Raw genomic sequence first — 144179 nt, 5'->3', positions numbered from 1 at the left:
CGCACAGTGGATTAGTGGTTAGCACGTCCTGCACCTCACAGCAAGAGGGTCCTGGGTTCAAGCCCTAGGGTGAACACTTGGGTCCTTTCTGTGCGGAGTTAGCAAGTTCTCCCCGTGCTGCGTGGGTGTTCTTTGGGTACACCCGCTTCCTCCCATAATCCAAAAACATGACTGTTAGGTTGATTGGAGTCTCTAAATGGCCCATATCGTGAATGTGAGTGTGAGTGGTTGTCTGTGTGTTGCCCTGCAATGGACTGGCGACCAATCCAGGGTGTACCCCACCTAATTTCCCAATGAGAGATGGAGATAGGCTCCAGTAGACTCCCAAACACCTGAGAAAAGGAGCAAGCGGGTCAGAAAATAGATGGATGGACATATGAGCTGCCTCACAGCTGCTCAGACTAATGTTTTTCTGGAGTTTGATTCTCCAATATCAATTCAACTTTGTAAGGAGATTGTTTTTTTTTGTTTTGTTTTTGATTGATGGATGGATCAGTGAACTATTTCTCTTCATATTGATTGGGATTTATGATGGACCATAACAACTCATAATCATTTGTGTAAATATGCTTCAAAACCATTATAGTTGAATATGAACAACTAAGATTTAAATGATGATAAACTCAGAGAAAATGAAATAAATCAAGGTTAAATCTGGTGCATAGCTCTTTGCCAACTACTGACACGCTGTTCGTTCAAGCTCTTCTCACTCACTACTGCAAATGCTGAACCACGCGTCATTTGCTATTACTGTGGTTCCAGTAATCAGATAAATAAAGTGTGAATGACATTCTGAAAAGATTCAAGACTTACGGCATTCAAGATTAGATTATCCGTTGATTTGTCATTTCTCATTAACAAGTGCAGAAATGTTGTTTTAAATGGATGAGAGCTGGTTTTCTCATTGTTTATTGTACGTTAAGTCTCGTAACCACACAGCTGGGAACCACACCCATGATTAATAAAGAGATTAGTTGCGCTGTTTGTTAATGCTGTCTGGATCCAGTGCAAAGCACAGATGTTTCTCCAGCTCTCCTCATGTGAGAACAGTGGATTTGGCCCCTCCTTTAGTCATTAAAACTCAATGATAGGGTTATATTATTTTCTGCCAAAACCTTTTTTTAAGCTAAGAATGAGACTGCGAGCTGCTTTCTAAAGCAGGTGTATGTATAGAAAAGCAAGAAGTAATTAATCCTTTAAATGCTAAAATGGTTGTGTTCTATGATGATTAATTACCATTGCGGTTTTCTTTTATTGGAGGCTTTAGCGTCCCTCAACCAGCCCAATTAGTCTGCATGCCGAGGTGAAGTTTATTATGCAAATACAAACAGTTACTGTACCAGCATGAGTAACCCCCACCGTTAGCCTACAACAAGGCTACGTTAAATGAATATTAGATTTGTTGTGCCTACAACAAGTTACCTATTGTTGTGCTGGCCTTTCTGCTGCTCTGGAAAAGCCATTCAAACAAGATAATCTGTCTGCACTCGTCAATGCAGGGCACTGTTTTAAAGACAAAGAGACTGTTTGATTCAAAATATGAAGCAATTGCCGTTGGACTAAAGGGGATCCTTTCTGCGTGGAGCAGAAATGGAAAGAAAATATTCAAGTTTCAAAATATGACAACAAAAATCCCAACCTGACTTGTAGCTAAACTGTTGCTTTCTGTGTATATTGTTTCACACCTATCACAATTGGAGGAAAGGCTTTATGTCATTGAATACAAGGAAGGGACACTGGGTCAGAGTTATGAAAGAGCTGTATCATCCTGTCTCATACCAGAAGGTGTTTTTAAAGTGAGATCAACAAGGAACCTGTTGTTTCTGCACATTAACCACAAGAATGGAATGTGCGGAGAACTGACTGGGTTAAAAGTAAGTTTTATTTAGATCCCAGGGCATATTGGCATCTTAGGAAACAAAATGGGTAATACATTTGCACAAGAGGCTCTCCTTAAAGCTGATATCTGGTTTATGTATGATTCTTTTGAAATGCAAAAAAATAACTAGTCTTTTACTATGGTCTACTGCCGGTGGTCATTCACATACATTGATGTATAAGTTCCTCACTTTGTCCTATAGACCCCTATACAAATGGAAACGATCACCGAGTGCACCCAGCCAATATGCTTTGACTTCCTGTAGTTTTTGTAGAGCACAAATGTAAAGGCATAGCTTCTGGTAGTTTGGCAGAGGCAGGGGAGGAAGTAGAGTTGTTGAAGGCGGGACATGGAGACGTTCTCTCAGAAACCCCAAATTGCAGCTTTAAAGCAGCAATTGACACCAAGATCCCGCTAGGCAAATTGGAGTGCTTTAGCATTTTCAAAACAAAAGCTGATCAAATATGGCAAAAGGAAACAAGAGGAAGACATTATTTTAGTAGTCAGCCCTCAATTAAGAATGATAGGCTCTGTATATTGTCTAATTGCAAAGACCAAGTAACCATCACAAGACTCAGGTTGGGGCATTGTGGGCTAGCTACTTGTCTAAAGGTTATTAATAAACATTCAAGTGGACTTTGTCAATGTGGACAGCCAGAAACAGTGAAACGTGCTTTTATTCTGCAAAAAGTCAGAACGGGAGAGTATGTTTAGCAAGCTCACGGATTTGGGGTTTGAAACATTCTCTGTTGCGTCTATTTTCTCTAAATCGGGCAACTCAAGATCTATTGACAGAGCCGTAATTAAGTTCCTACTCTCAACCAGTTTATTTGAAAGAATTTAAATGTGCTAGCTAAGTAAATGATGGACTGTCGGGGCAGCGTTACGCTTTCTCGCGTACAGCCTGCCGGAAATCGTTAGAAGAAGAATGGAATGAAATACTGTATATTCCAGTATGGATACATAAACTGTTATACATGAAATGCCTGTTGATTTAAGTCGAGCTGGCATTATTCTTCTTTTGTAAAACTATACTCAGGCCATTATTGTTCTTGTTTTATTACCTGTTTTATTTGTGGCTAGAGCAACAATGCATTTGATTATCTTTTTTTTCTTTTCTATGAATGACACCTACCCGGGCAAGCTTGACAGGTAGAAGTGTGTTCTCACACACGTCGTCTGTGTCACTTTCTCTCTGTCTCGTCAGGCATCTGTTTGTAAATAGCAGTTCCTTTTCCTTAGCCAGCTAATAACAGGGTGGATTACAATGGTTGAATCATGGCACGCTATGGCAGAGAAAAAAAACAAAACAAAAACACACACACTGAGCAGCCTCTTTATGCACGTACAAGTGATTCATCAACAGGTAGACCTGAAAGTGGTGTTTGGAAACAGTGGTCGCTTTAGGCTTAGACGTGAACCTGCTCATCTGCATCTGATTGTTGAGGGAAGCTCTTTATTAGGCTTTCTGCAGAGTATTAAAATGTCATTGTAAACACTGGGTTATGCTCACAAGCACAGGGAGACATAGTAACATTGGTATAGTTGTTGTTTGTACTTTGCTATAGTATGTGAACACATAGGGAGGAAGTGGAAAATAACAAAAAATGTATTTCTTGGTCCCACACCAGGAGGGAGATGACCAGAATTGATAAAAACTACAGAGATAAATTTATTTATGAGACACTAAAAACTGTTTCATTCTACTTATTTACAATGGAATCCTTAAAAAGTGTGTTATAACTGATTAATTCTATCATTGTGCACTATTGCAGTTTTTCATAGTCAGACAAAGAAAGGGTGGCCGGACTGAAGTACTGGAGCCAAAAATATTTCAGAACCACTGGTATACAGCATACTCTTTAGCACATTGTTAGTATATTCATGCTACAAGCCAGAGTCGGCGCCAGGCAGCATTAAATGGGGGGGGGGGCTTTAAGAAAATCAACAGAGCAGGCCATAGACATACACATTCTGTTGGCTGATCCTAACAACAGCTCTAGGGTACGTTCAATAGTACAAATGTAAAACAATTACACCAAAGTATATTACATCTGTGGAGCAGACTCCCATCCGCTGTCAGAGAATGGACACAGTAAATTGCAATTGTCAATCAGATATCTTTGATTAATAAAAAGCTCCCCCGTAGTGGGAAGAGTGGGTAAGTGGGGGCACAGTAGGTCAGCTGGGGGGGCATTTGCGGGCCTTACCATAACGCCGTAACTGCTACAAGCTAATGGTATAATGCCATAATTGTTCATCTATAGACATGTGTCCACTTGAAATGGACAGCTCTGTGAAATTGATACATCTGTGTGAAATAATCAAACATTGCACATTTCACAACACATATCATACATGTATTTGCAAAAACGAAGGAGGAACAAATGATGCTGACGCCCCAGGGTGACGTGTGCGTGCCTACAAATACAGTTTTATATTATTATTATTAATAATAATAATAATAATAATAATAATAATAATTGTAATCAAAATTACATGATCATTGCGCAAAACTGCTGATCAATTGGATGCAACACCTGCAGCTGTTATGAAATGAAACACACTCAGTGCATAAAGACACACAGTGGCTTATTAGGCACAGTTGGAGGATGAGGCGCACGGGAGACTCTGGACAGAGCGGATCTACAGAGACCAGCGAGAACTATAGGCAGGACCCTCTCATGAAGACAAAGTGCTGCGGGAGGGAGGAAGAGGCTGCAGTGGAAGAGAGGATGAGGTGGCGCCTAAACACCTGAGGACTGATGAACAATATGGTTTTACTTGAAATTAAATATTGTAATTTATGTAACGGAAACAGTCGTGGCACGAGCGTGCGGGATTTAATTTACTTGAAACAAAATTGACTTAAGTAAAAGTAAAATTACAGATTTTAGAAAGCACTCAAAAAAGTAGAAGTACACAAAAAAGCTACTCAATTACAGTAATGAGAGTAAATGTAATTTGTTACTTTCCACCCCTGCAAACAGGTAACTATGATTTTGGCTCTTACTTGGCCCATAGACATATATCAGTGTGACCCGATGCAACCTTGTTATGTTTCGCGATGCGTGTGCAGCAAAGTAGAGGCGTGGCTTCAGGTAGATTGCAGAGGCAGGGGGAGGAAGTGAGGCTGTTGTGGGCGGGACATCGAGACTTCCTCTCAGAAACTCCGGATATCAGTTCTTGTGTGTGTCGCATAACAACTATTTATGGAAGACGATAAAAATGCATTAAAACTGATCAGGAAAGTACGTGACAAATAATCATAAATTATTAAAAAGCTAAAAGAATCATGTATTGCAGCCCTAATTACTGCTATAGTGGTGATAGCAAAAGTATATTTTTGTTACCTGGATGCTACGGTGGAACACTCCCTACTAACATCCATTTACCACATCAAAGGAACTATCAGCTGTAATTTCTGACAGGCTAATCCAGGATAATTAGCCTCAATGCTGATGTAGTCGTGGATCCCTGCAAACAGGATCATGTCCACATTTGTGCGTGTTTTTTCCTCCTTTATAATGTAAGTTTGTTTTATTCTAAATTAATCTATGGATGTCATGCTGGTTTATTCAGTGTACAGAGTCAGTGTTGCCTCTCTTTGATGTGTGAGAATGGCATGTTGGAGTCCAACTGCTTATTCTGAAGCTGACTCACTCATCTGTGAGTTAGCGTGACAGCCAAGGTGAATGTTTTCTCCCTCCAGACAAACACGATGAAAAACGACTAGCTGACTGTTGCCTTTTGGCAAAGAGCATTAAGGAAGAAGAAACACAGTTATCTTTGAACAGTTGGGAGTTTTTATTCTTGTAAGTTTCCTTTCTCAGCTAAAAACAATTACACGCTACTAGCCTTTGTGTTTAGAATGTCACCTAGCAATTAGTGAGATGAAACATGCTTACTGTGTGTACGCCAGTGCTCATATTAGAAAATGATCATCATAATCCACAAGAGAATGTACATTCTTCTTGCCCTTGGGAAAAAAACAGTCAAACTCAAAAACCTTTCTCAGTGCCAAGTGTTTATGTAAAGCTCAGGTTATACCTTTTATAAGAGCTTACAGTAATACTAGGTATGAGGACGTACAAGTCCTCTGTAGTAGCCTCAGGTGCACTTTTGACTACAAGGAAAAACACATTAAACATGAAAAAAGGATTTGCTGGGTTTCCATTAGAGATTTTTGCAAAAATAAAAGCGATATTTCTAAATGTCAATAAAGTATAATTGTGCTTTGAACGTGTTTCCATTGAAGGTCATTTTGGGCAGGAGCCTTGTAACTCCCCTAAAATCTCATCTTTCGAGACTTTCCTGCAGGAAGATGGACGCTGAAACTCTCCTTATAACACTCTGTATTCCTTTGTTGTTTCATGCCTAATGTGGCAGTGATAATGTTTAAGTATAATGTTAAGAAATGTACCGGTCTAGTCTTCTGTTGTCACGTACCATGACATGTCGTCTCAGAGAGAAGTGGTCATGTGACCGGGTACGTCACGTTCTGTGACGTGTCATTGCGTAAAAAGTGTTTCCATTATGCTTTTGGGACACATGTCAATATCGAAACGTCTGAAATTCCACCTCATAAAAACGTAAAAACATTTTAGCGATATTTGAGTGTTTTTTTTTTTTTGCAATACCAGGTTTATTATGTTATTTAACAATAATAATAATAATAATAAAGGCTTGGATTTATATAGCGCTCTTTTCGAGGAGACTCAAAGCACGTACAGAAACCATTATTAATTTACACCAGTCACTCACATCAATCATACCGGTGGTGGTAAGCTACAATGTAGCAACTGCTGCCCTTGGGAATACTGACAGACGTGTGGCTGCCATTTCGTGCCTATGGCCCCTCTGACCACCACCAACATTCATGCGCACTTCATACCCATTAATATTAGGCAATGTGGGTAAAGTGCCTTGCCCAAGGACACAACGACAACGACTCGGATAGAGCGAGATTCGAACTCCCAACACTTCCGTTATTGGATGACCCACTGTACCGCTACCACTGAGCCACGGTCACGGTATTTAGAGTTTGTGCATTTCCAAAGGTAATGGAAACACAGCTATTGAAACAACAATAATTCTTACAGTGTCAAAATTTGTATATTTGTAACAGTTTAAACTTTAAAAGTAAAAGTATCTCATGCAGGTATTATGTATTGTGTTCACCTTTTTTCCTGATAGATGTATGTATGTATGTATGGATGGATGGATGGATGGATGGATGGATGGGAGTATTGAAATCTCCAATGAATGGTAGCTTCTTCCTTGTTGATGGCAGCATTCAAAATGCATCATGTTGAATTTGAGCAACAGAGGTGTTTTTTGTAAAAACATTGGAGGAGATTCCCACCCCAAAGGCAAATATAATGTGGTAGTGTACAAGTGAGCCTATTGTAGTGAACGTTTTGTAAAAACAATAACAGATCTGTGTGGCCCACATCTGACTCATTAGATCAACATTACCATTGTTTTAGATCTGTGCACACGCCCTCTAAGCGTGTGTTGTGTGAGCATGCATGTGAGTTCTCTAACGCTAAATTATCTTGATGTCCTTCATGGCTGCTTTTGGTCATTTTCTAAATTTACCGTGACAGTCATTTACTTAGAATGACTCTTTGGATTGGCACTCACAAGAAAATAAGAGTTTTAGCAAAACACAATGGAATTGACATTTACATTTATTTTCGTAGTTCATACTGTTTGTACCTCCTGTTTGGAGGAGGGATAGTTTTATGGAAATACATGAGGGTAGAGGTAAAATTTATGTGTGGGAGCTTTTATATGATCTGGAGGCAATTGGGTAAATGAAGCAGTGTTGGATTATGGACACTGGATGATGGGTGTGAATGCATTTGGATGCTGGTCCGTGATCTGTGCAGCAGATGTAAGGCTAAAGTTAGAAAAACATCTGAAAAGCAATGATTCAGTGAGCTCATTAATGAGCAGGACATTAAGTTGGCCCGCAGAGACAACAACAGCAACACAGGAGTGCAAACCACACACACACTCACACCCTCTGTCATCTGCCTAATGTTTATTGTGCCAACTTTACACTGTTTTTATTAGGGTCAAACGTTGAAACGCTGCTATACTGCTCCACATTGTGCTGTTGACTCACGCCTCTGACACAAAGTCCAGAGTCTGCTGCCAACGCACAGAAAATGACGAAAAGGGCTTGTTCACCTACAAATCATCAGCTAGTTGAACTCAGGCTTACTTCACTGCCTGGTCACTGCCAGGCAGTGAAGTTGTCTATCAGAGACAACAGTAGAAGCACACAAGGGGGCTTAAGAAAGTGTTCATTTATGAAGTAAATGCAACAACTTTGTTTTGTAATGTTTGGTGATGGACCAAATGGTAAATCTTGTGTAATGTGTAATGTTTCTCACTAGTCATTTTGGGGATATGCTACCCATCTAGATGACCTCTTATCGCGCTAACTTCTGGGATTTAATCATTGTGTGCTGGACTACAAAGCTCGTTGGAGCTTAATCACTATAGCAATTAATGCTGAACGGTTAACCTGGTCGCAACCAGGTTTTGCTTTGGCTCGAGTACTAAAGCCCCGCCTCCTGACCAATCAGATCTCTTAGAAAACGGCCTGCCCATTGATAGAAAATCCTGGTTAATGCAGATCTGACTGCTGAGTTTAAGAAATAAGATTATTAATGATAAATGCAATCCTTTCATTTACCGATGACATCCTTTAGGAAAGATATAGATTTAAATTGAATTGACTGATTTACAGTCATCTGATGAAGCCTGAGTATCGATCTATGTGTGCGGACGGCTGAAGTCATTTGTTAATTAATTAATTAATTCATTTATTCATACGCTGGGACTGACATTATCAGCAGGAACATGCACAATGTGCTCTCATCTCATGTGATAGTCTACTTGAATAGAAACACGTGTGTGCTGCAATAAAGTTTAACTGATTAGAGCGCTGTCCGTTTATCATCCAATGGATTAATATCGTAAATAAACTCGCGCTTTTGCGCATTCACAGTGTCAGCAGCTTCCTGCCTGGGTTGTTGTATACCTGCCTTTTCTGTAACAACAGGGTTGTATTTTGTCTGAATTATGGATTTTATTTATTCATCATTTTAAACTTAAGTTATGAAATGGATCAGATCTGAGCGAGTACAAGGGTCCTTTCACATATGCCTCTTTGCTCCGCACCATGCTTCGCTTCTTCGGATACTCTGGTCTTTTTGCAATATGTGAAAGGTCACTGAAACTCTGGTGTGGAGGAAACAAGCAAACTCTGGTCCTCTGAAAAATGTAGGTCTCGGTTCGGCTCAAGCGAAGCATGATGTGGTCTTTGACCATGTGAGAACCAACCAGCAGGAAATATAGGACTTTACATTGAAATGCAATTGTAACGGAGCAACTCCATCAGTGACACTGCTGCTGCTGCGTTCCTGCTGTCACGGTAACAGACACAAGCACACATTCACAACTCAGTGCTCCAGCAGCAACACACACATATCCATCCATTCATCCATCCATCCATCCATCCATCCATCCATCCATTTTCAGAGTTGCTTTGTCAGCACACACAAAAACACGTCACATTTCCTCACTCCCTTACGTATTTGTCCCACGTCATTCATTTATTTCACTCATCTCTGTTTTCCCAAACTGTTCACATGATCAGCGATGGCTGCCCATTTGACTGCTCTGTTTTTGTATATCCTCATATCTTCACACATTACACATCCTCAAGTGACCTGTGACATGAAGGCTCTGAGCGCTGACAGATGGAGACGGAGCGGAGTCATCTCTGTGTTTATGTAGAGCAGGGGTAGCTAATCCTGGTCCTTAAGAGCCACTATCCAGCATATTTTAGATGTTTCCCTCTTCCAACACACCTGATTCAAATGATTATCTCATCATCAAGCTCTGCAGAAGCCTGATAACGATCCTGGTCATTTCAATCAGGTGTGTTGGAAGAGGGAAACATCTAAAACATGCTGGATAGTGGCTCTTGAGGACCAGGATTGGCCACCCCTGATGTAGAGCATTAGCGCAGGTTGTGGCATCTTGTGATTACGGGATATTTTGAATTATTATTAATGACTTTTCTGCGGGGATTGTTTTAGGATTTCCTTTGGAAAACATAAAAAAAAAAGACCAAATATAAAACATGATGGCGTGACTGTCAGTAGTGCCAAGGCAGCGTCACATCGTCATGGCATTGGAGGTTGAAGTATTCTGTCCAATCGGCGACAGATCGTTTTACCTGGTGACGTGGTTCAGAGAGTTTGGTGCCGTTGGCAAATAGAATGTGTGAAAGCGGACCGGACCAAATTAAAAAGCAACAATGTTGCAGATTCACCACCTGAATCGCACCGAGTCCACCGGACTATATGTGTGAACGCACCCTAAAAGCTCCGCCTCCAGCTGTGTGCTGCACTAATTAACTGTTGCTCTTCACTATCATCATGGATTTATATACATTATGTTTGTTTAAGATCATAAGCTGTTCCTCCATTCATTGTAAAGATGCTCAGTCTGCCAGTTCTCTCCATTGATTGGTCAGACACTGCAATCTCCACCCCTTTCATGTGCACGTGCATGTAGCGAGGCTGTAATCACTTGGCTTAAATTAGCATGTTGTGATCATAGGTGATCAACGTTCGTAAGACACTTCCTGTCTGACAGGGAATGTTTGGTTAGTTGAAGCCAGCTAACGGAGATTATTCCAATCTAGATTTGTAACATAGGCCCTTTCAGTCTACTTTATATTTACTGATGTAAATATTCACTTCTAAAAGTGAAAATTTTATAATTAATAGTAATTGTCCTCTTTATTTAACTGACAGAGGTGAAAGTAATGGATTACAAGTACTCACGTTCAGGGCTTTAAATTAATACCCGCCAACTCGCCAATTGCGGGTAAAAATGTACTTTGGCAGGTGACATTGTAGCGTTATTGGCCATTTAGGCTGGTGAAGAACAAAACAAATACCACTGCTGCGTCTGTTTGAATCAGCAGGCTGCAGAAACGTGTTGCCAGATTGGGCTGATTTCCACCAAGAAATTTGAGGATTTTTGTGCGTGTTTAGATTTTAAAATGTAACGTGTACCTGGAAACACTGCTGGTTGTACTAATCCTACATTTCCCATTAACACTGTCATGGCGTGTCATTCAACAATTGGCTATATGCTTCAGTGTGATTGTTATGGTTTGGTATCGGAGAAGACAAACGAAACGGCGCAAAACGAACAATAGGAGCTGAAATTAAGTTGTAAAATTAGTTAAGAAAAAAGTTTGTAGGGAGTGGGATTTGTTTACATTTGAAAAGCATGCATGTTAGTAAAACATGTAATTCTTAGTACTGATTACTTCTATTCTTTCTGACTTCAGTGTTCCAAGAAGTGCAGTATTTAAAAGAGCAATGCATATTTTGTTATTGCAATTAAATGAGTAAATTTATTTGAGTATATTTCATCAAATCAGTCATTTTACTTGTACAGTACATTTTATAATAAGTAATTTGTTACATTTCTACACCCAACCGTTATTGAGTAAAGTATTATTTTTCATTTTAAAATGATCAACAGACATTGAGAAACTAGAAAATGAAATGAAATGACCAGACAACAATCAAATGCGTCACATCATAGCCGACCAATCAGATTAAACATAATGCACCGTGCCAAAACAGCTGGATATTGGTTTTTTAAGCTTGAGAATTTTTTAATTTTGAATTGAATTAATTGATGTTGTTCTATTTAAAAAAGAAATGTACATTTTGACAAACCTTTTATTTTATACAGATGCCTTTGTGGAAAATAAATTAAGTTTTAATTGTGTAAGATTTGCTCTCTTCCTTTATTAGTTTATACATGAGATGTTTACTGTATGCAAGCGAACAGTGGCAAGATTTATTACCAAAAAAAAAAAAAAAACGTGGGGGTGAATGTAACTAGTAACTTTTACTTTGAGTACTATTTAATTGAGCTACTTTTATATTTGAGTATTTTATGTATGACTTACTTGTACTTGTACGTGAGTACTGTTTCAATCAAATAACAGTACTTCTACTTGAGTAAAATATATCAGTACTCTTTACACCTATGTGAACTGAGACTATGCTGGTGTGAACGCACCTTTAATCACTAATCCTGGGGGACACAGTCATTTTACAGCTTCTAGTTCCAAGTCACAAAACACTTTCTGTTCAAGTTTTGATTAAAACAAAAATTATGTTTAATTACACCAATTATATATTGTTTTGTATATACAGTATCTAAAAGGAAAAAATGTATCTGAAACCAGAGGGTCCATTAACATGAGGAATAGTTGTCCTGCCTGCGTGAGTATCTCGAATTATGAATCTGACGTTAGGTGTGATGTGCATACAGAGTCATTCCTTTGTTGTGTGCAGCAGCGTTGCCCCAAGGGCTGCGGCGGCATAAGTGTAAGCTACGTGGTGCTCTGGAAACAAGAAAAAGCAGCTCTGTTTTTTGGATAGCTTTCTTGGCTTTGTGTGAGCACTTGCTGGCATGCAGTCAAGATCCTGCCCCCAGAGAGAAAAGATTAATGACAGCTAGTCACGGAATGGCTTTAAAGCAGCAAAGAGCAATGGAGACAACCTTACAGTAAGTAGTAGTAGAGGAATTATGAAGAGAAGAAAAAGAAGAGTGACATTTAAATTAAGAAACTGGTGAGTGGGTTGATAGAATTAAATAACTAAAGATAATATATTTAATTTTTGACATTTTTCTTTACATCTAAAAAGCCATCTAATGCTCAAATGTCCCCTATATTTCTATCTTATAACCTTACAAACTGTAATTAGAACAGCTGCGAACATCTTATCTTCCCTAGACTTAAGTGACTCTTGAGCAAACAGCTTTGTGCGTCCCATGATTGGATAGCTTCAGTAGCTTTTCGCTAAATGTTCAACATGAAAAAAGAAGGATTTATTAAATCGTAGGAAATTCAATTTAAAAAGAAAAATGACGACCAAAGAAAGCAGGACAAAATGTTGGCATCAACATGTTCAATGTAATTGGGATCATAACAGAAGTGTAATAAATGAATGAATGAGAGTGTAATATGTAGAGCTGACCCTGCCCAAAACCTCAAACCAGAACTAGCGCTCCAGGGCAGTCTAAGGTCATGATGAACTCACCTGTCATCATTTCCTCTTTCATTCCCTGACCACGCAGCCTATGACCTCACTGGGTTTGGAGTCTCAAGCATACTCAGACTTTTGAATCAAATGCAAAATTACCCAAGCTGGTATTTGCCCAATGAGTTCAAACATTACTCACCTATGGTAAAAGGGGCAAGTCTATTTTCATATCTGAGTCACCCTTTGGGAAAATAGGCAACAAACTGATGAGAACCTTGTTTTTGTCTAAAAACCATATTTTCATCCAGGTATGGCAATTTAGTCAAACACGTGCCCATCATCAGCATAGTGCCAAATGGGTGGTTTGGAGAAAAGGTAGAAGGCAGGGAGGGGTGTTATTGCTGGCACACTTCAACATTGTGTGGGTTAGAGAATGTGTAGAGGTGGAGAGTGGGATTAAACAGAGTAAATATTATTCTTTCACAGACCTGCTTCAAATTTGAACTCAACATCACATTAAGGCTGTAAAACTTGGATGAGATCATGATGCCTGATACAAAATAAAGAAGGAGGAAAAAAGTTCAGCATTGACAGGAGAATATAGAACAAGAGTCAACAGTGAAGGAGACATGAAGAGGAAACATAGGCCATAAAGCTTCATTTGGATTTATAGAGGGTGACTCTCAGGGCAACTTAACAATGAGACGACATTGTCCTCTTTGGATGGGTGTGTTCAATACTGGCAACTTTGACTAATACTCAAATTGATTGGAGTTTCAACAGTAGCAGCCTTTCAGTTACAGAGGAGAACACCCTGCTGTATGGCTTTACATTACTTTTGTTGAGGATAAACTGGAAATCTACTTCACATTAATTTCAGGTTTTGACCAGCGTTACAGGATTTCATTAGAAGAATATGTTGTTGTGAGTTTTTGTTCCATTCCTGCTGTATGAAATTCATTGCCTTGTAATGCAGCCTCAGTATACCATCTACTTTACTTTTGAGCATAAGATTTCTCTAAAGCAAAATCAACTTTGAGACTTTCACCATCGTCAAGCTTTGTATCGTGTAAGGAATTTGGGAAAACACCACACTATTAACACCCAACACCAAACCACGTATTTGGGTTAAAACTAGCATGGACATTTTTGGTCGGACATATTTCGCGATATCAAACAGGGCCCAAATAATACAAACAACATTATGAACTAAACATGGCCGTCTTCTAATCACATGTACGTAAAACATGTACTATGTGATACAGTTAAACCCTAGATCCAATCAAACACACATCAAGTGCTTCCTCTTTCCTTTAAAAAAAAAAAAAACTACAACAAAAAACTTAACAATGGTATGACCTAAACTGTGCCTTTCTAATCTACTTGTAGTACAAAGTGCTTAGCTTTAGTTCATTTTAAGTGGTCAGCTCAGGTTAAGCCCAAAGCTTCTTCTAAAGATCAGGTTGTTGTTATTATAGTGTAGCTCTTACTGAAATGAAAAAATCTCCAGCTTGGTTACCACCAGTCAGATTGTTTGTTGGCCTCAAGATGTATTTAGGGCTAACCTATCAAAGCTATTTCAAACAGTAACATTATTCTATTTACTTGAATGGCATTTGATATTTCATTGAATTCTGATGCTGAGTAGACCCTCAAAGTTCAGTTGAGGACAAGTTCACAAGCACAGGCAATTCCAAGGGCTCTTGGACTTTCCCTGGAAAGTCTGCTTCATTCTAGGTGAACATATAACCAAAGTCTAGAGTGCACCAGGGAGGCAAATTCTACTTAGACTAATTTTATCAGTTTTAGAGCATTTCGATCAAATACCCACCGCTGACTGAGAGCTGACTGATTGGCAAACACTGCTTTTTACTTCTGAAAATCATATCCACACTGTAAGATCTGAATAAAAAACACATAAAAAAACAAGCCGCTTGATGACTGACACTGTTTTCTGTGTCAGTTTGGAGCAAATCCAAAAGTGCATGGTGAATGCAAGGTGTTAAAATGCTGTTCTCAGCCCAAGTCTGGGACTATCCCAATCATGTAAGCTCACTGCACTGATCTGTTTATTAGAGAGATGGACAGGGGCTACAGGATAGGGAACAAACAACATTTACCTTGAGCTATTATTCATCTTATTATACTCCACATTTTCTGCTTAACGTCAGTAATACTTTTCCAGTTTTATATCGTAACATTACAAAAGGTCATTAAATGTTGAGAACACTGAGATCTGTTTTGGGAGATAAAGTAGGATAAGAGTCAATAGATCGCCATGCACAACCAGGCACACAAAGGGTAGTCTGTAGACGCGAGAGAAACTCGGACTGTCGGGCACAAAGAGACCTTTGGTTCGTCTGAGAAGCAGCAGGAATCCAGTTGGAGTTCCGTGGGAAGATTTGTGCTCAATGAGACTTCTTCTCATCGAGCAGTCCTTATTGACTAAGTGTAAGCAACACTGCAACATCTCAGAAGGCAAAGTTAATATAATAAGGTAATTGACATATGCAATATAAAAGTTCTAAAAGTCTAATGATCGTCTCCACATCATCATCCAGAAATGGTTTTTCCTCCCTAATCCTGTGTCAAAAATTGAAATTCCTTCCCTGAAGCAAGGCTCCCCCTTTGTTCTGTCTGCATCCAAACCTGTTCCAGCATATGTTGTAATCAAAAGCTTAGGCCATATCCAGTGTAATAAAAACTGAACTCAAACTAATACAGATATCCTATTGTTTTCTACCCAGCAACACTGACTGTAGAACTAAGCCCTGTTTAGAAACTCTGCTCTTTTTCATGACAGAGAATCCAAATACACGTGTGAAGGATCTGAGGAAAATTGAACCGAAACAAGAACAGAACAACTGATGATTAGCATGGGATACCTACAACTAAAGCCCAAACTGATTAGTTAGAAGTTCTTCAAAAAACTTTGCATGAAGACACAAAATTACATTATAATATTCATAGCCCTGCCTCACTGGCTTTCTCTGCTTTTACTGGGACATTGTGGGAAGTCATCACATACTGCTTTGGTTGTTAACACAGTCATGCTAGTCCCTACAGTCCATGAATAAGCTACATGCACCAAAAGGTCCTGAAGAAGCTTTTCTATACATCTAGAGTACCTTCATTGTAATTGACTATCAATAAGTCACGCTCAAAATAATTTCTTCTGGTTTGCTTTTATGCTAACTAGAGTGTTAAGCTACATTATTTGCTGTTATGATGCCTGACACTCTCTACTTGCAGCGTCTTTGACTCTCCTCCTCTGTATCAGACACTCCCTTGACCTGCAGAGCTCTCCCCACCCTCCGGTGCCCTCCCTGGCACCTTTGCCCCATGGCTTGGCCTCATTCATCTCGCCACCCCTCTCTGCCCAGGGGAGCTGAAGGCCTTCTTTGTATGTGCTCCCTGGGAGATATTAACCCCCGTCTTCGTGCTCCCACCAAACAAAGGAAGCACTTACTTACCGCTAAAGCCTTAACAAACAGTGCCTTTCAAATGAACCCTGCTCCATGCGGTGACGACGGAGGGAAGTGCCCAGGAGAGGAAAAAACCCAAAACATTTGCTTGTTTTCACAGATTACAGAAAACTTGGTGGTGTTACTTAAACCTTGCTGAGTTGACCTTAAGGTTCCTCGGACTTGGTTGACACAGAAGTGAGAGGGGAAGCGCTCAAGTTCAAATACATATATGCAAACAAAACAGTCCTGAACCATAATTCAATCCAGCTCTGACCTAAAACACTGTACACTGAAGTGAGACAGTTGGGGTTTTTTTTACCTCCGCCAAGGAGGTTATATTTTTACTGCCACTTATTTATTTGTTTGTTTATTTGTTTGCAGGATAAAATTAAAATCAGTTAACAAATTTTGACAGAATTATAACCAAAGATAGACTTTATGCCATGGAAGATTCCAACCAACCATACATAACCGAATAACAAAAACCGAAGGGTTGGGGGTTTGAATCCTGCTGTGTCAAAGTCATTGTCATTGTATCCTTGGGCAAGACACATTGCCTTGTATGGGTAAGTGCATAAATGTCGGTGATGGTCAAAGGGGCCAAAGGTTTGAAATGGCAACCATGCTTCTGTCAGTGTTCCCCAGGGCAGCTGTGGCTACAATGTAGCTTACCACCACCGGTATGATTGGTGTGAATGAATAATGGTTTCTGTAACGCGCTTTGAGTCTCCTTCATTGTTTTTATTTCCGCATCGATCAGGCTGCTACGAGCTTGATTGCTGGGCCACAGTCTCATAGCATCTGTGTCCTCAACCATGGTTAGGAGATGAAAACAGGAAAGGTTTTAGCAAAAGAATTACAACGTCCACTTGGTCCGTGAATGGATATTAATCCATATTTGCTTTGCCATTGTTGGCATCCATAGGTTATCATAGCAACCACAGAAGAATGTCCATTTTACAATTTGCCATAAAAACATACAAGATTTCCGCCATTGTTTTTCATTGAGAAGTCAGCAGTTACGTGACCTGATGTCAGCTCGTTGAAAAGCATCTACGGACCCTCAACATCGAAAATGAATGCCAAAGGATTTGTAATGAAGTCTATGGGCCAACCCTCAGCATAGAAAATGAACGTCAAAGGGATACCCTGTGCGTCAAAAACTGACGCTAAGGGGTCCTGACCGATCGTCAATAAGTGACGAGTTGGGGATGAGAATGTGCCGCTCCTAGATAGATGCTTACATTTGAGTTTGTTTATCGCATGAGTCTAAGTGTTAAGAGCCATGCCCACTCCATCAGAAATGACTGGCAGCCTTCCCAAAACAGCTGCCGACGTAATCCGGACTTCGGTCAGAAAGCTGCCAACTCCAATCAGCAGCATACCTGCTATCATAATTCCAATCATGTAGATGTCTTCCAAGTCCTCAACTGAAAGGATAGACAGACACACGACCCTCTGCTCATCCCACAAGTCCATCGTGTATCCCACCGCAGACTAGCTCACCTCTGCACGTTCTCCTTGTCGAAAATATTTCGTCGATTGCATTGAGAGACCAGCTGATCAATTCCATAATTTTGGTTTTTGGATAGAGATGAAGAGAGAGGCTCCGATTAGATTCTGACAAAAAGACAGCACAAGACAAAGCAAGCAGCAGGGGCAGATAAGGGTTAGGGAGGAAGCAGACAAAAAAGAAGAACTAACTCAAGTAACAGAACTAAGTCTTACAGATGATCTCTGCAATCGTTGATTTCAGTAACACATGGTAGCCACCGTCCCTTCCAAACTAAAAAGGTGGCTGTCCTTAAGATACCAGGAAACAGTGCCACCCCTTGTAAACGCAGAACCTGCACTGTTAGTGGGGTCTCAGCTTCCAAAGAGGGCCACATTTTGCGCGAAGGGGCTTATTTATGCTGAAGCCCAGTGGATGCGCTGAGCGTGTGTGCACTACAGTGAGGCGCATAATTGGCACAATTAGTTTTCATGGAAGGAGAAAAAGGGAGCTATAATGTGACCATGTACGCATCGCTGCAATTATTGACAGCAATCCACAGCCGATTAATCAAAGGAGTCCACTTGAAGAGCAGCAGGACGTGAAGTTGCCAACATGTCGTCCAAAAGACACCATCAGTCAGGAGCGTATGGAAAGCCCAGTGAGTATTTATGTATCCTTGATATCAAGGATGTCAAAAACACACAATATGTAGTTCACTAGTGAGCTGCAAAGAAAAAAAAGACCCTCTGACATGTCTACTTAACTAGTGCATACAATTATATGTTACCAGTTTGCTAATGTGAAAACTGAAATGCTCGCTAGCAAAAAAAAAAGCTTACTATTTAAAAAATTGGGGTCTTTCGTGAATTTACATTTAAACTAGTGAAGCTTCAAAATTCTACATTTTTATTTGATTTTTTTTATTATCGGTTGATTTATTTATTTATTATTCTTTATTTATTTATTTATTAATCATACAGCCAAACTCCTGTATCTATACTTACGGAACATGCGTTAATACTGGTAGGTTGTCAAGTTAAATGCATGTTGTGATACGATCAATATGTACTGATGATGATACACTATGGATGGGGTGAGTTAGAGGTCCAGAGTTCCATACTCCCTTATGACCCCAATTTGGTCAGGGTCAGCGGCCATGATATGACACTTTTCCCCCATAAGACTTGAAGTAATACTCTATTTGCTTCAAATGACACGTTCATTTTACCATGGAATAAACTGACACAAATTATCCAAAATAGTAATTATATTTGACACAAATTAAACTTGTTTGAATTCATATGTTTAAAAATATGCCCAGAGTGCATTTGGGAAGAAACCATAGATCATGCAAAGTTTAAGCACACACCCGAGTGAAATGCCAAGACCTTCTTCCTCTTCGGCAGTGTCAGAGTGTCACATTAAGTGGTGATTTATATTGTGACTGACTTCATAGAGCAAAGAAACAAGGACAGAGGAAACACTTTCTCACAGCAACCTATATTTTATAAGCTTGTTGTTAAACTTCAGGTCAACAACCTCTTGACTTGATGATGTGTGTCACTGTCAGCGAACCCAATTGCATCAATAAACTGTAAATGAATTGGCAAGTGAAAACAAAAAATGAGGAGAAGAAGAAAACACTTGCATGGAGACAGAAAGCTAGATTTAAAAACAATTGTGTTTGACCAACATATATTTAGTCGTTGAATAAATAAAGCAATAGTTGTGTAGCAGAAACAGCTACAATAAAGTACTTTATAACCTTTGTTCTACTGAGATAAATGCTGTTTAAACTGCAGAATAGGACTTTTACTGGACTAGTCACTGAGATATGAGGGTGACCACGTTGGATAACAAGTACAAAAGGGTGTTGTATTGTTTGCTTTTGTTATTGTCGTTTTTAATAGTTTACAGTAAAGGTTTTGTCCATGATTTTCTATTGAGCAGTTAGTATCCATGTTCTGCTTTACACCTGACAGGTGTGTGTCTGCAGGATTTACACTTAGCATTAGCATACCAATAGATATGCTTAACAAAAAAGCCAATTTGTAAGAATAAACAACTTTGAAATGAATTTAAATTATAAAATTATAAAATGTTCTGGTAAAAATGCAATTCTATATTCACTTAGCTTTATTTTGAGTACTTTGTACATTACACTGTTCCACTTGCAGATTCAACAGTTATTGACCTACACAAGCAAACATGGTGAACGCCCTTCAGTCAAAGACAACAAATGAATCAAAAGGAGTGGACCGGCTCTGGTCCAACTCACAAAAACTGTCTTACAACATCTGACATTTTCACCAATGAATGAAGCTTTGTCTGCAGAGAAATGAGATCCATATCTCCCATTTGGCATTGCTCATGTCGTCACTGATCAAAAGCAGATGAGCAGACAAGTCGTGCTTTGCATGGTGTGTGTGTGTGTGTATTTATGTAGCAAAAGGAAAGTCCTGATCCAACCATGCATTCTGGTCTTCTGTGTTTTATGACCATTATAAGCATTACACTGCATTTTCACATATCTGATGGTTACATTTAACATGATTGTAGGCATATGTTAGAGCTTTACACAAACAATTGTAATAATTTTAATGATTTTACCTGTGTCCTTGTTGCAAATTGTGCAGCTCTAAAAGAAAAACATCCACTTTAATCGTATAGATGTGGATTTCATTTCAGTGATTTCCTGAATGATAAATATAACAGATGGGAAGGCTTGTAAATTAATTTGGATAACTGATAGACCTTTTATTCAATCGATTAAGCAAAGTCATTTTGGGGTGGATGGGGGAAAAAACAGCACAAACTGATTTTTATTTATTTCATATTGGTGAATATATAATCATTTTTACATTGGTGGAGCTGTGTGCACTACACTGAGCGCAGCTTGTATTCTCTGCTGTATAATGGCCAGATTGTGATAACTTTTTGGTAAAAAAGAAAAACAATAAAATAATAACATGGGGAAAAAACAGTGCCCAATGCATTCATTTATAACAGGAAATCTGAAGCACATGTGGTTTTATTACAGATTTCTCCCAAGCATCATATAAACCTGAACCCATAAACCCGGTTTAGCTTTATGATTGGCACCTTCTTCAGCCAATAGTGTGAATGCCTGATAAGAAAACACTTGAGGATTTCAGTTTCTTCTGGACACTTTTTAATATTTAACCAATTATAATACTATAAAAATGAGTTTTTTCTATTGTTAATTTGTGGAGCAAATGCACTATTCTCATCATATCATGTATAATGTGTCCACCAGTGTTTGGAATAACGGTGTTTAAAATAACGGTGTTAGGTAACGGCGTTTTTTTTTTCAGTAACGGAGTAATCTAACTAATTACTTTTTACGCCGTTACAACGCCGTTGACATTACTGAACGTTAAATGTGGTGTGTTACATGCATTGATTGAATAAACTGTTATCCAAAAGAATCCGTGTATCATTTGTTCATTCGTTTTTCATTATGTAACAAAAACATGAAAAACAAAAAAAAAAAAACAATCATAATTTGATATTTGTTTCCAAAACCAAAATTAAGAAACGGAAAACGCCTTGTTTTTCAAATTTAAGCTCTTTTGCGTCGGTACAATTTTTTTTGTTTTTCATGTTTTCGTTACGGGCGCACGGTGGCGGTGAGAGAGAGTGGTTGTTTGTCTGTGTTGCCCTGCGAAGGACTGGCACCCTGTCCAGGGTGTACCCCCGCCCAGCGCTCAATGAGAGCTGGGGATTGGCACCGGCAGACCCCCGCGACCCTGTGAGACAGGAGTAAGTGGGTTTGAAAATGGATGGATGTTTTTGTTACATAATGAAAAACAAATGAACAAATGATACACGGATTCAAAAGCACCCCTGGCTTCATACGCAGCTGTAGTGAGGAGGTGGGTTAAAAACAAGGTGAGCGATTATGATTGGCTAATCAGAGCCAGTGTTTTTACACATGTGCCAGCACACGCGCCACACACACACAACCACTACAGACTTGATGAAGCAGCAGAGATGGTGAGCGTTGAGCAGTCCGATGAAAAGATGTCATTTTTAAGGTGGCGATACAAACACTACTTTAAATTAATTGTGGTCAAAGGCAAGAACGTACATGTGAAGTGTACATTATATCCAAGAGCGAAGACTTTGTCGACATCCGTTGTAAGGGTAGGGTTTGTCATTTAAAAGAGCCTGTAAATGTGCAGCTGATGGTTCAACATGTTCAACTTTCAGCTACTGCCTTGGATTTTTAATGAACTTTGAGAATTCTCATTCATGTTGTTACTTGAAAAAGTGTGATCACAATATGTTATTTACATGTGGTAATGATGAACTGTTGCCCATTCAAGCAGATCTTATCATGTAAGTTTTCTTTCATCTGTCACCTGTGTGTACAAGATGATCACTTTTGAAGGTTTTATAGTACGTAAGATCATTCTTATTATTAACAAAAGATTCCAAACTATGGTTTGTACTGGTCTCATATCATCTTTTTCTAAACTGTGCATCAGTTATACAAACAACAAAAGGACTCTATTTACTATTTTAAATGGAAACAACAGCAATATTTAATTTTTTTTTGCGTAATTCAACCAACAAGGGTTGCTGTCTTCATCTCAATGACGAAAATCGTCAAACAGTTTTGGCACAATTTGTATTGTGTGTACAATCAAACGTGAACAAAAAGCTCAACAGCTCATACAGTGTGAGGAGGAAGTGCGTAATACTGTTGACCTGCAGGCACAGCCAAAAGAGGAAGAAGATAAGGAAGAGGGAAGGCAACACAAAAGGAGTAAAATAAATACAATGTGCTAACTATGCCAGGATCAACATTAACAGTCCCAGTAAGTGTACTGTAGAAATATTTGTCTAAAGAAAATGGCATGAATACTATACTGCTATTGCACACTAATATACACACAGGAGATCTCGATAAAAACAGAAAACTGAGTGTTTTGGAGGTTCAGACGATGCCTCTTCACCAGCAGGCACTGTAGGAATGGGATGAATGTAGTCCTTTGTGCAGTTGAGCCTGTGAGCTCCAACCTATGTGTTTGCAAAAAAGAAAGAGAAACCTAGGCTCACGGTCTACAGATGTCTGGAGCTGCGTCGTTCACCCCAGGCCTCCACAGGCAGCAAGCAGCTGTTGTCGGACAGAGACAGGCTGCCCTGGAGAGACAGGGAGGGGGCCAATGGGCAGAAAACAAGAAAGAGCCTTTCACGGCCTGGTATGTCCTTCTGGATCCCTGCACAATGTATCCTTTGAGGACCCAGAAGAATAACATTTAGATTTAAAGTTTTCTCATCCTGGGAAGTTTGGGTTAGCTCGTTCAGTCCTTTTGCTCTGTCAACTGTTTAAGGGTTGATGTGAGGTTAGAGGTAGGGTGATTCAAGCTTCCTTTGGCAAACAGAGACTAGGAAATTGAATATTTCTTACTTGAAAAAAATCAAAGGGGCTCATGACTAAGTAAATAATAAGATCAAGTATTACTAGGATAGGTCTTCTGTTAAGTTATTACAGTAATGTCGACATTAACCTTCAGCTAATACTCAACACGTGTTGCTGTTGGGATGCATTAGGCTGAGTGACTGAGGAACAACTCTAATGCTGCGTTCACACCGGATGAGTCACGAAATGTCCGCATGTCCAGATTACATACAAAGTCAATGGATAGATGCGCCCCAGATGCAAAATCTTTCCTGTGCGGCGGTGCGGTCCGATCCGCACGTCAAGAGCGTTGGACGTGCGAGCGCGCTCCTGATTTTACGCATAGCCGCACATCCGCAAGAGTTGAAAATATTGAACTTTTGCGACTGTTTTGCATGACGAAAGCCAATCAGAGACTTTGTTGATGGTGACGTCAGCCGTCAACATGAACACCGCTAATCACACTGGCTTTTTTCACTGGTGGTTTATGTTTATGAGAGAGGAGAAAAAAGAGCGCAGCTCCTCGCTTCAGCAGACAGTGAAACTCACTAAGGGTTGAATGCCGGCTATTACAATTGAATTTTGCTATTGGCTGAAACAGATTCTTTAGATTCCCCTGCATCATCAAATTTCACTGTTGGCCCCACCCCTCCTATAAAAGCTGAGAGGAGGGAGGAGAGTTTCCTCCAATCACAGCCCACAGTGAGCACTGATTGACAGTTTTAATGAGGAAATCCACTGTATTCTGTGTGTGAAACAGTCGCTGTAGCACTGATGTTTTTGACTCTGCTTCTATAAAGAGCAGATTCTGGTCAAATCAGAGAGTTACAGACACATCATGCTATGAGTGTATTCCCGTCTGTCTCTGTGTGTGCGCGGATGTGTGTGTACGTCCTATTGCTATTTGCGCGAGGTGGTAGCAGAGTAGAGCTTTAAGGCTGTGTGAGCTTCACGTCGTGATTGTTTGTGCCTGTGGTTGTAGTTGTAAATCTCAGCTGTGAACTTGCTATGTGTGTATGTGTGTACAGACACATCATTGTGTGCATTACCGTCTGTCTCTGCACACAGAGTTGACCGGTTGCCTGAGTGGGCGTGTCTTACTGCTACACCATAATCAAGGCATTTTTTTTAATTTTTTGATTTTATCTCCAAAATAAAGCAATGTGTTGCTTGATTGTGTACAGTAGATCTCACATGGTATGACACAATGGGCCACTATGGGATAAAATGCTATTTAAAGTTTTCAATTTCGACAAACAAATGGGTTTTGACTACATGGCAACATTGATTCTGTCCACGGGCTTTACATTAAGCCCGTGGAACCACCAATCGTTGGTGCGTCCAACTGTAAAATGGTAAATGGGCAAGTCTTATGGAATGCTTTATCTGCTTCACACAAGTTTCCATCCATTGCACCTCATTAATCTTTAGCTGCCTCGAAGCTGTCTTGCCAAAAATGCAAAAGTCAGAAAATAAGATTTACAAAAACGTTGCTGATTTTAGAATAAACAGAATCAAGAAACACTAAACGTATCTAAATATGTATGAATGGTAAATGGACTTGATTTATATAGCGCTTTTATGACCACAATGAAGTAGTCCCAAAGTGATTTACATGATTAACTCATTCACCCATTCACACACCAATGGGACGTACAATAAATGTTTAAAATGAGCAATTAAGAATCAAATAAGAAAAAGCTAAAACGTATTTGTTAAATTAAATTCCACTGGTGTTGATTTTTATTAGGCCGGGCTACCGTACTCAAAACGCCACTCACTTTGTTCTTGTTGTTGTTGTTGTTGTTATGTACACTAGGGGGCCCCATTTTTCAAATGACTACTCCTCCGTTAGTTCTTGTTAGATGGGAATGCTCTATGAATGAATATGATGAGATGCTCGGAGGCCTTTTTTTTTTTTTTTTTTTTTTTTTTTTTTAAATGGGGCCCGGGGCCCGGGGCCCCACCCCCCATTTTCCAGATTTATGGGAACGTAGTTGTGTGATATATCATTCCAAAGGTAATTCAACGTAGATTACAATTATGCCTTGCACAACTCCATTAGGGGCCCGTTTTTTCAGTAATTTCCATGAAAGTCGTTTTCTCATTTATTTGTGAGTCAAATATTGAGACAGTTGGGGTACCGAATCAATAACACATATCAAAATATGAATGGGGTCCATTACTCGTATGTGCTACTGGGGCACCATTGCACCACAATTTGCCATGGATATTCTATGAGCGGATGTCAAAAGCCTCTCGGAGACCTTTTTGAAAGGAGGGGGGATGGGGGCCCACCCCCTTTTCCGATCATTTCTAAATTTATTGTAACATACATAGTTGTGTGATATTTCTTTTCAAAGGCAATTCAACATAGATTACAATTTTACGTCGCACAATTTGATTTGTTTTACTCGGTGAAACCGAGTCATTTGACTAAATTCTCTGGAATGTGGTACGTGCTATTCGACGTTCCGTAAGCGACAGCATTGAAACTTTTTAAACCACATCAATACAAGCTTTCACATTGTCTCTTCTTTTAGTGTTTCCTGTGTTTGTGTGTGATAACACATCTTTTAACTCAGTCTTTCTCATGATTAGGTGTTGGTAGGTTGTCTTTTATTTATTTTCATTTTCATTATCACTCTTTCTCTGAGGCGTTGTGTTTTTTCACTGCAAGTTTTTCAGTTTGTAGCATTGGTTTTCTTTATTTTGTTCTTTTTTGCTTTTAGTTTTTGTCATTAATTTGAATTGAATTTGACTATTACTCCTGCAACACCACGTGAATGTCTCTTTGTGGTCGTAAAACATTTTAAAGCTTTATCAAATTCCAAACTATAATTTAAAGCTGCAATTGTTACTCATAGCTTTTCACAGAAGTGTCAGACACAGCTGCGTATTGCAGTTTTGTAGCGGCTCGACAGGGAATAAAATGTAAATTATGGTAATAAAACCTGGGCACATGAGTGTGTGTACTTTAATATAAAACTAATGTTCCCATTAGGACCTAAATGGAGATGGAATGAGGATTCCAGGCATGTTGGAGTAGTTGGAGGAGGGGAAGGACCCCTATGGGCTTACTGAACAGCCAAGGAATGCAGTGGTAAAAAATGAATTGGTTTTCTTTGACTCAGGATGGCCCGTGTGACTGGGTTTAGATGATTGGTGTGACAAAGACTCCTTTCTTACTGACTTTAATAACTACAATGCACCATGGAGCCGCACACACAAGAAGGTGCCTGTACGGGAGAACACTAAATAAACCCTGACATGTAAATGCATCATTGTGCCTTTGAAAATACAAGCACTCGTTCATCTTCTCTTTGTGTACAATAAAGCTGAAGCGACTGTAAACCAGTCAGCGCACACAACCACACTTTCCTGGGTTCAATCCATTTCTTCCCATGTTGTATACGTAATGTGGGGGTAAAGTCATCCATCCTGGATATTATTAGCATTATATGTCAAAAGTTTAACATTTATTTAATGAATAAACAAGGTTCTGCTCTTATGTATTGATTTTTTTTGTAGAAAAGTAAACTATAGGTTTACCTGAAAATCTTTTTAATTAAAATACAATTGTGGGAAATATTGCTATCATTTAACCAGAGGTGTAAAGAGTACTAATATATTCTACTCAAGTCGAAATAGCGTTACGTGATTGAAATTGTACTCAAGTAAAAGTACAAGTAAAGTAAAAGTAGCTCAATGAAATAGTACTCAAAGTAAAAGTTACTAGTTACTTTAACCCCACCACGTTTATTTTTATTAACAAATCGTCACGGTTCCCTTGCATAAAGTAAACATCTCATGTATAAACTTAAAAAGGAAGATACCAAATCTTGCACAATTGGAACTTCATTTATTTTCCACAAAAGCATCTTAAAATAAATGGTGAATAAAATGTGAAATTATTTCATGTTTATTGTTTATTGGGATCCACATTAGCTTCCACCATAGTGGTTGCCAGTCCTCCTGGGGTTCCGAATTAACAGCAGCAAAATATTTACAATAAATATTCAATAGCAAAAACCGAATAAAACACAATTACAAATACAATAATAAAAACAGTAATAGAAAAATACATGACTTGATCTCACATATACAACAGGGTTTTTTGTGTTTTTTTATATACACGCAAATGTGTTGACTTCCTCAGTTTTTAGCCAGTTTATTCCATAGTTGAGATGATTTAAATAAGAGAGACTTATGTAGTAAATTAGTTACAAGTCAATTAATGACCAAGTAATGTCTTGTAGAATGTGAGTGTGTTTGGTTTTACATATTTAATATTTTCAAACATTTTATTTAAAAAAAAATAGTAGGTTGTATTGAATTTTGTTTATGTTGTTTACCATTGTTGCTTTATTGTTGATGTTTTAGAGTTCCGTGTCTGTTTTGGCGCCGTGCGTTACGTTTAATCTGGTTGGTCGGCTATGATGTGATGCATTTGATTGTTGTCTGGTCATTTCATTTCATTTTGTAGTTTCACAATGTCTGTTGATCATTTTAAAACTTTACATTATGATTTCCTCACTAATGGTTGGGTGTAGAAATGTAACAAACTACTTTACGTCTTTTAAAACGTACTTAAGTAAAATGACTGATTTAGAAGTATACTCATAAAAGTACAAGCACCCATAAAAGCAACTCAAACACAGTAACGCGAGTACTTGTAATCTATTACTTTCACCTCTGCATATAACAGCCACGGTGGAAAACCACCCCCCAACCTATTGCCTTTGGGACGTTAGAAACATTTCAGGTTCATCAGGAGACATTAATAGCGTCCCACCCCCATCACCACAGCTGCCATCACTAATCTCCTCCCCTCACACATCTGGACAGCAGTTTCTGGCATATTCCGCTGAGTCCCATGCTTCTCACATTCCCCCATATGCACCTTACATACATGTAAAAAAAATAATAATAATTCCTAGCAAACCAAATGTTATTCCAGGCTTTACTCCCCTGTTTTTAAAAATAAAAGATCTGAAACTCCCAGCTGCTGCCTGCCATTACTCCCAGGATATGAACCTGTTTTAGGAGGTTAAAATAGTTACATGTGCTGAAGCTGGCGTTCTGTTTAATATATTCCATCTGGAGTGGGAATAAAGCATTACCATTCACTCTGGATCTGTTACAGCTGATTGTACAGCTGTGTGAGCCTCAGGGTGTCAGAGGTATTTGCTGTTTGAAAGCTATGATCATGCAGTGTTTTCTACAAAGCTGCTCTGTTTTAAGAAAAGCAAATATGTTCTATAGCCTATGGGAGATTTGTTTTTTTTTTTCTGACAGATACTACAAAAGTTCACCCCAAGACTACTTCTAAAGGAGCTTGTCCAGGAATATTTTAAAATCCTCAACAGAAAATCTGACTTCTTAAAAGTCAGCCGTTTTTATTCATCTGGTCTTTGAATGTCGTATATATCAGTGGTTCTCCAGCATTTTGGCTCAAGTACCCCCTTTCTCTCATTTCTGAATCCAAGTACCCCCTTTGTCCAACTACAACATTTTGCTTAGAAAACAATTTAAAAATGAACGAGTGATAAAACATATTTTAAAGAATCTAATTTGGTAAATAAGTGGAAAAAGAAAGTATTTAGTGCAGTAGTTCCCAACCCTTTTTTTGGATCGTGACCCCAAAGACTTTTTTTTTTTCTAGAATTTGTTTTTGATCATGTTTGAGCTCAAATATTCATTTTTTTTATTTTTTTTTTACTGCATTTTGGTTGAACTACATTTATATTTCATAAAGTAAAAGTATAGAAATACATTTTCAGACCCGCTTTGTGCTATATATGTCACGGTCGCGGGGGTCAACCGGTGCCTATTTGACCCGCCTAACTGGGCATTAGGCGGGGGTACAATGTCAGTCCATTGCAAATTGTGTGTTGTTTTACTATATATATATAGATCTATTTTAGAAATTTCAGGCGACCCCACATTGGGTGCCAATCCCAAGGTTGAAAAACACAAATTTATATATTTATTTCTATAGTTTGTATCATTGCTGGTAAGCTCACTCCTGGGGTGGGACCAAGACTGACACTTTCATTGGTAATTTTCCACTCTCTCTCTCTCAAAGTACCCCCTAGTAGTGCCACTGCATCCCCCTAGGGATACACGTACCCCCATTTGAGAAACACTGATCTAGATGATCCATTTCCTCATCTCCTCTTGTTCACTTTTCACCTCTTCCACCATTTCAAGTGTTATACCCTCAACAATACCCATCTTGTCCAAGCTGTCACCCTTCACATTCCTAAACCCATGTAATCCCAGCTCTCACTACATCATAGTGTTACCACAGGTGACGAATATCTAAAGCCGACACAGTGTACTCTTTGTTCCTGCCATGTTTAGTTTTCCTTCTCGACGACACGAGGCGGCCAGAAATGGACACAGATCCTGGTGAATGACACAGAATAGGATTCATTAGGCATATGAGTCAGACACAGGTGGAAGCTTAGACACTGACACCCAGCACCTGTTACACAAAGCAGGATAGCATTATTTTTTTTTGGTTTGCAAAAATGCAAATAGTACATGTAATGCTTACTGTGCTGTCAAAGAACACCCAGCACAGACAGGAGGTTAATTTACCTACAATCAAATCCTGCTTTATACGTTAAATGTCTACATTTATTGTTGTTTTACGAGCACATGAATTCAAGAGAAAAGAAAAGCATTTTTAATCACTCCAACAAGTACGATTTAAACATCACACCCACTTCATCCAAGATAACTCACCCAACACAAGTAAAATAAACTAACACAACATGTAGTTGGTGGCACTGTAGGGAATGTTGGAGTTGTTTAATATAGTATGCAGTCTTTTTCCAGTAGATGGCATCAATACACAGCAGAGCTACATAAGTGCTATGAACAAGATGAGATTTGCTGAGATAGACATACATACAGAATTTACACTGTATATAATTATACTAGAAAAATATTGTCAAAAATAAACAGGACAGGCTTCACATGCAAGGTGGTTTTCTTTGATTTTGTGAATCATTGTTGTCATTTTGTGTTTTTCTTTGTTTTGTTTTTTTGCTGTCCTTGTTATAATTTTGCATGTTTTTCTTTCATTTTGTGGGTTTTTGTTGTTTTGTGTGTTTTTGGAATAGATTTTATTTATTTATTCAAGAATCAATGAAAAGTTTTTTTGACAGGGTCAGTACACATTAATGAACATTTCTGTAAATGTGTCAGTATTAGCTGCAAAGCTAGTTTTCAGCTGTTGTCCTTGGGCAAGGTGTATAATGCCAACAACATGTTCATACAATTCATACAATGATACCATCTGAATGTTTGTTCTGTCAGTTGCACAATAAAATAGAGATTTTAGTGCAAGGGCAGGTCATGCAGTTCAAACAGAGGACATTAATATGCACAGTTATTATTTACAACGCAACACCTGTTTAGAGGATCCTGACACTTAGCTGAGACATGCTCGAGGAGGTCTTTTGCCCATTTTTTCTGTTGTTTGGCATGTCATACTTGTCATTTTGTATGTTTTTATTGTTGTTCTGTGTGTTTTTCTTTGATTCTGATTTGCGGCTTACTTATGCATATTCATGAGTGGGCGTGTCTATAGACTGGACACTGTCTTCCTCCTCCACACACGGTGACGTAGGGCCAGAGGAAGGCCCGCCCTCCTCCCACCCACTCTGTAGCCGAGCTCATACTGCTTTATAAACATGAGACAGAGCGTGGGGGCGGGGCGTTCAACGGTACATCCATAGACTGTAGAAAATACATACCTAGCACTGCGCGAAGGGCGTGTCTGTTTACATGCCAAACACGGCAGAGAGCTTCCTGGAGGCGTGGCTTCTCCAGCTCAGTGCTGCGTCAAATTCGTCATCAAATTCATCATGAGGTGTTTGGGCTCACCCTGCAGTAAGAAAGGAGCAAATCACCCTCTAACGATTGAGGGAATCAATGGAAAAAACTCTTTGGGCATGTGTATGAAGCCCTAATAACACTTTATGATGTTTAAAGAACAGAAAAGTCCATTTAGTGTAACATCGGCCCTTTAAAATTTGTGCAGTGATGTTCTGTGTTTTAACGTGTGCTGATGAACTGTTTGGTTTGTTCTTGCGCTTCTTAATTAACCCTAAAACCATCTCTTGAACCTTTTCCATAGTGATATGGGTTTTGGAGCTGCCTGCTTCTGGGTTATGTTTGTGCTCGCACGGACGCTCTCTAAGGCCATGTGTTTCAGCGAGGGCAACCATCAGCGTGGACATAGCCTATGAGTGGCCAGACTTCTCCTCTTCCTTTTTCAGAGTTTTGGCTTGAAGTCCTTTCTCTGCTTCATCCAGGGATGTCTGTAGCTGGATCAGCATTTGTTGGGACTGGCTCTCATCGTGGCTTCCTCTATTATCTTGACTGCTTTCAATGGATCAGCATTCTCCTCCATCAGTTGGTTGCACTGGTCTGTCTGGGTTTTGAAGTTGTTCTCCACCTTTTTGAGAGCGTCCTTTTGGCTACTGTTTTACAGTTTTGTTTATTTACAAAATCAGTGTTTTCTTTCAGGAGATGCAGCTCAACTGGTGTCCTACAGGGGCTGCTGCTGTGCTCCAAAAATGAATCAGCTACTCTAACCTATCAAATGTTTTCTCAGCATCTAAAGCCACTGTTATACTGAGCTTTGTTTAAAAAATTATAAAATGAATAGTATTATAAAGCCTACATACACTATTAGCTGAGGAGCACTTTGAAATGAAGACACTCGTGTGAGATGTTGGTTGTACTGAAGCACTGTTTGCCTTTCTCAAAGTGCTCTCTCCTCAGTGGATCTCTGATAATCCATAGAGTTAATTTTGCGTCTGTTTTGCTGCTGTCCTCTGAGAGATCACACCTGAAAGTAGTACAAGATGGGGTCAATCTTTGAGGATTATGCCAGAATCAAAACCAAATAATTCAGGTCTTAAATAAGGAATTTGTCATGTTATCTAATTATCTGATTTTTATTTTCCTACATAGGTATAGACTCCTGTATGGGGAAAAACAATCTAAGACTCTAGGTCTGGTCACTGGTGATCTCACTTTCTAACCTCACCACCAGCACCACACTCTGCACCTCTCCAGTGACTTGAAGGAAGTCTGGTAAAGCAGAGCTGTCATGTTGAGAGGCCATCTGTGCTTCTTTGCAACACACTTGTCAACTGAGCCTTTAATGACAAATAATGTTACACTTGCTGCTGCCAATCGCTTTAGTTTCTGCACAGAGACGCAATTCTAGTCAAACCAAAAACTGTTTTTCCACAGTGGTGACGCAAAGTGGAAAACAGGAAAACTTGTTTTTCATTAATTAAAGTGTGGCGTGGTGTGTTATATAGTGTGGCAAATGCATGTTTAATTCATAGACACACATTAAGTGAGTTTGAGGTATAACATCAAATTAAAAACACTGTTCTCTATAGATTTGGAATTGATTATTATAATTGTTTAGAATTACAAAATTGTATTGAAGAAATCCACATGATTAAATCAACCTCATGGCAGTCATTTTTTGCATCACACAGCATCAGGGATAGGTCAGTATTTCCCAAGATTAATAGATCACATCAATGATTGAGGTCATTCACAGGACACATGGACACCTCTCAGAAGCCTGCAGGCAGGGCGTTATTGGCAGTAAACCACCAAATGATAAATTAGAACTCACCCATCACATACCACAGTGTGCACCCAAACACTGAAAACGCTAATCAGGGGGAGGAAAAAGCTGTATTTGCAAACACATTAAACCACTGACAAGCAAATGAAGTGATTGAATGGGAGAGAAGCATAGAAACAAGTTTAAGGGCGTTCATCATATTTGCAGTAAGTTTTAGGGTGTTTTAATAGCCTTATCTCAAAATAAAAAGAAACAAATAGCCATTTTTATGTCTTATCATAACCATACCTCCAATTTTGAGTGTGTTAGATTTTCATCATTTCATGCCTTGGTGCAGTCTCACCCAACAGTGTTCACATATATATATTTCATTTTATTGCCTTAGCCCTACCTCCAGTTTTGATAGTTTGTTGGATTTTTTTTGTTTTGTTTGCTTTGTGCTTTTAAGCAGTTTTTGGTTTTTTTCTACCTCCACTTTCATGCCTTCCCTTTGATTTTGGGAGGTTCTTTTTATTTATTTTTTTCATATAATTTTAATGCCCTATAGGCACCAAGTTTTTAGGGTCTTACTATAGCCCTATCAGATTTTTGTCATTTTCTATGCTTTACTGCAGCCTGGCCATCATTTATTGGGTGGTCATTTTGACAAGCTGTAATTGGCACAAACTTCAACCCTCGTGGTCTTTACCGATTGATTTGAGCAACTGTCCTTGAGCTAAACTCATCATTTGCCTTTTCCCACATCGTCTCTTTTGTTTCCTTCATTTTTGCTTCATTGATCTAAAAAATGAGGCCCGGAACAGCAAGTGAGCTGTTGCAATTTCCACTATCTGAGAATCAATTCCATCAAAGTACCCCACTGGCTTTTTGCTCATTTCACAAGCTCCATCATGTGTACAGGCACGTGGTGTCTTTTTATGTGGGCTGAACTAGTTTGTACTTGAAGTTGTTCACAGGTACAAAACGAAACCAAGCATATTTCTGCATATGGATCTGTGTCATCGTGTTTGTGTGCATGCGTGCTGAAGATCGGTTGTGAGTACTTGAGACGTTAAGAGTACCTGATCACATTCATGTGGTGAAAAACAATGCAGAGAAAGTGAAGACACATAAGAGCCTTTCTTGTTGGTGTCCATAGTAACAGTGAGGCTCTGAAGTACATTTCTAACCTACTTTACAGAGTGCTTTAAAACAGACTGCACCTGTCAAAGTTCTCTTTTTAATATGTATATGAAAAAATTCTACAGTTACAATAGGTCATATCTGAACAAATATAATTGTCTTTGTGACTTTATATGACGCTATTTAATGTCAGATGAGGTCATTATTTGTTTGTATTATGAAAAGAATCATTCATCAGTTTCAATAAATTATAAATTGTAATATATACTTTGATTTTATTGATTAAACATTTGTCGCTGTGAAAGTATCTTTTTTATTTGTTTAATATTCATGCTGAAGGGTTAGTTAACTGTCTGTTGTCCTTGTCTGTTTTAGTTCATCCTGGATTTTTATTCTGGGTATTAGTTTAATCTCAGTGTATGTCATTTGCTGTGTTAGCTGTGAGTCGGTTTCAATAATTGCAAGATTGTGTAGGGTTTTCTGTTGGGTTTCATCTTGTTTTGTTTTTGTTCCCTGAGTATCTGTCTATAGAGGGTTTTCATGGCGTGTCATCTACCGAGTCATCAACCAGGAAGTCGCCATTTTGGAGATAAGCTGCTGGTTTACAAACAGCACTGGAGGAAATGGTGAACTATTGCCGTGTTTTTGGCTGGGTTTTGAAGTTGTAAAGACTGCCAAAAGTTATAACAGATCAGGGGGAACAATGTCTGCATTTTATAGTCAGTAGTTCTAGATCAGGACAGCAGTGACATTAGACTAACTCACCATTGTTGCACCAGTTGTTATTGGTGTATATGCAAACACCTCCGCCCTCATCTCCCGTCTTGCATTTAAATCCAGCTTCAGGTAGTCCAGTTTGTTCTCCAGGGAGTGGACATTAAGGTAGCAGCATTCTCTGAAGATTAGCTTTTAACTCGGTTGCTAGCCCAGCTCCAGACACTGCTCATACGACGCTCCGCTACTTCCTAGGCCGCTGGATGTATCCGACGTAGCAGTCCAAGGATCGAGGTCCAGAATAGTCGCATCTAACGGACTATAACAGTTTGATTTGCCTAAATCTAAACTTGCCTAGCAGTCGCATACTATTTTACAGTATCTACGCTGCAGGTTCACTGTGAAATTATTAGAACTGACTGAGTTATCTGCCATTATATCCACTGCTAACGCGAGCCTCTACAGCCACAAGCAACCTCCAAACTTCTATAAGATTTAAGGTCTTCCGCTGTGTAGGGCTTGGTGAAATCCAGGTACATGACGATATCAGGATACGTGATAGATGGAAGACTCTCCGGCTCGTCATTGATCCAAAACAAGAAATCCGACTCGTATGGATCTGCACCACCAATAACCCGTATTTTTTTCCAAATACTGTGCCCTGCCCTGCAGAACAAGTCCTTCCCTGTATGCCGTTGCATCTATAACGCAGTTTGAGGAGCTTTTCTGTGATTTTTCCATCGCAGAGTACACCTCTGTTGGCCTCCAACATGTAGTGTCAACATCCGCTTACCTCCAACATGGCCGCGCATCCGGGTTACTGCCCAGAAAGTGGTGAAAACCCTCTATTGGTCTTATGTTAGGTTAGAAGTATGGGTTATTTAAAGTTTGTTCTGAAATGTTCTTAAGCTATTTTGAAGTTACTGTTCGAGCTCCTTGTGTAGGCAGACTGAACCCTCCTCTTTCTTTCTCCTCACACAGGTGTTGGTCATTCCCTGATTGTCCTCCCACTGCTACTTAAAGTGTGTTTGGTCACTGAATGAGTGCTGCTTGGTCTGTTCCTTCACTCTTTTGGTTTTGACATCCTTGAAAATCTTGAAATGATTATTGTGAACATGTGACTCGTTGTAGAAATAAAACATGGAATTCCCTCAGAGGTTTAACCACCTGTGCACCTCAGTATCAACTATCAAAATGATGCCCTTATACGAAGGAAAGTGGAGGAATACCTCAGTTTTAATAGATATATTTTAAACAGCACTCAGTAACAAACTTTGGTGTTTTTAATAAATGAATTACGTCCACCAAGAACGTAAGGAAAACTTTTTCACTCGCGTTTATTTGTCATTTGTTATTAGCAGGATTACATCAAAAGTGCTTAACAGATTTTGACAAAATTTTAACCAAAGACAGATCTTTATCCATAGAATATTCCATTACATTTTGGATCTGGTTTAATATACTAAAGGGTTTTTAAGGCATAGTTGGTAGGGGTCAGCACCTCATAGTATTAAAAGGCTGAATTTTTTTCTCTAAGGGACTTGCATGTTCTCTCCATGCAACCACGGTTTTCTCCTGGAACTCCAAACTCCTTCCAAAGTCCAAAAATGTATGTTGTGTTAATTAGAGTCTATAAAGATGACTAAATGAATGAGGACTCATTCCACTTAGTGGAAATGTAGCTTTAATCATAAGTACATCTAAAAAAGAATAATTCTGCTATGAAGATTTGCAGCTGAACCTACCAAAAAAGTTTAGTTTATATATATATATATATATATATATATATATATATATATATATATATATATATATATACCAAAATAAACACAAATCAAAAACGTATGCTGTTTTTTTTTTTTTACAATATTTCTCCTTCTATAGAGCATAGAAACTGATTATGAAAAAGTTTTTGCTTCGTCAAAATACTATACTAACCTCTACTGTGGATGTGATTTTCTCCATCCTCTCTTTCTGAGCAAATAACTGCTCCATGGACTTATGCCCTGATTTCTGCAGGCTTTGAGGGTGTTACCAGGGCTCAGAAGTGAGGACAAACTGTCACGACAGTCCCCCTGACTTAGTTGGGCTTTGAACAAGCTGCCATGAAATGAATCATGACAAAGCAGTGTTCAGATTGTCACTGCTGCATCTAAGCATTGTAAATATCACAGCTATTTGATCAACAATATCAGGCAAGAGGTTTCAAATTACTGACATACATCGTTTTTTACTATTCGCTGCTGTGGTGAATTGTGGTTGTTGAACATGATGAATTTATCTGGTTGATTTGATCCTCCTCCAGTGTTGCCTTGTACATGCCGATGCATTGCCACTTCTTTGCAGATCGTTCTGAGAGCACTTTGGTGGAATGATCCAACCGAGGTTCATTATTTGATGGAAAACAAAAGATAAGAAGCACTCAAGCATTAGACTGGAATTGCTTGTGCTTTAAAGCCCACAGCCCAGTTAATAAGCCAGCCGCGCTGGGTGGTTTTCTGTGCATCATAACAATCCTGTTCAGCTTCATGTCTACATAAAATGAGCTCTGTTTGTGTTTTTGTTTTAGTCTACCACATAGAATCCAATCATTGCATAACTATTTAATCACAAATATCATGTTCATTGCATGATCAATGAATTCAAAAATCAAAAACTTATTGAATTTGAATCCTTTGAACTGGCTTAAAATTCAATGAGATAAAAGCATCATGAAAAGGCTAAAAGAACTTCGATTTGTGGAAGTCGTTTCATCCTGAATAAATGTAGTTTACTATTTCTTTCTTCTTCGTCTGTTTGCAATGAATAGCTTGGTTTCCAGCTTTCTACAGATCCTGCTAATAATAATATGCATTTATTTTTCCGGTGTTGAAGAAGAATGCATGAAATATCCACATTAGGAATCAATTAATACTGATCTATAAAGGAATTTTATTTTTAAAAAAAGGACTTATCAACTAGTTATCGACCCCACAAAAACTCATAACAAAACAGTGACATTTGAAAATGTAAACCTTACAGTAAAGAGCAATAAACTGATGTAATTGTATTTGTATTGATGAACTAAAGTGAATCCTTGTTTCTTTATTGTAAAAATTGTAGACGGATCAATAATCTCATAATCCTATCTATTGATCCATAAATGTCTGACCAAGGGTCAGCGGTGGGTTCGATTAATGCAGTGCCATTACTTGCACTGACTGATGCATAAAATCAGTGAACCAACAGCTTGACACATTGCAATATATCAGGAGTGATCATTTCCTGGCAGCCAGATAAGCACAAAAAACGATTTTCGGTGCTATGATGTGTGATTTCCCTGCAGTCAATAATCACGTCATGGACACTTCCACTCGGGCAACAAAATTGAACCACTGCTTTCTGGTTGGTGGACAAAAACATGATTATTCCTACAGGAGTGCAGTAGCCTGCTGTGATAAAAAACCAAAAAAGCTACTTCTGGTAATAGCGAGCCTCAAAATCCATAAAATATCAACAGAAATGCTACCAAGAGAACAGTCACTCTCAAAAGACAGAGTTTGCACTGAAAAATAAGTAATTGTTTGCAATTTAAATGGTAATGAGCTCTTAAACAGATTAAACAGTCCACGTGTAATAATCGTGAACATCACTGGGTTTTTTGGGTTCATTCGGTTTTTGGCTATTTTCTTTTTAAAAATCACATTTATATTTTTTATTTGAGCACAAAGACATGACAAACACACAAATGCGGCCTGAGAACATGCAATCATCATATACTGTTACTTTAGGTTGGTGCGGACAAAGACCATATCTATATTCTATATAACACATATGTGATTGTGTTACCCTGTCTAAGTCCAGGGCTGTGTGTCCGCACTGAGAGGCAGCTGGCTTGATAGGGAGAGAGGAAGGTGAGAAGTTCCTGTTGATTACCAACTGCTCTGATGTCCTTGTGAAAGACTACAAGAAAAGTTAGTGTCTGAATGTCATGGATGACATGTAGTAACCATGGAGATACTACCGTGGTGGCAGGAAACAGCTGAGAAGGTTTAGTTTGACCTTTATTAAACAATCAAAAATCCCACTGAGGTCCGTCCATCCAACCATTCATCCATCTATCCATCCATCCATCCATCGCAGCCTTTATGGTTATGAGGTACACCTGTGCACCGTCCTAAAACGTGCTCTTATTTTGAAAACGGCAGCTTCGGGTCGGACAATATAAAAAAATAAAAAAAAACTATTTTGGTCTTCTAACATTTCTTTTTCTGTTTTTACAGATGTGTTAACCCATTCCCAACCCTGATAACAAAAAAATGCCTTGAATTTCCATCTTCATTTTGAATTTTAACCACTCATTTGTTTCTTAACATCCTTTTCTGACAAACATGCATGTCCTAATTTGCATTTTCATTAAAGGGCTACTCAACCCAAAGGCTACGTTCACACAGCAGGTCTTCATTCAAATTTGTTTTCCTTCATGTTACACATTGAATGCATCTTTTGTCAGTCAAAAGTATAAAATGAATGCGACCCTGAGGTAATATGAAACCTCACAAGCATGCACTGAGTTTACAAAAGCACATATGGAGGCATTTCATCTTGGCGTGTGTGTGTGTGGTACTGATATGTGAAATATGTATTAATTCTAAGACCTTTCTTCCACTGTCTACTTTCCATTCCGTCCACCGCTGGAGCTGGTTTTTTCCCCCTGCCGCTCCTCCTAGAATGCGGAATTGTGAGGTTTATTGCATTTCGATAACGTAAAGGTCGAACAAATGTATTGCATATGTATGGGATATATGGGAGATATATTTAGGAGCACACATGAACATGGTAAGGATTTGAAAAAATTAGATTTGTCTTTAACGGATCGTACACATGGGAAAACAAATTTGATTTTGGGTTGCATTTGCCTGCAGTCTAAACGTACAGTGCTGCCATCTACAGTACATGCTGATAATAATACTCATCTAAGATGGTATAATAATACATTTATGAAGTGATAAACTGATATAATCTATGATTTAAGAACAATAAAGATCGATCAAATCATTTTCTTGGATGCATTCAATAATCTAATACCAAACCTCCAGAGGGCAGAGAAGATATTGCAGGATATTACCAGGAAATTGCAGACCAGTAACACGCTTGTATGTGATATGCTTTACAGCACATATATACTCTGCCATCTTTCATCAAATAATCCTGACACCCACCTCTTACACCTGCTCCAGCCATAACTGACGTTGGTGGTAAGAGTTTGAATCCAACATGTTGCTTCGTACAATGAGTGTTTCTAAAAACAACAAATAAGAACAATAGCATGTCAACAAGCACATACTGTATCTAGATTTGCAATAGAGGTTGTGAACCCTGTGTGAGGTTTAGCAGTGGTTTATTATATACAATATCAGTTATCATTGTCAGCATCTATTTAATAGCCTTGTGATATAGACCAGATAGATCTATCTAGAGATTGAAATAAAAGCATAAATATTCCTTAAAATGAAAACAATGTAGAAAAAGAAAACCATCATAAGAACTTTTCACTGCTGTTCTATATGTATGCTCTTGTAATGTATTTTGCCTTGTATTAAGACAGTGGTTCTCAATATTTTCAGCACACGACCACCAAAATAAAGATGCCAGAGACCAGAGACCCTCATTGTACCACCACCACCTCCCCTATAAGGGTAGAATAAAGGACAGAGCTTTTTGGGGCCCTTTCATGAAGTCAGCAAAATGATGGTCCATTGTTCTATGAATCTGTGATGACCACATTTATTTATTTATTTATTTGAATAATATCCACTGTTATCCAGGAAGTGTATTATTATTTGCTCCATAGTATATAGTCATCTTAAAGATGTAAATCCTTGTTTCAATCAGAAATGAAATGGTTTAAAAGTGACCAAAAATGCCGGAAAAGTTGGTGAAATAGAATTTTAAAAACCACAGAAATTGGTTACAAGTTGCACATTAGGGGTAATATAATTTAAAAAGAAGGAACAATTAATTTGAACTGGCAAATAATGGGCATGAAAAATCGTGAATGTGGTTAAATTGCCAAAACTTAGCATGAACTATGGTGAAAAGATGTACAAAGTGATATTAATGGATCAACATATGTGACATTAGGTGGGAAAAAAGGTGGAAAGGGTTTATAAGTGCCGGAAATGTATTGAGAGTTGAAAAAATGTGCAGAGAAGGCATTGAAATTTGATGGAGAAGTGTCAGAAATGGGAATATTGCAGCAAAAATGCAATAAACGGAGCAAAAATATGGCAAGAAAAAGTGATGAAAATAGGTTAAAATATGGCAAGTTCGGACTTACATTGTTAAAAAATTATTTTGTTTCTTGAAAGCATTTGGCGACCCCCTCCCAGTGTCTCACAACCCCAAGGTTCAGAACCCCTGTATTAAGATACAGATAAATACAGCCAAACAAATTTCAAAAATACTTGTTACAATTGCAAAAATATTACAAAAATCGGAGGTAAGGCTAAAGTCAAGCTGCTGATTAGACAGCATGATTAATGCACAGGTATACCTCAGGGTGGCAACAATAAAAGGCCACCCTGAAACGTGCAGTTTTGCTTTATTGCGGGGGGGTCAGAAAACTTTGGGTTATATATATAACCCTGGTTCTATGAGTAATATGAGTGAGATGTCGCACTATGAGATGGAACCTCTGTTTGCATTCCTCAGAAGCATTTATTTAGGTCTGCCAATCCTGATTGGCCAGTGAAGCACGTCCATCCGCTAGGGGGTCACCCACCTCCTATAAAAGGAGGGGTTGGACAGAAGTGCACCATTCAAAATAAGCACCTCTTCTCCTCGTTCGAGGAAGAAGGGTAGTCTGGTGAGACATCTCACTCATATTACTCATAGAACCGGGGTTATATACATCAGGTCCTGCAGAAATGACAAAATCACTCCCACCGGGCACTGAAAAGGGATGTGGTTCCACCCCTCAAATAACCTCCACCTAGAGTCATAAAGAGACCTAGTGGAGGGGGCTCAAGCACTCTGTATGGTGGAAATCACACTCTGTGATAAACCCACAGCTGACTGAGATTGAGCCACTCAGGGGCCAAGCCCACAGCACCAGACGGTTTGGACGCAGGTGGAAAACAGAGCCCCTCCTTTGTGACCACAGGGACATGCACACAGCAGCTGGTAAATCTCCGCCAGCCAATGCATGGCCGGCCACAGTGGAGCCACCAGGATCAGTGTGTGACCACATTCCCTCACCCTGGACAGGGTCGAGGGCATCAGAGCCAACGGGGAGAATGCCTGAAGAAGCACATGCAGCCAAACGTGCACTAGTGCATCTACGCCGAGGGGAGCCTTGGTGCAGCGCAGGGAGAAAAACATTGCCCACTGCGCATTTTCTTCCCCTGCGATTTTCTTCCACCTCCACCCGTCCTTAACGGGCCCACAGCTGCCACACCACCTCTGGTTGTGGCATCCTTTCCCCATAAAGCGGCGCACCCCTGGATAACAGGTCGGCGTCCACGTTCATGATCCCCGGGACGTGCATCGCCCTCAGCGAGAGGAGATGCCCAACACTCCACAGGACAGTCTATGTGCCAGTGACAGCAACCGACGAGAGTGCAACTTGCCCTGACGGTTGATGTACACCACCGCTGTGGTATTGTTTGTCCTCACCAAGACATGATGTCCCCTGAGAGACGGAAGGAAGTGGATCAGCGAGAGGAACATCGCTAATTTATGTGAGCAATGACGCACAAGATCGAGCCCATGTGAGGCCACCCACAGCTGGAAATTCCTCATGTGAAGGAGACCAAGGTGGATCACAAGGATCGCCTAAACCATCAACCTGATTAAACAAAGACAGTCTGAACTGAACATACTTGCCCTCCCGAAACAACCTGAGACACACCCCAAACGTTTTTACCCACTCCGGTAAAAGACGCACGATGAACGGCACTGAGCGCAGGTACAGACCCAAGAAAATTATTTCCTGTATGGGGACAACACGCTCTTTTCTGCATTCACCACAAATCCCAGATTTGACAGGTTTTCCAGCAGAATGTGAGTGTGCGCCCTGGCCTCCACCTCCAGTTGTGTCAAAAGCAGCCAATCGTCCAGGTACATAGCCAGACGAATGCCCAGCCTTCTCAGCAGAGCAATTGCAGCTTTCAAAGAGAAGCCGAACGGGAGAACGCGGTACTCATAACACACCCTTCGGAAAGCAAACGCAGGTACTTTCTGTAAGGGGGATATATTGTAATGTGGAAATACACGTCTTTGAGGTCGACATACATGAACCAATCGCTCTGTCGCACCAGATGTGAACGGGGGTTTCCTGAGGAGGCAGAGGCAGAAAGCCTCATCGTCTCTTTTTTCTCCTCGCAGCACAGCTGCATCGATGACAACGCGGAGCCGAAAATCCCTTGTGGAACAACGGGGGCATCAAGGATGACACTTTTCTCCCCATCAAACAGTTTGGCCAGGTCGAGCCAGCGTGCCAGCTCCTGTATAACCATGTTACCCATCACCTTCCCCATGGCCTGCACAGAGCAGCGCTGGGTGCGAAGGTACACATCGGCAACCGTGGATATCTCCTCCATCGCAGGGTCTTGAGACAGGGAAAAATCCTCACAGAGTTTGGCCTGATAGGCAGTGAGGAGATAGAGAACATTCAGCACCCTGACTGAGAGAGTAGCGGCTGCATATGTCCTACCGTACAGATCTGACTGGAGACGGTCCGCTCTGGGCGGTAACATGGGCGTCCGAGGGGACACAGCGTTGAATGCGGCGCAGTGCCAGCACGAGCCCGGAGACTCGACCACCATACGGGCATGTTCCAGACTCAGGCAGCTGGGACAGACTTTGTGTTTGTCTTTGGCGGAGACATGGACAGAGGCAAGCCCTAGAGCATCCCCCTCCCTCTGTGAGACGAGCTTTAGTCTCCATCAACACGTGGCGCAGTCAGGAGAGCAGGTGGCTTAGCTAGCGCTACCACAAGGTAGCTATCACAGGTGCTAGCAGGGACGCAGGCCAAAGTGTGCTGGACCGTTAGAGACCTCGAGGACAACGTTGGTTCCAGACGGCAGCTTTCGCTGTAGTCCGAAGCTCGACTCCGCCTGTGGACAGTTAAGCTGGCAAAGAAAAACACAAGATCGCTGAGAGGAAAAGAGGTTTTTGAATGGTGTGCATCTGTCCGCTTCCTCCATTTATAGGAGGTGGGTCTCCCCCTAGTGGGCGAACGTGCTTCACTGGCCAATCCGAATTGGCAGATTGAAACAAATGCTTCTGAGGAATACAGACAGAGGTTGCATCCCATAGTGAGACATCTCACAAAATATTATATGAAATAGAACTAGTCAGTATCTGTGTGACCACCAATTGCCTCACACAGTGCAACATATCTCCTTCACATAGAGTTGATCAGGTTGTTGATTGTGGCCTGTGGAAGGTCGGTCCACTCCTCTTCAATGGCTGTGTGAAGCTGCTGGATATTGACAAGAACTGGAACACGCTGTCATATACGCTGATCCAGAGCATCCCAAACATGCTCAATGGGAAACATATCCGGTGAGTATGCTGGCAATTAATGAACTCGGATGTTTTCAGCTTCCAGGAATTGTGTACAGACCCTTGCAACACGGATGAATGGCACAACATTGGGCCTCAGGACCTCATCACGGGATCTCTGTGCATTCAAAATGCCATCAATAAAATGCACCTGTGTTCATTGTCCATAACATACACCTGCCCATACCATACCATAACCCCACCGCCACCATGGGCCACTCCATCCACAACGTTAACATCAGCAAACCGGTCACCCACACGATGCCACACAATGACAAACACCAAAAATCAGAGGTAAGGCTGTAGTAGGTTATAAAAATAGAAATACTTTGAAAGCTAAGCAGGGCCAGGCCTGGTCAATACTAGGATGAGAGACCACTGAGAATTCAAAGTGACAGTGGGGCGTGAGGCTATAGTAAGGCTTAAAAATAAAAAAAACATATACATATATTTCTTTTTTTTTTTTTAGACAAGGCTTGCTTCAAAATGGCAAAAACATGACAAACACCAAAAATTTGGAGTTAAGGTAGCCCGGCGATAAGCCACACCCACTTTCTTTTCATAAGGAAGTGGCCTAACCAGTGCTCATGTTCTTTGCCATTTTAATTGAAGACTTTTGGTTTTGTAACACAATAATCAGGCTAACAATGTCTGCCAATCCTAAACCAAACCAAAAAAAGTCTCATTGGCTTTGCTTAAAAACAAGTGTAGACCATAAAACTCCATGAAATAGCTGGGCACATTTTGACAGAATGAAGAATAAAACCAGCAGGGGCAGTTATCTGTTTCATTTTCTTCAAAAAGCCATTAGGACATAAAATTAAAAAGATAAAAAAAAAAAAAATCATAATGAATCAATGTTACTACAAGATGAGAAGTTTCATGTTTTTAGTTCATGATCCCCAAATGTTTATAGAGAATCTCCTAATTGTTTCCCTCACACAGCTCGCTTGGATTAATTATTTAAATTATAGTTCAGATTGTACATAGTTGTGATGTAAACTGTGAAATGTTGTGGGTTAATCGGTGGAGGCAAATATATATATATATATATATATATATGGAGAGAGAGCGAGAGAGAGAGAATGTACAAAATAAAGTCTGCTTAGCATTTAAATTATTCACATTAATCTTTTTAATATCCCTGTTAGACTAAGAATTATGTATAATTAGTTTGTTCTGGCAGGTAGTGGTAAACACAGCTTGGTAATGCAGAGCACTACAGAAAAATCTTATCTGAATGTGTTATGGAAGGTACCGTATGACTGAGAGTAACTGGAGCCGTCAAATCATGGTAGAGGAGATAGGGTGTGTTCCCTCATGGTCCTATTAGAGTGCCTGGTTCTTCTCTACTGAGAACATGTGATGACACCACAGATTACACAAAGAATAACACCTTCCCTTTGGGAATGGGTGTCACATTTCTGATTGGTTTAGTTCGTGTATGATGCATACCACGTTCAATGAAAACACACATTAGATGAGGCCGTGCAGCAGATCTCTGATACATTAAATCTCAGGAAAATAAAAATTGGCCTGAGTGTTAAAAAAGTGGGTTCAGGTGCAAATTTAAAGAGAAGCTAAAACCCCCAAAACACTTTTTTTCCTGCTGAAAACAAATATATTTGGGAATGAAATAGTGTTGTTGATTAATTCCTGTCCAGCTGTTGACATTTTAGCCAGCGTATTTCAATTTCATGAATTTTATTTATAGAAATGAAAGAGTGACTGCCCTCTAGAAGTTTAACCCAAGTTGCTACACTTGCATTTTGCCATTGGCTGAGAATGGTGGTTTGTGATGTTTTGGTGGCTTTTTATGTCGCAAACCACCACTTTTAGCCCCGCCCCTTGTACAAAAACTAGCAGCTGTCAATCTGTGATGAATAGGTTGGACTGAGAGCATTGCAAATAGAGGCAGAGAGAGTATTGAGGAGGTAGTTAGTATGGTATGGATTCTTCTTTAGAGATTTTATAGTATACACTGGGCGTGTCTATAATGCTCCAGAAGCCACGCCCATAATCAAGGCATTTTTTATTTCCAGCCCACACACGTCAGCCAAAATCTTAGGGTTTAGTTACTCCTTAAAGCTGATATCTGGAGTTTCTGAGAAATCTATGTTCATGTTGCTTTCTTTTGAAATATGAAAAAAACAGGTCTTTTACTATGGTCTACTGCCGGTGGTCATTCAAAGACATGAATGTATATAAGTCCCTCCTTCATCCTATAGACCCCTATACAAATGGAAATGATCGCCGAGTGCGCCCAGCCAATTGGCTTCAACTGCGTGTTTTTGAGACTGTCAATCAAAGTGAATGTGGAACTGTGCACGGAAACAAGGCAGCGCGTCACAACAGCAAACAGGTAAATATGATTTTGTTTCTTACCTGACCCACAGACCTATATCAATGCAGAAATGCGTGGCTTCTGGTAGATTGCAGAGGCAGTGGGAGGAAGTGGAGCTGTTGAGGGCGGGACATCGAGACGTCCTCTCAGAAACTCTGGATATCAGCTTTAACCTTGAGGAGAAGTGTATGTATTTAGTCTGTGTAATAGAGTGCTTATCAGGCCATATTTTCTCGTCGGAGCCCGACCCGAACCCGACCAGCAGTTTTAAATACTTGTCCGAACCCGACCCGACCAAATACCTAATCAGGACTACTCTTAATTAAATGTTTTGTCTTGGTATACAGTGTCATCCAAGTTAGCCACAGCCTATCAAATGTAACTATGTGTTTGGAGACTCATGAAAGACAAGGAAACAACCAACAACGGCATTGTCCACCTGACGCAGAATATATATATTTTTTTTTTTTTTTTTTTTTTTTTTATTTTGAACCAGCCATGCAGGAATGCAGGAATGTATCTACGCTTTTAAAAACCTAACTCACCTTTATCATCATTTTCAATAGATTTGTGGATAAAATTGGTTGTAAATAAGCTAAGGTATAATCATTTGTCCCCTGCTGTCTTTTATTTTCCAGGAAGGGAAGGATGTTATCAAGAAGTGGCAAAACATGTCGTCTGTGCTTTTTTTTAATCCATTATAATGAGACTGTAGCCAAACATGGCAAAGCTAAAATATGAGAATCTTGGAGTCCAACATCACCCTGCCACCGTTAGTCTCCATTGCTGTCACAAACAGACATAAAGACAAAGATCCAAAAATAAAAATCAACCTGACAGTATTCTATTGCTCTGTGACGGCGGATTGTTCTTTCAGCAAATAGTCCATAAAATGAAATGGAACAACACACAATATTTCTCCAAATCCAAGATCTTCAGACACATTCTCATTTTTTTTAGCGATTGAATCCACCTCTAAGTGCACAACACTACATCATACGGGCGACTTTCTGCCATGCGTCTACATTGAAAACTGTTCATTATTGATAAAGATCGTTTCTCCTTTCACAGCTTCAAATATCACTGCAAAGAACACTTATCATAAAATAAGAGTACTCAGAGCGCAAACCTCCACCAAGCACCCAATCACCTCTGTCAGATATTGGCAGTTAAATAGAACAGTAGCTGGGTTTCCATCACAGATTTTGGCAAAATAAAAGCGATGTCTACAAAGTATAATTGCGCTTTGAACGTGTTTCCATTTAAGGTTGTTTTGAGCAGGAGCCTCGTAACTCCCGTGAAATCTCGACCCGTGAGACTTCACTGTAGAAAGAGGGACGCTCAGAATCTCTATATAAAACTCTGTATTCCTTTGTTGTTTCACGTCTAATGTGGCAGTCATAATTTTGATGTATAACGCTAAGAAATGTCCTGGTCTCCTTTTCTGCCTACACGTACCACGTCATGTTTTCTCGGAGAGAAGTGGTCATGTGACATTCTGTGTCACGTTCTATGACGTGTAATTGCAGAAAAAGTGTTTCCATAGCGCTCTTGCGACACATTTCAATATGGAAACGTCTGAAATTCCTACTTGTGGGAGCGTAAAAACTTTTAAACGATATTTGAGTGTTTATTCAAAATTCAGGGGTTTCCATTACCAGTTTTTATTGCGCTATTTAGAGTTTGCGTAGTGAAAAGTAATGGGAGTAATGGAAACGTTGCTAGTGATCCTGGTCATGGTACCATGATCTATCACACTTTCTATTCCCTATTTTCTATTAACATTTGTATTCCTATTAATAGCAATAGAGGAGGTCCAAATGTATGGGCACCCATTTTCTTTCAAAAGAAGAAAAGCGTGATTTATTGCGCAATCTAAATCTAATCTTGATGAAACTCTGTGGGGTAGCTGAGAAACCAACTTCACGTAACAAAGTCAAATCTCATAAAGAACAGTCAATAATAAACAGAGATAGGATTTTTTTTTTAATTTCACCAATGACTAGGGATAAGAATATTTACATTTTTTAAACCGATCCAGAATCAGTATATTGATCCAGATCCCTTCCAGAATTTTATGGAATCTTCCATGCTGTAATGACAAAATCCATTAAGTATTTTTAGGATAACCCCGCAAACAAACAAACAAATAAATAAACAAACACAGGTGAAAATATTTCCTTTGTTCAAATAAACATGACGGGTCTTGGAAAGAATTCTGACATCTTATCTTTCTCTCTAAGCTAAATATATAACGTGTTAACACTTGTTACACATTGTATGTGTTCTGAGTCACGAACCTGAGACCTCAAGTGTGTAACAGGGTTACTTCTGATCCTGTTCTCATCTCACTTTACTTTCCTTAAGGCCAACTTAACCACATCAGTGCACATAACAGAGACAGGTACGAGTGTCTGTCACATGTGCTTATGTGAAGGAGCATGACATTGGTTCCAGTTGCTAAATGTGACATTGATCCAAAGAGGCATTTTTAGTGTGGGAGAAGTAGGCATGCTAACTTCACAATGACGGGTATAGAAAGTGTGACACCATTGAAACATGCCTCTTAGATCAAATGGTGAAAGTAATAGATTACAAGTACTCACGTTATTGTATTTGAGTTGCTTTTATGGGTACTTGTACGTTTTTGAGTATATTTTTTAAATCAGTCATTTTACTTGTATTTAAGTACGATTTAAAAAGTAAAAGTAATTCATTACATTTCTACACCCAACCCTGACTAAATAAATTATATTTTTTTTGTTGATTATCAAATGATCAACGGACATTGTGAAACTTCAAAAAATGAAATGATTAGACAACAGTCAAATGCATCACGTCATAGCCGACCAACCAGATTAAACGTAATGTACCAAAACAGCATTGAATGGAGGTTGTTTTCTCAGTTTCAGAGTTCATTCATGTAATTTTTTGTTTACACATTTTCTTTTAATTCATTGCCGTTTCTTTTTTTTTTTTTTTTTTTTTTTACATTTTGACAATCCTTTTATATTGTACAGATGCCTTTGTGGAAAATAAATTAAGTTCCAATTTTGCAAAATTTGTACTCTTCCTTTTTCAGTTCATACATGAGATGTTTACTGTACACAAGGGAACCGTGGCAAGATTTATGATGAAAAATAAACGTGGGGGTGAAAGTAACTAGTAACTTACGTTGAGTTCTACTTCATTTAGCTACTTTTGACTTGTACTTGAGTATTTTATGTATGACTTACTTGTACTTGAGTACAATTTCAACGTAGTAGCAGTACTTCTACTTTATATCAGACCTCTTTACACCTCTGCTTAGATCCATCGCGTGGTGACGTATTAGTACTTCCTCACATTTATGCAAATGTTTATCAAATTCTGCAACAATGCCAAAGAAGCAATTGCATTGAATACATTTTTGAAGCAGATAGAATTAATGGAGGATCAGTGATTTTAAAGGAGACATGTTGGAGTTTCACACTTTCCTGCAACAAAAATGAAAACTGGACTGTGACAAACAGGGTGAGAACACACCATTTGTCTCATTAATTGCGTATCGTGTACTAATTTAGCATTGCTAATTAATTGCTGAGTGTTTGTTAATTCATTCATGGCACTGTGTTCTTTGTTACTTACCTTGTCCACCATGTGTTCCAGAGACTAATGGGGGGCGGAGCCTATCATTTCCTGTATTTATACCCTGGGTGACATCTCCAGTGATGTCACTGGTGATGTCACTAGGTGAGACCAAGTAGGAGGGGTGGGAGGTAAAATTGTGTTTAAATGATTGATTGATAAATGTTATTCAAGTAAACAGGGTTATAGGGAGATATTATTTGGCACTTCATGTAGCGTTTCATTGACTATTGCTAACAGGAGTGTGTTTAAGCAGTTGGTCTGGGACTGTTGGGGAGGGTAGACGTTAGTGTAGCTATGTACACTCGATGCTAAGACAGCTCAGTAAATGACAGTGTTGTTTTTGGTCTGAATTATGGATTTTGATTATTCATAATTTAAAATTTACGCTAAACACCTAACCTGGTCGGGACCGGGTTATGAAGTGGAACCAATCTGAGCGAGTGTAAAAGCTCCGCCTCCTAACCAATCCCAACAGGTGCGCGCTGCACGAACACTGTTACTCTTTGCTGTCGTCATAGTTTTGAATCCATTTTATTTGTTTAAGATTATAAGATGTTGCTCCATTGTAAAACCAGGTTTCTCCATTGTTGTGATTGGTCAGACGCTGCAATCTCCACCTCTTTAATGGGAGCGCGCACGTAGCAGGATGAAACCACTTGTCTTAAATTAGCGTGTTGTTATCGACCTTCGTAGGACAGCGTCTCTCGGACGGGGAATGTTTGGTTAGGTGAAGCCCACTAATGGAGATAAATCCAAGATATAATTATCTAGATTCGTAGCATACCCACCAAATGTTAACTGAAGTTGTCAGGAATAATTGGGAGGTTTTGCAGACGGTTCCTATGAACATTTTAAACTTGAATCATGACAACATGTTAATGAGTTTACTTAACTGAATACAGCGAAGCTTCATCAATATGTAGGCTGTTATCTGTACATAAGATATTTAGTGTTCTGCCAACTCAGTCTTTGTTGGTCACACGCGTGTCAACATGATTATTGGATCCATTCAGAGCCTGAGAGAGACGTATAATATTCAACATCAGCTCTGACAACAACAGGCGTTAAAGGGGAAGTACACCGCTGCCTTCTGCTGAGCTGACACTAGGAGGGAAATTTTAAAAGAAAAGCCCTTGATTATGGGCGTTACTGCTGTAGCAGTAAGACACGCCCAGCTCCTTTCAGTAACCGCCCCCTACCCTCCGTCCCCGCACGCACAGAATCAAAACTCATCACAACTGCTAGCGAACGAGCTAAACATGAGTGAGTCCGACAGTGTGGACACTTTTGCCACAGAGAGGTCATTGTCATGTTTTATAGGAGAGGCGGGGCCAACAGTTAAAGTGATGACACAGGGGTTTCAAGAGCTTACCGTTCAACCAATAGCAAAATTCAGTTGTATTAGCCAGCGTTCAACCCTTAGTGGCCAGTATATCGGACATTTTACAGCTAAATACGCAAAATTTAAACACTTTTACTAAAATGTGAAGAGTGGGACTAAGAGCAATCAACAGCACTACTTAATACCCAAATACACATATATATTCAGCAGAAAAAAGTCAGTTTGGGGTGTACTGACTCTTTAATGAATCTCAATCTCTGCACAAATTACAACAAAGTCATCTCAAACGCTTAACAAAAAAAATAGAGTCCATAGTAAGAAAGAAAGAACCCAACAAGATCCACATGAATAAGCATTTAGTGACAGTGGGAAGAAACAACTCTTTCTTTTTTATAGGAAGAAATCTCCAGCGGAACCAGGTTCAGAGGTGGCAGCCATCCGCTTAGACTGGTTGGGTCCTTATACGTATAAAAAGCACTTCAAACATACACATGGAAAACAATTGAAAACATATGAAGAGTACGTTTCACATCAAAACATGGCTGTGATTTATTTACTATGCTCCTCACGTGCTTCACTAGACGAATCATTGAATGAATTAAATGATTTGTCAAGAAAAGAAAGTTTCTTCAAAAACCTGAGTGTGAAACACTCGCTGTTATTTCTCGTCGATGGCAATCAAAATGACAAATCAATGAACATTGTCCCAGAACAAATGCATTGTTTTCAATCAAGTAAATATAACTTTTTTTCCATTTAAAGCCAGAGTGTGCAGTTTAGTTTGAGATGTATTACATATTTAGTTCTAAAAAACCACCTCCTAGAGGTGTTGTGCAATGTTTGCTAAGCGGCTAAGCACACAGGCCAGGGACAGATGGCTACATTAAAAGAAAACACTGCAACTGGCAAACTGAAGGTTGCTATTCTGCATGTTGCCGCACGTACTCGGAGTCTTTGTGACAAAGATGGAGCGCCTCCCACTGCAGATCGACACTGTTCCCATAAAGCCCTGCCTGTTTAATATTGAAACAAACGAATGGCTGACGTTATTGGAACCTGCCATGTGTTTTGTGCTGGGTAATTGTGGAGAACTCTGCATAAATTATTCAGTAGTTGCATACAAACACCATTTGTTTTTGGTGATGCAATAAAACAGTAGACTGCAGGCTGCGGTGCTCACTACTTCACAGTACTAAACATAACATGTTACTAAACACAACAGATATGGAATTTAGCACAAAATACTCAACTTCATGTCAATGGTACTGTATGATGAATAACAATACAACATGTTGTCAATCTAAGGCCTCAAATATCTTATCAACAGTGCACAATATGGAGGTCAATTTAGTTCCTATTTCCAAGTCAGACGTCACAAACTCGCTCATATTCCTCAACCAAAGCGTACAGTCTGTCAACTAAGGATAAACTTGAATTTCTGATTGGGGCTTGTCTGCTAATGAGAGCGTAGAGAAGCACAGAGGTTTTTATTGTAGCATCAAAAATAGTGTATACGTGTATTTTTGCAGGCTGAATTGCCCCTAATGATGGTAAATTAAGTAACTGATTGGCCAAAAGGTGAGAGATTTCAGCATGATAAACCTTTCTGACCAACCAAAACTAGGTTAAAGGTAAAGGTCACATATCATGCTATTTTTCACCCATCTCCATTTGTTCTAAGAACCCCAAAAACATAGTATTTGAGGTTTATTTTCCCAAACTCGCCTTTTTTCCAGAGCATTGATTTCCTCCTCCCCGCACGGTGACGAAGGGCCAGAGGACGGCCCGCCCTCCTCCCACCCACTCTGTAGCTGAGCTCATTCTGCTTTATACAGTAAACATGAGACAGAGTGTGGGGGCGGGGCGTTCACCGGTACATACATAAACTGTAGAAAATACATACATAGCACTGCGCAAAGGACACTGAAATGCTCACCTTTGTGGGCGTGTCTGTTTACATGTCAATCACGGCAGTGAGCTTCCTAGAGGCGTGGCTTCTCCAGCTCAGTGCCGCGTGAAATTCGTCATCAAATTGGGAATGCGTCATCAAATTGGAGTGAGGTGTTTGGGCTCACCCTGCAATAAGAAAGGAGCAAATCACCCTCTAACTAATGATTGAGGGAATCAATGAAAAAAAACACTTTGGGCACGTGTATGAAGCCCTAATAACACTTTATGATGTTTAAAGCACAGAAAAGTCCATTTAGCTTTCTGTAATTTCTTGAAATTAATAAAAAAAAATGTACCCAATATTTACAAAGGTTAAAACCCTAAAGGAGGAGAAGGCTGTATTGTTATAATGTACTTCTATGCTTGTACCACATGTTTCACAGAAACCTCAGAACTGGTTATTTGTGAATAATCGCAATGAAATCTTCATAAAAGGATGATTTAGCATTTTTTATAGATTCAAGTCTTTTTTTCAGTCTTTTTTGTCACTAAAGGTAAAAACAAGTGTTTTTTGTTTTTTTTTTAACAACTCTAACTGTGGTAAGAAATGAGTAACATTATTGCCTTTGGCAACAAAGCAACATATGATGTAAAGCCTTTCAATATGAACAAGATTACGTTTGTTTTTCATTTACCTTTGGACAGGAACATATCTTAACAAGTGCAAAGGAAAAGAAAAGGCGCCTCTCTGGAAACCTAATAACACATGGATTAGTTTTACATTTCAGCTTGCTCTCAAAGCACAAACAACACTCAGAATATTCCCATATGAGGAATGTTTTGTTGTGGGAAGTGAAATTGGAAGTAGTGACGCTCCCATACGTCTTCATCCTGCAGGGATGATAACACGGATAACTGGACACTGCCATAGGGACCGTGATCAGCATGGATAAATAACATTGAAAGCTGAGAATTCTGGCTTGTATTGATAAGAAATGTGTGTGAGTGTTGGCAGGTGGTTTAATTGGTGGTAAATCAGACCTGTGTGCTGTGCAGATGGCTGCACGTTCTGTTTACACCTCCTGGATCTGTGTGTCCTGCTTACACTTAGCACTAATATGTTAAGCTCTACACAGTCTCCATCACACACACACACACACACACACGCACGCACGCACGCACGCACGCACACACGCACACACACACACACACACACACACACAAATATGTTATGTTGTGTTTTTTTTGTTTTTTACTTATTAATCCAGTGTTTTTCAACCTTTTTTGAGCTAAGGTACATCTTTTCATTGAAAAAACATCTTGAATAGGAATCGAAAAAAACACAAAGAGAAAAGTTTTTATGATGTTTCGTATTTTTGCTTTCTTGTCAAAAGGCAATGAACAATCTGCGTACGTGTTTTTAATAGGAATCAAATGAACAACAGCAAAAAAATCTATTAGAATTTTTTATATTTTAAGATGGATGGATGGATGGATGGATGGATGGATGGATGGATGGATGGATGGATGGATGGATGGATGAACTGACAGGCGGACGGACAGATGGATGGATGAATGATGGATGGATGGATGGATGGATGGATGGATGGATGGATGACTGGATGGATAGATGGATGGATGGATGGATGGATGGATGGATGGATGAACTGACAGGCGGACGGACAGATGGATGGATGGATGATGGATGGATGGATGGATGGATGGATGGATGGATGGATGGATGGATGGATGGATGATGGATGGATGGATGGATGGATGGATGACTGGATGGATAGATGGATGGATGGATGGATGGATGGATGGATGGATGGATGGATGACTGGATGGATAGATGGATGGATGGATGGATGGATGGATGGATGGATGGATGGATGGATTCATATATTTATTGTTTTAAATAAAAAGTGTAATTAATGATATGCAGTCCATCTTATCAAAATGTCTTAAATGCAACTATAGAACAAAAGATTTAATAAGATTAGAACTACAATTAAATTTTATTCTGTTAAATGTGTTATATAATGTTTTGGGTTTTTTTTCATTACATTTTGTTATATTATATGTAAATATAATAATAATAATAAATGAATTTATAACAAATTTCTATAATTCAATTTTATTCTGTGTTGGTAAACGTTAAGACCAATTAGGTCTTAGATGAATTTCCAGAGTTCATACAGCTGTTAAAAGTGTCTGATAGTGTGAGAAGAAGAGAGAAGCCAACTCAAGGGCCACAGCTGGAATCTCTACAAACAACAACACAGGAAGCTTGGAAGTAGTGGTGCTGAAGAGAAAAGGCAATAGCTGGGATAGCACTAAACCCTCTGTCTGAGCAAACTTTATGTGATCTGTGGGGACGCAGTGATTATTTCTTTAAGGAAGTGGAGCGCAGCCTGCAGACAGTGTGCAGTGAATCACAGCAGGAAAGCTCTGACAGCTTACCAGGATGGAGCCCACCTGAGAAATGGTATCACAATGCCTGCCTTCCTGCATGAGGCGTATTATGTGTCATCTGAGGGCTCTGAAAAGGAACCAATTGGTTCTGTGAGATTATAGAAAGCTCCACATTGTGACCTGGGACTTCATTTCTCTGCTACAGCTGTCAGGGTTCAGTGGAGTCTTGGCTAAACATGCAGTTTTAAATCACATCCTGTGGTTTTAATGGTCTGCATGTGGAACAGCCAATGCAGCTTTATATAATAGTGCTTACATTAGGACAAACAAGCTCTGCTGCTGCTGCTGCTGCTGCTGAGCATTAGTGTATTAAAATAACAGGTATTAATTCCATTTTTGAGTGTGATGATGATACATTTGTGCGACACTTCATTCAGTTGCTCTAAAGCAGTGGTTCCCAACCTTTTTCTGGTCGTGACTCCATTTTTCTATCACTAATTTCTGGCAACACTAGATACTTTCTTTTAACTCTAAGATTGATTTTTTGATCATGTTTGTTATACTTTGTTACAAATACAGGATTAGTGCACAAAGTAACTAATAAGCACCATCTCCAGGGTTGGGGTCAATTACAATTACGTCTTCAATTATCCATGCTCAATTACAACTCAATTACGATTGCAGTTACTGAACCTGAAATACATCCTCTTGTTGTAGCTTTCTGTTTACATTTGTTATGATAAAAGGTCCTAAATCAGTTGTAAAATACACTAAAAACAAATATCTATCATCTCATTTATTTCCTATCTATTGGTTACCTTGTTAGGCTTCCTAATCAATGAAAATAAATAGGTTTTAATATGTTTGATGTGGACATCTGAGCCTTTTTTCTTTCAGTATACTCCTTCATTTATTTATTTATTATTATCTTAATGGTAAAATGTGGGAAAGCTTGATATGAAACAGATTTTAATAATAATTAACTACATATGTGTAGAACTGTACATAGAACTGTAACATGGTTCCCCAGTTTTGTGTTAAGTTACAATTGACAATTTTTTGTAGAATTTTCATGGCAATTACAATTACAAAGTCAATTATCTAAACTCAATTACAATTTGATCACGATTACGACAGCAACAGATTTTTTTTTTAAGTTACACCTACAATTACACCATAATTGTAATTAATCATCAATTACGCAAATACAATTACAATTGACCCCTACCCAGCTCAGATATTTTTATAGTGCATTTTATTTTAACTAGACGTATATTTTTAAAAAAGTGTAGAATACAGTTGTTTGAGATTGTGTGAGGTGTAACAATATTATTATTATTATAAGCTCTTTGAGTTTTATGCCTTTTCCTGCACTGTATGTTTATTTCTGTGATATTGTGCAAAACAGATAAATACATTTTAAAAAATAAATTAAAATCTAATTTAAAAATAATTTGCTATGTACTTATTAATGCCTTATTATACACTTAATGGCAGTCTCGCAGTCCAAACAGGATTAGGATTAGGATTAGGATTAGGATTAGGATTAGGGTTAGGGCTAGGGTTTACGTTAACCCTAACCCTAATCCTAGCATGTTGAGATCGTAATTCATATAAAACAACTTCCTTACTTACTACTAATAAGTATTAATTCTGGTTATTGAAGGAAAACTCTTTGTTAATGGCTTACTGGTTGTATAATAAGGCCATGCACATAAGTCATTAATAAGTACTTAATAATGACTAATTAAGAGTCAATATGACACTAATTTGCATGCGAATAAGCAACTAATGAATGGTTATTAGGTGTTCCCTAAACTAAAGTGTTACCAATCAGAGTTTTGTTTATTTAATTTAAAAATAGAAAAATACAATTTTAATCATTTATTTTATTATTACTGGACATTTTGGGCAACCCCACATGGGGTCACGACCCCAAGATTGAGAAACCCATAGAGGGACACAGAGACCCGCTGCGACTGTTTTCGGCAGCTTTATATCAGTTTAGTCAAGCCTAGAAACATTATACATCTAATTCATTATTTTAAAAAGTAAATCGAATTATCGATTTTTTTGTAGTAAAAGTTATGTATCAGGAACAGAGAGTTTACAGAACAGTTTCAAACCAAGGGCCATAAACTGGACTAAACAATATACGTTAAAAACAAATAAAATGAAATACATAAATAAATACGATGAGAAATGAAAGACTGTCATAGATATACTTAATTGTTACTTTATTCAAGTCAAACAATAACTGTAATCATTGATTCAAATGTTTTGATAACTAAAAAGAAAAGTGTGTACAGAAATTCACATCCTGACATTTTCTCAGTCCTTGAAATGGGAAGTGGACAAGCGTACACCGCTTCAGATTCATCGTCATGGTTGATTGCTGCCTCTGCAGGCTTTAAAGCAGCAACTCAGACTCATTATTTTGAAATGAATCAACAGAGCAGACGGCAGCTCATGGGTCAGACTGGGGGGGGGGGGGGGTGGAGGTGGGGGGGGGGGGGTTAGCGAGCTGCAACACTGCTTGTTGGTTTGGGGATTTTTACAGATAAACTCGACACCCAATGGCTGACAGATTAGTTATGAATACCAATGTGGATATCAGATGAATCATGGTGTCAAATAACTCAGCGTGAAGTGATCACAAAACTTTTACTCATCTTTGGATCACTTAGTCACAATTAAAATGACATGGTTGTTTCCTAACAAACAAATGAATCATTTGAATTGTCTCTAATCGATTTTAATCTTCATAGATATTCTTATAAATGACAATGGGAAAGCAATATCAAGGATTGTGGTCAAAGAGCAAGAGCAACTTTCCTTAAAGGGGAAGTTTTATGGAAAAAAGCATATACATTCCTTTAGTTTAGCCTCATTCAGAGGGCCAAAGTTGAAAAAGTTCTGTTTCCTCCCTCCCTTGTTATTCCACATTTTGTAAAAAGTCAGCCCCAAACGGGCGAGTTGGATTTTGGCCCCTTTATGACTCATAATGGGGAAACTCCTCCTCCTGACAATCCTAGCTCCTCCTACCCTACATAAGAATGTGAGCTCCTCTCTCCTCTCAAACTACATCACAGGTAAAACAAACATACCAAAGGCAGGTTGATATTATGCAGTTAGTATCACAGTTAATATCTTTATGTTCACTTTAAAGATCATCCAAAGGGCAGCGTGAGAACTCACAACCAGTTTCATTTTTAGTAGCTGTTATATTGCCTTGTATCACCTTTATGAGATGACCTGATGTGTATGTGACGCAATGCGACGCAGCGGACGAACAAAACAATGGACTATCGTTTTAAATGGACTATTTCTGTGGTCAGAAGAGGTAAGGAGGACAAGAAAGTGTTAATGATTTACTGCTGTTGCTGCTGTTGTGCATGAAGGCCCAAAAAAAACAGCCTGTTTTTAGGAGCAGTCTGAAAGTGATTTTCCAGAGGGCTAAAACTCCAGAAAACAGGTGAGTTTGGGAAAATACATCTCAAATACTTTGTAGTTGAGGTTCTTTGAACAATAAGAGATGGGTGAAAAATAGCATAATACTGGACTTTTAATGAAGCCACATCCAATATAAGGTATTGGATATCGGTCTGATATCAGCCTAAAAACGAATATCGGATTCAAATTTCCGAATTTCTGATTTTTTTTTTTTTTTTCCCCCAATTCATTATTTATTTATTTTTATTCAATTGTAGAATACTGTAGATATTATGTTGAAGGTTAAAATGTATGTAACCAATGGGTTAATAATAAATGGGTCAGTTTTTCTCATCCCTACTGTAGCTGACTATTGTTCTCTGTCTGAGTGACATCGCTTGATCAAGTCTTTTCTAACATTCCACACTACAAAATAAGTCATCATTATTTTTTTTATTAAAGAAGAAGAAGAAAAAAAAAGTAACAAAAGTATATATGATTCATGTTGATATCGAATCAATATCGGTATCATATATAAAACTTGTATTGGGACATCCCTGATGTTGGACACAACTCATGCAAAAAAACATCTAAAAAAAAAAAAAGCCAAAGTTAAACGTTGTACTTTTATTCTCTGCTCTAATATGGCATCAGTTCTCTTTCAAACTAATGTTTGTTTACTTCATAGAAGAATCACTGTAACAATGTCAGAATAATTAGTGGCATTTTGTTCAATATTTTACAGTTACCTCAGGTCACTAATTGCTGATTAAAATTCCTCTGGTGGGATGTATAATCAATGCTTTTAATTTAGAGGCTGAACCAAACAGATGCCTAATCATGCCTTTGTAATTAGAAAAAAACAGCCAGGGTGACCAAGGGAGTCAAGATTTCAGTCTGCAACTCATTTAATGCCATTAGATTTATACCAAACTTTAGCACTTAATGGTAAGAGACAGTAAGTGCTTTTTTTTCCTTTTTTTTTAATCAATCCAACATAGTATCATTAACGACATAAGGGTCGAGCCATGTTAAATAAACATAAAAAAATATAAACCTTTGCATACACACATGTAATATCCTTAAATATTTAAAAACCTACAAAAGAGACATGAACAAGATAGCAGACACCTAGTTAAAAACAGATACCCCATTATTTCACCCACCCATGTTGAATTGAATTGAATAAAAATTCAATAAAAAATGTAATTAAATAAAGCTGAATTAAAGTATTGTAGATATTTCAAAATTGCAAAAACTTTTTAAAAAAAATGCATAGTACTCTGATATTCTAATGAGTACAATTTAAAACAAACAAACTTTAGGATAGTAAACACTGTGTACCTTGTTTTCCTCTCAACTGGTGTGTTTGCCAAACCTCCTGAACCCTTGAGTCACAAATGTACTTTCTAATATGAAAATGATTGTCCAAACTTATATTCAACCAAACTGGTGTGTTTTGCATGGGTTGGTTCACTCACTTATTTTTGTGTCTAGTTAACTATTTCATAAACCGACTGTCATTTCTAATGCTGCGTTCATCAAAAAATGTCCCCATTTGCTTCATACGCACGTCTGAAGCGAAGCCCCGCCCACCAGCGACACGTCCTAGCTCGGTGACTTTCACTGCCTGCTGAAGCGAGGACCTGCACTCCTTTTTCTCCTCTCATAAACAAACCACCAGTGGAAAAAAGCTGGTGTGATTATCGGCTAATGCTATCCTAGCTCAGTGCTACAGAGAGAACTTTTACATGCTACTACCACCTCCTCGCTGATTCTCCTCCACGCCAAATCCTTCCTAGTCCGGTCCCGGTTATAAAGGCAAGGCAAGGCAAATTTAACGCAGCATCACCAGAATGCAGAAAGGCATGGCGCGCGAAAGTGGTCTTTACTGTGCGCGATGACAGTTTTTATGCGCTTGGGTTTTTGGCATTAATGTGACGCCATATTTTCAACTCTTGCGGATGTGCGAGTATGCATAAAATCGGGAGCGCGCGCGCACGGCCAACTCACTTGACGTGCGGATCGGACCGCACTGCCACACAAGAAAAATGTTTGCATCTGGGACACATCTATCCATTGACTTTGTATGTAATCTGGACATACGGACATTTTGTGACGCATTCGGTGTGAACGCAGCATTATGCGACAAAACTTAATCTGGTTTAAGGCAGATCTGTCATTTCAAATGGTCACACCTGTCAGAGCAGCTACTTTTAGCAAAAACACGACCTTTATTCAGGCAGCAACAGCATACATTTGATACTGGTGATATCAACAATGGTTGAATTCTAGCTTACTCAGATTTGGAGTACATGTACTCAATTTTTGGTGCAGTAAAAAGTGTCACTACTACTAGTGAAGCAAGTAGTGTAACTCATACTACAGCTTTTACTATTAACATATTTGAAGTCTACTAGTGCTATAAGTAGCACATAATTGTCTCGTAGATGTTTTGGCTTAACTAGTAGTAGTAAAGTCATCTTACGCACTAGTGTGGCAAAAACCATGACAACAAATGTTTGTTTACTAGTAGATTCACTCAAATATCACAGTACTAGTAGAGGAAGTTGGATATTGGTTGCAATATTTTCAAAAACCTCAAGTTTTTACATGTAGTATGTTTAAGTCTACTAGTCAAGTAATGTCCCTTAACCCGCTGAATATTGTTCACGTGTAGCGTTACAGTGTATAAAAATTAATTAATCAGCAATTAATCATCAATGACCGATCACTATCTGCTGTGTATTAATTACAGGAAGTGGATAAAGACTCCTGCTTTAGATAAGGTTGTTAAACTTTGGTAAATGAAGGTAATGCCCATCAGGTCTTGGTTCAAAAACACAATATTTTACTTATTTGTTTGATTCACTGATGAAGCATTAGACTATACCCACATTTTGAGCACATATAAAGTCTGTATTCTACAGAAGCGGAAAATGATTTTGGCACCACGTAGGTGCACTATACACGTTTTTTTAATAATTGGTTTAAAAACAAAAAAAAAAACACTACGATGGATGTCGCAGTTTATCCAGAAACACGCACACACACGCAGACACACCTTGAGTAGAGGCGGTGGCGTCCTCTCTCCAGTTTATCCTGTGTCAGTAAAGCGGGAGACGGAGTTTCTCTGTTTTTAAAAGTGTTGAAAACAAGTTTTCACAGGTGACTGTTGGTGTTTCTAAGCTTAGAACAAGGCAGTAGGCTGTTCAAACCGTCAGCATTGCCTGAAGTGCACAGTTTAATGTGCTGAGGATGTTGGTAATTGTCCATTTGTCGTCTTTGTGGGGAACTGGGGTGTCACTCATCTTCCTCATCAGAAATTCCCACGCGACAGTAAATTCAGTTTCAACCACGTCATTTCTAGTCAATCTGACGCCGGCTATGATCACGTTAGGAATGAGAAAGTACGTTAGTGCGAGCCCTCCCTGAACCCATAAGAAATGCATTGTAGCGACTGAAATTAGAAAAAAACTGATTTTACATGGGAGTCTATGAGAGCAGTCTGTGCAATTTTCAGTTTGACTCAGGTCAGCCAAAAGGGGTGGTACTTCATGAAGCACGGCCCTGCGCTGATTGGACAATGACATAGAGAGCAGCTCAAACTGTTTAGATCTATCACAGCCTGTAACACTGTAGAAGAATAGCCCTCCTTTTCCCCCTTTGGTGGGGTGTCGCCCGATGACCTTTATGAAGAAATCACCCATGCTTCAACGTTGGGTTTTTTTAGCTCATAAACACGGCGTTGTAATCTCTTCAAAGACTTTGAAGACACATTGCCAAAACCTTAATCTATTCAGAAAGAAAAAGCAGTCAAGTTTAGAAGAGGTGAAGCACTCAGTCTGTGGTTATTGAGGAGCTACGGAAACAGATTAGGGCCAGTTTGGATGGAAACTGTTGTTCTATATGGTGAAATGGCCCTATCAGCTTCCGTAGAATTGACTTTAATAGCAAACCTTCAACTTTTCTCTTAATATTGTATTTTGAGTTTGTTTTTCGAAATTTCAACTTTAATCTCAACATTTCTACTTTAGTCTTGATTTGCCAAAAATTATTTTCTTTATCATAATTGGCCCTAATCCACTTCCATATCGTATTCCACTGCATTTTGACATTGGATATTAAAAACTGGATTTATGATCATATTTTATTTGATTTTTTAAATAGATACTCCAACTTGTGTGCTTGCTACAAACAGGCCCGGCCCTATTACTAAGCAGATTAAGCGGCTGCTTAGGGCCCCGTGGCCCCCAGGGCCCCTAACACTAATGCTGTCGGTCACACTTCTTGTGTTATTGACAGCAAACTGTTACCTACTTGTTAACACCCCCCATCTTTCAAAAAACACTGTCAACGTCACAATCAGTATCAAGCGTGAGGTTGAAAGGCAGATTTCTTATGATGACGCTATAAAAGACTTTGCTTTAAAAAACAAAACAAAAACAAACATATAGTCATTAGCAAGAAGAAGAAAAAATAAAGAAAGTGGTTGGAGATAATAAGCTAGATAATGTTTTTCTTTTAAGTTCTAAACAATATTTTAATTTAGTTTTACATTTGGATGTTTAGACTTTTTCAACATTTCTTTTGAGGCTCCTGTTTAATTTAATTTAATTTTTTAATAAACAATTACATTTACCACCTTATAAATACTATTCATATTAATTTTGTTGCAGAGTGTTTCATTTTTTTCCTATTTATAGTAGTATTCATTTATAACTTTACTTGTTTTTTTTTTTGCTATGTAGATATAGTTCAGAGTTGGAAGTGTATTTGTATTTGAAGGAATCCCTTATGCAAATAAATTATTGGCTTATTGGAAATGATCATTTGTGAATACGTGTAATAAAATCAGGCTTTAACATTTGGTTGTATTTATTTATCTTCCATTAGAGTGGCTTTACATACATTTTTATTTTACCCTGAAATACCTTTAAATGGTTCATCAGAGTTAATGTAATTTAAAATGTTTGACACTTAGTAAGTTATTTATAAAGCACTTTTCGCAGATAAAATCACAAAGTGATGTACAGAGCAGTGAAAAAATTAATACAAGTGCAACATCATAATAGCATAATAAAACATGGGTGCATAGACATCATAGGAGCAACATAAAAGGATAATAAAAATTTAAAATCCTGTTAACTAAAAGCTTTTCTGAAAAGCAAAGCCTCCAACAGTTTTTTAAAAGTGTCCACACAGTTGAGCTCCTGAAGAGACTGGTGCAAGTTATTCCAGAGTCTGGGGGCCACAACCTGGAACGCCGGGTCTCCCCGGGTTTTAAATTTAGTTTTTGGGATCTTTGGGAGACCCTGACTTAGCAGTTAGTAAACTATGGACATCATGTTTATGAAGGGAAAAATGTAATTCATTTGGTTTATAATAGAAAAATTGTCAGTGTGGGGCCACCAAAAGGTATCCCGCTTAGGGCCCCGAGATGTCTAGGGCCGGCCCTGGTTGCAAAATATGGTTTTAAGCTGTGAGATTCACTAATGTGCCTAAATCTTACAAGAGCAAAGTTTGCCATGCATGTCTCTCAACACAGTGTGGTTGTGTTTAGTTGCACTGAACAAAAATGAACTGTGAAACACGATGATTGTGGTCTTATACTGGCATCGTGTCGACGTCCCTTTGCTGCCACGAGTGGTCGAAAGGAGTCTTTGACTGCGTGCCTGTGATTTACCATTTAGGAGCATTGCTCAATGTAAATCCCATCAGTGTGTAGTGAAGTGTGTGTATGCAGGAGTGAGTGAGTGAGTGAGTGAGTGGGCTGGACTGGGAGTCTGCGCCCCCCCCTGCTGCTGCTGCTGCTGCTGCTGCGCGTTTTAACATCTCCGCGTCTTTGGAGTCTCTGCGCGCATCATGCACACCAGGAGCGCATCGTAGATCTGTCTTCTACTATGTTTAGTTGTTGAATTATTTGGTTTCTAACAAGAATAGTCATATATACCTTGACATTTTTTCCACACACGACAAAGTTGAAGCAGAAAATCTAGGAGTGAAGATGAGTCCATTGGATCAGTGCGCCATGCGGACGAATGCAGTCACTGGTAAGTGGACAGTCCACTGTGCTGCAGGTAAGATGATGCAATGAAGCCTTAAAACACATAAACTTCAAACATATTTTCTATTTCACTGTATACAGCCGTGCGCATTTGTAGTGTTTGTAAAGTTACGTGCAGAATAGATACTCTCTCTCTCTCTCTCGCTCTTATTGTGACATCCCTGATTTGTTATCATGCAAAAGCAAACATCAGTTCTCATCTGGCTGAGAACAAAGTGTAACAAAATTGTTAATGACTGACCTGAACCTTGCATTTCATCATCTGAAGTGGCATTAAAACTATTAAACGGTATGTACTGTACACTACAACAATGTTTATTGAATTCATTTGGGCTATCCATCATCTTATGGAAAGCTGTATATCTTAAATGTCAGTGTGTGAAATCTACTGGAATAAAGTCCAAGTGTAGTATCGATTGAGACTCCTTTGGACTCTGTTTTACTGAGAGATGACCTGTTGCATGATCTGCACTTTGACTCACATATTTACATGACCGGACAACATTTGTATCAAATATATTCACTTTAGTAAAACTCTGTCACTTTTGATGATTTTTTTTTATGTTTGGGCAGGAATAATTGATGATGAAATTGCTTCCTAGAATTCACACATCATATTGAGCTGTCTGGAAATAAGCTATAGCTGCTAAGCAACAATGTTCAGGGCCAGGGAATTTCAGGCAATTCTGAGCAACAAGAAAAGTGTAGGAAAGTAAATGCAAATATATACGCAATGGGGTATTATACATTAAGTTGATGCTCCACGTCACTGAGGTAATTAGCAAGAGAAAAATATGCAGTAAATATGTTTTAAAGGAATACTGTAGCTTTAATGATTAGTCAATACATCAATTAGTAAAGCACATGAATAATCCACAAATATTTATTATGGAACATCCTTTATATCACAGTGGAATGTAACCTGTAGCTTCACTAATTGACTATTGCCAGTCGCCTGTGTGCGAGACAGCAGCTGTTAGCGTTTAAAGGCAGATTTCTGCTGTCAAAAATTCAGTTATTAAGACACAAATCTCAAAATACACAAATTGCATTTAGACAGTGTAAATGTGTCAGTAATTTGTGTTTTTTTTGTTTTTGTTTTTTAATGTATTAGCTCCATAAGTAAAAAAAAAAAAAACATTGCATTGACTCCTAAGTTTCACATAATAGAGAAATTCAAAACAAAATTCAAGAGATAAAATTTTGATATTTTTCAAGCATCATTTACCATTGCTACAAAATTGCCTCAATTCTCAATTTTACTCAATTTTAATCAACATTGAAAACGTGTTTAGTAAGAATTTGCTATTTCTATGTTCACACCACTGTTTACAATCAAACCTTTTTATGCACTGTAGGCTGAAGTTTTTTTTTGATAAATAATTTAAAAAAAAATATGTGAGAATGCTTAGAATATGAGTGCTTAGAAGTTTAAAAGTTTACTGAGAAAAAATTGTGGTTTTTGGTGAAAGTTGCAAATCTGTAGCACATATGGTTGATTTGTTGTGAATTTTCCAAATTCTGAAATTTAAAAGCTTGCTGTAGCGCCACCTATAGGACGATTGGCCTGTTTTTGCAGCTGAGGCAATTTGGCATGAGACTGGACCTTTGTGCAAAATTTGGTGATTGTCCGTGCATGAAAAGTATAATTTTCTCCAAAAGATAACAATTTTTTCTGCACTAATAAAAGGGACTATATATCACTGACTTTATTGTTCTTTTTTAATAAGACCATCTCCCCAAGCACTTCATTCTAAACTAGGATTACCTTGTCTTGCAGAGAAAGCAGTTATCCTTTATAACTGAACCTCTTAGAACTCCCTGGCACAACACCAAGTTGTTTTCCTCCTGCCACAGGTTCAAACTACCTGTGAGACACCAATTCATAGCTCAATAATTCATAATATTTTAATGGCAGATTCATAAAATCTTTCAGTCAAGACTTCAGTTGAAAAGGTCTCAGCTGCCGTCAGGCAAAACGTGAAAAGAAAGCGTTTTCTTTAGGGAGAGCTTTCAGGATGTGACTGGTGATTTCCCTCGATGGCAGACGGTCTTGACCAAGATTGACCAGAGTCAATGAAGCATAGCAGAGAGTGGATTCTACCTGTTGTCAATCAAAGTATAAAGTAGATTGAATTCCTGCTTAAAACTGAAAGAGAGGAAATATTACAACAGCTTTGTACTTTGTCCCTGGAGTCGTGTGCACAGAGGCTAGCATTTTAAATGAAAAAAGCCTTTAAATACTCATTAGATTCAAATCAATTGGGTGAGGTCACCAACATCCATCCACTGTCATCAGGGAGACGAAGAGTATACATTCAAATTCAATATCTAAAGATGAAAACCAGACAAGATCGAATTTATCTTCGAGCAAAACATAAAATCAATACTGGATTCCATATCAAGAGGAGCAATAATTCAATTGTCGCAAAATGAAACTATAACTGTCAGAACTGGAAACTGTATCCATAATAGAGAAGTCACTTAAACATCCTTCTTGTTGATAGTGACAAATCTATTCTTTTGCAGGAGTTTTACCACAACCAGAGTGAGACGCGCACACACACAGACGGACTGCACCATCATGGACTCCTGGGTCTTCTCGTCATCTCCTCCGAACCTCTCGGAGCACTTCATGTATGACAGCGTCATGCAGAACAATGAATCCGACCTCCAGGGGAACTACATCGACCACAGTCTTAACAGAACCAGCACAGTGGTCATCACCTGCATGTACTTCCTGGTTTGTGCCGTAGGTCTTTGTGGGAACGCCCTTGTCATTTATGTCATTCTTCGTTACGCCAAGATGAAGACGGTCACCAACATCTACATCCTAAACTTAGCGGTTGCCGATGTGCTCTTCATGTTGGGTCTGCCATTCGTCGCCATCCAGTTGGCACTGGTCCACTGGCCGTTTGGAGCCGTGCTCTGCAGAGTCGTGATGACCGTTGACTCCCTTAACCAGTTTACGTCCATCTTCTGCCTGATGGTGATGAGCATCGACCGCTACCTTGCTGTGGTACATCCAATTAAGTCCACAAAATGGCGAAGGCCGCGGATGGCCAAAACTATTAACCTGACAGTTTGGGGCGTGTCGCTGATGGTGAATCTTCCGATCGTCATCTACAGCGGTTTAATCACAAAGCATGATGGTTGTTTCTGCACCATTGTGTGGCCCGAGCCTCAGGAGGCATACTACAAAGCCTTCATGTTCTACACCTTTGTTTTAGGATTTTTCTTACCTCTGACAGTCATCTGTCTTTGCTACTTGTTCATCATCATCAAAGTGAAGTCATCGGGCATTCGCGTGGGCTCCTCCAAGAGGAAGCGCTCGGAAAAAAAGGTGACCCGCATGGTGTCCATCGTGGTGGCAGTCTTTGTTTTCTGCTGGTTGCCTTTTTACGTCTTCAACGTCACCTCAGTGACCGGCAACATCCGCACCACTCCTATTTTGAGAAGTACTTTTGCCTTCGTTGTGGTTCTTGGATATGCTAACAGCTGCGCTAACCCCATCCTCTATGCTTTCCTGTCCGAGAACTTCAAGAAGAGTTTCCAGAATGTACTATGTCTAAAAAAGGTGGGGGGGCTTGACGAAGTGGAGCGCAGCGATAGCCGGCAAGACAAGAGCCGCATGATGAACGATCCCACAGAGACGCAGAACACACTGCTGAATGGAGACCTGCAGACCAGCATCTGAAGCTGATGGACATTTCTCCTAAACACCATCCTTTCACAGAGTCTCTGAGATCAAGTAGATCAACAGAGACCTTGAAAGCATGCTCGTATCATCTTAGATTGTAAAACTTCAGCCTTTACAAAACACTGTTTTTGTTTTGCTTCACTGAAGTAGAACAAACATTACAGCCTGCTTGTAAACAGTCCCCTGGGTGACAGATAACGTCCATGGAGACTCAGGATTATACGCAATGTTCAAAGCAGACGGCTTGTGCCAAGTTTCCATTTTTCATTACTGTGGGAAAATAACGAGACCTTTGCCTATCACCAGTGTTTTATCTGAGAAGTGCTTTAGCTGTAAATAACACGGCAAAGGGCCTGAAAAATTTAGCTGTTATTCAGTAACAACATTAGTTTTGAATGTTTATAACATATTAGTATTGTGGTTTCTTTCACAGGATATAATGATCGCCAGTGTTGTCATTTCCTGGTTTAGTCAAGCAGCTGTCGGTTTTCAGCGATCATTATGAATATAGTTGTTCCTGTGCAAATCTATTCTGTGATCAAATATCTAGTTACTTGTTGTATATCATATGTATACATGTGGTGACTTTTCCTCAGACCAAAGGGCTTCTAAAAGCTGCTGGAATCCTGCAACATTTGCTCACAGATGATGGATTCTCTAAATTCAATTGAGAATGCTGATATGTCATGTATTTTGAAATATTTATGTTTGTCACAAAGTTGTTGCTATCGTTTGATGTGGTATTTAAACATTCAAATACTATTTTGCAAGAGGTATTTGTATCCCCTTGTTCATTCCAGTCCTTCTTAAAGAGCCACAGTGTGTGTCTGACGTTAAATACGTGCATAATTTAAGAAAAAAGTAAATGTAAATCAGGTGTCAGTATTGGTATTTGGCTTCAACACACCTGATTGAAAAAAGAAAATAAAAGTAAAGCTGCATGAGCACAAACACACATTTAGATTTTGGCGTCTTGAGTGAATTTGTGAAGGGCTAGAGCTCCTGCTCCTAAAATGTTGTCATTGCCCTTTTATTTAGGGACTTACTGAACATATTTAATATACATTCTGCTAACACTTTGACACAAGTCAGGATATTATTTTGAATATTGTGTGTATGGCCTTTGTGATGACATATATATATATTAAATACGCACAAAATGTCTACATACACCTGTACAAAGCAACTCACCATTTATCGTGATGTGTTTTTGACTGTTTTATGATTGTTCTATTACCACTGGTTGACACAGTCACAAATATGTGATATTCAGTGTTAGTAATAAATATTTTGCATTCTAAAAAAAAAAAAAAAAAAATGAGAAAGTTAAACCTTTGGACCTACAGTGCAAAGAAAAAGTGTTCAAGAGCATCCTTTACGTAATGTAGCAGATATTGTATAGATTGATGTTAAGTTGTGAAAATTACAAACTAATTAAAAAAAAAAATCGATTTCATTAATTATTTAGAGAATTTAAAATGGCAGCACTGTGTACATCGTTTGTGAGATATTCAGTTTTAAGTATTTCTGTAGATCTGATGAGCTTGTTACATAACGCAGTGTATGGTTGTGCTTGAACTGAATAAAGATTTCAAAATTTTGCAACATTTTACACTTTTATCAGAACATATTTTCATAAAATAACTATCAATATTTCTAATTAAAAGCATTTTTGCCAGTTTGGTTTATAGTTTGTCCAGTTGTGGCCACAGGATGGCGCTATAATCCCATATAACCAATATTTATTTCACTGATTTGTGTTTTTGTGTGTGTGAAAACTCAACCATTGAAAACAATGACTTTTAAAAAAAGACAGTGTGTACACATTCCAGTTTTTGTTATGAGTTTAATCACTGAAACGAATGACGAAGCCCTCTCCTTCCTTCTCGTTTCAGCCTTGTCCCTGAATGTGGCCTCAACTCATCCATGACTCATCAAAACCCATACTTAGGTCATGGATTTCACCCTCGGAAATCCACCACTTTCCTTGAGCAGCAGTCCAAAGGATATGCATTGTTCATGATCAAAGCAGGTAAAATAGGTGACGCTGCTTTAGAATCAGTCACAAGCCCCTTTGTTTCAAACCATGGGGACGCAGGAGTACTTTATTTATCCGTGTTTCTGGTTATACGCACAAAATCAGTTCGCACGAGACCTTGTTGTGTATGTGCAATATCTAGAGTCGGGACTTGACAGCATATTGATTGAATAGAGCTCTGTTTTTACTGCACTGCAGAGGCAAAACATACCACAAACCATACTGGTTTACACCAGTCACAGTTGCCATGGAGAAGATTAACACTGATGAATTTAGAGCCGGGCTGTTGTTGTCGCATAGTGCCTATATATGTGCAACGTGTATCACCTCCCTAGGAATCTCACACCATTGCATTCTCATGTCCAAACACAGGCACAAAAAAAAAATATATTAAAAAAAATAAAATAAATCCTAATGGGGAGCAAGTCTGCAATCATTATAAAGATCAATTTCTAACAGGAGCTCCAATGCATGCAGTGTTTTCTGATTGGACACGTCAGCCTTACATGTTATAGGACCTGATCTGGAGTTCACGGATCTTCTCCTGCCAATGCCATACAAAACCTCACATTCAACATACAATTTATAAACAGCAAAAGGTGAGCCGATAATTCATCACCGTCATTATACCCACAATTCCACAAGAATGAAAGTATAACACATCCAAAACACATTTCCAGTACTATGACAGCAATGGACATACGACTGTACTGAAAAATTCTTTTTAAAAAGACACTGAAAAAATAAAGAAAACAGTAAACAAAAACAAAAAAAAAACCCAACGGTCAATGAGTTGCTAAAAAAATAGATATTCCCTGCCCCCGACCAGACTTAAAAATGAAACAGTCAGCACAGTAAATAATGGAACGAGAACACACAGGTCCAAATTGGTTTAGTTTCCATGGCAGCGCTTCCCCAGCATGGGTACGGGCCCCTCATGTTATCTTTGCTCATAAAAATAGACGTCTACTAGATTCATACAGTATTCAGAACTAAATCCACAAATGATTAGAATCATAACCATAACTTTGAAAAGTGTTCTTGCAGAGTTCATAATACACTGATATATAGATATATTTTTTTTTGCGTTCAGACCTATATGCATATGACGACATACTGTCCTCCATCGCGACTAAATGCTTGGTCAGTTGAAATGAGAGCACCATGGGAGAGAAATGGAGGGAGCGGTGAGGGGGTCGGAATACTTTAGTCAGAATCCAGATGTGCCCGTAGGACAATGACAGCGTCACTCAGGCAGGAGCTCCCCTGCAGCGCGGCGCGTCCCGACTGCACCCACACCTTTTCTCCATATTCAGTTCTTCAGTTTTGTCAAGTAGATGCCGAGAAGTAGCTCAGTGCTCTTTTTTTTCTTTTCTTTTGAGAGGTTGCAGGATTTTACATGTCTTTTTTGTTTTTTGTCCTCTACACCCAGAGGAGTAGACTGGTAATCACAAAGTTTCAGGTAGGTTTGTGTATTTGCGTCTCATCCTGTGCCCAGTCTCTTGGCTCTTGGTTCCAAGCAGTGGTTCTTCATGTTCAGTAACTACTACAGAGACTACTCATACTCCAGGAACTGTTTATGATAGAATAAGAGATACCTGGGAGGAATAAAAGAACATCACATCAGTTGCAGGTGGAAATCATTTTAAGGGACATTTGGAGGTTATTTTTTTCTCCATACCCTTCACTGTCCAGTACATCCTTAATGCTGGCCTTGGTGATTATGGCATCGTCACACTTGAACCACTGGTCTTTGTGCTGGCGGATGAAGCTGGTGTAGTGGCCGCTTTCTAATGTCCCTTGATGGTTCACCACAGCAAACAAAGAATACCTGGAAATAGAACCACAAAATAAGAATGTGGAATGAATACAAGGCAATTGAATTGGAATTGAAAACAAGGCTTGTCATCAGGAGAAATCTCTGCACACATATCCAGGCAAGGTAAATGTATTTGTATAGCGCAATTCATACAAAAGGACATTCAATGTGCTTTACATGATTAAAAAAGTGAAACAGAAAACATTTACCAGTTAAAAATCAGCAGTAAAAACATTTAAAAACTGCAGTAAAAACTTTAAATAAATAATAACATGGTTGAAAACCTCCGTCTCAGTTATACGCAGTAGAGAGAGAAAAAAATAGTCTAACTTTGATTTAAAAATGTTCACATTAGATGCTGACTTCAGCTCTGCTGGCAGTTTGATCCACTTCTTTGCAGCATAACAACTAAAAGCAGCATCACCATGTCTACTGTGAACTCTGAGCTCCACTATCTGACCTGTGTCCATAGATCTGAGAGACCTGCTGGGTTCATACCCAACATGTCACTGATGTATTCTGAACCAAACCCATTCACACATCTTTACACCAGCAGCAGAACTTTAAAGTCTCTTCTGAGGTGCTAAAACATACACTGATCCTAGGTTTCTCCTGAAGCTCAGGTTGTCTCTTTAAAACTGTAATTTACCAGTGTTTCTAAAATGGGGGTATGTGTACCCCCAGGGGTAGACAATGGCACTACAGGGGGTACTTGAGAGAGAGTGGAAAATTAACAAATAAAAGCGTAAAAAATATGGGGATTTTAAAATGTGTATTTTTGGTTAAATACAATCATGAACATGAACTGAAAAAACAATGTCAGTCTCATTTCTTGTCATCTCACACCAGAAATGAGAAAAACTGTAGAAATAAATTATTCAGGAGGCACTAAACACCGTTGTTTCATTATACTTTATGATAACTATCTGTTATAAGTAGTTAATAGATCATTAATAAACTGTTAATGAGTTATAAATAAAAAAGTTTGTTAAGGATTTATAACTGTACCTTGAAGATAACCAATAGTTAACTTACAAGCTGTGTTAGCCAACAGTTTATAAATTACATATTAACTGTATGATAATGATTCATAACTATACCTTGTAAATTAGTAATAGATCATGAATAAGCTATTAGTAAACTACTTACTAATGACTTGTTTATGATGACTTTAGAACAACATCCTGATAACGTATATAAAGTTTTAACTGATACTTAACAAGTCAAATACTTACCTTTGTTTTTACAAAGTTCTACTCTTTAAAATGTGTTAACACTCATTATTTCCATTATTATGCATTAAAAAAAAAAAAAAAAAAACATTCTGGGCAAATATGGCTGGATAAAGGGGGTACTTTGATTCAGAAATAAGAGAATAGGGTACTTAAGCCAAACAATTTTGAGAACCACTGATTTACACAGTAGTGACTCTGAATGGTCACTTTTTTATGATCCCACAAGACAACTTGTCAGTTTTATGAAGACAGTAAATTCCAGGGAAATGTTGTGGAAAATTGAAGCTATTGTTAATGACATGGATGAGGGAAAACTAAGCTGCTTTTAATAGGCTTCAATTTGAGTTAATTATGAAAAGTCACAGCCCGATGCCTCAGGTCATCAGTGTGCGTGTGGATATTGCTTGATTGGATTTTTTTTATTTACTACTAATTTCCCTTCAGGGATTAATAAAGTATTTCAACATTCAAAATGCTGCTCAGCCAATGAGGATGGAGCGTTTGTTTGCTTGTTTTTTTCAACAAAAACATACTCACTTATTATCGTTGTTTAAAACATCAACTGACTGTTGATACTGCCCGTTCATTCTGCTCTCTTTACTGTGGAACACAAAAAAAACAGGGGAGAGAATATTTACACTGGTAATTAGATGCATATTATTACACTGGCCCACTAGGGGGCAGCGCGACACTAGTATCTGGAACAGGGGGGAGGGGGGGCTCGAGTGGGGGTGAATATTTCACTGCAAACGCTCTTCCCATGTCTGAACATAGCTGAATGAAAGATCCATCCAGGGGTGGGGCAAGATTACTACTGCATGCTCCACTGACACCAATACATGGGGAGTGGATTCATTCCTTCAATGAAGCTCCTTTTAACACATCAAGGTTTACACACGATAAAAAACAGCATTAACTGAGCCTGATGGGAAGCTACTACTAATAATAGACAAAAGATGAACTATGTGAATACAATGACTGCGTGGTTTTATGTGAGAGTCCAACCTGGAGGCCATGAAGGGTGTCATGTCCAACTCTAGAGGGAAGGAAACGTACGTAGTGATCTTTCGCCGCAGTTTAGCGGAGTGCTCGAACCGCTGGAGAGGGAAAGAGAAGGATGATGAAAGGAGAGCGGGGGAGGAGAAGGGGGAGAACATTGGCAAATAGAGAGAGGGGCGGGGGGGGGAGGGAGATGAAACATATTTAGAAACAGGCATTATTATTGGAACACAGGAGAGAAACACAGCTAGAAGGGCTGTGAGTTTCCCACGTTTACACATTCGTAACAAGATAATAGGAAGATGGGATTTACCCAAGACAATTTTCTTGCTACTGTTCCTTTGAATATCATAAATACATTACAGGTCTGCTGATAAATAAAACATGGCGGGTGGAGGAGTCTTGGGGCACAAAACACAAGTGCAGCAGTGACAAACGGAGATGTATTTTTAAAATCTCAAAGTGGTAGCAGCGTACGATTAAAGTGGGAAACTGACAACACATCACAAAAGTGTAAGAGTGTTTTGTTTTTCAGCCACGAGAAGCAGTCGCTTACACGAGCTGTCGCTTTGACAGAGTTCTGCTAAATCTGGAGTGATGTCGGACAAAATTAGAAGTGGATCAAAGCCTGTTTTGCACTCACAACAACAGGAAATGTAACGACTCACTTTGAGATGGAAACATGCTACGATGGGAAGCTTCTTCATTGTCAGCTGTTTGGTGGATTCCTGGTAGCTATGGCAACCGCCGCACTTGATTTTGGCACTGCTTCCTAGATGCTCGGGTCGAGTAAACCTGCAGTTAAGGAGTGGAATAAAATGTTGACTGAGGGAAATACTGAAGACATAAAGACACGGAGTTGAGATAAAAAGCAAAAAAAAACGGATTTCATTCGAGAACATTTCTGATGATGTCACGTTTTCTGAAAAATTCACACCCTTTGCCATTCATTCCCACAATCCCATGGTGTGCATTAAAAGCCTGTGTGCTGGCTTTATTGCAGAAAATCTGAATGTATTTCAACCCAAAACCCAGTCTGTGCTGCCAACACCTCTATTGTCATGGCAACAGCATCAACTGGCTCTGTGTCTTTAAGAGACTTGCTGCAGCAACTAGGGGTGTGTGAGTAGCTGCAGATAAAAAAAAAAAATGGAAAAAAAAAAAGTCAGCAGGACAGGAGGTGAGAAAAAAGAGGGGGAGGATGAGACGAGTGTGAGAGGTTGAGAGTGAGGGCAAAAAAAAATGAGTTGGAGCTGAGGGGAATGAAATAAGATAAGGAGTAGGAGAAATTGTGAGAATGAAGAGGAAGCGGCAGAGATATGAGAGGTCACACCTGCCCTGTCAACCTGCTGATGAAGGAAGATGAGATCTGAGGATAACAAGGTTGTTGAGCCTCAGCAGACACAAGATCTGTGCTCTCATACAAGTGGAGAGATAAATAAAACCCAGAGCGCTGGTGAAAGAGCTCAAAGTAACACAATCATTATTTACACAGATGCATTTCTCATCATAGGAATCACACTACAAGTAGACTCATGTATATTAAACCCTGCAGGGTTGGGGTCAATTGCATGTTTTAATTACAAATAGATCTTCAATTATCCATGTTCAATTAGCAATTTTTCCAATTACAGATAATACTACAATTATTATTTTTGCCCTTAAAGTCAATTACGTTCTCAATCCCCATAAAACGCATCCTTTCTTTTGTGTTAGCTTTCTGTTGGCATCTCTTATGACAGGGCTGTCAAAACTGTTTTCAGTTCAGGGGCCAAATACGGACCAGTTCAATCACAAGTGGGCTGATGGTGAAAGGCATCAACAATATCTATGCAATACGTGAGAGATACTTCAATGTCCTTTGATTGATTGATTGATTTTCTGACCAATTTTTATTTAATTTGGGGAGATTTTAATAGAGTAATTAGCGAAAAATTGCAGGATTTTGGAAATATTTATAGCTTTCAACAACAATTTACTACTGAAACATTTGGTAAATTACACAATGATTCATGTTTTCTCTGTCATTTTCACTTCCTCCTCTGGGTCGAAGCTGTAAAACACACCAAAAATTATTATCTACTGTATCATGCAATTTGTTTCTCATCTTTTTGTTATCTTGTTAAGCTTCCTTATCCATGAAAATATTGCTATTCATATTTTTAGTGTGGGCGTCTAAGCATTTTTTCTGTTAATAAACCCTCTATTTCCTTTTTTTTTTTTCTAAATAATGAAATGGCAATCAAGAGAAGTGACAGATAGTGGGACAAGTTAATATAAAACATTTTTTAATAATTGTTAAGTACGGTACATATGTGTAAGCCATAGAACTGTAATATGGTTCCACAGGTGCACTGTTTCTATAGAATTTTCATGTCAATTACAAATAAAAAGCCAATTATCTGAACTAAATTACAATTAAATTAGGATTTTAACAGCAACAGATATTTCCAGTTACAACTACTATTAGAATTACATCATAATTCAAATGAATCATCAGTTACGCAGTTACAAATATAATTGACCCCAGCCCTGACAATCAGTCGTGCACCAGTAAGGACTGGGTTTGTACCTGCGGAGGCAGTCTGTGAGCGTTGTGGATCCTGACAGGTGGCTTTCTCCATTTACTGTACTGCCATCGCCTCCGGGGCTGAGGGGCCAGAAAGGCGTGGAGGAGCCGGGTAGGTCCAGACTGATGTCCCAGAATGGATCTATTGTGGTGGAAACCCCGCTGCAGAGAACAACAGGATCATATTTCAGTGTTTTTTTAAAAAAAAAAAAAAAAAAAAAAAAAAACTCCAGCGAGCGTCTTTATCCGTGTGTTTTTGTGCGTCACCGCAGATTGTGTTTACAGGATAATGACATTGACAGCAACAAAAACCTCTGTATATGCTTGTATTCAAGCCTGCTGTGAGCATTGGAAACATCTGCATTACTTTTCCAGTTTCATCTGTAATTCCAGTGTCGAATCAGAGAAAATTTGCTTTGAAACAAAAAAATGGAATTTTGATGCACTGCAGTGTGGACCAAAACAAGGCAGAAACCACAGTGTGTATTATATGTAGATGAAGGAACTGCTTACGCACAATGTTGATGGTGATTCGATGAGTCATGGTGTTGTAATACCCTGAGGCACCAGTGGGCGGCTATTAGACCAAGTTAAGATACATTTATGATAATTGTGCCATAGAATGGACGCCTTAGGGCAGGAGTTTCACTCTGAAGACATTAGTTAATGTATATTTGGTTTCGTAACAAGTCAACCAGACATTTTAGAAATCAAGAATGTAGTTTGCTTTCTTTTAATAAATTGCAGAAAAATATTTGCTAGCTCTTCACCTGCAGGCTTTTAATTCCATTGTGAATGCAGGTGAAGTGGTACTGTTTGCTACTCTGGGCTTTGCAGCTCAGTACAACGTTGTGGTCTTAATGTGACAGGACAGCTCGAGGGTGCAGGCGGGCAATGCTTGAATTGTGCTGCTGTCTAGACAACCTCCATTAAAGCAGCTCTGCAGGGACCAGGCCTTCAAATAAGAGCAGCGAAGAGGATGAAACCAATGGTTCACACAAGCTAGGAGTGAACGGGTGGGGCTGTAACTTGAATACAGCATCATGGAGGGGAGGCAGGAACACAGAAGGAAATATGAATAAATAATGTACATAGTGGTTAAAGAGAGGAAATGTGTAACAATCCAGGTTAGGCTATTCTTTATTAGTCTCCTTTTCATTATTACACAGGAAACTTACTGGCAAACTTGACAAGTAACATCTGATTGCAGGCCCCCGGTGAAGATTTGGTCAATAATGCAGTTACAGTGATTTGGATTGTTGGCCTTCTTCCCATTGTCGTCTCCTGTGGGAACACAGAATGTATAAGTGTCCATATACACACATCGCAGTTCACCTGCAGCACTGCTTCAGCCACATTACACCACCTCATTGTCTCCACTCAGTCAGAGCGAGTCTTATTCCTGAATATCTGAGTGAGTCAGGACGTCACTGCATTGCTGCAGGATCTATTGGCATTCCTCTTGCTGCTGGTTTGCTGTCCTTTCAGTGCACACATCATTGCCATTCTCCTTCAGTATACATCCACTGATAACCAGCCAGTGTGCATAGCAGGTAGAAATACAGCTCCATTATGTAATCAATGTGTCAAATTTGGCCCTACAGTATCAGATTTAGTCCACAGAAGAAAGTAAAAATTACAAAGAAACCATTAATCATTTTGTAAATTATCAACTACTTCAAGTGTAGATATTTCAGTTGAAACTGCACAATATTTGCCAGTGCTCAGAATTTCCCTATGCTTTTATCATATGATGGCCATAATTCTTAATTTGAAAAAAACTAAAGTTTTCCAAAATCCTACAATTATTCCACAAATTTTGCCCAAATTAAATAAAATAATTTTCATAAAGTCAAGGAAGAATCCACAGGAGCTCATATTCATCAATAAATGGTTAAATAACATTGTGCTTTACAATGGATTACACAAATTGTTTTACAAATCATTTGTAGTGGAAGTGCAAACTAGGGCACATTATTGTTGAAATTACTTGTTCTCTCCGCAGCCCATTTACGATCAAACATACTAGTTTGAATTTGGCCCCTGAACTAAAATTATTCAATATTTGACCCCACTAATGTAAACACAATAGGGACATATATATGTATATATATATATACTGTATATACACACACACACACGCATAAATACTGTATGTCGGTATCTGTACGATGACAGCCAAATTAAGAAAATTCATACCTAAAATATTTTAAAAAGATCTGATTATTTGTAAAACCTATGCAAACAATATGTAAGTCATGAAGCAGAAACTTCTAAACTCAGTACTGGAGGACTGAAGTTGAGCAGATTTTCATGTCTTCCTACTCCAAAAGACCTGAATTCAACTTTAAAACTATAATGCAGTTCTGCAAAAATTCCTTGCAATCAAGTGTGTTGGGCCAGAGAAACGTCTACAACTTACAGTGTAGACATGTTTGCATCAGTGGCAGTCGTTTGTTAATGTTAAAGAGAAATCGTCTGACTTTTGTCTCTTGTTCCAATCTTCAGTGTTTAAAAGGCCCTTACTGATGGTGTCCCCTTTGCAGTGTCTATGTAGTACATCCAGCGCTGCAATGAGGAACTCATGGGCGTCTTGCTGCTCATAGCCCGCGAGATGACGTGCATGGGTCCACACCAGGTGTAGCAGCCGAAAGGGAATGTGAGGCGATCGGTGGCCCGAGTAAAACTAGTGTGGAAAAATGACAGAAAAAGGAAAAGGAAGTTAGTCTCTTTCTCCAGCTGCAGACTGCAGTATATTTACATTCATTACACCTATGTAACACATACTCTTTAAACACTTGTTAGCAATAACTTTCAGTTAATGTTCACTTACGCTGGTTTTGTCACATTATAAACATACAACAATGAGACTCTAAATACCATTACATCCATAGAGAAAAGAAATGTAGAGACAGAGATGGCTGCAGTGCTAATCACTTCTGCTTCTGCTAGATTAAATTATATTTTTCCTTTTCATCATCATGCTAATGTGTAAGTTTTGTCATTTTTTGTACAACAGTTTTCTTTGCTGTTATGACTGTTGTCTTTAGAAATAATAATTGAGAATTTGCAGGAAACCTGGTTGCCATGGGAATAGTGAATAACGAACCAGATCAAGGTCAGACAATCTGGTTGAGGAAGTAACAGAAGTGGCATGTTTTCATTCAGAGGAAACTCTCATTCCTCTTTGTGCACCATTAGTCCTTCTGATGTTGGATTCTGAAAGGAGTTCATAACCTGATGGGCTAACAGTGCTTTTGATATGCAATTACATTTATTTAGGGACAAAATGAAGATGAGTAATACATGGATTCGGACTCGTCATTGATTTTTCTTGGACCGAGAACCCTTGATCTTCCATCTCGCACACAGCTGAATACTCAATCAATGACAGTGTTTCTGTGAGGCCGAGGTGAGCTATTACCACCATCAGAGGGAATACATCTGAACGAATCAGCCACCTGGAATAGGACAGGTCTTAGTACGCCTGCTTGTAACTTGGTGGGACTGAGGGAGGAGTGGTGCTGATTAAACTCGTACACTGCAACAATATGTGCCATCTGTGCGCCTATAGACCGAGATGTAATAGGGTGTTAGAAGAAAGTGAGGCCGTGTGGGAGCAGACCAAAGAGCTGTTATGCAACACTTTCACTTGATGACTTTGTAATGAAAAAAGTGGGAGAAGCTATAAAAGGCTCTGCATCATAACCTGTGATGAGTGATCAGTTGTCGTTATTTTATTCATTTTTTTTCTATTCTTAGTTTTGTTTTTTACATTTTCCCATTGAAGGACTCCCTACTCCCACTCTTTCTTCAGACACTTCCAAGCAGAGGCAGAACCTATTTAATACCACTATGGTAGAACAAATGTCAGACATGAATAAGTTTACTTAATAATGTGCATCGTACCTCCTGAAAAAGCTGCGACATCTCACACACCAGGCAGGAGTTTGATTGCATCTCGCACTTGTGTCTGTCCGAGAGAAAAAAGTCTCGCAGCAGCGGTGTGTGTGTTAGAGCCTGAACAATGCAGTTCATGAAACACGTGTTGCCCAGGTTTATTAACCCTCGTAAGCCTGCGGAACAGAAAGAGAAGAGTGAGAAGGAGTCACAACTGTTAACTATTCAGAGGTCTGTACTATTAGATTTCAGTTGGTCGACATGTTGCAGGCTTTGAAATGTCCTTTAGTCTTATTGATAGATGGTTGTATCCTGCCAAAGGTGTTAAACATTAAACTGTGTCCTGAGGATGGTTTAACGTCCTTGTTCTGGTTTATATTTCTTAATAATCCAACATAATAGATGGGATGAAACAAGGCAACATAAGAAAACACATCAACCACCTGAGCATAAGTAGAGTAAAATGGTTTAGGTTGTTTCATGAAAAAAAGGTAAGAGTGTGCTTAACCTTCTGGTACTTAAAATAGATCTCCAACATAAACCCTAAGCAAATTAAATCATTTTTTTTACTTGACGAAACTTTATATTCTAAAATAAAAGCTAATGTAATTCTCAGAGACAAGTAAAAAAAAAAAAACATTTTAGTAAAACATGCCAGCAAGCCTAAAGTGTGTACCCTGGCAAACACCCCAAGTAGCGAACGACTTCATTTAGAGCATGAAAACAACACTTTCCACTGATGACCACCAGAACAGGTGAGACACAGCGTGGCATTGGTTCTAATCCAATTAAGCAATGGTTGGTTATGGAAGAGAGAGCTCGGTGGGAGTCTAAGTAATTCAGAAAAGATCTGGCAAGCGCACACAACGACACACGCACTACAGCCAACTGTGTACTGGCCCAATCAGAGTGGCCACCAAAGCTTTTAAAAGCATAGAAAGAGAACAAAGAAAAAAAAGTTTACACAGTTAAAACCATTTAAAACAACAGAGACAGATTCAGATCCAATGTTGTGTGCATCAAATAGAGATAAAACATTGCATCCATCCTGTTGACCTTTGGTTCAACAATAAAATGCTTGATAGACCCCAAATACCCTTATACAGCACAGACAAACTAACACAGTGGTTCTCAACTTTTTCAGCCTGCAACCCCCAAAATAAAGGTCCCATAGAGCGGGGACCCCCACTGTACCTGAAGGTGGTTGAACACAGACATGAACATTGAAGAACAGTTATGTGGAGACAGGGCCATCTATAAGGGGGAATAAAGGGAAGAGCTTTTTGGGGCCCATCCATGAAGTCAACAAAATTATGGTTTATTGTTCTATTAATCTATGATAACCACATTTATTCATTGATCTGAATAATATCCACTGTTATCCAGGACATTTACGATTATTTTTGCCCTAGTATATAGTCATCTTAAAGATGTAAATCCTTGTTTTAATCAGAAATAAAATGGGTTAAAAGTGACCAAAAATAAAGGAAAAGGTGGTGAAATGAGATTTTAAAAACAACAGAAGTTAATTAAAAGTTGTAAGTTAGAGTGTCCAAAAACGGACAGAAAAAGAGCCCAAAAAGGTTCAAAGTTTCAATATTGGCTTAAAAGTGGCAGAAAAATGCAGGAACATTTAGTTTAAACTGGCCAATAATGATTATGACAAATTGTGAATGTGGTTAAATTGGCATGAAATGTGGTGAGAAGAGGTTAAAAGTGACAATAATGGGTCAACACATGCAACATTAGGTGGGAAAAGTGGTGAAAAAGGTTTATAAGTGCTGAAAATGTGTTGAAAGTGGAGAAAAGGCATTGAAATTTAATAGAGAAGTGGCAAAAATGGGAGTAATGTAGCAAAAATACATTAAAAGATTCAAAATTATGGCAAGAAAAAGTAATGAAAATAGGTCAAAATGTGGCAAGTTTGGTGGAGTTGAAAAAAAACGGTAAAAGAAAATAACCATTTATTGAGCTCAAATTGTTCAAAAAATATTAATTTCTTAAAGGGATCCTCCACTGATTTTACAAATGTGGCCTAACAAACATTTGAAATGTCCTTATTAGAAGATCTATGCCTAACAAAATGCATTATTTTGCACCATATTTGTTTTACTGTATTAACTTTTAAAAATTGGACTAGTTTTAGAGCCTGTGTGCCGCCGTGTGGAAATGACGTCATTGATGACGCCAGTCGCCCCTTTCAGCCCACTGAGTTCAATAGGACGTGAAGCATTCAGGACCATTTAGCAGCTTTTTCAGTCAAAATTTGTAAAAACAGTGGAGGATCCCTTTAAAGGCATCTGGCGACACCCTCCCAGTGTCTCACAATCCCAAGGTTGAGACCCCCTGAACTAACACACATATGCGCAACTATGTAGAACACTCAAATTAGACACACATTCACACTTGTACCAGGATTGGGGTCAATTAGATTTTTCAGTTATAATCACGTTTACAATTGCAATTCAATTACAATTATTTTTTATTATTATTGTCATTCACATGTACAATTTCCCCAAAGTATCACATTTTTCACCAGTCCTAATATGTGTTCAAATTTTCACAAGTTTTTAGGCCCTCAAAAATGCGCAAATAAAATAATAATAATAATGAAAACGAGGTGCATTACAATAGGGTCCTACGCACCGTTGTGCTCTGGCCCGAATTATGCTATAATTATAATTAATTATCAATTACACAATTACAATTATAATTTACCCTAACCCTGACTTGTACACACGCACACTTGTGCAGCTCATTAATATATCTGTCTGTGTGTACTAGTCTGTTGCCCACCTATTGTACAGTTTGTAGTGATTTTCCGCCGCTTTGGATTGTGTCGTAATAATTCTAGCTCCCTCTTGGTTGGCTCCCACGTTGTATATTTCTCCCCGATGCCTGTGAATACAAAGCAAACACAAGCACTGACAGCACTGAGACCTCAGGAGGGGCTTGTTGCATGAGCTGCATTAAAACTGAGAGCTATACCTTGCAATTTCCAGGCTTTTCTCTGCTCTTCTTTGGCAATCTGCTCCATGTCTTTGTCGTATATGTAGTCTTGACACACAAAACAATATATTCCACCGTATAATAAGTCTATTGCTGGAAGCAAAAGAGAGAGAGAAAGAGATATTCCACTGTAATTACAAACCGATTTTCCCAAAGCAGCAATACACATTGGTTCATTATTTACTGCCCTGCATTGCTTTGCAGATGAAGCTTTACCACACCCCCATCTGTACATCACCATCACATTGCTAAATGTGAAATATTCCATGGTTGAGAGGAATGGAGGGAGAGCGTTCGTCTATGGGATCTACATCACGGTTTCGACTCTCAAGCTCCAATGCAGCAATGCCTCGACTGTTACCGTGACAACAGCCCAACCAGATATTCATTTACCCACACTAAGAAAGTAAGCGTTTCTAAAAAAAAAAAAAAAAAAAGAGCTTTATGCTCTACATTGTCCTCACACTTTGTTCTTAGTTTGAGAGACAGTTTTCCTGAGCTGTTTAAAAATAAAGGACACATTAATATAATATATTCCCACAGAAAAACAATAAGTTATTCATTTCGAGTGTTTTATTCATTGAACAAATCCATTCATTATAGGCAGCACCAAGCATAATGCTGCATTAAGGTACAAACAAGCAGAGCTAAAGAGAATTTAATATGCATAATAATTAGTGCTGGGCAAATATTTTTTTTAAACACGATTAATCGCAGTGTTATGCGCAAAATTAAATAATCATTTCCAATGTAGTGTATTACACACTTTTATTTGAAAAGTACTGCTGTATGAACTAGGGATATCCCGATACAACTACTTCACTTAAACAATACCGATATTGCAGCCTTGAGTATTTGGCAATATCAATGTCGATACGATATCAGCACAAATCACACATGCTTTTATTACTTATTTTGTAGTGAAATGTTAGAAAATTCTTAGTCAAGTGATGTCACTCAAACAGAGAACAATAGTCAACACTTCAAGTTCACTTCAGTTATTTTTTACTGTCAGTATATGGTGGAAACCACTGAGGGCGGGGACAAAAACAACATATCGGAGCACTTACATCAGAGATTTTAGATGCAGTCCGATAAAATCCCATATTCGTTTTCTGGCTGATATTGGACCGATATCAATATCGGATCGGGACACCCCTAGTATGAACTAAAGTGAAACAACATTTGGCCTGTAAACACTTAACACAAACAAATAAGGTGCTTATTAAAGCAGAACTCCCTTTACACAGCAGTACGACATAATACACCCTCAGAGTCTGAGCAACAGCAGCATTTTTAAATCACTTTTCTTTTTTTCTAAACTGATAACAGCAGAAACATTTTTCTTCTATTAGGGTGCGGCATAAACATAAACATAAACTATTTTCAATAGCAAGTGTTAGGGATGTAAAGATTAATCGTGAGGCAGTTCAAAATCAATTGTAAGGTGTCATGGTTTACATTGATACTCTGAAACTGAATCACAGTACTTTAAAAAAAAATTATATTATTTTTATTTGTTTATTTATTTTTTTCACAAATGGCGCTATCTATTTAGAATTTTAAATTCAGGACGCACCACCATGTTTTAAATCAGAAGTGTGGAAGCATTTTGGTTTCCCCAAGACAGAATGAAAGAAGTTAGAAAGAAAAAACTTGGCATCCATGGTCAGAGAGGAAAGGGAGAAACAAGAGAGAATGAAAGCCATAGTTTGTTTGTTTATATTATTTCTTGATATGGAATTTGTTTTAAAGTCTAATTGTTAAGGAACAAAATACATTTTCAGTTGCACTTTTAAAAACAAAAAGAAACTATTATGCAGTTTTGCATAGTTTACTGTAAAGCCAGAATTTAAATGAATAGGCTTCTTCTTTTGTACTATTTCTTTATTTTATTCAGGATTTATTTTTAATTAAATTCAATTGTTTTGAATAGTTTATCAAGGGATTCTTTTGACAATGAAAGATAAAGAAAAACTGTATTTTTATTTTCCAAGAAAAAAAAAGAATATTTTTCAGTCATTATTTGTCTACAGTCTCATTTTGTAAAATAAATCATGAGAGAATCGTATCGTGAACCCAGTATCGTGAATCGTATCAGGAGTTGAGTGAATCGTTACAACCCTATCAAGCGTCCATGTGATCTGTAAAGAGTGAGATGAAGTGGTTGACCACACACAAAAAGTACAAAGTTGTGATTTCCTTTGCAGAGAACTTTTCAGTCTTTGAAGTACATGTTGTACTAGATTTTCTTTGGAGAATATAAGTTAAAATAAAAAAATAAAAAAGACTGACAATGACAGAATTAACTGCATTTATCCATTCCTCCAACGTTACATTTTCTCACTCATCTGCACCAGTCGTCTGCAGTGAGAGCAACCGTTGGTGCACGTTGCAATACCGTCGCTTTTATTGTCGACTCTTTTTCATACAACTCGTGTATTCTTCTTTGGTGCACCTTGAGGGAGGCTCATACTGTACCTGCCGTCAATGGTTGCAATCTTAAGAACATTCCTCAGACCAACATCTTCAACGATACTTAACGGCCTGCACTTTGTAGCTATCAGCTTTGCCATGGCATTTGTTAGCTTGTCTTGCTTTTGTTTATCGATGCTTCCCCCACACGATGCATCTAATTTGTTAGCGTCAACAAGAGCTCGGTAGTCGGTACCCATAAATATCATACTGGATATAAAAAGGCTCGATGTCTTACGGCGGAGTCTCTGACATCCTCACCAACGGCCATCTTACCTCAGGCAGTTCTCTGATGGAGTCTGATGGAGAAGGTAAGTGATCTGCACAAACCTAAATACTCTTATCTCCCTGAAATCTGGATGCATTTACAAACTGTTTGGGTTCTTAAAAACGTTATTAACGTGGCTAGAATTCAGGATGTTTAAACATGTTCAAATTGCAGCTTTTCTTTAAAAAAATTAAAAAAAAATACAACTTCATCGTGCAGCATAGTTGTGTAAGGCTGAGACCACCAGATTTAACTTGTTAAAAAAAATGTGTTAAAAACATCTTATATTATGATTCTTACAGGAAACTGTGCAGGCTACTGTTGAAACCAGAGCATGTGGGATCACCTGTAACATATTACAATACTATGACTATATTTAGAATAATCGTTAGTTACTTAGTGGAAGTATGTACAACAAGGTCCTGTTACAAAGAAACAGCGGGGCTGATATAATAGTAATGCAATGTTTGTTTAAACAATCACTGAATGTTTGTTTTGGACAACTTTATAATTATTTTAATGTGGTCATTCTGTAAGTATCATATTATCATGTAATAAATATTAATTATTGATTTCACTATTTTTTTGGGACATTTCTGATCTCTGATTTATTGTTTTTTTTAATTGTTATTATCATTATTTTTTACCTTGTGGTAGATACACTGCTGTTGTGTTAATGTTTGAAATAAAATTAAATCAAATCACCACAAGAAGCAGAACAGAAACTAAAATAAAACAAAAACAAGAAGAACAAAAGATGTGGAAAGGGATTGATTATTGTTGTTGTTCAGCTGAGTCAAGGACAAACAATGAGGGTGAGGAGCAAGAAGAAAGAGGAGAAAACAAAGAACGCATAAAGGTAAAGGACGAAGAAAGGCATCTGAGAACAAGGCTATAAGAGGAACACATAGAAGGAGTTCTGTAATAGGACCTTGACATCTTGCAGACGCGGGCGTTTGCATTCATTTGATTAGAGATAAACACAGTCTTAATGTAATGAGGCTAAAAGCTAAATAACACTTTGGCCTTCCTGCTGTGTCTGTCTCTGCTAAACTGAAACGTATAAATGAATCACTTAAAGAAATCCCCCTTTATTTACAACCACTAAAGCGCTCTGTTGTCTCCCAATGACGTTGTTGTTCCTATATGTAAATAGTTCTATTAAAACTTTGGTTTTTATCTAGCATGCTAGAAAAACATATAACACGATTTTTTGGGTGCCGATTTTAAATCTATTTTTTTATTTAAAAAATCTATTTTATTTATTTGATTTTTATGGGGGGGATATTTCATCAATATTTTTGTGTATTTGTGCAATATTTCAATGGTGGTTACAATGCTTTCAATGTGTTGCAATGGTTACTTGATGCACTTGATTTTATGATTGCAGTGTGTAATATTGTGTAATATTTATGTGTGCACAGACATTTTATTTTCATTTAATCTGTTCAGATCAGTGTTTAAACTGACACAATAGGAGAAATTATTTTTCTTATTTTTGCGCATGATCAGTAACTCAGGGTGATTTATCCTTAATGTTCTCACTTACAGTTGTTACAATACCGTCATTATGTTGTCATGGTTACTTTGAGACTTCTACACAGTAGTTTCAGTTACACTTTATTTCATGAAGGCAGTGTGTAAATACTACTAATAATAATAAATAGGATGTTTTGAAGCAAATTGTTTTGTCTCAGTTTGTCCTCTGAATGATCAATATCTTCTGATGAACATATACAGCAACTTGATTTTTCATCTCGACGTTTAATTCTGGGTAGAATATCGCAATATTGTGATAATATAGTATTCTGACCCAAGTATCGTGATAGGTATCGTATAGCAACATCCTTGCCAATACTCACCCCTAAAAATGATGGCATCATTGACTGTGCATGGGATGGGCCTGCTGACATAAAGTGTGTCCTCTGTACACAGCTATACAGAAACAAGGCCAAATGTAATGGACGTTAGCAAAGAGAGCTAACGTCTGCCCAGACGTGTGTCCAAGGTACCATCACAATAAAGGGCAGCACAGCTTATGTTTTAAGATGGACAATTGTTGTTCATGATTGACTTGCATATATTACTTCGCACACACGTGAATGACACGTAACTGGAATCCTACAAAATTTCTGAAATTATTCATTTTAACTACCTCCGCCATGGGAACATTTTCACCAGTGTTTATTTTAGGCCTGCACAATTTTGACAAAAAAAAACATTAATTGCAATTTTTTTTGACAGATACTGCAATTCGATTTACAATTTTTAAAAATATTTTATACATTTGAATACATACATAAGCGTTTTATTTATTTTTTCCACATCACTGTTTTAAAATGGCATTTAAGAAGTATGAATCAATTTTTTCAGAAAATATTAGTTTTTAACTCCTGTGAGGAAACAAAATAAATAGTAATAAAAATTGTATGTGCAAAATAAAGTAAGATACAATTAAAAGGTAGATGTTGTACAGTGAGAAAACAAAAATAAATACAAATAAAAAAACTATAATTAAACAAAAATGTATGTCAAAAATAAAAATAATAAAAGTGTAATTGAAAATAATGAGTAAGATACAATTAAAAGTAAATATAAGTGGTACTGACATGGATTATTCTGACTGCTCATTTTTAATTATTCATGTCATATAAAGATGTATGAGAACAGCATTAATGTCACCATATTTACCCTCAGGGATCAATAGTTTACTGAATCTGAGCAGGTTTATTGATTAGGTTTTGATTAAATTAATTTAAATTAACCTAATTTAAATGATCCTAATGACATAAATCCAGACTGTAATGATGAAACAAAAATAAAAAAAATGCAAGGATGCATCAGTAATTTCACAACTAGGGGCCAGAATATTTTAGAGTATCAGAAGTTTGTCCTATTCTTAAAAACTCACCAACAAAATAAATGACTCTCAGGAAGCCCTCCCTCTGAAGTTGGACCACAACTTTAGAACATTTAAGACTGTCATTTTTCTTTAAAAAAAAGAGTAAACATTAAGGAATCTTTGAGGTAGTTTTGATATGGTGTAAATAAAAAAGAAAAGAAATATATAGTAGGTTTTAGAATAATTCTCGCTTCTGTACGCAGCATTTTGTTTCAGTCATATATGCAATGTTACCTACGCAATATTTATGTGCTTGGGCATGTTTTTTTTTTTAATACATACGTTTTTGGTTCCAATCTAACTTTTTAAAAGGCATAAAAAGTAAACCAAGTGGCCCCTTACCTAGGTTGTGCCTCTTGTTTTTTGCGTGTTCGTGGATGTGCTTTTTCGTAAAACAGCCGAAAAAAACACAATAGAGGCAAGAGTGGAGTCGGTTGAGATGGGCACCGCACATGTGACAGACGCACGACTTGGCCTGGAAATAAAAAACACAAACAAACAAGAACCAGGGTTAGAGGAAAGAAAAATAACAACCTGTATTACGTTGCAATAAATGATAAAGTTGCTATTGTGGGAAACTTAGCACAGAGCAATAGCTGGGCTTCATGGTTGCATGAGAGTAGCTTGAGATGCATAAAGGAAGAGTCCACCTGTCCATCATCAGAATCGGATCGTCTCCTTTTTCATTTCCTCTCACTATGCTACTTGCAAAATGTCAGCCAGTAGTGTGACCATGACAACAGCAGGACACAGAAGAGACAAGAAAATCACAAGGCTGGTGTTTATCTTCAAAACATGAGTTCGACTGTGTTACAACTTGTTACTGCAAATGTTTGTGATGGAACACTGAAGCAGCTCTGAAGCAGATCCTGTTCAAGATAAAATGGACCTATCCAAAGGTATGTGTTGAGACAAATCAGAGAAATCAGACAAAGACTATCCTGTGCATCTCCCACGTTAATGTAAGTCATTCTTAAAAAATGGCAGCTCATTGGTAAGTAGATGAATATATAAAAAATGTATGTCTTTTACCAGCTGCATACATATAAGATATGTCTGCTAAGCCTCACCACAATAAAGCAGAGGTCGACCGATATGGGATTTTCAAAGGCCGATGCCGATTTCTAAAAAAAAAAAAAAAATTCAGCCAATGGCCGATATCTAAAGCTGATTTTGGAAGCGGATACATTTTTTTTTTTTTAAAGCACATTGTTTATGAAAGACAATTGAAACCCTCATATGATATAAATGTATATATTAGAAATTAAATTAATTACACTAATAGAACTATTGACATTTATTGAACTTTAAATATACCCGTACACAACCAAGTAAAACAAAAATTACAGGACGGGTAAGTAGCAGTAAAGCACAACAACAATATACAATATACAAGTAGTGGGTTAAACTAAATACCTGTTTTAGGTATAACCACTCACTCCTTCCCTCTGTTCACAGCCACCACCATTATACCTAAGCATCACACTTGTCACCATATGCACCACTACAACATCACATCTAGGGGTGAGTACTGGCAAGGATGTTGCAATACGATACATACCGCGATACTTGGGTTGCAATATATTAATTAAACGTAAAGATTGAAAAATCAAGTTGCTGTATATGTTCATCAGAAGATATTGATCATTCAGAGGACAAATTGAGAAAACTATTTGCTTCAAAACATCCCATTTATTTTTTATTATCTTTTATTATTAGTGTTTTTACTTTATGATGGCAGTGTTACACACTGCCATCATAAAGTAAAGTGCAACAAGAATCTTTCCACTAAAACTACTGTGTAGAAGTCTCAAAGTAACCATGACAACATAATGACGGCATTGTAACAACAGTAAGTGAGAACGTTAAGGATAAATCACCCTGAGTTACTGATAATGCACAAAAGAAAATTAATTTCTCCTATTGTGTCAGTTTAAACACTGATTTGAACAGATTATATGAAAATAAAATGTCTGCACACATAAATATTGCAGGCATTACACACTGCCATCATAAAATCAAGTGCATCAAGTAACCATTGCAACACATTGAAAGCATTGTAACCACTGAAATATTGCACAAATACACCCAAAAAAATTGTGATATATCGTGAAATCGATTTTTTTTTCTTCACACCCCTAATCACATCTCACTTTAAAATAATCAACTCATCCCCACCCATTCTATTTCCTACTTTGAGTCTCTCCTCCTTGTTCCCTTCCCCCTCACTTAGGTGTAACACTGCCCTCTATTTTTATATCCTCCCTATAATAAAGTGTTTCTTACCTTTCCTTAGGGAAGGCTGGTAATGGTAATATATATATATATATATATATATATATATTAGGGATGTAACGATTAATCGTAAGGCAGTTAAAAATCGATTCATAGGTACCACGGTTCACATCGATGCTCTGAAAATTGAATCGCAGTACTTTTAAACAGCAGAGGGCGCTATATATTAATCCTTCCAGAAGCGGACGTGACGGGCGGAATCTGCTACTATTTTCTTTCTGGCCGCCATTTACTGTTAAACATGCTCATAAATGATTCTTTACTCCTTTATCACCGAAAGAATATCTGTAATATTACTTGAATATCTGTAAAAGTCATGTTTTTCTATTAACTCTGTCTGCTAGCATAGCATCTCTTCTTCACTGGTGGAATAACTGCATGCCAACCGACCACTGGGTTACCAGCGCCCTCTGCTGGTTTAAACAAATATCTGACGTAAATACAGTAAAATGACTGTTTTTTTTTTTTAAAAGTCCAATTGTTAAGGCACAAAATACATTTTCAGTTGCACTTTTAAAAAGAAAAAGAACTATTATGCAGTTTTGAATTGTTTATTATAGAACCAGAATTTAAATTAATAGGCTTCTTCATTTGTATTATTCCTTTATTTATTTCATTCAAGATTTATTTTTAGTTAAATTGCATCATTTTGAATAGTTTATCAAGGGATTCTTTTGACAATGAAAAATAAAAGGAAAATAGTACAGTATTTTCCCCAAAAAAAATAAAGAAATATTTTTCAGTCATCATTTAACTACAGTCCCATTTTGTAAAATAAATCGTGAGAAAAACGTATCGTGAACCCAGAATCGTGAATCGAATCGTATCGGGAGTTGAGTGAATCGTTACATCCCTAATATATATAGTTTCTTGGCCAATGGCCGATCTTAAAAAGAGTCCATATATCGGCCCGATAAATTGGCCAGCCTCTACAAAAAAGCCAATATATTGTTGAAAGTACACCTTTATCCATTTGGTATTTGGTTTTCATGTCACACTGATTTATGTTATATCAGAAAAAGTTTGTCATCTGAAAGATGTTGGTCTTAAACAACAACCTGCCCTTCCTTTGCAAATTACAGGGTTGTCCAGACAACACTTTTTTACTTCTGGTACGATACCGATATTCTAGCCTTGTGTACATGCTGATGCCGATATCAATCTAATACGATATCAGCATGAAACATACATTCATTTTTTTTTTTTTCTTTTTGCTTATTTTGTAGTGTGGAATGTGATATAGTGATATTACTCAAAGAACAATAGTCAGCAACAGTAGGTATGAGAAAGCTGACTAATTTATTATTAACCAAAAGTTACTTACAATTTAACCTTAAACACAAGAATGTTCTACAATTAAATTAAATAAATTAGAAATAATAATAATTTAGAATACCCTGAAAAATAACTTCAACAAATCCACTCGTTTAACTTAAACATAAATATATTCTCCGATTTACATTCTACGATTACTGATAAGAATAAAAAAATAGAAAACAAAACAGAATAGTGGACAACAAACATATTGCTTAGTAATAGTAAGTTATGAAAACAACTTTGTAAGCCTTAATTTTGTTTAAGGCTTACAAAACCACAAATGCTGACTAATGCACCTCAGTGCTTAAGAGAGCCTCTGAACGAACATCATTTCCAGCAAAAGCATTTCCCAAACTCATTTTATGGCAAAACATCAGCAGTTCTGAAGCTTCTAGACTAAAAGGCATCAGACACACTGAGACAGGACAAAAAGTAATATATAAGCAAATAGTGCTTTATTATGATAAGAACTAAATAAAAAGAAATGACACCAAGAACATGGTTTGAAGCTGCTGCAAAAATGTATAAACATTTTTGTGTTTATTTTTTAATTATGTTCTGAATAAAAGTAATTTGCTTCATCTTCTGCAAAAACAAATATGCAAAGCACATAACATATCAATATGTTAGCAAATGATTGCATGAAGTAACTTTAGTCAGTGTTTTAGACGAAGTGAGAGGAGGAGGTATAGCACAAAGTTACAAGGACATGCTTTGAAATGAAGAAATTAAACTAAAGTGAGGGATAAGATAAGGACAGAGGTCAATCAACCCAAAGACTTTCAAGCCAGACTTACTGAAGTGGTTCGCCCACTAACAGCACAAAGTGATATCAAAGAGAGCAGACGTAAAGCAGCTTGAAATCCTCAAACTGAAAAACAAGCCAGACAAGCTTTCCTCAGTTAGACACATTATAAAAGAATAAATAAATATGTGTGCTCAGTTCACACATAGTCTTAGAATTCATCAAAACAAAGTCAGTTCCTGCTTTTGAATGATACATTATCCATGTTGTATTGTAAAAAAAAAAAAAAAGGCAGTACTGATCTGTTTTCACTTCCTCCTTCCTGGATTACATTTAATAATGCACCATTTCAGACACATAACAAAGCCCTTACTTATTCATTGCATCTGATTATACTGTATATATGTGATGACTGTCACTTACAGTAAGTATTTCACCAGATGTTGCATGTGAAACAACAGGAGAGCTGGGAGGAGTCGGGAACAGCAATCACAACTGGGAGTTTTTTTTTTTTTTTTTAAATCTCCCGGGCCTGTATTCACGGAGCCGAGGCTGCGTTCACACTGCAGGCACATGTGGCCCAAATCTGATTTTTCGGGAGTCAAGTAACCAGATCTGATTTTTTAAAAGCAGTCAAATCTGGCCCAAAACAGATTTAGGCCACCTTCATATGTGGTCCTGAATCAGATACAGATCTGATCTTTTTCAATGTGACCCCAGTATGAACGGTAAAGGCGGATTTAATGATACGTTGACGCCACTTTATAGCAACAGCTGTGTAAGTGAATGCTGCACTGCAAAAAAACAAATACATTTTCAAAAAGAACTGCGCTTCAGCTGTCAGCGCGCTGTCCTCTGATCGGAGCAGAGAGGGACAGAATTAAAACAGGCTTTACACATCCACTGTTGAATCAATCATTTGTCTGCACAAGAACATGGATTATCCCTAGGGCTGCTCGATGATAGAAAAAATAATAATCACGATTATTTTAGTCAAAATTGTTCAAACGATTATTTGTCAACCAAAAAAGTTATTTAGTTTTTGTACAAAAAACAAAATATATTCTTTAAACATAAATAAAATCCATTAAACACTAAAATCATGTATGTTCACTTTTGCACAAAACAAAACACTTGTTGTATGTGATGTGTCTTTGCTCTAGGTCTTCATCATCAAACTTAAAGTGTTCCCATAGCAGAGAATTTGACTTGTCTTGGTTGTTTACCAAGTGTTTTTGCTGCATTTCTCCTGCCATGTTTCAAGACCTCTAGCAACAACTACCTCTGTTGGCCTGCAGGGTAGCTTTAGCTTTGAGAGGGGCGGGGCGAAGGGAGGAGCTTGCATGTGCGTGGATTAAACAACTCAAAGTTAGTAATAATAACATGTGTGTGCCAAGCTTTATTATTTGTAGATGTCCGAAATAGTGGGTTTGTTTTATTTAGCGAATGCAACATATGTTAAAAAAAAAATATTTGTTCTTTTTAAACAATTGTCTTTTTCTCGATTATGTTATTTTTGGAATCGTTGGGTGTAATAATCGAAATCTTAATCAAATTTAGATTTTGCAGGCTTAGCACTAAAACAAACGTATATATGTAATTTTTCCAAAGAAAAAATTAGGTTTTAATTGTTGGTTTCGGGTCGGGCAAGGATATTAATACCTAGAGCCTGTCGGTGCTCTTTCGGGTTCAGGTCAAAGCTTGAAGGTTCACATCATCACCACAAAACGCCAAAACAAAATATTTGGCTCTCTATTTCTTTCTTCTCGTCCTCCTATGCACCTGCTCATTCATTCTCTGGCTCCGCTGCATAAAACCTTTAAGACAAACGCGACAATGCGCATGCGGTTCAGATTGGAGCCGCATACCGTTCACACTGTAGTCTGATACAGGTCACATTTTAAATGGTAATGTGAACGGACAAACAAAAAAATTGGATCTGAGCAAAAGATTGGAATTGAGCATTAAGGCTTACAGTGTGAACGTATTTATTTCATTCAAGATTTATTTGTAGTTAAATTGCATTGTTTGAATAGTTCATCAAGGGATTCTTTTGACAATGAAAAATAAAAGGAAAATAGTACAGTATTTTTATCCCCCAAAAAATAAAGGAATATTTTTCAGTCATTTAAGTACAGTCCCATTTTGTAAAATGAATCGTGAGAGAATCGTATCGTGAACCCAGTATCGTGAATCGAATCGTATTGGGAGTTGAGTGAATCGTTACATCCCTAATCAATATCAAAAACAAGTATGTTTATCAAACTGTTGAATTACATTTTTCAAAAAAAGTTTAACTTTTGCTTCTACAGCAGATTCTGACAAGTTCTTAAATTATTTTTTAAAAAGCAAAGGAAAAAAGTAACCACATCCATCTTCAAAAGTGCTCAGTATGTCTTATGAAAATAAAGTGCAATCAACTTCCAAGCTAAAATGCATTGAGCAGTGAGGTAGTTTAACAATGTCTTATGTATTTCACTGACACCTAGTGACTAAGCGTTTACATGCTATGCATGTGTTGGTGCAATTAAGTTTTTTCAAAATTCAAAAACATGATTAAAGAAATCATTTTGGGCATTTTTTTTGGATCGATGCGATAATCGAGCTGCAAATTATCGTGATAGATTGCCAAATCAATTTTTTCTTACACCCTTACTCAAAAGTCAGGATGCATCATTTCACTAGTTTATTGAATCATCATGTGGGTGGATGGTAAAGATGTGCAAAAAGCAGACAGAAATCATCAGTTACAATCTAGTATCACACAGTTCCCAGGCTGGTGTGTGTGTTTTGGTTGAGCATTAATGGGCACAGAATCCGTTTGTGATGATAGTGCACTAGTGGGTCGCAGACACTAAGCTTTGTTTGTATTCACATTGCACAGTTGGCCAGTCAGGTCTGCAGTGGTGTGTCGAAGAATTGGACAGCCCCAAATGCAGGCTAAGCAGTTTGGATGGATGGATGCTTTTGTCTGGTCAGAAGTGACTACAGGAGAACCAACAACATTGGTAGATGATTTAGATCATGCATGCATAACCGTAACAATGACAACCAAAAGAAAAACCAAGATGAACAAAGAAGGCTTTACTTGACTTAAATGTTAATTTTTATTCCAATGGCGATGCCATTCAGCAAAACAATATTAAGTTTTATTACACCATTCATCTTTCCAGTGCCACACCTTACTCTCCATTACCTCAAAAACCTTTTTGTCAGCTTTATCTGTGTCTCCTCCCACAATGCTTCAGTCTGTCTTTTCCTCATTGTCAGCAGTCGGGCATCTCAGTGTGCCCAGGGCTTTTAATGTTCTATTAGATCAGCTATTGATCAACTGCTGGCTCAGATGTCTGAAACAAGTGTTGGGCAGGTAGCTAGCTCCAGTTCATGCTGTGCTAGGCTGAATGGGATCTTTGAAGCCAGTCACTGTGCTCGCTGAGTGCACATTCAAAGAAATGTGCACAGCTGTTGATTTATGAAAAGACAAATTCAGGCAAGTATTAGCTAAACGATTAGCTCTCCTAACCATCTGAATAGGATTGAAAGACTTTGTGGTACCAATGATGCTTAAGAATCCCGTCAAACTGTACAAATCACTGAGGATGCTTGCATTTATTTTGCACCAAGACAAAAAAAAGATACATATTCCAACAGAACCAAAAATTTGATGATTTGTAGATGATGGGAAAAAAATATACCAAATAACAAATAAAAAAGTCTGGAATCTCCAATCACAGTCCTGCTGCTGCAGAGACCCTAAACAGAGTGGGGAGGGGAGCTGAAACAGAATAGGATGCATAGCATAGCCGTATGAGCAGTGACTCACCATGCTGCACACTGCACACAAACCCCTGTGCAGCAGTACTACATGCTGAACTACAATGGCTTACATGTATAGTCGACTCTATAAATCTATCTCAACCACGTACAGAATAAGCTCAGAAACACTCTAAAATATGCTTCATCTGAAATTAGCTAAGAGGAATCAGACACATACATATTACCTGTACATTATAAATGGATATATAGCCTCATAGAACTGCAGCCTGTCAATGCCCACAAACCCCCATCCCTTTTAAAACGTAAATTCCACTTGCAGGAAGCTACCTTGGAGATGCACAGCAATATGAAATTCTGCCTCTTCTCTTTGCACGTATGTATGTATTCCCTTGGCTCAGCATAAACCCTGTAGGGGCCCTTGTAAAGAACATATTTCCACTTCAACTAAACAATGCCCAGTATTAAAGGACAAGAGGGATTGCGCGAGTATTTTCTTGACCCTATGATACAGTTGTATTTTCCATAAGGACACTAAAAGGTACAGTAGATCCAAGGTACACACCTGCAGAACAAGATATGGAAAACATACAGCAACATATTTTTTTAAACTGAATAAAATAAAACATTAAACCAAATGTCAATGCTAAGAATCAGTAGCAACATCTGAAATATATTGAAATAGAAAAACAACTCAAAAAAAAAAAAAACTCATTATGCATGACAGGCCAGCCTTCATGTATTCCGTTTGTGCACACGCTGAGCAGTGCAGCAAAAATATTTAAATCAACAAGTAAACATGCAGACAAACATGCAGCAGAGAGCACAGCTTGCACACTGCTATGTTTGCGTTTGTCTGCACAGATGGTAATCGGTCGAGGCTCTACGTTAACAAAAGACAGGGCTGATCGTTGTTCAAACCTTGCAGCAACCGTATGCTAACAACTACTGGTACATTGCATTGCTAGAATAACAGGCAGTTGCTTTTCTACACACTGAAGCTGCTAACACTGAGAGCACAGTGGTTCAATCAGGACACTATCAAATATCATCACATGTTTACTTCTCCTTTATCCCAACAGCACCAATCAGTGTGCAGAAGAAAGAAAGAAAGCATCAGAAAATCCATGAGCAGAAGTGGAAAGAAGCAGAGCGAGGCTACAGCAGCAGTGCTGAGTGTTGTAGTGGGTTTTTAGAAAGTAGACCTAGGTTTTAAATGATCTTGCAGTATAGATTAAGACCACTTCTCTTTCCAGGACCCGGAAGACATTTTCAAGTTAGAGCCCAGTTTCAAGAAAAGCTGTCAACTGGATCTACAATTGTAACAATAAGGTGTCCACACTGATGGAGATTGATTGCCTCTGGGCTTGGTCAGTCACCAGAAAGTGATTGGCAGCTCATTAGCCAGATGGTGCCGTGAAAAGAGGGCTGGACATCAGTTCCGTTGGCCAACTCAGGCCATGACCAGTACGTATTGTGGCAGGAATGTCTTGATGATGCCAAAATACTGTCGAGTATTGCTTTTAAGTGAACAAGCCAAGAGATAAACAGATGGCAGCCTTTTATTCTATCGTTATTTTAGTTTATTTTTGATTTCTGTACATTGTTTCTCTTGTGTTAAGTATGAATTAACTATTTGTGTTCCTATTGGTAATATACTGTGTGGAAGTTTTTGTCCTGTCTTTGTGCTTTGTTTTATCAGTAATTGTTGTTATTTGTCATACTTGTTCTCTTTTGTCATGTTGTATTGTCTCTGTCTCTGTTTTAATACCTTTTACATTCTAGGTTGTCTTTTAAAATCTGATCAGGGACACCAGATGAAAACTAGCCTCTTTTGGCTATATCTGGCTCATTTACAGCATGTGTCTGTTTATTAATGTGCATTATCCAAAGAAGTACAGAAGCATAGGCGGCGGGCGGAATTGCCTACTACTCTCTTTCTGGCCACCTTCTACTCTAAACATGTTTCCTAAATGATTCTTTACCCCTTTAGCACCAAAAGAATACAGTATCTGTAATATTATGTGAATATCTGTAAAAGTCAGGTTTTTCTATTAGCTCTGTCTGCCAGCGCATAGCATCTCTTCTTCACTGCGCAGAAAAGCTGCATCCCAACCGAACACTGGGTTACCAGGGTTACCAGCGCCCTCAGCTGGTCGAAACAAATATCTGGCGGCTGCAACTGAAGAAAAACAATCATTCTCTCTAAACATTTCCCCAATAACATAATAAATCTTACCATTCACACAACTGAATTCAACTAAATTAAATTAACATTAATTTTAAGAAATATTCAACATAGAAAAGAGTCGCTGGTAAGAATAATTCACAGATCAAATTTGAAAAAAGTAGATTTTAAAGGGGTTTTTAATTTTTCTCTATGGAATTGGATATGTATTTTTTTTAATATTCATGATCAATTAATATCATGAATTAAAAGTTCTGCATCCACGCTACTGGGTTACGAAAATCACAAATGTAAGGGTATATGTAAAATATATTATGAATATTAATGTGCTTGTGTTAGATATATTATGAATATTAATGTGCATTGATACCAAAACCAACTACAAACAAATCACATAAAATTAATGTTAATCATGCAGATATGTTACAGTGCGGGACAGCATTCTACAGAGGACTGCTAAGAGACTAAGCGCCCATACTGTTGGTATACTATAAGTTGGTACATTTTCAACTGAAAAGAGGTAAACTGATAATGATGCTCAATTCTTGGCCATCATTATCATGGATACCAGATTTCATCATGTTCACAAAAACTAGGTGAAAAAATACATCATGCTAAGAAAAGTGCTACAAAATAAACAAAAGAAAAGCCACAATTACACTAACATAATGCACCATATAGCAACATTTTTGCAAAATGTATAGGGGGGGAGAGATGCCATTTGGTAAATACATGCAAAGGCATGTTAACACTAAATAATAGGCTTCCAGAGAAATGTTATAATAGTACTAAACCGATTTTGACAAAATTTTAACCAAATGTAGACCTTATGCAAAATTCAAAAAATCCCTATCTCATTTGCTCTGTACTTCTGTGAATGTAAGAATGCAAACACTTATTTTAATGTATAACTGTAAATGTTTACCTAACTAATAAAGAGACTTTACCAGGCCTATGATTACAGACCTTCTGCCCTTTGCGTAGCCTGAGTCACTGAGACCGAGCCCACAACAGACAGACTGAAAGAGCTATTAGACTAAACAGTGGAATGACGGACAGGATATGGTCCTAGAAAAAACAGGCATGAAAGAAGCCCACTGACAGACATCAAAAATTGACAAACCCGTAGCTGGTTTTCCATAAAGCAGTAGCATTGAAAAGACTTACAAAAGACAAAGAGGTGAAAAAAGCAGGTAGCGGTAGAGACGTTTAGCTGTTAGTGCTCTGATGCAAAACATTATTTATGTTTAAAAACCCAATACAAATCGTTTTCCTTTTACAAGAAACAAAAGCAACAGTGCTAGAGTAAACATGGAAATATATTTTTTTTTTTTAAATAATAGCAATAAATGTAGGGCTGGAAGGATTTGTTGATGGCTTCAAATACCTCGATTACAAAAAATTATCAATTAATTTTCTCTGCCTCAAAGCCTTGTTTAATTAAAAGGAGAAATGTGTATTTTCTTTTTCCAATGTTGCCTGCATTTGTATTTTTTTTGATTGACACCAAATGTGGAAAAATATGTTATGTCATAATATGTTATGGTTTCATTTATTCAGACAACTTTTTGACTTTGATCTCCAGACATGTAAGGAGATCAACTCACTGCCTTTAAGTACATTTCCTAAAAAAAAAACAAATTGTCAGAATAAATGGCACCTTAACATATTATTTAAAAAAAAAAAAGACAAAATGAACATACTGGAATTAATATGTTACATCAAATATGCTTTTTCTACTTTCAATAATTCATTCGTAGTAAAATGAAACTCTTTCCTAAAAAGGAAACAAAGTGACTGTATATGTTCTCTGATTACTTGATAAATTGGTGGATTAATTGATAGAACGCTTGATTACCAAAGTATTCGATAGCTTATGGCCAAGATAAATAAAGTCTTCAGAAATAGGAGCTTGGTGCTATAAACAAATGAGGATGAGTAAGGGAAAAAGCTGGGGAAGTGATATGGACAAGGATCGAACAATTGCTAACTTTCTTTGACAGTGACTTTAAAATGTACATAATACAGTATAGTAAAACGTTTCTTGATGGAAAAAATTGAATAGTTTGAAAAAGGTCAAACTTGAAATTTTGCTGGTACACAGTCAATAAAAAAGACCAGGAACATTATGGTGGATGAATTTTGACATTGCATTCACAGGAAAGGAGAAATTGAATGTTAATATCAACCATTTTACTACAGGTCCATGCATGGCTTTTAGTTGAACAAAGAGGACACCTTAAAATGATTAAATCTATGCTACGATGCGAACGATCGGATGCCTTTAACTGCATCAAACCAGTTGGTGCTTAAGTATTATTTTCTAATATACATATTACATATATGACAAATCCTTAGCCTAAAAATGGTTTTTCTTGCACTCTAATCTGTGAGTGTGCATAATTAAAGCAGCAATCTACCTGCTCCCCAGGAATCAGGGTGGCTACCTTTTATATGGTAAACATTGATTTAAGCTAAATATTTAAAGCTACCTTTCAAAAGCAAGTATTTAATCAATTTTGCCATTCAAATCTAAAAACAGTTTTTTTCCCTAATGTAAATCTAATTCAAAATAATGGTTGGTGCTGAGCCTTGTGATAAATCACATAAGTTTAATCGGCATTGTGTGGTGTCAGGAATGTATAATAGGATTACAATATACTTCAAAAACTGCTTGGACATGTCCTTATAGATAAAGTAGGGCTTGGCAATATGAACCAAAATTCATATCTTGATATTTTTACTTAAAATGGCAATATATAATATAAATGTCAATATTATTAACTCAAAGTCTCACTAGAAAGACAATTATAGATTAAATTTAAATTAAATTTGCTGATGAAAAATGCCACACAGGAACATTTATTAACATGTGCCGCTTTTGGCTTTTTCTCCTCTAAGGGACAGCAGGTGTGAGTGAGTTCTGTAGTGTGGCTTATTTTAGGGGGAAGTCTGGGTTAGGACGCATTTAGAAATCCATCTGACTGTCCTTTTCATGTTGTTCTGAGAAGTAGCAAGGAGCAACAAGTATTTAATACAAAATATAAGCAATATTGTAATGTTCTATATCTCCTAAATAAAAAACTTGATATATCTTGAATCTCAATATATTTTCCAGGCCGCAGATAGAGTGATTAAAGTGATACTGATTTATTTATTGTACGTTATTTTTTCCAATAAGTATGTTCTAAAGTAAAGCAAATAAAAACATTTACGATCTCACATTAGCAAATAAATGAATAAAAAATAATAATATAAACAACTAACTGATACACTTGATGGAGAAAAATGTTATATGGTCTGCTGAAGCTAAAGCAAAAGGACATCAACCACTTAGCCCAGGCTATTTGCTTTAACAACCCAAAGAGAAACTGGGCTCTTGAGCTGGTTGGTAGTGCTGCTCGGCTCAAGGTCCATCCTTTCATCAGATAGTAATCAGCTCTAACAGTTCATCACAGGAGACATAAATGGGAATAGCTTGCTCTGCCCCTCTTGTTTTATACCCAATACCCAATTCCACTAAATAAAGTTCTGAAGTGGAGGGTGAATATGCCAGTCACTATTTATGTGGGCTACCTGCTTTATGTCTGAGAAGATGAAGAAGGGGATAAACATGAACTCACCAGCTCTGTCCATCCTGCTTCACTCTGAGGCACCTATTTTATCACAACATAAAAAAAAAAAAAACATGTAATGACAAATGTAAGTGAAGCCTGAAGTGACCATGGACTGTCTTTGATAGAAACATGACGTAAAACAACACAACTTATAGAAGAAAAACAACAACTAATATTTACAAAAGAAGAGGTAGATAGGTGGGATGCTGGAGAAAGCTGCAGCACAGTCTAATGGTGACATCATATTACAGGGAGCTATTCAGAGCAGTGTAGGCCGAACAAGTGTAGGATGAGCTCTATGAGATACTGGCAATCAGCTGAAGTCTTAAATGGTGTCAGAGACATCAGTCAGGGATGGGGGGAAAAATACACTGCCTTTAAATAAACAGGAGGAAGCCATTAAAGTGTGAACCAAGAGAATGAGTGTGGAGGAAAAACAAAGGAGGACCATCTGAGGGGTGATTTCAGCCCATGACCACAACTCTCCTTATGACACACATTTAGTCACATCCGTAATCCCTCAGATAAGATGGACAGACACGTTTACCCCAGGGAAAAGTTGACAATGTTTTAACTTTATCTCAAAAAGGCATAGAGCATTGGGTAGCTTGCACTCCCAAAAGAAACACCCACTCTCCGCAGTGTACCAGGCAGAGTCGCTAGCTAACTTACCAGTGTTGCACCTAAACTGGTGACCGTTTAACCTGGTGACCGTCTTTGAAAGCGTTGCTTGTAGCATTTGGTTTAAAAAAAAAACAACCTAACTTAAACGGTGAAGTTGCTTATTAAACAGCAATATAATGCCTCAGAAAACAAACATTTAGTGGTAAAATGTGTGACAGATGCATCTGGGCACAATATTAAAGAAGGCGCGAATAAGTGTAATCAACATTCTGGTGACTGCAGCGGTTCGCTTCCGCCTCGAAGGAATCATTATTTGATCTGAGTTGCTTTTTCAGAAAGAGGCACGCTTACCAGAATTCATGTTAAATAACATAATTCCGCGAATACGCAAAAAAAAATATTGTCTCGTTTCATCTTAAGCAACGAAAAGTCAGCCACAGGCTAACTTGGTCACCAATGAAGTCGCTACACCAGCGATAACCTGGCAGGCTAACAGCGGTAGCAGCAACCCTACTGCTGCTGCTGGAGTGCAGCTTTAGTAAGACAACAAGTCGTGATTGTGCTTCAAATGTGCCACCCTTTAAAGACTCGTACTGTACAGTTGTGTGAGCAGCATAACACTGACTTTACAGCTGTTTATCAGTATAACATTGTAGTTTCTGTATTTTTACCTTGCGTCTCCTGGTCTCAGCAGTACCACTCCAAACAAAGCACTGGTAAATGACTCGAAGGTTTTGTTTCCAATTATCCACCTTATAACCGTTCACATGGGAGCACCCGGCCGGACTCATGACAGACAAAACATTCAGTTTGGGGTTTTTGGTGACAGTAAAAGGTCCCCTGGATTATTCACTTAGCTTGGTTAGCTAGCACGGACTGTCCAGAAACGGTTTCCGTTTGAAAATGGGACAATCGATGAAGAATCCAAAATGTTCTCCAGGTATCAGACAGATACGGTCTTTGACTAACTAACTGTAAACATGTTCATGTCGTCATCTAAGAGACTTTTCGCTCCAGTAAAATCTATATTTTCCTAGCTGTTGTGACAGTTGTCTTTTCCTTAGCAGCACTTCCACTCTCACCATTAGTTAGCTTTCTTTCTTTAGTTAGCTTGCTAACACTCAACTACAGCTCCACACAGCCCGCCCAGCGTGCGCGCTGATTCGCCAACACAATGACGTGACGTCATCACGTTCAAACAGGACGGCTTGAATCCACTCGCCATAAAAAATAAATAAATAAATAAATAAATAAATTTAAAAAAAATACTCGCCATAGGTTTTATCGCAGTTAAAATACCATTAAATGTATTGGGTTTTTATATAAATAATAACAAAAGAGCAAAGCCAAACTAGGAATCTAAAGCAAACGAACTTCCACAACAATAATATTCTGATTTGCATTACCTGCATCGAGAGATTTTGCTTATTTTAACACATTAACGAACCAAATTGTTTTTTACTATGATTTGAATTAACGCTTTTGAAAGTTTTTATTAGATATTCAGCTTCCCAAAAATAAATAAATAAATAAATAATTAATTTAAAAAAAAAAAAATCAATCGATTATTGTAATTTCGTTGATTAGCATTTAAAGAATAACATAAAATAAAAAAGGTATATTATTCCAGCAAAAAAACCGTCCATTGCCGAAAACAAATAAAAATGTACTGGTAACTGCTTTCCTCTATCTGATAAAGCCTACCATCTAGTGGACAAATAGTGCATTTGAAAGTAGCGACAACATTTGCTTTATTCACATCAAATTGTTAAATTCACAATATTTACATTTAAACAGCTGGGAACATAGAATATGGACAACAAACTGTTACAATAGCTAATAAATAAGCAGACATTTTAGGTGTGTCAATATCATCAGGGGTAATATATGTTTAAACATGATTGAAATGTTTTATTCCTGATGCAAAAGCCTCAGCTGCTGATTTTTCAGGTGTAAGAAGTTATCCCTCTGGAAGCACTCAAATGGACAACGATGATGAGTTTCTGCAAGTTCTCTCTTCTGCCTTCACGACTCCTGCCCATAAAATAGAATAAAGATTGTGCAAATATGTCATGTGAAAATAGACAAATGTACAAATGTAATTTCAGTAAGTCAGTCGGTGATGCAAATATGTCATTATGTGCAATAAATATACAAATACAACACAAGATAAAAGATATTCTCAAAAATTTAAACAATGATCTTTTTCGCTCTTATTACATTAACAGATTTGTTCATTTTGTTGTTCATTTTGTTGACTATAATAATTTTTGTTCACTATTTTTTTAAGTGGCAATAACTACTAGACTATATCTAATTGGAAAAAAAATACATATGTGAATGATCAAAATATATTGATTAACATTATTGGTAACTAATAAAGAAAAAACTATAATTTTGTCAAACGCGAGGAAATCCAATCAGAACTCATGTAATCATCACATCAAATCTGTATTTAAAAGCTTTAGTACATCACATATCAGGTTGATATTTTATTTTTTAATGCATAATTCTTTTCTGTAATAGTTTTTGTCGACTAAAATCTTAATGTCATTGATATTAAAAACTAAGTCGCATTTTAGTCAAAAGACCTTAATTATGAATACATCTAAATTTGCTGTAAAAATTCACACCTGTGCCACATTACAGTAGCTTGTCACACTGCCCAATGTAGAGAGATGCCAAGCCAGGAGCAGGTAGACATACAGTAAGGACACATCATCCCCAGGTACCACCGTTATATAATTATCAAAAACCAAAATAAGAGACCACTGCTAATGCAACAGTTGTGCAGCAGTTACTTTATATTCTGCTGATCAATGTAATTAAGTGGAAATATTTCACGAGTCATTTAAAATTCTTTCAAACACCCACTTGTTGTAAATGTTTTGGGTTTTAAAAAGGCTAGACATATATTAATGATTCAGACTGAGAAGGAAAATGTCAAAAAGTCATTTTGAATCCAAAATTCACTGAAATCAAAAGACGGACTTTTAACCTGTTTGTGGCTTTGTGTTGACTGTGATGTGATCACAAGGTTGGACTATAATTGTGAGGTTTGAACCCTAACCCTCATTATAGTGGATAGATAATATTGTCATTGCAAGTCATACATTGGTGTTTAACATATGCCTGTTTATTTATTCTTGATCTTGTTTTCATCGCTTCTCTGCTCCAACACACCTGAAACTGATGAGTAACTCATTACCAGCCTTCAGCACAGCGAGCTGATGACACATGCCTTATTTCCAGGTGTGTCGGTGCAGAATGCATCATTATCAAAGACGTTCAGGATGTGGCTGTACAGCAGCAGGTAGATGGAACCCTGCTGCTATACAGGTCTACACAGGTCTTCACAGGTCATCTCAGCTGATTCAGGTAAGGCAGGATAAACCTTCTGTTGGGTAAAAACAGAGACAATTCTCATCACATCCACTCAGGACCATAAGCTGGACCAATTAGACCCCAGACAACAGATACATGACTCAGTAGACTCTGCTCCCCAAATTAATCCTCACTTGATCTCTTAGAAAATGCAAATTTATGACACCAACTAACTGTGAGTTTCTTTTTCCCATTCTTGTCACACCTGTGTTGCTCCAATAGATCAACTTTCTTTTAAGAAGTCAGAACATGTTTTTTTTTTATATACATAATTTAGTGATGATGGCTGTGTATTTTGTCCTAATCCATCCATTTCTAGACTCTTACATAGAAGCAGTGCATTTTAGAGCTGTATATTAGAGCCAAAAAGCTGGTAAATCATATTGTTTGATCAATGATCTCCAGTGTTGCGTTTCTCTGCATCTTCAGAGCAGCTATAGTACATGGATGCTTCAGTCTGTTGGAGTGGAGCTACTTTCAGATAGTTATGAGATCATCTTTAGCTGCTTTCTAAATATGCATCTATTTTTGTATTTGCATCTTTTGTAGGAACAGTCACGCGGCGTTTAGAGTTTCCTCCAGTGCCTGAAAATCAATGTATGTTTTGTTGGCATGATTCTGTTCTAAATGCACTTCATTTCATCCTCTGACTCCCAAATGTAAATCAGGTGTGTGCAATTTATCTTTAACTTACTTTTTTTTTTCCTAGTGTGGTTGAATAAGCCTGTGCATCTTTATCCATTCGTGTTTCTAATCTTGTCTGCATTCTTTACTTTGATAACTGCACTATTGTAAGTTTTATTATGGCTTATGTAGCTGACGTAAGGCATTATATTTTTGTTAACCGATAAATAAAGGGACGTGATAACAGCTTGTATTATTAAAGAAGGTACGTTAAGATTCACCTTGCAGTAAACTATGCTTATTTTATATATATTTATATTATATTCTTGTTCACCAGTAGCTAATGGGTCCAATTTTGTTAAGATACAGTATATTATCAAAAAGTTATGGATTTCTTGAAATGTAGAGGTAACTGCCACTTAAAACAAATGTGAAAGAGTTATTGCAGATTATTACATTGTAATGTCATCAGAATGAACAGAAAAATGACATAACTTTAGGGCAGTGGTTCTCTAAATGTCTGGCCTCCGGCTCCTCCCTTGATAACAAGCAACACATTTATTAAGGCTTCTTTCTTAGATCTACTTCTTAAAATATTGTTATAAGTTGACATATTACGTCATGCATGTGAGGTGTATTATGTTCCTCTTTTATTGCGCTTATTAAAGGTTTATACTCTTTTTAAATAAAGAATTAACTCTAGCCAGAAATGCATATGGGTGACCTTATACGTATGAACAGAGGCCCTGATTTTAAGTAATAACACCATGATGTTTTCCACAATAATTTGGGAGTGTCCATGCTAATGCTGGGACAACATTATATTCCAACAGTGTTACAGATAGTTTTAAAGATCAACTCAAAAATGTTATTCAGTGTTCACAAGCAAAACTGTGATTACCAATAGTTGAAAATATCACTTGAGAAGTTTAAAGTGGTTTTTTTTAAAGGTTGTTGACGTGTCTGTGCATCATTGAAGATGATAAACTCTTTCAACAGCTGGTGTTTTTCTTAAATCTCTTCTGCAGCATCTTCACAGGAACTTTGAAACGACACTCAACAGTCCAGCCGCCTCAGTGGTGACACCAGGAGGATCATCTCAGGTCAACAGATGTGACAGAAGCTTTTGATCTTCTAGAAGAAATGCTGAAGGATCCTCCTCTTTATACAAAGTGCGATGGAGTGTTTTCCACTACTAGCAGAAGTTATGGGGACTCCTCCTCAATCAGAAGATGTATGGGAGCATCCCCAATCTCCAAAACTGAAAATCCAACTGCATTCAAAAGATGTTTCGGAGACTACTGAATCTGTGACAGATGTGTTGGAGAATCCTCTCCATTTACCAAATCTGATGATAGAGGCTCATTTTCAATCAGAAAATTCATTGGAGACTCAATTTCAAAACGAGGTGCAGATAGCTCCATCCCTAACAGATTTGTTCAACGCTCCTCAAACTGAAGACCTGGATAGTATTTGTCCATCATTATGTGAGCTGGTAGATCCTCAACTTACAGCAGAAATGATCAAAGACCTTCTTGATACACCTGCAGTGTTGGAGGATTTTAAGCAAAGCATAACTGCGGCCGTGGAGGACCTTGATTCTTCATACAGATTCATTTATAATCTATTGATCCAGAATAAATGGCAGAATGAAAACTTTCAGGACCGGAACAACTCAAATTGAAGACTTCCTCGTCTTCAGCTACAGATTCAAATGTCACTGATGTGTTACTAAAATCCTTAAACAGTGTTGTGTGTGTATGTGTAAATATAGTTATACTTTAAGTTTGTTCTATTCATTTTACTTTTGCTGTGTTTGAATAATAAATGTTTTGTCTGGATATTTAAAGCACTCCATTGATTTAGATCCCCAGGATTCCCATAACTTGGAATGAACAAATTAGTCTACATAATTCATTAAAATATATCATTATGATAGATTTAATCAATTATTATCCAAATTTAAGTGGTATAGGGCATGCATGTTTATTAATATAAAAACCAGGAGCTAGTCACCTGATTAAGACAAAATAGATTATTCTAGGTTACTTGTTCTTCCTCTATGGGTGTGAATGCAAAGTTTCAGAACCAACCACTGTTAAAAAAGAGGTGAAGAGGTGTGTATATATTTATATATATATATATATATACCATTTTAGTGAGATGGTGTTTGAGAGGTAAATTGAACCACATTATAAATAGTATACACATCAAACACCTAAGCAGCATAGTGCAGAAGATGTGTCAACTATATATAAATATCAAGCATAAGCACCCAAAGTTCAAAACAAGAACATCACAATGCGCAGCTGGAGTTTTAAATGGAGAAAAGTGTCACTTAGCAATTTGATGACATTTGAAGCTAATGGGCTTAAAAGCTACTCTAGCAAAATGACCATACAGCTGTGTCACAGATGTGGTCAGCTGCAGAGCTAATGAGTTCTGCCTGTTGCGTTTAACAGGTGTGTGTGTGTTGTGTTGAGACCTTTGTGTGACTAAAGCTGAAAAGCAGATTAGTACATACTGGTGTAAGTTCATATTTTCCATGCTCATTAAAATATATTGTCACAAAAGACAGGAGAAGCTTGTGTTAAAGTAATCAGTTGCATTACAAACCCAGGAAAATAAGGTATAAGAAATTCATATTTATAAAACATTTATAAAAAATTTAACATTTACTGTTGTGAATGCTCCATTACAGGGAGCGTTACTGGTTACTGGGCAGGACGTCTCCGGGCCAAATAGCATGTACCACGTTCCCAAGAATTCAGTCCCTGGCGCCCCCGTGGCACATATGGAGTAAAGGGCCCCATTCATATATTGGTATGTGTCAATGATTCGGTACCACCAACCGTTGCAATATTTGACTCACAAATAAATGAAAAAATGACTTTAATGGAAATTGCCAAAAAAAAAAAAAAGGGGGAGGCGGGCCCCTAAACAAATTGTGCGAGTCATAATCGTAATCTACGTTGAACTACCTTTGAAATGATATATCACATGACTATGTTCCCATAAATTTGGAAATTACCGGAAATGGGGGGTGGGCTCCCGGGCCCCATTTTTAAAAAAAGGGCTCCGAGCATCTCATTATCATTCATAGAGTATTCATACCAAACTGCATTCCAATCTAAGGAGAACAAACAAAGGAGTAGTCATTTGAAAAATGGGGCCCCTGGCAACCCCATGACACGTACGGGGTAATGGGCCTCATTTATATATTGGTATGTGCCAATGATTCGGTACCACCAACCGTTGTGATATTTGACTCGCAAATAAATGAGAAATCGACTTTTGTTTGGCCCCCCTGGGCCCCAAATTGAAAATGGGGTGCCGAGCGTCGATGAGTACCAATCCATTGATTATAACTACCAAATTTCAGCTCGATACGTTCACGAATAACAGACGAGAAGCGATTTTAACTAGTGTTCACAACAACAGGAAGAACAACAACAAAGTGAGTAGCGTTTTGAGTCCGGAAGCCCGGTGTCATGTACTGAATGCTCATCGTACTGAGATTCTATATGCGCATGCACACACATGCGTACTACCGGAAGATGATTTTTTGCTAAAAAATAATGATTCATTTTTGTTTTCAAAGTTAGGGTCATAATCTCAGTACGGAGGTAAACTCAGTCCGTGACACCTGCTTAAAAAGAAATAAAGCCCCTAGAAATTTAAACTATTCTTCATTTATGCAGTTGTCATCTAGCTAATACTTTTAGCATCTTAATTCAAGTTATGTTCAAAACAAATACAGTGTACACTTTAACTGTCCAGCTGCATTCTATGTCATATTTTAGGGCAGTGGTTCTCAAACTTGGTTTGGTGGAACTCTGGGGTTCTGCAGGGCTCAGGACTGGCACAGTACTTTTGATAAACTATGATAAACTAGGTAATTAAAACATCAATTACAATAACAGTATTAAATTTTTTGCATTAATTTCAAAAAATGTAAAGCATTTTGAACAAAGCAACAAAAAATGGTAATGGTTTATACAGTATGTGTTTGAATAAATACCTATGTTTTGTAAATAAAAAAATAAAAATCATATTTAATTTTTTTTCAGTTACGAAGGGTTTAGTGAATGCACTAATGAAGCTTGCAAGGTTCAGTACCTAGAGTGTTAAGAATCACTGTTTTAGGGATTTAAATTGTATTATTATATTATACATTATAATTGTTTCCTTTGTGTGTAACTGCTGTGTATCTAAAATAGTAAATGTCTCTTAGTTGTTTTTATTTTACTTTACTAATTTATTCATTTTTGTTGATTTGAAAAATACAAATTTACAACAAGTCAGAAGTGTACACTATACAAAGCAAGAATCATACATGCACAATTGAAAGGGAAATAAAGAAAAGAAAAGGAGTAAATCAGTTATTATTCCTCTTCAAAAAATATTGTTGTATATTGTCATAGTTTTGATTCTTTTTTTGTATGAATAAGGGACAAAATTTTGATATCTTCTTTAAATAAATTCACACAGAAAGCTCACAAAAAGGGGAGAAGTTTTGTTGAATTTGCACTTGTGTATGTAGATTTTACCTTAAAGGAATGAACAGGTTTACAATGAAATTAACTTCGTTTTTCTTATGTTCAAAGTACATAGTAATTAATTCACAATTAAACTGAATATTATTAATTTTGAAGAATAAATTGAAGACATTTTCCATTTGAGCCCATTTTATTTTTTAGGTACCTAAAAAGTTTGTTTAAGGAAGTGACGTCTTCGTCCCAATGACGTCAAACGTGTGCGCCGTAAAACAGAGAGAATAACAATGGCGGCAGTTCAGCCGCAGCTTGAAAAAGAAAGCGGAGATGACTCGTTGTTGCCTTTAGTCCATGACATCATTAAATGGTAAGAGTTGTATTTTATTATAACATCTGTATCCACGCTTCCGCTTCGTCTCTTTGGTAGAAAAGACTCAAGATGTTCATCCAGCTAGCTAAAGCTAATGCAATGAGCTGTGAATGCAATGTTTGTCCCTCCAGCATGGATAAGGACAGTCAGGATGTACATCAGGAGTTGGCTAAACTGAAGACAAAGATCCAGGAGGCTCGGGAGCAGATCTCTAACATGCCCGGGATCGACAGTAGTCCCGTGGAGCAGCAGCAGCAGCTCGGTATGCTACGGGACCAGGTCCGGAACAAAAATCAGCTGCTGCACAAATACAAAGGCCTGTGTATGTTTGATGTACCAAAGGCTTCATGAAACCGCCTCACAGCACCGATAGCCAGAGGCTCTCTGGACCTGCACAAGCAGATCCAACTGAATGGACCTTCTCAGAATTGATGGCTGAGTTTGTAAATATCAATGAGGCTTTACTTCTTTCCACCTTTTGTTTAAATTAGTTGACTTTTTTTTTTTAATGTTCATTTTGTAATAAAGAAATTGGTAGTTCATGTCTTTTCTCACATTATTTTATCTCTATATTGTATGAGATATTTTGCTAATAGCTAGTAGATATGCTACAGTTAAGTTTGTTTGGGAATTTAGTGCATAATTACATTTTTTTTTTTTTTAATAGTCTTGTAAGCATGGTATGTTCAAAATGTATGTAAAAGTGCTTGATACTGTGAAGATGTAAGTGCCATGTTTGATATCAGAATTATGCAAATTTGACCTCCAATTGTCATAAATGCCTAATATATAACCTAAATTTTAGATTTGTAATGTTAAGTGATTAATAAAAGTCTAATCAAATCAATATATAACGGTATGTATAGCATGACTTTGAATTTAGGAATTTTAAAAAATGACATGATTTTACTTTACAAATTTGCAGTAAAAAGGAACGTTGACAGTTTTTTCTCTTATAAAGTACAACTATCCTTATGTGAAATAATATGATTGGAATAATGTGAGTTCCAGTTGGAAGTAAAGAGCCAGGCTTCCTGATGACTCAAATATTGAAAATGTGGTTGGCTTTACATTTGTTTCATAGAATAGAAACTTGTGGAAACACATCTAAAATGTATCCAATATGTTTAAGTAATTGGTCAAAAAAATGTTTCTTTGATGCAAAAAAGTGGACATGGACATCTTAATACATTTAACAGTATGTTTGGAATGTAACATTACGTCCAACATAATATTTGGTAATAGCTAGATATGCTACAGTTAGGTTTGTTTGTGACTTTACTGCATAGTTATTAAATCAAGAAGTCTCATCCTTGATTCAAGTATGGTACGTTAAAAATGTATGAAATGTGTTTGATACTGTGAGGATGTAAGTGCCTTGTTTGAGATCAGAAACACACTTTGACCTCCAATTATCCCATAAATGCCTAGATTTATATATATATTCATTGTCTTGCATCATAGCTTGGGTAGAAATGTTTAAACTTCAGATTTCTTTTCAACCTACATTTTTAGATGTGTAATATATTAAAGGTCTGATCAAATTCCAAACGAATAAAGAGGAATATTAAATATAGCAATTTCCAAAAAGTGAAAAGCTTTTACTTTAAAAACTAACAAATTTGCAGTTACTTCAGATAAAGTTAACAGTTTTTCTTTTAAAAAGTATTTAAAAACTATCTTTATGTGAAATAATATGATTGGAACAGATGTAAGGACCAGTTTGGTGAATAGGACCAGGCTGCAAAAGTATCCCTGATGACTAAATAATTGAAAATGTGCTTGGCTTTACATTTGTGTTGTAGAAAAAAAAAAAAAAAAACATTCAAAAATGCAAGTATTTGGTTTTATTTGGATGCAAAAAAAAGTGGACACAGACATGTCAACACATTTTAACAGTTTGTTCGGAATGTAACATTGTGTCCAACATGATTCAAGTTTCACCATTTCTTATAAAAATGAATATCAAAATGTAAACAGAATACATTTACAGAGCATCAGCTGCACAGGATAAGTGGACAGCTTGTTGACTGATGTTTCCAGTAGATAAACAGTACACAGGCCTCAGTTGTAGAAAGTCTCTCACACACACACACGGTATTATTAAAGTGTCAGCATATGACACAGCCTTTGTCTTTGGACTGGCTGCCTCCTATAGCTTTCTCCTTTATGTACATTAAGTCACTGTGCACGCTTGGCCTGCGCGCAAAGGGCGCCACCACTCCATACGCGTTCCCATCCTTGCACTTCTTACTTCTGAAGGACTTTCTGTGCAGAACCTCGCAGTACTGCAGGGACACTTTGCAGTGGCGCTCGGGGCTCATTTCGTTCGGGAGCTTGGCCATTGTAAACAGAGTCTCAAACATCTGGTCTATGTTGGTGTTGGTCTTGGCGGAGATTTCAAAGTAAGCGCAGCGTTCCTCTCCATGACCAGCGACCAGCTGCTCGATTTCCTCGTCCTGAACCTCCCGGTAAACGTCTCTGTCGCACTTGTTTCCACATATGACCAGCGGTACGTCCACGTTCTCCTTGGTCTTGTTCCTCAGGCACGATTTAGTCTCGAAGATCTGCCGCTTGAGCCGCTTCACCTCCTGGAAGGAATCTCTGTTGTCCAGGCTGAACACCAGTATAAAAATATCACCTGGAGAATGACAGATTGATTAATTTATTGTAAAAAGAAACAAAAACATTATTAGCCTATACATGCAGACTCTTTAAAACTTTACTCACCAGTGAGAATAGAGAGTCTCCTCATCGCAGGGAAGGGGTGGTTTCCAGATGTGTCCAGGATGTCCAGCTGGTAAACTTCCCCTCGGATGCTGTAGAATTTCCTATGAAAGTCCTCAATGGTCGGTGTGTACTGCTCATCAAACCTCTCGCTCAGAAAGCGAGAGATGATAGCAGTCTTCCCAACTTCAGTAGAACCAAGAATGACCATCCGATGGCAGTTTTTCGCAGGTATATCGAAGTCACCCTCAGACGAAGACATTTTCTTTATCATAGTTGCAGGTGATGTACCTGGTGTTGAGTGTAAATGATGGAGTAAAGTCCTCTCAGGGATGTGTGAGAGGTTTGTTGTCGCTCTCTGTCTGAGTTCAAAGCAAAGCAGGCTCGGAATTTATGGGGGGAAAGATTGCCGCGCCTCCCGTGCGTCATGCGTCATCTTCCAGTTTGGAGACAGGAGCGCAGAGCCAGGGCCTGGGATGATAATGTTACTGAGGTTGTTTTCTGTGCGTCAGCTTTGTCTATCCTTCACCAAGACACACTGAACAAGAGTTTATTTCTCCATTTGCGAGATGAATAAATGAATAAAGGATTGCCTTATCTTATCTTAAGAGAATAGCCTTTTTTTTTAATTTAAGAAAAGAAAGACAGATTGATGCCTATTTTATACCCATTAAATGGTATAAAATATAATTAGACAATAAAGGGAAATATTTATATGCCAATTATATTTTCAAGAAACAGATGGTATCTGTACACACAACAGCCACAAAGGAATACATTTGTCACCTTGTGTATGTTTTTATTTATTTTTATTTTAGTATCACCATAGTTTAATAGTAAGAAAATATGTTGCAAATAACCTACTACAACGACAAACAGTGACCTAAAAGGGCGACACACTTTGTTTTTCTTCTTCTTCTAACAATACTTATACATTAAAGCTCAGCATCATGAAAAAAGTGTGTGAAGAGGTGTAAAGAGTGCTGATATCCTACACAAGTAAAAGTACTGTTACTGGATTGAAATTGTATTCAAGTACAAATAAGTCATACATAAAATATTCAAGTACAATTAAAAAGTAGTTCAATCAAATAGTAGTCAAGGTAAAAGCTACTAGTTAATTTCACCCTCCACCTTTATTTTTGGTAATACATCTTGCCATGGCTCCCTTGCATACAGTAAACAGCTCATGTATAAACTTAAAAAGAAAGCAACTAAATCTTGCACAGTTGGAACTTAATTTATTTTCTACAAAGGCATCTGTACAAAATAAAAGGTTTGTCAAAATGTACAATTTAAATAAATAAATTAACCCCAATGAATGCAATTCAAAATAAAAGAAAATTGCTTAGGCTCTAAGTATAGCTACATTTATGAACCCCAAAAACTGTGCCATGCAACATAATAGAAACCCCAACTGTGATTGGAAATGGTACATATAACAACACAGGATTTATTTTATTGTTGTCTGGTCATTTCATTTTTGTAGTTTCACAATGGCTGATGATTATTTTAAAACAAAAAAATAATAATTTACTCAGTAATGGTTGGGTGTAGAAATGTAACAGTTACCGGTACTTTACTTCTTTTAAAACATACTTAAGTACAAGTAATAATACTGATTTCAAAATATAATTAAAAAACTACCCATAAAAACAACTCAATTAATGTGAGTACTTGTAATTCATTACTTTCACCATGGAAGCTATCATAATTTAATTAGCCATGTATCTAATTTATTACATTTTGGTGATCACATATTATTTCTTTTTGACGCATTGGAGCTAATTGAATAATTCAGTCATTCAATTCTTTTTATTCAGCTGCGCTGTGACATTATTCTAAAAAATGTGTAGTCTAATGCTAAATTTTTACACAAAATATGCCTCGCTATTTACATTTTCCCTAAAAATATGACACGAAAAAGTAGTGTATAATGACCTTTTTTAGGTCTCTTCAGTCTGAATGAAACCAGATAGGACTACTTAAGCCTGCTTGTTCGATGCTCCAGCTAGGAGTTTGTGTAACCAAGGTGAAATGGAGCGGTGCTAGAGCCTCGACTATTGGTCAGTAATGAAGCCAGTGTGTTCCCAGTGATGTGTAGAATGGGACACGTGCAGGATGATTCGTTGAGCATGACACCACCATAACACTGCCTGCGAGAAAACCAGATGGGGCATTTGAATGCTCACATCCACAGCACGGGGGGAGAATTCAATCTCAGTGCCTTTCATTTTACGGCAGGTTTTTGTTATTTGGTGTTGCACATTTTGTGATAAAGTCAAAGAAACGCAAGGATCATGGTTGTCCCCGAAAAAAGAACACACACATTTCTGTCAGTTTACAATTTGACTGTCATTCGGTAATGTGTTGCTGAGCTGTCATCATGTCCCAGTCAGTTTGCATCCTGTTTGGTTGGATGACTGGACCTCGATACATGCACTGTCCTGGCTACATGGCTCTCACCACATTGAACACACCATTTTCAGCTTACTCAGGCTTCAGCCAATTATACACATTAGGCTCATTTGTGTGCCCTGCTCAGATTGTAAAAATGTTCAAAAAATAAAAATACCATGTTTTGTTTGCGAGGATATAATGTCTTGCAGCTTGTGTGAAATAATAATTATGTTTATTCTGGGGAAAATGACTTAAAGTGATTCATAGATGATCAAAATGAAAACTAAAACTAAAACTATAGTTCCAGTGACATTCATTTTGTCTTCATTTTGAATAGTATGTTAAAGGGCACATATTATACCCATTTTTCATCTTTTAAAACAGTTCCCAGTGATCTAAATGACATATCTGTGCTGGGGTTTGGTTTAAAGCAGTACGAAGTAACTTGCACTTAGTGCTCCCCCTAAAGCTCTCTTTTGGTTATGTCAAACTCCACACCCCCGCCACCTGCCCTACCCCACAACCACATGCGCACCTTTGCTCTCCCAAGATGGGAGCAACCATCACTGAAAAATCCTAATACAACAGTGACACTGAGGGTGTTTTCACACATATAGTCCCATGTGACCATGTGAACAGTATGAGGAAGAGAGACAAGTAAAATAAATGAATGATGTGGGAGTAATACGGAAGGGAGTGTGGAAATGTGTGTGATGTGTTTGTTTGTGTGCTGACAAAGGGCTTCTGAAGATGGATGGATGGATGGATATTTGTGTGTGTGCTGCCTGACGGAGCGCTGAGTTGCATGTGTGTGTGCGTTCCTGTTGCCACGATGACAGTGTGTTTGTATTGGGCAGCCGTAAAGCAGTACATCTTGCCACCGGATCGGAGGCTGGGAAAGTTGCAAGTGATGTTTTCTGGCCAGAGACAGCAGGTGGAGATGAAAGACACCCCAATCACCCCATAAACACTTGTATTACCCTCACAGAGACTATGAGAAGGATTTATTAAGGTGAAAAAGTTACTTAGTTATGCTTTAAGACCCAGTATAAAGCAGCTCTTTCAGAGCGCTTTGTTTTCCCCCTCCCCCCAGCCCCTCTCTTCCGCGGGGCGTCCTGAAACAAGTTATAAGGTTATGAAAACAGTCGGGGGTGAAGTGATTGGCACACACTAACAAGTATTTCCCAACTACGGATGGTGCATCACTAAATTAAATCAAGCCACTTCCTTCTTGTGTCTTCAGCCACAGGAGTTCGAAGCTAAGCCCGCTTCAACTTGTGATGTCACAAACTCAGAACCTTTGAAACGAAGCACGTTTCTCTTGCACAGACCACAAACAAAGGACTGGATAGATTTATTTTACATTTTGTGTGCCGGTGGACACTCAAATTACCCCATGTGTTAAAAAACACTCCAAAAGTGGTTATTTCATAATATATCCCCTTTAAGTTGAGGTTTCGTTTATTTTTAAAGATTTTTCCGGAAATTTGTATTTCCTGAAATATTTCGACTGTCAACTACCAGTCTTTGTCAGAGGAGTTTTGCTGATCGCCATGGATGGTTCCATTGAAGTTTCATTTGACTACCATCTAATAGTTCCAGCGTCAGGATATAGAAATATCCTCAAAAACCTTGTTTGAATAAACAAAACCTCAACTTAACATACAATTAGAAAAGACAAAATGAATCTCCCTGGAATTATTGCATGGAAGTGACTGATTGGGTTGGAAGCTGTGACGTATTTTTTTGTAACGGGAACTCACACTCTACAGCCACGTGTGGAACATATTTGCCACATAATCAATGAGTAAGTGATCTCAGAAACTGCCAACAACAGCCGATGTTCACATATGTGTATGTGAGTGTGCAGATGGTCAGTGTGTGCATGCATACAAAATGGCAAATGTATTAACAGAGATACCTGATGTCACAAATATAGAAACCTTCCATATACACACAAAAACACGTTATAACAAGGCATGGCATTACAGAGAGAGGTGCATTTTAAGTATTGAAGGTGAAAACCATAAAATCTATAAATAACTCCAAATCTTTACAAAATTGTTGGTCCAGACCAAACTATGTGTTGCGATCCACAAATCCATTTTCAGTGGGTTATAGACATTTGCCTGATATGTATTGGAGGTGGGACGATAGACTGAGTTTACGTTGCGATATGTGCTCCTCACAATAACATTATGGTTTTGGAAAAGTCGATATACGTACAATTAGAATGTGCTCTCCTTAAATTTTATAAAGAATAACTTGTTTATAGCTACGGATAATGACAATAATGTACATGTTTGGTTAGATTTGGATAAAGACTGATTTTAGCCATGTGTTTCAAAAATGCTATTTTCTTTGCTTTCATATATTGCATGTAACTGTCACCGGCCCTCCCCAAAGAAGGGTAAGCCAGACTTCATAAGGGAGATAAAAAAAAATAGAGGACAGTGTAACACCCAAGTGAGGGAGGAAATGCAAGGATAAGGTTGAGGGAGCAGCACATGATAATGAAGGAAGAGAGCATGCTGTTGGTATAAATTGATGCTGTTGTGGAGAGAAGTGAAATCTGCTGTGCCAGTGTAGCGACACATGTAGAGGGACTATTAGGGGGAAAAACATTGCAAAACTCAGACACCATGAAGTTAATAATGAAGTGAAGGGGTGAGCGTGTTATTACAAGTGTGACAGAGCTATCTGTTGAGAGAAAACCTCTCTACGTTACATTGTGAGGCATCTCTAAATCCCAGACATGCCGGTCTGCATCCACAGCAGATGTGCGTGAAAGAAACGCTTCTGGACGCCATTGCGCCTCCACGCTTCTGCATGCCATTGCACCTCCCACCCACAAGACCCTCCCTCAGGCCATAAGACTTTTGAACAAAAAAAACAATCCCTTTATTACCCTTCAAACCACCACAACATGCAAAAAAAAAAAAATGCAATATACTTATCTGTATAGAAATCTTTAGATTATGTATGAGTTGGTTCTATGAGTAATATGAGTGAGTTGTCTCACTATGGGATGCACACTCCCTGTAGCAGTCAGAAGCACTTTTCTCAATCCTCCAAGCCCTGATTGGCTGGAAATTACTTTCCATCTGTCAGGGACACTCCCATCCTCTATAAAAGGGAGGGCGGATGTACAGTTCCGCTATCAAAATAAGCACCTCTTCTCACTCGTTCGAGCAAGACGGCAAGAATGGTTGTCTGGTGAGACATCTCACTCATATTACTCATAAAACTGGGGTTATATACACAACCTAAAGTTCTATTTTATAATATTTTGTGAGATGTCTCACTATGGGATATGGCAGCTCATGTAGTGCAGACATGCTTATCGAGCAAAAAAACAGCGTGCAAGGCAGAGTCCGTTATACATCAGGACAGCATGTAAGTCCGGACAAACGTGGGGTGAGGACCTACTCGTCACTCCACAAATGTGAACAGACACTCCCCTGAACAAGGCCCAGGATGTGGCGGGATATTGAGTCGAGTGTACGTGCAGGCCCTCAGGCAACCGCAGACCCCAACCCCCATTATTCTTGGTAATGGGGAGCCATTGCCAAAGCAACGGCCGCCATTGCCAAAGCAACGGCCGCCATTGCCCCATAAGCAAAACACCTGTGACAGGTGTTGCCTAGCAACAGGCTTCCCCCTGTGGGAATTAATCCAGGAGACAAACAGCTGATTGCTCCTCCTGAAACCCCTACATGTTCATGTATGTGCATAACGCACAGACTGAACACGACAAATGAGACCGCTGCTCATACTGCGAGGCAGGAAGGCCAACAGGTCAAAGGGTGATGAAGAGTCCACCACCGTCATCACAAAGGCCGAGTTGGGCTCCAAAATCATCCTAACATCGCCCAGGAGGAGCTGAGCGCATTACGGGTGAACCGAGAGCGCACGGATGTCACTAACCCGCTTAGCTGAAGCCAGCGCAAGTAACAACACAGCTCACAGGGAAGTAACCCTAAGGCTAGCTTTCGCCAGTGGCTCAAGGGGAGGAGCCCTAAGATCTCTAGGTTATGTATATAATCCCGGTTCTATGAGTAATATGAGATAGATGTCTCACTTATATTATGAAATAGAACCTCCACCAATAATAATAATTATTAATTAAAATCATTAATTAACATTAAGTTGCAATGAGAAACACCGCCAGACCCCACGGTGGAACCAGCGGTCTGGCTGGGGGGAAGCCCGTGTGCTCACTTCATGAAAAACGGCCGATCAGAGGGAACTGACTCAAACTGACCAAAGCCCACATGACAGGCTGCGATCACCGCCAAAAACACTTTCACAGTGGAACAGGTTACGCGCTTGTCAATCAGGCCCTGCAGGAATGATAACATCACTCCCCCCGAGCCTTGAAAAGGGATGTGACATTCCTGGGGGAACCAACCCTTGAAACATTGTAGGTTATTCACATAACCCCGGTTTCATGAGTAATATGAGAGAGATGCCTCACTCATATTTATGACAAAGAACCCTCCACTTGCAATCATAAAGAGAGCAAGTGGAAGAAGCCCGGGCGCCCTGTAAGCTGGAGACCACACTGTGAGGGTCCCACCGCTGACAGATGGAGCCATTCACGGGCCAGACATGCGCCAGCGCGTTTACGCCGAGGGTAGCATCCGTGCCACACAGGGAGAAAAACAATACGCACTGTGTGTTTTGCTCCGTGGCAAACAGATCCACCTCGGCCCATCCATAACGGGCCCACAACTGTTGCACCACCAGTGGGCACCACCAGTGGGCACCACCAGTGGGCGTAACCTCTATTCCCTGTATGCTGTATCGTGCCTTTGTTCAGGAACCCCTGGGAATGAGCGTCGCTTTCAGAGGAGATGATGGCAACTCCACAGGATCAGCCTGCACGCCAGCAATCGCAGCCAACCAAAGCGTATAAGCCAGCTTGGTGGTTGAGATACGCCATCACTGTGATACTGTCTGTCCTCACCAGGACATGATGTCCCCAAAGAGACGGGAGGAAGTGGAAACACATTTCAGGCCAATATTTTGGAGATTTTCGGAGTCCCACCATTGCGCTACTGACTAAACTTCCGGTTAACTTCAAAGCCGGTCTCAAGACAATTTCATTATGACTAGTGTGTTCACCGTCCTGATATAGTATACATTTGGGTATTTCTCGCGTACTCAATCTTTGTATGCTATCTAATGTGAACGCACTACATACTCATTTTGACATCAGACTTAGTATGAGTAGTACGTTAGTATGTGATTTGGAAAACAGCTTGTTATTCTCTGCTCTGTCTGCATGCAGGTGTGGTTAATGAATCTCATCACAGGTGAGTTTAATCAGTCAATGACTTGTTCTGTCTGCTGTTCCCTTGCTCTCTATAGAGTAATGTGCTAAAGTTTTTGCATAATGACTTTTAGTTTTTTTGTTTTCACTGTAGCCCAGACGAAGTACTCACAATTTCTACAATTATATGCACCACATCTGATTTTCCAGTTTGAACTCTGCACTTTAGTGAGGCAGCACCATTCTGTTCAACCCCTGGCATTAGAACACCCAGTAATATTGAAGCTATGTTGGTATGAATACTGTATATGATAAATACGTATTATGGTGGGTGCACAATGGTGTAGTGGTTAGCACATTTGACTTAAAACAAGAAGGTTATGGGTTCAAGCCTTGGGGTGGAAATGTGGGTCCTTTCTGGGTGGAGTTTGCATGTTCTCCATGTTCTCCCCATGCTTACGTCTTTATTTTCCCATTTGCTCCTCCAATCCAAAAACATCAGCGTTAGATTGATTGGAGTCTCTAGATTACCCATAGGAGTGAATTGGAGCGTGAGTTGTTTGTTATCTATGTGTACATTTATATGGACTGGCACCCTGTCCAGGGTGTACCACCACCTAGCACCCGTGACAGCTGGAGATATTCACCAGCAGACCACTATGACCCTAAGAAGGATCAAGCATGTTGGAAAACTGATGGATGGATGTATTTTGGTGATATTGGAATTATTTACATGCCCATCCTGTTTGATATCTGAGTTGCAAGGTCATTCTGGTAAATGGGTTTTCACTTTAAATTACAGATGTTGGCTAGTGTTGCTGAAGATTATTGCTTGCCAGATATTTTAAAGCTACACACTATTCTCTGGCTAAACCTCTCCTTAAAACACACATGTTCCAGAGTTCAGAGTTCAATTCAAAGTAACAATTTTCTTGATATTTCATATTGTCATTTTTAAAAGGTTTAAACTGTTATGTCTGTGCATCAGTTTGCTCCTTTGTAATACACAAAACTAAATTATTAATTCGATTTGAAATGGAGATTATTCATTGTAACATAGGATCTTATTGATTATTGTGATGATGATCTGCTCTGGGTGTCCAGTACAGAATCTTTGGTGGAGATGTGATCTTCGAGCGTAAGCTGATATACCTGAAAAACATCTGATGTTCCCAGGGCACCAGAGGGGAGGAGGGGATATTGTGATCTGGTGTGTTGAGGGTAAGGCAGGGTCAGAGCGTGTGTTCACATGGCGTGAGAGCCTGGGCAGGCTGAGCTATCTCATAGGGAGATGTTGAATGAAGCATGTGCTTCAGATTTCCTAAACAAAGCCTTATATTTCAGAGCCAATCAGAGCCTGGCTCTCATCCAGATTTACCTTGTTGATCACCTGCTTGTGTTGAAATTGTGACAGTGTATCACTTGTCATGTTAACAGTGACATGCAACATGTTTTTTGGCCCCTCACACGCCATACATGCACGAAGAAGGGCTATGCCGCTGTTTATTGCTCATCTCAATTACGTTATTGTTGAGGGATCGCCTCAAAGACAGGACGACCTGTAAAACCATCAACAAAGAAAGGTGTTTCCGCCTCTGTTTGTGAGTAATCACATTGTTGATAATCCCTGAAAACCCTAACAGACGGAGAATCTGAAGAACAGCCTTGTTTGACCCAGACGACCTGGAATTGTTTGTGCCAGGTGGTTATTTTCCTAATGGACTGATGAGCGTACAGACAAACAAATTTCATTTCATTATGTACACTGAGACAACTCTAAATGACCTGAAAATAATACTGAGAAACAAAATATCTCAGATAATGTTTGGTTTAAAAAAAATGGGACAAAAAACAGTGTCCTAAAATGTCCTATTACAAAAAAACAAAAACATGTGTCTGGTAACAGCAAGCAAAAAAACGTAATTAGAAAGCACTAATGAACCTATTTAACATAGTGACACACTCTTTAGCATAATAAAAACCACTCAGTACCTTAATTAATAAATGATTCATATGATATTATGTAAAGAGTATTACCTGTAGTGAATCTTAATTGCAAGTTCTATCAAAAGATCACATATAGTACTAAACGTTTAGATGGGTTATTTTTTTAGGGATGCACTGAAATGATAATAACCGAAACCGAGGCCGAAAAATGAAAACCGAAATAAATCATTATACAAATTTTTAGTACCATTGCTTTATGGCTCTGAACGTGAAATAACCTCACTCAAATTAAAGCATTGCAATTGTATAAATTGATATTAATGCTTCAAAGTATAAATCAATTGAAAATTCCAACAATGCACAATATAAAATAAAAACAGTGGCTATCCGTGCGGTTGTTGTATCAATATTTGACATTCTATTCATTTGCAGCGCCCCTATTTGGCCAGTTTAGATCACGTGACTAAGACTAAACCTTACCCTAAACCTAACCCAAACCCTAAAAATTTGTGCGATATTGGGTTATAACCTAACCCTAAACCTAATCCGAACCCTAAGACGCTACGCATGTGTACTTCGGCAACCATACCAATAGAAACTTTCAAAAATAAAATAAATAAAATGTTTAACTTGACCCCATTCATACATTAAACAATATTATTCAGGCCTATAACTGACTGAGCTGCTGGAAGAGAGTTCAATTAAACATGTTCTTTCGTTAAAACCCAAAGTGCCTTGAAGTTCTTGATGAAAATCAGCTTCTCTGTATTTATTATCCAAGCATGTTCTTGGAGATGCACCCACCGCTCTGTATACTTTGATTGTGGCGCCGGTTCAATCCCATCCAAGTAATGATCTTTATAACGCGGACACTTACACTTATGTGCTCCGTCTTAACCATTGCAGAAGACGCTTTATTGCTCAGATGCATTGCACATCTATTTTTGCTACGCGAGTGTACTCAGCATTACGCTAAAAGCAGAAACAAACCCATTTTTACCAAAAAGGCATATCCCACTGAATAGAAGAGCACTTAGTCACTTAGTAATAAATAAAAGGATATTGAAGAAAATGTGGAGAAAAGTACTACAAAAACCAAAATAATGAGGAAAATCACAGAAATCAGGTAAAAGCCATGCACACTGCATTGGAATCGACAACGTGACTTCACATACAGTCGAACATCGCTTCATGTTCATATTTATTGGTAATATAATATTCATAAACTGCAGTGACAAGAGAGAGAGAGAAAAAAAAAAACTTTAACGATCAACAGAAAGACCAGGACCCAGAAACAGGTCCTATTGTTTTGCTGCATTTATGTACATATGAAAAGTCTGCCCATGCAGGTGTGCATAATACAACACCTTTTTTTCCCTTTTATAATGTACAAGTTAATTGTAAAAGTATTTATGTGAAACCCTATTTTTACTTTTATTCTTTTGCACTACACAAATGTTGCTGTTTTTTTTTTTGTTTTTTTATTATTCTTTTTTATGTAAATGATGCACCTTTACCCACTTTTAATGCCTTTTTGTGTGTACATTGTTCTACATCACACTTGCTAAACATGTTTGATATTCAATTCAATTCAATAAAAGCTTTATTGGCATGGCAAACACAGTTTATGTTATACACTGTACATGACACGTACATTTTAACTCTAAAGATTTAGGAAAATACAAAAAATAATTCTTGTTTCAAAAGTCGTGTTTTATTATGTAACCAGTCAGGTGATAGTGAATTTCTTTTTTTGTTTGTTGATATTTTTAAGTTTTCCATAAATAAAAGGCAAGAAAATTTACCTGATTAATATTTTTTGGGGTTAAGCTTAGCACACAAAGGATGTCATCAAATATAAAATGGTGAATATTCAGAATATTCAGTTCTCTATTAGGGTTTGATTAAAATGCAGTATCATTGAAAGGTTTTTACTGCAATAATTATTATTGAATAATCTTATAAGGGCTCTCTCTACCTTAGAGTTCGATGAACTAGGCAGTGCTATTTATGTAAGAAAGAAAGAAAAGAAACTAAAAGGTTTTATTCTATTTCACACAACAATGTCCAACAACTAAACTAAACCTTTCTCCAGCTGTCAACATTGAATGAGAACTCCTGGCTAGTCCTCAGCCACACTCCAAAAGGCTCGTACACACAACAAAACAAAAACCACACGTGTTATATAAACTCCCCATAAGTTACATGAGCTGTTGTGAGAAACATCCGAGACCTGAGCCCATGTGCAAAGAAAAATGGTTTTATGCAGTGATATGGGGTGAGCTTCATGACTAGTGAGGATGTACAAATCTATAAACCCGATAGAAAATGAAATGCATTTTGTTCTCTAGATATAATTTTACATTTGTACATTTGTAAATAAGGAGCAGTAATTTCATCGTACTTAAACTTTTATTAATTTTTTATTCTGCAATTGAAAGAACATTTCCTGCGCATACAAATTGGGTTTAAACGTAGTTTACAAAGTTAAATTTACACATTTTAATTATTAGGATATGTACATTTTAATTACCATTCAATACACCCTTTATTCTTAAAATATTGTCCACTAAACAAATTACTCAAAACACTAATCACTCCATTTACGAGAGTGCTCTCCATGTTTACAAAACAGACTGAGACGTGTTAGCTAATATGCTTGTCACCGTGCATGCTCTGTTGCACTGCCAATTTTCTTTGTTTTTGTTTACATCAGAGCTGTGTAAGGAAGCCTTATACCGACTCAGTGTGATACCAATTCCCCCAACTGCTGCGAGCAGTCGTGCTCAGTAGACGTCCCCACTGTTTTGCTAATATGGAATAAAAGCATGAGTAATTACCCAAGCAGCTTGCACGGACATGCTCATTTGCAAATATACTACACACGCCCCATTCAGCCGCTTTGACCATTTCCTTTGTGTAAGTGTTCGATCAGATGTCCAAACAAAAACATATCACATGGACCTCTTACCTCATCTCTACCAAACACTCTCTACATTGGATTTTACCCAATATGTTCAACTCAGCAAAACACATTTCAGGTGTTGATTTAAAGTTTCATTTTACTCTGTATTTGAACTTGATTTTAAAATTATTACGGTAGGTTTCTCAGTAATAGAAACAGAAACAGAACAGAAATATCTCCCAAAATGTATTATTTTCACAGCAGTTTTGTTTTAGTTAAAAAAAGCACAAATCTTGAACTTTGACCTCAGTCCTTAACATATAGCAAGAGTAGGTTAACGTCTATTGTTCTCAATATACACTTGACCTTTGAACAGGGGTAGACTGGGACAAAAAATCAGCCCTGGCATTTTCTGTCCACACCAGCCCATTACATTATCAGCGACACCATGAAGCTGTTATTAAGTCAGTGATGCTCAACATGTGGCTCTTTATGTCTTCATTTTAAGTATTATACCCCCAGAAAACCTTAAAGTCAGTGTAAAGCAAATTCAGACATTTTCTTCTAAACACTTTAAAAATAGGTCATAAATGTATTTCTTAAAACATGTAAAAAGCCATTTAACCATTTATAATTGAATTGAGGAGCTAGGCTTGACAAACTGTTTTTTTTAAATCATAGCCGCGTTACGTAACGGAGCCATCATTAGCATAAACCCAACCCTGCTGCTGAAGCACACCAAACTTCCGCGGCCTCCAGTGGGTGCAATTCGGCCCCTAACCGAAAACAAACCACATATTCGGACTCGAGCGGAGCAGACCTTTCCACTGACACCTCGTTTGGCCCGATCCGAGCACTTTTGGAAAACCAATGGGAGAAGCACTATCGACGCTGGAGCCGCTTTCACACTGCTCTCTCCCATAGACACAGTACACAGAGGCGGCATCCTTCCCGCTTGAGGGCGTGGTTTCATTACAAACCACCTGGTTCCTGTTTATTTGCCCATTTTTTGACCACTTGTCACTGTTTTTGGCCCATTTTTGTCACTTTTCACTCTTTTCTTGCCACATTTTTGTCACTTTTGGACCATTTTTGGCTACCTGTTACTGTGTCTGCCTCCACTCGCTCGTCAAAAAAAAAAAAAAAAAAACGACCCAACGTCCCACCAGCATGATGCACGGTATGCCAGTCCACACCTGCCTTTGAACTATTCTATTAACCAACAATATTTACAGTATATGATATCAGTTGTTTTTCTGGTTTAAATTATTCTTCATGTTAATAATAAACAGTTTGGTGGGTCACAGTTATTTTTACTAGTAAGTTTACCAAGGAGCAGAATTTGAAACTGCTGAACTAGGATACGCATTCTTAGTAGTTAATAAAAGGAGGAAGAAAACACAAGACCACTTACTTATAACAAGTTTCAGCGAGGCCGAAAGATGCAAATGGAAAGATTTATTCACAAAGAAGGAGACAAATGAGGGGACACACACCATCAATAGACCTTTTTCATGACAACCGGAAGTAGCGCCTCCTGGTGCTGAGTAACTTCCTGTTATTGCGGATCTAAGGAAAAATATTGCTTATTTTTTAACAGTGTTGCTCAACTTGCCAGTTTTTTCGTTTGCTGATGCGGAGGCAATCGCAGCAGCAAATACCCGAACAAATAAACTTGATAAGGGGTATAAGTTCTTCCATGAAGAATGTATCCACAGCTATCAAAATAAGAAAAGAAGTAGCTTCGTGAACTAACCGCTATCAACAACATATGAAGTATAAACATTGTAATAAAGAAACCTAATTTAGTCTGCTAAAATATTCAAAATGTTTAAAGAGGGGCATGTTATAGACTTTTAAATGATATTTTAACATTCTGACATGTGTTTGTCTTATTTACCTGTGGGTGGATGTGCTCCATAGCTTTAGCATGGGTAGCTTGCTGTGAGAGGACAAGCTGCTGTTTCTGAGCCCATAAAATTATTCCAGGGAAAGAGAGATGGAACAGCTCCACTTTTAGGGCGGCTGATGGTGGATCCGCTGACAAAATCCTCCTTAGAGAAGTGCCGGTGTAGTGTAGAATACAGATTCCGGAACTTCATCCCTTCTAACCGCTTATATTTACTGCCTCCTTTGGTCTGAGTCCGTTGGAAAAGCGTAGTTAGACAGGTACGGCTGTTTTCTAGCCCCACAAGAGCAACCACGCTGAGAATTAGCATGTTTGTCACCATCTAATGCTAAAGCTATAGCCACAGGAAGTTGTTGCACACCACTTCCGGCTTCAAATGTGGAAGTGTGAAAAAGGTCTATTGGGAGTCATAGAAAGAAAAACAAGACGACAAGGAAGAAAATGGTGAACAGACTTTGATGAGTGGAGTGATGAGCTGCAGAAAGGAGAAAGATATTGAGGAATACAAGCAGACACACAGTCTGAGCGACTCTGACATCGACGCCTAAACATTTTAATATTTGGTGGTGCGAGAGATTTTTTTGACATGTTTTGTGTATAGTTTACCCTTTCTATTTGATATCCTATATTTGCTGTTAAAATGTCTGTTTCCCAATCTAGCAAAATTTGAGTCTAGTCTAAGGTAAGGTCAGGTCTGTATAACGTATAAAGGTCACGGTAAGAGAGAAGAGCCTCTTCTCTATCAGTACAGATTCTACTATGTCTGCAAAGTGTCTCCAGGGAAACAGCCAGGGGTTAAACAATGATTGTTAGAGTAGTGCTTTTTATTCTGTGTAATTATGAACCTGTGAAGGACACAAAGAGTTTATTCTATGATTTGGAAACAGTTCATCAAGTTTAATGGCCACACAGATGAGTGTTTCCATGAAAGAATCAGACTGGGTGAGATTTTTAATGATGAGTACAACTTTTAACGGCTCTTCCAGGAAAAGCATGTCCACCTTTTAGTGTAATAATTTCACAGTTACTTCATTGGAACAATAAGCTGATGCTCTGTACCTTAGTTTATCTCTCAGATTTTAGTCCAAACGCCATGTCTGTGTCTGTCTGTACTTTTTTTCCCCCCTGCACACATCACCCAGTCTGCTGAATAAGAGCAAGCTGGTGTTGTCCCAGAGTACACAAACACAGTTTGGGATGTTAAAAGGTAAAGGTTGCACAAAGGCTCTAAAAGTCATTTTCAGCGTTCACTGCTGAACAATCTAATTAAGTATTACAACATGATCATGTTCTATATCATTTCTGAATATAGGCTGTTGTGCACCTTTTTACAGTAGTCACACATTTCACCGAGTAAATGACCAACTAGGTCAATACCGGCCACATCTCATGACCGCAGTGGCACCAAACTACTTATGTGTAATTAATTCTATAGTTACTCTGGGTTCAGTGAAGGCACACGAGGTTCCTGGGATGAAGGGTTTTGAGAAACTCGTATTATTAAATTAGCCACAGAGGTGAGCAGGTACAAACATGCACAGCTGGTGCACACGGGACGTGTTCAGAACGCACATACATATGAGTTTAAATTCATGCACACATGCAAAAAGTGACCTGCCGTGCTCTCTCGCTTTCCGGAGCTTTCCTCTGAACCCATGAGTCCTTCCAGTTTGCAGTGCGTCATGGCAAATTTCGAGTCCATCCTTCATATCTTCATTCGATGAACCCTATTTATGAAGAATGATAGCGATTGACATTTAAAAAAGAACAATCCCGCACACTTACTTTCTTTGACCTCAGAGAACATGCTATTTAAAGGCTTACAAAGCACAAAGTGGGCAAGAGTGCACACAGTTGCCCTGTTCTACCTTTGTACAGCTGCGGGCCATACATTTGGCACCTGGGCCGTCAGTGTGGAGTTACCCGACTTAATCTTTCGACCTTCTCTGCACACTTGTTTGTTGAACAGTAAGCCAGTGGTAGCACTCATAGGCAGTGGTTTTTTCCTCACTATGTAGGTTTTTTTTAGGAGAATTCCACCCTGAAAATGTATTTCTAATTATTTCTGAGACCAAATCAGACTCCCCTTTTCCTTCAGTTATTGAGTACAGGTCGCTGCAGACATGTCTTTCTTGTGTAAAAATGGCTGTGGGAGAACTTGACCAATTTCCATTGGCCATTTTGCAACTTCCTTTGTCCCCTTTTTTCAGATTTTAGCTTCCTTTTGCCAATAAATACCCCTTTTATCCTATTTTCTGTCAATTTTTGCCAGTTCATTTGAACACTTTTATCCAATGTTTGTTCTTTCGTGACGTTTTTTGGCCACTTTTCATCTAAATTAGCTCACTTTTGCCCAATAATTAACACTTGTTTCTTTTTTTCCCTTCATTTTTCCTCTTTCTGTTCCACATTTTTGCCTTTTTTCGCTATTGTTTGCCACATTTTGCTCATTTGAACTATCATTTTCCATTAAATACCACCTGGTTCCTCTTTGATTGCCCATTTTTTTTTGCTTTTGTCCCATTTTAGTCACTTTACACTTTTTTCTTGCCACGTTTTTGCCACTTTTGGCCACCTGTTACCATGTCTGCCTCCACTGCAGTGCACTGGACCAGCCCAACATATTCTAATAATTAACTACACGTGTGTAAGACATAACTGTAACATGGTTTTCCAGTTTTGCATTCAATGAAATTGTAAATGTTAAATGGTAAATGGACTTGATTTTATATAGCGCTTTATCCCAACACTGAAGCAGTCTCAAAGCGCTTTACATATCAGCTCATTCACCCAATCACTCTCACATTCACACACCAGTGGGACAGGACTGCCATGCAAGGCGCTAGTCGACCACTGGGAGCAACTTAGGGTTCAGTGTCTTGCCCAAGGACACTTCGACACATAGTCAGGTAATGGGATCGAACCCCCAACCTCTCGATCAGAAGACGACCCTCTACCACACGGTCGCCCATTGTAATTTGTATAGAATTTCCAAGCCAATTACAATTACTATCTCAACTCAATTACAATTACGCCATTATTGTAATTAATAATCAATTATATGAATCATGGTTGGGGTCAATTATCCATGTTCAATTATGATTATGTTGACCAGCATTTTGTCCGATTCCCCCTAGAAAGTCAATTACAATTACTTTCTCAATTACTAAAGTTCAATTACAATTAGTCACCATTACTGAGCCTTTAATAAATAAGCCCATAAAATGAAACTATCCTTTTGTGTTAGCTTTCTGTTAGCATCTCTTATGATAACAGGTCTGTTTTGACCCATGTCTTAAATCAGCTGTAAAATACATTAAAAGTTATTAGTTTTTCCAACTCTTGGTTACCTTGTTAGTCTTCCCAACCCATGTCAATATTGGAAATATTGTTTTTGGTGTGGGCATGTCAGCATACCCCTAGATTTGAAAGAAGAAAAAAAAAAAATTAATGGTAAAATGATATTCAAGAGGTAAATTTGATATGAAACATATTTAGATAATGGTTTACTAAATTAGCCTTTGTGTAAACCACAAAACACAGTTTCCCAGTTGTGCGTTTAATTACATTGTAAATTAGAGTTTTTATAAAATGCTTATGACAATTACAAAGTAAATTATCTGAACTCAATTACAATTTTGATTATGATTACAACAGCAACATATTTTTTCAATTACAATTATTATAATTATGTCTTAATTGTAATTCATTAACAATTACGCAAATTCATTGATAATACAATTGTAATTAATGTTTTTCTTTGACCTTCCAATCAAAGAACAGTAATATGTAGCATAAAAACAGTTCCATTGTTAATGGTAGTTTAGCCCTGGCTACTGATTATGAACTGACCCTAGCAACATAGAGGCTAGAATCTGATTGGACAAATGCAGAGAAGACATTGCTCAACCTGACCGCCCACCACTGCCTTTGTTCACCTTTTTTTCTGCCATTAAAAAAAAAAATGAAAGCAATTTATTTTTAACCACACATTTCCAAAGATATCTCCAGCATTTATTCAGTAACGAATGAGTTCTGTTCACAATGTAAATACAGGTCACAAGGTTCTGATAAATACAATATTCTGTTATTGAGTCATTAGGGTGAAGTTCAAAAGCATGACAGTAAAATAAAGAGGTGTCCAATTTATTAATTCATTTCTAATTCTCAAACTCAATAAAAAGGTGTTTAACTTCTTATTATTACTTTTGCAATCATTTTAGGATGTTTTGAAATAATTTATTTAGCCTACGTCCAACTAGCATGTAGCACAAAGCAGTCTCTTCTTTCAGACACTCTAACTCTGTTAGTGAATTATGATGTTATGACACACCCATTAGGTTGCTAATAAAGTGTTGGATGTTGTAACAGGAGCAGGAAGGGCAGATAATCTACAGTATTGATGAAATTAAAAGTTTTTAACCAGTAGGGGGCAGATATTAGTATAAGATTTTTAGGCTGAGATACTGGACTCAAAACTGGACCACTCACTTTGTTGTCGTCGTTGTCATTGTCGTCGTTGCTGTTAAAATCACTACTCATCTGTTATTCGTGAACGGATCGGGCTGAAATTTGATAGGTGTAATCTAGGGATGTGTACGCCCGATTTTCGATTTGATTTGGGGTCGGGGGAGGTTTCAATTTCTCATTTATTTGCGAGTCAAATATTACGACGGTTGATGGTACCAAATCATTGGCACATACCAATATATAAATGGGGCCCATTACCTCGTACGTGTCACGGGGGTGCCAGGGAGCCCCGGGGGCCACATTTTTCAAATGACTACTCCTCCATTAGTTCTTGTTAGATCGGAATGCAGTTAGGTATGAATACTTTATGAATGAATATGATGAGATGCTCAGAGCCCTTTTTTTTTTTTTCCGGTAATTTCAAAATTTATGGGAACATAGTCGTGTGATATATCATTTCAAAGGTAATTCAACGTAGATCACAAATAGATTACACTCGCACAATTCAATTGTGGCCCACCCCCCTTTTTCTGCAATTTCCATAAAAGTCGTTTACTTATTTATTTGTGAGTCAAATATTGCGACAATTGGTGGTACCAAATCATTGACACATACCAATATATGAATGGGGCCCATTGCTCCGTATGTACTACGGGGGCACCAGGGGGCCCCATTTGTTAAATGACTACTCCGCCGTTAATATCAGAATCAGGCTGTAATTTGACATGGATATTCTATGAACGGATGTCAAGAGCCTCTCTGAGACCTTTTTTTACCCAGTGGAACCAAGTCATTTCATTGAATTCTCAGGAACGTGGTACGTGCTGTTCAGCGCAGAGATGTTCCACGGGCCCAGCTGTAATTTATCTGAGCTGTCATTTTCTCTTTTGTCACTGGAGTAATTGCCCGTGTTTCTCTTACTGCACACGCTGTTCCGAGCAGGCTAAATGCACCAACACAACTTGTACTGTGATTTACTGTATGTTGTCATAGCTGAGTTTTGTGTGTTTGCTTTGTTTCTAACCATCAGAGCAAATGGCTTCCATTGACCATCTGTGCACTGACCATCCTGGAAAGCAAATGTAGCCTACGATGATGAATAGATGTGGGAAATGCAGTTTTTGCAGAAAATAAATTTAACTCTATTGGCACATCATTTCCAGTTTTATAAATCCAGATGTTTCTTTAAATGAAGGGTTAAAACTAAATAATAATAAATTAAAAAAAAGAATAAATAAATAAAAAATGATCTCTTAATATACCTTAGTGAGAAAAAAAACATTTAAATCTCTCATGGTATTGTATGAGTGACAGCCGGAGATAGGCACCAGCTGACCCCTGAGATCCTGAAAAGGAGCAAGCAGGTTTAAAAATGGATTGATTGTATAAGCACACTTTAATTCATTATTTTTTAAAGGACATATCCATCTGAACACAACTGTCCAATCCAATGCCAGAGACAATTAAAATAAGCTTCATTATGTATGAACAGGATGTACCGTAGCACTAAGAAGCCTGGGTTCATAATGAGCTAATCATGCAGTCAACATGATCTTGTTCTAATCAGTATAATGACATGCGTTATTACTACAAAAAGCTAAACTGTGTCTTTAGCACATTTGCAGATCATGTTTTATTGCAGAGCGTTTCATCAGAAACCACCATGTCATGCTAGCTGAATCATAATCTACTCAAGTTTGTTCATGTCAGGTCTCAACCACTGGGTCACAGATCATGTACTGGTCCATGGAACATTTGGTGCAGAGCAGCAAAATAAATAAATAGAATCAAATAATGTATTCTATTCCTTCTAAGTGCAAATGCATTCATCGTTTTTTAGTTTAACAAAGTCACAGCTCCACATGCAGTCTTGGAGGAGGCAATGCAGCATTTTGGTCTTTTTGGGGGGCCTTAAAGCCAAAAACATAGTATTTGAGGTTTATTTTCCCAAACTTGCCTGTTTTCCAGAGTTTTAGCCTCTGAAAAGTCACTTTCTGAGCAACTCTACACAAACAGGCTGATTTGCGGCCAACTTCATGAGTGGGCGTGTCTATAGATGCAACACTGATTCTCCTCCCCGCACGGTGACGTAGGGCCAGAGGATGGCCCGCCCTCCTCCCACCCACTCCATAGCCGAGCTCATGCTGCTTTATAAACACGAGACAGAGCGTGGGGTCGGGGCGTTCACCGGTACATACATAGACTGTAGAAAATACATACATAGCACTGCACAAAGGACACTGAAATGCTCACCTTTGTGGGCGTGTCTGTTTACATGTCAATCACAAGCTTCCTGGAGGCGCGGCTTCTCCAGCTCAGTGCCGTGTCAAATTTGTCAAAGTAGGAACGCGTCATCAAGCACTGTGAGGATAATAGTGATTATATAATTATATACGTACCCTCACTTGTGGAAGTCAGGATAATTTAATGAAAGAATATGGCATGTTGCAGAGGTTCCTGAAAAGATCAAAAGGATAGAAAAAAAAATGGCTTGAATCAATTTTGTTAAATAGTGCAATTATGCAGAGAATACATGTTCTTAGCTTTTTGGAATATGCAATGTTTTGCATTATGTCAAAAGATTAAAAAAAAAAGAAAAGGAAAAGAAAGTAGAAATAGAAAAATTCTAAAAATAAGTTTTGTCTTGCTAAGCCGTTACCTGGTAGCAGATACATACATTTGCAAGATTCAAATGAAAATTGATGTAAATAGTTCCAACAATGATGGTTTAGAAGAGTAATGACTGCAATAGAAAACAATGCAGTAATACTTATTTTCAAAATTAACTCCAGTTTGGTGTTTTTCACAATAGCAAGGATGACACTGGATTGAATATACTGTACGAAGCAGAGAGTGTCAGACACATAAAGGGAGGGCCGTTACCCAAGACGTGTGTTCTTATGCTGGGACAAAAGTGCAGCTGTCTCTGTACACTGACCTCCACTGAGGGATTTTGTCTGTGCTGGATCCAGTGACCCGTTACATGTAAGAGATATGTGTGGTTAACACATTTTAATAAGGATCAGAAAGTAGTGTTGTTTTATTTAAGTGGCAGCGGATAGAGGTGTAAACAGTACTGATATATCCTACTCAAGTACATGTTACTTGATTATTGTATACTCAAACACAAATAAAAGTAAGTCATATGTAAAATACTCAAGTACAAGTAAAAAGTAGCTCAATTAAATAGTACTCAAAGTAAAAGTTACTTTCACCCTCCATGTTTATTTTTGGTAATAAATCTTGCCACGATTCCCTTGCCTACAGTAAACATCTAGTGTATAAACTTAAAAAGGAAGAGACCAAATTTTTGCACAATTGGAACTTAATTTATTTTCAACAAAGGCATAAAATAAAAGTTTTGTCAATGTACATTTGTTTAAAAAAATAAAAAAAATAAAACAAAAACACCAATGAATTAAATTCAAAATAAAAATAAAAAAATTCCCATGCTCGAAGAATAGGTATTTACGAACTTCCATAACTGTGCCATGTGGGTAATAACACAATAGGTAGAAACCCCAACCTGAAATAAAGAAAATGGCGGAGCGTTGATCAGAAAAGTCACGACTAAGAACACATGAATTATATAATTCAATGTGAACATGAAACGAAAATAGAAAATAATCACAAAAAATAATAATTTACTGACGGTTGGGTGTAGAAATGTAATGAATTACTTTTTTTTTTATTTTTAAACTTATTTAAGTACAAGTAAAATGACTGTTTTAGAAATGTACAAGTGCCCATAAAAGCCACTCAATTACAGTAACATGAGAATCAGAATCAACTTTATTGTCCATGTAATGTATGTTATATACACACGAGGAATTTGACTTGGTGAACTGTGCTCTCTCTAACAACGTAAACATTAAATAATAAAAATAACTAGAAAAATATAAACAGTAGTTAAAGACCAATATGTGCAAAACTAAATAGGATAATAATAATAATAATAATAATAATATAGTACAGTAGTACTTGTAATCCATTACTTTCCCCTCTGGTAGTGGACTGCCCTCCCTTAATGTAGTAGAATGAAACTTTTTAAGGAAAAGTGTTTAAAAAACGGGGGAAAAAAAGTCACGCAGTCAAACAGGTACCAATGAACCATGATGATCTGTACTTTCTAGAGGACGTGTACTGAACCACAGACAGACATGAACAACTGTGAATAGCATTGACTCTCTTAATCTCTCCTGCAATATCACCACTATGATGCTAGGGCAAAGGCCATCACAGCTGGAGCATAATGAACGCAGCAGAACATTATCCAGGTGCTTAGCACGGTGTGGCCCAAAAGTAGAAGCTGCATTGGAAAAGGTTAGGAGGAGAGGACACCTAGGACTGGTTCTCTAACACACACACACACACACACACACACAGGTCAGACTGTGTTTGGCTTGCAGGAAAGAGAACAAATTGTCCACGTTGTGTGTGTGTGTGTGTGTGTGTGTCTTGTTATGCACATCATTACACCTCGATAATTCCTGTTTCCAACTTTCCTTTTTTTTCTTCACAGTGTAGTTTCCTAACAGATTTATAGCCAAGATCAAAGTAGCACATAGGGATAAACATACTGTTCTTGTTTGGAATTAGCACAGAAGGACAATGCTTTCTTTCCATTCTTTGGACAAAAAAAAAAATAAAAATAAAAAGTAAAAGCGAACTCTCCCACTCACTGTTTAGGACACCCACCTGCACACAGACTGCACAGGCAGAACTCTTTTAATCCTTATCAGTGAAACACAGACGTGAACAATGTGTCTTGTGTCATTTCCATCAGGCAGAGGAAGAAGGTTTTTAAGGAACAGATGATGGAAACATATGTTGAAGTGTGAGAACAGGCAACCCCTCGCTTCAGTCTCACTGTCTAATCCTGTTGAAGTGTAGATGAGATATTAGTGGGTGGTAAGTACAGAAAAAACATTTCATTTTGGTAAATACAGAGTTTTTGTTGCTGTCACAGCTGGGTTTTCTTTTGTATTTATGCATTTCTATGTGTGTATATTCATCTTTCTATCATATTACACAATATTATCAGACATTTGCAGAGAGGCTGATGTTCCAGGGATGGTTTGTTCACCTTCAGTGAAAAACAAGATATAACAGAATATACTCCATAGGAAGAGCTCTTTAATGAAATTAGTCTGTTTGTGACCTTTACATTACTGGTTGAATGTAAATCTATGATTCAGCATAGGACAATAGAACTATTATCTACTTTTATGTAACGTCCACGACAAATGTTATTTAACAAAAGCATTTTACAAACAAAAGGGTGAGGACAGCATTACGTTAAGCTGAATCACTTTCACACCTTTACAACAGGGGTGTCAAACTCATTTTTGTTCAGGGGGCCAAACACCGAGCAGTTTATCTTAAGTGGGCCACAGATTTTAGGTGTGAAAATTTTATCAATATTGTGCTTTAGTTTGCACTTCCACATATAAATAAATGATTAAATATTTAAGGCACAAATATTTAAGCAATAACTGAGAAATCTCAGTCGCTGCAGAATCTTCACTTCCAATTTATTTTTTTAATTTTTACAGAATTTGGGGAGATTTTGGTGGAATAATTTGAGAAAAATTGTAGGATTTTGGAAGAATTTAATGATCTTTTAACAATGTGATATTAAAAATGATATGATTTAGGCTCTGCTAATATTGTGGAGTTTCATTGAATTGGTGTCACATGCAGGTCCAAGTGCTAACCCTAATGCACGGACGGAGGCGGAGCTCAGGTGCATTAAACCAATATCTATTGTTCTTTTAGGCATGGTCAGACAAGCAGGGATTTGGCACACAGTTGGTCAGTCCAGGGAGGCAGAGGTATAAAAAAACACAAAAAGACAAACCCAGAACACAGTAAACAAGAAGAATGTCCAAATTCAGGGAAAAAAAATGCTGGAATACTAAATTTTAAAAAAAAAAACACTTGGAATTACTGGCATGAAATCAAGCCCAGAATTCTATTTCAGTGCTAAATTCTATTTTTAGTTGAACTTAGTACTGAAATGAGGCAAAGCCTCCCCATTTATACACAGATCAGTTAGTTCATCAATTGCAGCTGGTGACCAATCACCAGCAGCTGGTGCCCAGCAGGAGAAAGCTGCTGGGAGGGAGGCCAAGAGTTCCTGCCTGCCTTACAAAATAAAACCCCATCCTGACAATTTGTGTATTATTTGTGGAGGTTATTTACAACTGAATTTGTTGATAATTTACACAACCATTCATGGTTTCTCTGACTTTTTTGCTTTCTGCCGTGGTCTGAATTGAATGCTCTAAAGGGCCGGTTTTGGCCCCCGGGCCTTAAGTTTGACACATGTGCTTTACAGTGACACTCGCTTTAGTAACCCTTTACCTGTCATACAGTCTTTTCTTTATCTCTACATTTTTTGTTAGATTATTTAGAAATTCATAGTTGGAAGCAAGAACATAAGGAAATAAAAAGTAAAGTGTTTATTTGCTTTAAACAATTGGAACAAACACTAATTCCCAGGTAAAGATGTTTTCATTCTAAATAAATCCTTGCAAACACGATATACATAAACTATTTAAAGTTATATTGACTTGGTAAATGGTTTACTAATCAAATAAATGTTAAACATCATAAACAGAGATGTCATCAACATAAACACAACTACACAACTATGGCATCAATAAAAAAATACACAATTATTGCCTTTTTTGGTAAATGTATGAAACCATGCACAATATTGTACGATGATTCTTCATTTCCTTCAGTTATAGCGTACATGACTACATATTGAAGTCATCCATATCAGGAAACCAATTATCACAAATGTCATTCAGTCAGGATTAGAGAAAGACTGCGCTCATGTATCATTGTATTCTAAGAATGAGACATGCTTCATATTTTTTCCCAGCGGATGAAATCTAAGCGTGTTGCACATGGAGGCAACGTTGTTACCAGCCTAATGAGCTGCTGACGTTGGAGCATGTTCCACTCCTCACACACAGCGACACGTGCCTGCTTCACAGTGGCGGAAAAAAAACAAAAACTCATTATTGTGGCAGAGACGTTAAATAGTAAAATTTTAGAGAGCAATTCCTGTGAGGGACATGAAAATACACGCTAATAACGCTATACTTTTTGCATTTGGAAAATATGTTCAACTAAAGCTAAATAATGCACAAACCTTTACACAAATTATAAAGTGCAAAATAACATGCCACAAAACATTGAAATATACATTTTGTTTTGTAAATGAAAAATGTTTTGGTGTGGATGTGTAGCTACAACTCCACAGCACTATGAACTACATATCCAGTATAAAAGCAACTGACTTGATAATTTATGTAAAAACACTTAGTTTTAACTGGAGGACAAAAGAGAGTAGAAATTAACATAATTTAATTTGAAAAATTGTAAACAGCATCTGTTCAAGTAAACCTCTAGGTACAATTATTCTCTTTTTAAGATCAATAAATATAGAATAGAACATCAAACTCAAAGTAATAATAGCCTACATACATTAATTCATAAATCTGGATAGTTTTCCGACTATTGAAATATGAAATAGTAAAGATAAACAGCTGTGCAAATTTTGTTTAGCTTAATAAAGTTGGTTTTAGCTTAACCAGCGTGCTGCTGTGTTGTTGTTACATAGCCTAAATGTTCATTTTTGGGACATTAAATTAGTTTACTTTAATTTACTTATATTATATAATATAAGTATTCTAAATATATTATTATAATATTTCAATTGCTAAAATTGTCTAACTTTGTGTTTTTAAGCAGCGTGACTTGTATTTTCAGGTTTAAAAAAATACTATACTATTAAAACAATTATTTGTTATTACAATAGGATTTTTTTGGGATGGTCAACTTCACACATACTCACTTAAAACACACAAACCCAAACAATTTAGATACAAAAGGGATATTCAATATTATACTAGTTATTTAAAAGTAGGAATATGAAAAGTAAAGGAACCTTAAGACCAAAGAATGAACACTGCTCGACTGTTATGTTTGAATCATTTTGGAGAAAATCATTTCTGGGGAAAATAAACTTTAGGTTCTGCATATAACCCCAGTTCTATGGGTAATATGAGTGAGTTGTCTCACTATGGGATGCACACTCCCTGTAGCCCTCAGAAACACTTTTCTCAATCCTCCACGCCCTGATTGGCTGGAAAGAACTTTCCATCTGCCAGGGACACTCCCACCCTCTATAAAAGGGAGGGCGGATGTACAGTTCCTCATTCAAAATAAGCACCTCTTCTCACTCGTTCGAGCAAGAATGGTTGTCTGGTGAAACGTCTCACTCATATTACTCATAGAACCGGGATTATATACATAACCTAAAGTTCTATTTCGTAATATTTCGTGAGAAGTTTCACTATGGGAAATTGCAACTCCCGTAGTGAAGACATGCTTATCGAGCGAAAAAAAAAAACAGCCTCCAAGGCAGAGTCCGTTTGTAGTGGGTTTGATACAAAAAAATGATTTGGCTTAGTCAGACTCGAGTTTGGGTGAATTTATTGTGCAGGTCTGCCCAAAAAGTGCAAAAGATGGCTTTGCCAACACCAGATCCAAATGCAATTCTTTGTACAATATTTACAATATTTACAGCCTGCTTCGTGTTTTCCCAGGAGCTGGTACCTGCCATGTACTCAGCTCCCCTTCAAGCGCACACACACCTCCTGTAGTGCTGAA

The 144179-nt window shown here is 38.0% G+C and overlaps 4 protein-coding genes across 8 annotated transcripts; 2 read left to right on the top strand and 2 right to left on the bottom strand.

Moving 5' to 3' along the window:
• The first annotated feature begins 65178 nt into the window (after positions 1-65178).
• On the top strand, positions 65179-70688 carry LOC114467982 (somatostatin receptor type 2-like). Of its 2 annotated transcripts, none has more exons than XM_028454556.1 (2): positions 65179-65496; positions 68040-70688. In XM_028454556.1, the coding sequence occupies exon 2, from the start codon at positions 68095-68097 to the stop codon at positions 69205-69207; it is 1113 nt and encodes a 370-aa protein (XP_028310357.1). In that variant the 5' UTR covers positions 65179-65496; positions 68040-68094; the 3' UTR covers positions 69208-70688. The 2 variants fall into 2 exon arrangements, with proteins under 2 accessions (XP_028310357.1, XP_028310356.1); XM_028454555.1 differs by having other exon boundaries at positions 65179-65523.
• A 2115-nt stretch (positions 70689-72803) lies between these two features.
• Positions 72804-106115, bottom strand: LOC114467981 (ubiquitin carboxyl-terminal hydrolase 22). Of its 4 annotated transcripts, XM_028454552.1 has the most exons (15): positions 105656-105761; positions 104367-104399; positions 91011-91125; positions 90767-90899; positions 84759-84872; positions 84567-84668; positions 81780-81946; positions 80397-80556; positions 79049-79154; positions 77874-78032; positions 75970-76096; positions 75308-75399; positions 74840-74902; positions 72930-73079; positions 72804-72846 (listed from the first exon to the last, which is right to left on the bottom strand). In XM_028454552.1, exons 3-15 carry the CDS (start codon positions 91083-91085, stop codon positions 72804-72806), a joined length of 1491 nt encoding a protein of 496 aa, XP_028310353.1. In that variant the 5' UTR covers positions 91086-91125; positions 104367-104399; positions 105656-105761. The 4 variants fall into 4 exon arrangements, with proteins under 4 accessions (XP_028310353.1, XP_028310351.1, XP_028310354.1 ...); XM_028454550.1 differs by lacking the exon at positions 91011-91125 and having other exon boundaries at positions 105656-106115; XM_028454553.1 differs by lacking the exon at positions 104367-104399 and having other exon boundaries at positions 105656-105782.
• A 7624-nt stretch (positions 106116-113739) lies between these two features.
• med9 (mediator complex subunit 9) lies at positions 113740-114509 on the top strand. The gene is made up of 2 exons (XM_028455761.1): positions 113740-113855; positions 113990-114509. The coding sequence occupies exons 1-2, from the start codon at positions 113776-113778 to the stop codon at positions 114207-114209; spliced, it is 300 nt and encodes a 99-aa protein (XP_028311562.1). The 5' UTR covers positions 113740-113775; the 3' UTR covers positions 114210-114509.
• Positions 114510-115911: 1402 nt separating this feature from the next.
• Positions 115912-116933, bottom strand: LOC114468675 (dexamethasone-induced Ras-related protein 1-like). The gene is made up of 2 exons (XM_028455702.1): positions 116589-116933; positions 115912-116499 (listed from the first exon to the last, which is right to left on the bottom strand). The coding sequence occupies exons 1-2, from the start codon at positions 116857-116859 to the stop codon at positions 115970-115972; spliced, it is 801 nt and encodes a 266-aa protein (XP_028311503.1). The 5' UTR covers positions 116860-116933; the 3' UTR covers positions 115912-115969.
• Between the last annotated feature and the right edge of the window lie 27246 nt (positions 116934-144179).

This window comes from Gouania willdenowi, chromosome 8, assembly GCF_900634775.1.
Source record: "Gouania willdenowi chromosome 8, fGouWil2.1, whole genome shotgun sequence".
NCBI lineage: Eukaryota > Metazoa > Chordata > Actinopteri > Blenniiformes > Gobiesocidae > Gouania > Gouania willdenowi.
Note: the sequence above shows the minus strand (reverse complement) of the source record. Positions and strands in the feature narration are given on the sequence as shown.

Bases quoted from the DNA above. Each gene is read 5' to 3' on its own strand.
- LOC114467982 (XM_028454556.1), top strand. From the start codon at position 68,095: ATGGACTCCTGGGTCTTCTCGTCATCTCCTCCGAACCTCTCGGAGCAC.
- LOC114467981 (XM_028454550.1), bottom strand. From the start codon at position 105,775: ATGAGTCCGGCCGGGTGCTCCCATGTGAACGGTTATAAGGTGGATAAT. The intron at 90,900-104,366 runs GTGAGTTCATGT...TTTTATTTCCAG, and splicing joins AAGCAGGATGGACAGAGCTG to GCCAAGTCGTGCGTCTGTCA. The intron at 75,400-75,969 runs GTGAGTCGTTAC...TTCCCTCTCCAG, and splicing joins TAGCATGTTTCCATCTCAAA to CGGTTCGAGCACTCCGCTAA.
- med9 (XM_028455761.1), top strand. From the start codon at position 113,776: ATGGCGGCAGTTCAGCCGCAGCTTGAAAAAGAAAGCGGAGATGACTCG. The intron at 113,856-113,989 runs GTAAGAGTTGTA...TTGTCCCTCCAG, and splicing joins GTCCATGACATCATTAAATG to CATGGATAAGGACAGTCAGG.
- LOC114468675 (XM_028455702.1), bottom strand. From the start codon at position 116,859: ATGATAAAGAAAATGTCTTCGTCTGAGGGTGACTTCGATATACCTGCG. The intron at 116,500-116,588 runs GTGAGTAAAGTT...GTCATTCTCCAG, and splicing joins GAGACTCTCTATTCTCACTG to GTGATATTTTTATACTGGTG.